This window comes from Cervus elaphus, chromosome 9 (genome assembly GCF_910594005.1).
Source record: "Cervus elaphus chromosome 9, mCerEla1.1, whole genome shotgun sequence".
Lineage (NCBI taxonomy): Eukaryota > Metazoa > Chordata > Mammalia > Artiodactyla > Cervidae > Cervus > Cervus elaphus.
Window position 1 is genome coordinate 47,242,543 of NC_057823.1, and position 142,817 is coordinate 47,385,359.

Below are 142,817 nucleotides of genomic sequence, written 5' to 3' on the forward strand. Positions count from 1 at the left end.
AGAAGCGGCGGTTTCAATGCGGGAAGTGGCAAGTGGTGTTACATCGTCCTGGGGTGTTGAGAAAGAAGGCAGCTTAGGCAGGGGGCTGGGGGCGGGGGTGGGGGTGGGGAGAAGAACAGAGCGCCCTGGCCCCTGTAGGGGCTAAGGTCTTACTGAAAATATGAGGAGGAGTTCCTGGACCCCTTGAGGTGCTGGAGAATAGGAGACAGATGCCACAACTCTCCCCAGGCCCATGATCTGCTCCATGACTGGGGACTCCGGGCTCCCCAACCTGGCCGTCCCCACCTCCACAGCCCACTCCTGGAAGAGGGTCTGACAGAGAAAGCCTCTGAGTCACCCACCAGTGCAGTGAGGCAGAGTTGGGGGCAAGAAGACCTCAGGGAGGCAGGCAGGACAGACTGAGAAGACAGAGCTTCAGAAACCTTACCTGAGCTAGGAGCAGCTGCCTGCCAGGGTCAGTAAAGCCCAGGTGTGACGTTTGGACCAAATGTCCAAGGTGCTCCTCCCCCCAGCACCTCCGTGTCAATCCCCCTTCCATGACCTTCAGCCTGGGGAGAATGCCCCATGCTTCTGGGGCTCCTCTAGGTACTACTTTTGGTTTAATCCACCTGAGTGCCCTTTGAGTCACATACTGGCTGTGTGACCCTGAGCAAGAGGTCTAGTCTCTCAGTTTCAACTTTAGAGAGTCATTAGTCATGTATGGATGTGAGAGTTGGGGATGACAGAGGATGAGACGGTTGGATGGCATCACCGACTCGATGGACGTGAGTTTGAGCAAACTCCAGGAGTTGGTGATGGACAGGGAAGCTTGGTGTGCTGCAGTCCATGGGATCTCAAAGAGTCGGACATGACTGAGTGACTGAACTGACTAACTAACTGTGAGTTTAAAATGGGAGACATAGAAGTAAACACTCAGAAAACTGTGAAGGGATCAGGCTGGTCACAGAAGCCCTCAGGTCCAAGTGTTGACCCCTCCCCACTGCAGTTCTGTAGAAAAGCTGAGTAAAGGCAGCCTGTCCTAACAGGCTTACCCCACCGCCAAGAGCCACACCGCCAGCCCACCTCCGCTCCTCCTGCCACAGCTGATTGGGTTGGGGACGGGCACCAACAGCGGCCAATCAGGTCCTCTCTTGCAAACTAAGAAACCCAGATCAAGTCTAAACGTCATCCTTTGGAGGAGTGACCCTCCTCTTCCTCCTTTCAGGTGTTGTTCAGTCACTAAGTCGTGTCCAACTCTTGGCCCCCATGGACTGTAGCCTCCAGGCTCCTGTGTCCTCCACTGTCTCCTGGAGTTTGCTCAAATTCATGTCCATTGAATCCATGATGCTATCTAACCATCTCTTCCTCTGTAGCCCCCTTCTCCTCCTGCCTTCAGTCATTCTGAGCTGAGCATCAGGGTCTTTTCCAATGAGCTGGTTCTTCACATCAGGTGGCCAACGTATGGAAACTTCAGCTTCAGCATCAGTCCTTCCAAAGAATATTCAGACTTGATTTCCTTCAGGATTGACTGATTTGATCTCCTTGAAATCAAAGGGACTCTCAAGGGTCTTCCCCAGCACCACAGTTCAAAAGCATCAATTCGTTGGTGCTCTGCCTTCTTTATGATCCAACTCTCACATCCATACATGACTACTGGAAAAACCATAGCTTTGATTGTACAGATTTTGTTTGCAAAGTGATGTCTGCTTTTTAATAGCCACTGAACAACAGCAATAACAACAGAGTGAGAGAAGGTGATGTAACACCAGAAGCAGAGATCGGCGAGAAAGAGAAGCCAGAAGATGCTACAGGGCTGGCTTTGAAGATGTAAGAAGAGGCCATGAGCCATGTGATGCAGGCTGGAAAAAGCTGGAGAAGCTGGAAAAAGCAAGGAAATGGATTCTTCCCTCAGGACCTCTAAACGGAACCAGCCCTGCTGATACCTTAACTTTAGGCCAGTGAGACTGATTTTAGACTTCTGACCTCTAGAAATGTAAAATAATAAATCTCAATTGTTTTAAGCCTCTAAACCTATGACAGTTTGTTATGATGGCAATAGGAAACTAATGCATGAACCCCTGGAAGACCATATTAAGAATGATTTATTGCAATGCTGTCTTAGCTCAGGCTGCTATAAGTAACAGAAGACCAGGTGGCTTAAACAAGACCACAGTTCTAGAGACTGAAAGTCTGACATCGAGGTGTTAGCATGCCCAGGTTCTTGCTAAGAGCCTTCTGCCTAGTTATGTCCCTGCAGGGTCTTCCTTGGTATGTGGAGGCAGAAAGATCCTGTGTCTCCTGTCCTTTTCATCAGGGCATGAATGCCATTGTGGGGGCCCACCCTATTGACCTAATCACCTCTCTAAGGCCACTCCTCCCAAGACCTTTGAAACTGGTGATTAGCGTTTCAACAACTGAATTGGTGGGAGGCGGGGGTGGTGGGAGCATGGAGCACAAACATGCCGTCCATAATAAATGGCCAGATTCCAAGTGACTTTTCTCTTTTACATTCTCTACTTTCCAACTTTTAAATAACGTGGTAAACATATAAAAATCAAACAACAATAAAAAGAGGCAGGGACTCCTGCTATATAAAGCTAATTGCAGTTTGGAGCACAGACCTTCCTATCCTTGTGTGGCCAACCCAGGCCTCTATCCAGGCCAAGCACTGGTACTTGTCAGGCCCCCTATGAAGGACACCAGTGTGTGTGCCTGTGTACATGGGTGTGGGTTGTGGGGGTGGGAGTGGGGGTTGTAAGTTGGATGGACGTGTACTGGAATCCTACCAGAGACCTCTGAGCTAAGAGAAGCAAGAGTTTCTCCTCTGCTCAGCATGTGCTGGCTCCTTAGAGAGATGAAGAATACCAGGAGAAATTCAGCTAGGGCCCCCTTTTATTGCGAGGGATAGGAAACCCTTTCCTAGACCCCACCAGTGAGTGGACATATATGCTTTTCCCTAAAGGCAGAAATGGAGCTGCCTCTTCCCCAGCACTTTCATTCACTGAAAGAGGGTCTGGGGTTTGATGAAGAATTTCCAATTTCTTTCTTTTTTTTTTTTTTTTTTTGAGAGACGGCTCTGTGTCGGCAACTTAAACCAAGAGTTGCTCTTTCTTTAAAAAAAAAATTATTTATTTACTTTTTGTTGCACTGGGTCTTCGTTACTGTACGTGGGCTTTCTCTAGTTGTGATGAGCAGGCTTCTCATTGCAGTGGCTTCTCTTGTTGCAGAGCACAGGCTCCAGAGTGCGAAGGCTCGGTAGTTGTGGTTCAGGGCCTTAGTTGCCCCGCAGCATGTGGAATCTTCCTGGACCAGGGATGGAACCTGTGTCCCCTGCATTGGCAGGCAGATTCTTATCCACTGTACCACCAGGGAAGTCCCACAATTTCTACATCCCAGACTCTGCTAACAGGCACAACTTGGTTGCTTTTATTTAAATTGTGGGTGAGGTCAAATGAAGTTTAAATGGTTTTGTATCTGGCACCATCCTGGGAGGGCTGCCCAGGGGTGCTGGCTTCCAGGCACTGTCTGTCCAGGCCCACCTTGCAGGGCGAGTGGTTTACACACTGCACAAGCAGGAGCCACAGGGACACGTGGGGCTAAACTCCGCCCACACGCAGCTCACGGAGCCTTGGGTCCTGCCAAGACTGTGTCCACCACAAGGAAAGGCCTGTGTTTTTGCTTCTGGGCAACTTCTCACAATCTGTTTGGATGTGTCAGCTGGCAGCTAAGGCCCAGGTATCCCTCTGCCAGGCATTGTCTGCTGCTTTTTCCCACAGCAGGTGGCTTCGCATCCTCTGGGCCTCAGCTTCAATGGGGCCTTCTCAGAGCTGCCTTTCCCCACCCACAGTCTAAGGCAGCTTCCTTTCTCCTCTCCATCCTTTCTTGCAGCTCAGCCCTTTTCCCCTCCATAGCACATGAGTGATAGTTGCTCAGTCATGCCTGACTCTTTGCAACCCCATGGACTGTAGCCTGCCAGGCTCCTCTGTTCATGGAATTCTCCAGGCAAGATTACCGGAGTGGGTTCCGTAGCACATAGCACATTTTAAATGACTTAATAGGGGACTTCCCTGGACCTTTGCAGGTCCAGTGGCTAAGACTCCACGCTCCCAATGCAGGGGGCCTGGGTTCAATCCCTGATTGGGATATTAGATCCTGCGTGCCACAACTAAGATCCTGTGTGCTGCAACTAATACCCAGTGCAGCCAATTTAAAAAAATAAAAATAAAAATTTAAATTAATTAAGAAATGACTTAATAGTTGGTTTGCTCTCTGTTATCTGTCCTCCCACCTCCCCCACTAGAATGAGTGCCAATCACATTGCAGATGTTCAATAGACGGCGAGTAAATAAATGACTGAATAGATGATGAGACATACGGGGCATAAAGAAAGGGGACTGAATTAGAGTCACTTATCAGCCCTCTTTGCAGGTTGCACACCTTGGGGACAGCTGTTTTCTGTCCTAATGGCTGGACATCTAGGAATCAGGCTCCATGTGTTGAGAATCCTCTGGAAAGAATGGACTCACAGCTGTGGAGTAGGCTGGGGCTGCTTAATTTGTCCATGTAGTTTAGCATTCAATCTGCACCCAAGAAAGGTCTGACCTTTGCCCTAGACTGCTGGAAAGAAATCTCAGCCCTTGTAGTGTCATGCCAGATAGGAGTATCTTTATATAGGGCAAGGGTTAGGCCACAGGGTTTATCCTGTGGCCACACAGGATAAACTAACAATGTGATTCAAGGTGGGGACTGGCCAGGCAGGATAAGCTAGCAGTGTGATTGAGGGTGAGGGCTTTGACTCTCACGATATCAGCTCGACGTCCAGAGGGACTGGAGGCTGCTATCAGCTGAGTGGGCAGTCGATTACGGAGCCCCAGTGAATCTCGGGGCACCAAGGCTTGGGGAACTTCCCTGGTTGGCAGTGTTCCTTGTGTATTGTCACACATCACCGCTGGAGGAGTTAACCGTGTCCGGGAGTCCACTGGCAGAGGACAGCGGGATGCTCTGTGTTTGCAGCCCTCCTGGATCGTGTTTCTCATCTTTTGGCTAATCTTAATCTGTGTTCTTTCTGTGTGGCCAACTAGGAAGTTTAATGGCCCTTGGTGAGTTCTGCCAAGTCCTTCTAGTGAATTATCAAATGTAAGGACTGTCTTAGAGACCTCAAACTTGCAACTTGCAATTGGTATTAACAGTGGGAATCATTCTGTGGATCGTACTCCCTCTAATGTTCCACCGTATGAACCCCTCACCACATACACACACACGCACACACACACACACACACACACACACACACTGCCCCGAACCCCCCACCACACACAGACACACACACACAGTGCCCTGAACCCCCCACCACATACACACGCACACAGTGCCCTGAACCCTCCATCACATACATACACATACACACACACACATATACACACACACAGTGCCCCAAATCCCCCACCACATACACACACAGTGCCCTGAATCCTCCACCACACACATACACACACACACACATATACACACACACTGCCCCGAACCACCAAACCCCACCCCCACAAACAGTCTTCTGAACCACCCACCACATACACACACACAGTGCCCTGAACCCCACCACATACACACACACAGAGCCTTGAACCCCCAAACCCCACCCCCGACACACACAGTGTTCTAACCCCCCAGCACATACACACCCACAGTGCCCTGAACCCCACCATTACATACACACACACACACACACACACATGCCACCACCACATACACACACACACAGTGTTCTGAACCCCCCACCACATATACACACACAGTGCCCTGAACCCCACCACTACATACACACACACGTATACACACACAGTTCCCTGAACCCCACCACCACACACACACATACACATAGTGCCCTGAACCCCTCCACCACATGCATGCATGCACACACACACACACTGCCCTGAACCTCACCATGTACACACACATAGAGTACCCTGAACCCCCCCACACATGCATGCACACACACACACCTGCACACGCACACACACAGGCACACACACACACACATACACACACACTGCCCAAGAACTGGCCTCTCCTGGTTTCTCCTGGCTGACTGTGGTCTGCTGTCAGACCAGGTGTCTGCCCTGGTTGGGACCACACCACCTGCTGGTTCTTATTCCCCAAGGCTTCCTCCAGGAGCTGGAGAGTAGCTGCTTCCTCTACTCCTCTTTCCCAGCTGCTGGGAAGAACTTTCTTTCCCGTGTAGGCAGTGACAGGTAGACAAGTCAGCAGCCAAACTGGCTCGAAGCCCAAGTGTCCCTGCCGTTGTCCCCTCCCCAGTCTCTCCTGTCCCCTGCTCTGTGACTACTCTAGTCTGTGCTGGAGGGGAGACTGTGGAGGACGGGCTGACCAGCAAGGGTTTTCTCTGGAAATGCCTGAGCTTTCCTAAAACTTGTTAGGACCCTCCTTCCTCCACTGCCCACCAGCTCCCCCAGCGACCCAGAAGGGGTCGATCCAGCAGGCGGTGTGGTCCCAACCAGGGCAGACACCAGGGCAGAGCCACAAAGTTCCAGCCACAGTCAGCACAGCCCGAGACAGCAGCTTCCGATGCCTCTCGAAGTTTTGAAGTTTCAGGTTCAAATCTAAACTTAGCATCCTTGCCACCCTGGCATTATAAAACCAGCTCTTCTATGAGTCTTACATAAGAAGATAAGTCCCTTTATTCCCTCCCTAACTGCTCCCCAGCTCCTCCTCACCTCTGGGGAAATCCTTTCTTCCCCTTAACTGTGCTAACCCTCCACCCCCACCCAAGGAGCTCACCCCTCCTTTCCCTAAGCCCCAAACACAAAACTCATTATTCCACCCACAGCAAATCTGAAGGAGAGAACCAAGTTTGGCTTCCTCCCTGCCTGGTGTGGTTTCAGCATCATCCTACCCAACCACAGAGGACTGGACGTCATGACCTCCTCATGACCCTGAGCCTCAGCCTCACTCAGCAGAAGGTAAGGAAACACACTTTGTTTTCCAGGAGTTATGGAATGGACAGCTTATTCACAAAGCCTTTCAGGAAAAATAAATAAATCAAGTTACCAACGCCTTAAAAGACACACAGGTGGCCTAAGGGAAAAACCAGCCCAAGAAAATCCAAACTTAGTACAGAGAAATGGAAAAGTGATGCTTCTGAAAATGAAGTGCACATGAGAGTCACCTGGAGGGCTGGTGGAATGTGCAGGTGGCTGGGCCTCCCCCTTAAGCTTCTTTGTTAATATTTCTGGGGTGGGGAAAGCACCTGCATTTTTCACAAGCACCCCGAGTGATCCTGGAACAGCAGCCTCAGAGAATGGCTGTGACCTTACGTAATTTCACAGGAAGAAATTCAGGGTGTGGCTGCTCTGAACACCAGTTCCCTGAGGACTGGTGTTAAATAACCAGTGTAAATTAAATAAAATCAATTCAGAACATTTTTTAATACCCCTCTTCATCAAGATCTGTGTGTTATAAAGAGGGATGACTGTCTAGGAAGATGCTTTACTTTTTGCCCTCGTCCTGTCCCTCTCACTCATTCATTCAGCCAATATTTGACTGCAAGTTGCTATTTTCCAGACACTGGCCTAAAATCTAGGGATCTGGGTTTCCCTGGTGGCTCAGTGGTAAAGAATCCGCCTGCCAATGCAGGAAATACAGGTTCAACCCCTGGTCCAGGAAGATTCCACATGCCGTGGAGCAACTAATCCCATGCACCACAACTACTGAGCCTGTGCTCTAGAGCCCGGGAGCCCAAACTGCTGAGCCCATGTCCACAACTACTGAAGCCTGTGCGCCTAGAGCTTGTGCTCCACCATAAGAGAAGACACCACAGTGAGAAATCCATGCTCCGCGACTAGAGAAGTCCCCACTTGCTGCAACTAGAGAAAAGCCCGCACAGCAGCTAAGACCCAGCACAGTTTGTAGCCTGGTCCCCTGCAAATAAGAAGCGCAACTACCCTGCTGGAGAGAGAGGCCCAGCTGCCTTCCCACCCCCACTGTCATCCCCAGTAACCATCTAGAGCACTCCAGCTCTGCCAAGCTCCCAGCTAAATGCAACCCCAAGCATGGCCCCAGGCAACACCAAATGGAACAGAGGAACCTCCTAGCTGAGCCACTGCACTGGTGCAGGCTTCGGATGAGTGTGGCCCAGACAATGGCGAGAACAGCAGTGAAGGTGGGGGAAGGTGGAGAAGGTAGATGAGTCTGTAGGGCTCAGTGATGGAGGTGATCCTTCTGGCTGTGTATCGAGGGGCTGATGCTGTCCGTACTGAGCTGGGAGCTCTGAGAAGGGTCAGGTATAGAAAAGACAGCAAATTTGGGTTTGGCTATTGGAGGCACCAATCAGCATGGGGGAAGGAGAATCTGAGAAGAGAAGAGAACAATCAATAAAGTTGACCTGATTTTTTTTTTTAGCAAGTACATCATTAAATATTTCACCAAAATAATAGGAAAATGTCCCATTCCCCCTGACTTCCCTGGTTGCCCCACACCCTGGCTGGCCTCGTTTGGGGCTTCCCTGGCCCAGCCTGGGGCTTCCCTGGTGGCTCCGAGGGTAAAGCATCTGCCTGCAATGCAGGAAGGAGACCCAGGTTTGATCCCTGGGTCGGGAAGATCCCCTGGAGAAGGAAATGGCAACCCACTCCAGTATTCTTGCCTGGAGAATCCCATGGACAGAGGAGCCTGACAGGCTACAGTCCGTGGGGTTGCAAAGAGTCAGACACGACTGAGCGACTTCACTTCACTTTGGCCCAGCCTTAGGGAGAGGCCCTGAACTGGAGCCCCACGGAGCCCACCTGAAGGCAAGCTGCTTCCCTGTGTTCCAGGGCTGGTTGAGCCAAGAGTGCACTCCCAGCCACCCACCAACAGGTGGCAGCACATGTCGTGCCCGTCGCCAAGAGGCCTCTGAACAACAAATTCTAAGCTTTTCCTGCGAGACAGGCATCAGTCTCCCGCATTTACATTGGCAGCTCATCTTCAAAGATTTCAGGCCACCAGGGTGCTGGGCTGGTTTTCTCATCCAGCTCCAAGGGCAACCTCCAGGGAGCACCTGGCACCATCCGGAGAGACGTTAAATTGTCATCACAGGGGAGCATGTGCTTCAGGTGGATACTGGAGAGAGGCCAAGGCCACTGCCAAGCATCTTACACAGGACAGCCCCCACAGCGGGAGTTATCTAGCCCAAAGGAGCAACAGTGCCGAAGCTGAGAAAACCAGTTTAATCAGATTCTCAAGAGTGGGTGCCCCAGGAGGTCTCGGACATCCACAGACCAGGGGCCACTGGACTAAGCTGACTCCCAGCCTCCCCTCCCCCAGCAGCCATGAGAGGTCTCTGTTGCCTCCCTCACCTGCAGTCTCCTCTCTCCTCAGAGACCTCATCTCTTTCATGCCTCACTCGACAGTTCCTGATCCACAAGCATGTCTTAGGCACTGTGTTGGCCCTGGAGAGACCGCAGGGGACGAAAGCTCCCTTCCTTTTTCACAGAGCTCAGAGGCTGCAGGGAGAGACAGCATATTTTCAAATGTAACGAGTGCTATGTGGACACAGACAAGGCACTGAGGTACCAAAAACTAGCTTTAACCAAGGGGCTTTAACCAGCTTTAACCGAGAAGACTGGAAAGGCCTCTGAAAGGTGACATTTGAGGTCTGAAGAAGGAACCACCCTCTTTTATTGAAATGACAATAAAAGTAATACTAACACACATTTCTTTGCATTACTCACCATCTGTCCCCACCCTCTTACCGTAACTGCAGCTATGTTCCTGTTTGAATAATAAATTCATCTCCAGACCTTGACCCTGGACTGCTATAGCATTTCAGCCATCCCTCAAGTATACATATATAGTGTCATAAGCTTTTCTTCCTTGTTGCTGTGTAGTTTGGTATCGGTCATTTGTAACAGCATTCAATGTTTCAGTGTGGGGAGAGTTTTCTAAATGGTTCCCCATTTGTTGCTCATTCATCCTGTGGGAAAAGGCATCCTAGTAATCTAATAAGAGTTTCTGGAATCATGGTCAGCTCACCAATCTCACCAGCCTGGAGTTGCCCTCCCCCTCTCCTCTGCTGTGAGTGTCCACTGAAGTAGGTGGGATGCCCAACATCTTACGGTGGGACAGGACCTTGAGATGGGCAAATGGGACCTCACATCAGGGGTCAAGAGGGAACCTTGATAAAGTATGGATTCCTGGGCTCTTCCCCCTTTGCCCAATCTGGATCTCAAGTATAGGTCAGTGTAGAGGGTTTAAAAGGGTTTCCCCTTTTAAACTCAGTCGGTAAAGAATCTGCCTACAATGCAGGAGACCTGACCCCGGTTTGATCCCTGGGTAGGGAAGATCCCCTGGAGAAGGGAATGTCTACCCACTCCAGGATGCTTGCCTGGAGAATTCCATGGACAGAGGAGCCTGGTGGGCTAAAGTCCATAGGATGACAAACAGTCAGACATGACTGAGTGACTAACACTTTCCCTTTTTTTTCACTTCAGAGGATTTAAAATATGTCCACTTATTCTTTCACAGTCCTTCCTTCGAAAGATGAATCCTAGTTCTCCTCTCCTTGAATGTGGACCAGAGGATTTAGTGACTGGCTTCTCATGAAAAAAAAAGCAGTAGAAGTGATACCATATGGCTTCCAAGGCAGCTCAGAAAAGACGTCAGAGCTTCTGCCCTGCTTTCCCTAGTATCTCTCACTCTGGGAGAAGATGGCTGTGTTATAAGGACACTCAAGTAGCCCTGAAAGAGGCCCACATTGGGAGGAACTGAGTCCTCCTGCTTACAACTGTTCTCTTTTGTCTGGGACAGTCCTAGAATTAATTCACACTAAAACCCCACATCCCAGGAAACTGCTTAGACCTGGGCAAGGAGTCCAGTCACCCCGACAGGCAGCACCACCTTTCAGCCAGTCCTCCAGCCCCAGGCCTGCCACTGCAGCCCTGATCAATATTTCACTGCAACTTCATGAAAGATTCTGAGCCTGTTTACACGGCTGAGTCACTGTTTAACTCCTGACCTCCAGAAATTGTGCAAGATAATAAAGGTTGTTTATTATGTCCCAATGTACTGACTGTTGTTTCAAGTCACTACATTGGGACCAATTTATTAAAGAGCAGTAGATGAGTAATATACTCAGGACTCTCTATTTCATGACACCCCTGGGTGACATGAGCTATGAATCAACATGAGTGAACCATGGATCTGGTCTTATTCCCTAAAGCAGCACTTTCCAATAGATCTTTCTGCAAGATGAAACAGCAGTACATCTGTGCTGTCCAACATGATAGTCACTAGTCAGCTGTAGCTACTGAGCTTAGAAATGTGAACTGAATTTTTAAATTTTAATGAATTCAACTTTAAAGATTACACATATATAATTTAACTTATATAACATTCTCAAAATGACAAAATTATGGATTGGAAAGCAGGTTAGTAGTTACCAGGGGTTAGGGATGGTGGGGGAAAGAGTGATGGGTGTGACTATAAAATGGAAACTTGTGAGAGATTTTCATAGCCATGGAGTAGTTTGGGTCTTTTTTTTTTTTTTTTTTTTGCCTGCGCCAGGCCAGTTCTTGGTGGTTTAGTCACTAAGTCATGTCCAAGTCTTGCAACCCCATGGACTATAGCCTGCCAGGCTCCTCAGTCTATAGGATTTTCCAGGCAAGATTACTGGAGTAGATTGCCATTTCATGCTCCAGGGGATCTTCCTGACCCAGGGATTGAACCCAGGTCTCCTGCACTGCAGGCAGTTTCTTTACCAACTGAGCTACCAGGGAAGCCCTTAGCTGTGGCATTTTAGTTGCCTCATGTGGGATCTAGATCCCCAACCAGGACCTGGGTCTCCTGCACTGGGAGTGCAGGGTCTTAGCCACTGGACCACCAGGGAAGTCAAAGCCATGGAGTAGTTCTGTATCTTGATTGTGGCAGTGGTTACATAAAGCTACACATGTGAGAAAATGATATAGAACTAACCACACATTGTACCAACATCAGTTTCCTGGTCTTGATATTGTACTACAGTAATGTTAGATGGAGCCATTGAAAGAAACTGGGTGAAGGGTACATGAGCCCTCTGCAGTGTTTTTGTAACTTCCTGCAAATCTATAATTATTTCAGAATACAAAGTTTAAGTTTTTTTAAACTTATATGAGATAAGCATAAAGCATTAAATAGCACAAGTAGCTAGTGCCTAACATGTTGGACAGTGAGGCCCTAAACAATGCACAGATCCTCCTGGAATATCTTCTAGTCATTTGGCCTCTGTTCAGAACTTCCTGGTGACAGGGAACTCACAGCCTCTCAAGGTCTGTTTGGTGGCTCTAATAAGAAGAAAGTTCAGGCCAGCAGGTTTTGGGGTAGAAAAGTTTTCTCCTCACCGCTCCATTTGTGCTAGAATCATGAATTAGGCCCAGATTTTCTAGAACAAGTTCTCACCCCTAGGGAGCCCAGGGGACCCCACAGGAAAACTGCCCTCGTCACCCACCACTTTCATTACTATCACTTGTCACTCATGATAGGGACCACAAGGACCTCACACTGTGTCCCAAGGCAGCCCCGGATGACCACCTTGTCAGATTTAGAAGCAGCCATTACTGACCATTCCAGTTGATTAAGACAGAACTAAACCCAGGTATAGGATTTTAGAAAGCGAAGAACCTCAAAAACCTTCTGGTCTTATACTTGCCTTTTATAGATGGGAAAATGAAGACTTGGAATAAATGTGTAAGGATCAAATCCACTTAGTTCAAGGAAGCATGTATTACCTGTAGTAGACTGAATAGCGCTACATGCTAGCTTTGAAGATTGGAGAAAGAGGCCGTGAACCAAAGGATGCAGGTCTAGAGGCTGGAAAAAGCAAGGAGACAGACTCTCTCCTAGAAACTTGGAGGGAACATGACCTTGACAATACATTGATTTGGGCTCAGCGAAATCATTTCCAATATTTGGCCTCTAGAACTTTACTGCAGTCCATGGGATAGCAGAGTTAGACACGACTGAGCAACTGAACTGAACTGAACACTGTAAGACAGTAAATTCATGCTGCTTTAAGCCACGACATGGGCTTCTCAGATAGCTAAGCTGGTAAAGAATCTGCCTGTAACTCAGGAGACCCCAATTCAATTACTGGGTCAGAAAGATCCCCTGGAGAATGGATAGGCTACCCATTCCAGTATTCTTGGGCTTGCCTGGTGGTTCAGATGGTATAGAATCCTCCCGCAATGTGGCAGACCTGGGTTCTATCCCTGGGTTGGGAAGATCACCTGGAGAAGGGAAAGGCTACCCAATCCAGTATTCTGGCCTGGAGAATTCCAGGGACTGTATAGTCCATGGGGTTGCAAAGAGTTGGACACAACTGAGAGAATTTCACAAGCCACAAAATGATGGCAACTTGTTACAGCAACATTAGGAAACTAATATATTGCCTAACAAAACTACATGTGTACCTTCCTTCTGACCCAGCAACCCATTTCTAGGAATTTACTCTGAAGCTACACCTCCAATGTGAAATATGCACGTACACGATTATATGATGCAGAATTGTTTGTAACTGCAAAATACTGGAAACCACTAAGTGTTCATGCATAGGAACATGGTTGAATAAACTCTGATGTGACCACTTGATAGAATAGCATGCAGCTATAAACAAAAATGAGGAAATTAGTACAAATTGATTCCCAAAAGATACTAAGCAACAAAAAAAAGGCAAAAGTGTTATCTATGGTATGATACTTTTTCATGGGAGACAAAAAGGAGTATAAAAAAATATATGTATATCTGCTCATTCTGGAAAAAAAAAATGAGGAAGCAGAAACTAATTATCAATCAAGTTGCTTACCTACAAGGGAAGATGGGAAAGGATAGTAAGGAGGAGGGAACGGGAATGGATAGAAGTCATGATGAGGGACTGCTCTCTCTCTGAGTTTATCTTTTTGTACAGTTCTGCATCTTAAAACCATGACAATATTTCTTATACCAAAAAAATTAACAAAAATCAACCAGAGAGTCAGTTAACAGCCCTCCAGGTAATGCAAGACATGTCTAAGTTGACTTGTGAATATTATCACTGAGACAAAGCATAAAATGAACAAATGCCCATAGAAAACCTGTGGCCCTCAGCAAAATGTCAACAGACACTGATGTAAAGGCTCAGTCACAGACACATTCTTTATTTGCCACATTTTCCATGGTTCTGGTCATGACTCGCTGATCTGCCTGCCTCTGAATTTTCAGAGCACTGGAGCGAGTCCACACAAGGGAAGTGAAGCATGTTCTTCAGAAAGTGTCTGGAATTTCTCCCCACACCCTTCCCAGCTGATGGGCTGAGGACCAGGGAAACAAGCTATTGGTGCTACAGTGATATCCAACCGCAGCTTCACATTGGTATCACCTAGAGAGCCCTACAAAACCCCAATGCCAGCCCCAACCCCTAGAGATGACGATTTAATTGGTCTGGGTGACCAGTACTTTGAAAAGCTCTCTCTCTCTGGTGATCTACCACGCAGCCAGGGCTGAGAACCTTCTACAGCCTGGTGGAGAGCCGGTTGCTATTAGAGAATTGGCCACCAGATGGCGATAGAATCAGGCCAAAAGGGGCTGCTGAGTCGCCGGGAGGAGTCTCAGGGATGAAGTCCTAGGGATTAAGGTACTAGCCTCCAGTCACTGCTGCTGCTGCTAAATCGCTTCAGTCGTGCCCGACTCTGTGCGACCCCACAGACGGCAGCCCACCAGGCTCCCCCGTCCCTGGGATTCTCTAGGCAAGAACACTGGAATGGGTCGCCATTTCCTTCTCCAATGCATTAAAGTGAAAAGTGAAAGTGAAGTCGTTCAGTTGTGTCCAACTCCTAGCAACCCGATGGACTGCAGCCCACCAGGCTCCTCCATCCATGGGATTTTCCAGGCAAGAGTACTGGAGTGGGCCGCCATTGCCTTCTCCAAGCCTCCAGAGATTTTTTTTTTTTTCTTCACCCTAAGAGTGTGGGGTGTCTGCCCAGAGACATTTCCCCAAATTTTTCAGATTGCTTCTGGTTGGACCCCACGTGGACCTTAGTGGGCTGCAGGGGATCCCAAAAAGAGCGCCCCTGTCACACACATACAAAGCCAATTCCCCCAGACCTGTGATCTGGTCAACTAAGAAAACAAGGCGTGCCAGCGCACCTCCTGTAGCTGGGGAGCTCCAGGAACACTGAAATAGGTCCCTCCTGGCACCAGGTGTGGGGCCTTAGTTCCTGGGGTCCACGAGAAAGTTACCTCCCCTTTGATGACCAAGAGAGAACCCTCTGAGCAGACAGTGCTCATGCCTTAAGAGAAGTCACTACCTCTCCACCTCCAAATGCCCTTTAGAGAAAAACCCAGTTACCCAATAGTGCCTACTCCAAAAATAATAAAGAGGGGACTCCAGGGAGGCATTTCTCTCTGAATTACCTTTATTCCCTCCGAGTGCAACGTGGAGCCCAATTCCAGTTTCACCAGGGAGGACATGAAAGCTCACAGAGGGGCAGGCCTTGCCTGACACCACACAGCAAGGGGCCTCAGAGGCACACCTCAGACCCAGGCCTCCTGCCATCAACGCGGGGCCCTTCCTGGCCCCACAAGGAGTCCCCAGCTCCAAGCATCCCCGTTGGTGATTGGAAACCCCATGGAAGCAGGGCCCACACGGGGTGGGCTGGCCAGCCCGCCCTGGGAGGGAGTGAGGCGCCACCCGGGGCCCCCACCCTGCCCTCCCCAGACACTCTCACGCTTCCCTGACCAGCCTGGCCACCCTCGACGCTCCTGAGGTGACCCATTTCCCTCAGCTTCAAAACAAACCAAAATGCAGACCAACATCCTTTGTTTGTTTTGGGGGATCAGAGAAAGGGGAAAGCAGTTCTGTGGGTTTGCACTTAAAAACAAAACTGCTCTGAGCTGCCCGAGCAGAAACCAAACCAAAGGTGAATTCAGAGGCCAAAAACCCTCGTGGAAGTGCTGCCTCCGAATGAGTCAAGGGAGGGCGTGGCGGGCTCAGAGACAAGGCTACCCACCGACCCGGCACCAGTGACCCAGGTCGGACAGCCATCACCACGGCGTAAGGCGGCAGCCACCCCTCCCGATCACCCTGGGCAGTGTGGACTTGGCAGGGGACCAGGCCCTGGGGGGTTGGGTCTCCTCGCTTAGCAAGGACTGATGAGAAGACGGGGCGCAGCAATGGACGCCGAGTCAGTGACTCTGAATCTAACAACCCACTCCCGTCTCAGCAGCCCACAGTCCCACAGGCCACGCTGAGGAACCAGGAAGGTGAACATGCCCGGGGTCCAGCCATGGGAGCACCGGGGTCAGCAGGTGAGACCTCCTCAGCACTGGTGCCAGCAGGGAGGGTCTGGCCAGGCCCTGATTCATCTGCCTGTACGACTTGTATTTCCCCCATATTTCGACCTCCAGGAGGGAGCTCACAGAGGGCAGAATCCAGGATGTTCCGAGAGACTGGGGACTTGCCATCTTGACACCCAGGACATGTGGGCTCCAGGAGCCATGCTGGCTAGGGACCCTGTCTGGGCCGTGTTCTGAGTTTAGATGAGGAAACAGGAGCAACTGAAGCCAGGCCTGCAGAGGCCCAGCTGGTGCTACTGGATCTCGTCAACAGCCTCAGTGAACACCCATGAGCCTGCTGTGAGAGGTAGGAGGAGGACTGTGGTCAGCAACTAAGGGTCAGTTTGCCTGGCAGACTGGTATCATCAATAATGCAAGTCCGGGACTTCCCGGGCAATCCAGTGGTTAAAGATTTTGCCTTCCAAGATAGGGGGTTTGTGTTCGATCCCTGGTCAGTCGGGGAGCTAAGATTCCACATGTTTCATGACCAAAAAATCAAAACATAAAACAGAAACAATATTGTAACAAATTCAATAGACTTTTTTAGTATATAAGCTGCCGAAGCGAGCACACAATAGACTTTTTTAAAATAACTTTTAAAAAAATAATGACTATCCTAGGATGGCCAGAGATGCTCCCAATTAAGTGAGAATTCCTCACTTACCCTAAAATTTCAAATACATGGTCTCATTTGAGCCTCGTGAGCTCAAATGGGACAGCTGGGATTCAGAGAGGCAAAGCAATTTACTAAAGGTCACACAGCAAGTCAGCACTGGTCAGCGTGGGTTATCCCCCTCCCAGGATTTAACCTGCCTGGAGCAGGATTCTAGGCTGTGGGGGTTCCTCTTCTTCTCCCCAGTTATTTGGGTCTAGGATGGCTTGAGTAGACTTTGTATTGACTGCCTCGATTTTCTTAAGCTATGACCATTTTTTGGTTCTTTGGCAACAACTTAAGCACCTGACTCTTAATCCTCCCTCCACCCTTGACAAGTCGGTGCCTTCATCAGCCTATTTCACAGAGGAGGAAGCTAACACTCATCAACTGGCCCAAGGTCACCCAGCTGGTCAATGACAGCCTGGACTCAAAGCCAGCCTTTTCCCCATCCCAAGCAGGCTCTTTTCTGTTCAGTACCCTGCCTTCCTGCCCTGTCTCTTAAAATATCAGATCAACATTGAGAAGGCCCTAATGTTGGGCTTTCTCCAGGATCCCAGGTGGGTTATGACTCAAGGCCTAACCTGTCGGGGCTCATCCCCCCTTGGAGGGAGGTGGACTCAGACATCTGTGGGGGTCCCAGTCCCTCCCCATGCCCAGCTCTAGCTCCCGTGGTGTGCAGGTGTGTGTACCCACCAACGGCAGCCAGCATCTGGCTACCCACCAACTATCAATGGGAAATCTTCCCCCTCCTTCCTGCCTAGTCTTCCTCAGCTGCTGGGCCCAACAAGTTGATTCATGAAAACTTCCAAGGCCCCACTAAGCTAGCTGGCATCTCAACTGTCTCCACAAAACAGAGGTTCCTCTTCCTTAAGTAGAGGAGTTCAACAACACGTGTGAATTTCAACAACATGTGTGTGTGCACATGGGTAGTAAGGACAGACCACCCAATGGCCTCACTATCCAAAGAAATTACAGATAACACCTTGGTTTATTTTTCTCTCATCTTTTTTTTTTCTCCTGGGCACCTTTTATTTTTTAACATGTCTGTGTTCATGTTGCATGCCTACCTTCTTATTTCTCTTTATTTAGCATTAATTTATTTACTGCTATAGCTCCAGTATGTAGTGCAGTATTTGGCCCAAATAGGACCTTAATAAATATTTGCTGAATTAAGGTGCATGTGTACACATTCCTATATATGTATGTGTGTGTGCACATTCCTCCCTGGGTGTGTGTTGGTGTGCTCACTTGCACGTAGGTACCTAAGTGTGTGTCCTGGTACAGAGATGACGGTGTGGTTTGCTGAACTGTGTGTCTGTGTCACTGTATCACTCATTCAACAAACAACTCTTGACCACCTGCTCCGTGAGAGTCACTGTGCCTGTGCTGGGAACACAGCAGAGAACCGGGCCAAATAGAGAGCAGAGCGCTCTTTACGGGTGCGCTCAACCCAGGCCCTTCTGGGGAGCGAGGCCAGAGCAAGGGATCTAATTATACATGGGAGCCAGAGGGCAGTATTGACCTTTGAGGGGCTGGTCTCAAGGCAAGGGCCCAGCAACCCCCAACAAGGCCCGCCCTGCAAAGCCTCCCTCACTCTTTTCCTCCCTGCCCTCATCACAGGGCACCCCCTAGTGGGAACAAGAGGCAAAGCAACAGATCCTTCCATGAGGAAATGCAGCCAGGGATCAAGAAGCCCAAAGAAAACCCACAAAATCAGTCCAAATAACTCCAGGCCCCACTGGCTGAGACTCGGCCGCCTGTGGAGAAAGTGCAGTGTGTTGGCCCCCCGGCCACTCTGAGGCTTGTTTACAGAGGCATGGCTGAGACCCTGTGTATGTTTCCTGTTGCCACTGTAACAAATTACCACAACCTTAATAACTCAAAACAGCACAAATATTATTATCTTACAGCTCTGGAGGTCAGAAGTCCTCACATCAGAGTGTCCTTATGCCTGCATTCCTTCAGGAGGATCTAGGAAAGAATCATTTTCTTGCCTTCTTCAGCTTCTAGAAGCAGCCAGCTTTCCTTGGCTCTTGAACTCATCCAACACCTGGGGCGTAGCAGCTCTTAACCTCCCTCATCTCTGCTCTGGTGTGTCCCCTCTTCCCACGGACTCTCCTGTCTTCTGCTTGAAGAAGCCTTCTGACTACTTTGGTCCCACTGGGATATCCAGGCCCATCTCAAGATCTTTAACTCAGCACATCTGCCAAGTCCCGTTTGCCATGTGAGGAAATGTAGTCACAGGTTCTGGGCACTAGGACCCATACATTTTAGGCAGGCGGTAAACACTGTTTTGCCTACCATGCTCAGAAATGAAAGAACTTACCCAAGGTCTGAAGAGTTTGGTGAAGGTCAGAACTCAGGCTGCGGGGCCCCAGTTCTATGTCCAAACCTAAGCCAGTCTCCTTAAAGATTCTGTGCTGACTGGTCCATTACACCTGGTTTGCTTTTCATGCCAGTTCCACCACCTAGTAAAGGGGTGACCTTGGACATGTAGCTTAATGTCTCAGCACCTCAGTCTTCCTATCTGTGAAATGGGATGATGAGGAGAGCCACCACGAAGGCTCACTGATTTTGCAATAAGCCTGTGTCCTGACTGCACTGTCCCAGTCCTGGCAGTGATCCCAGCTGCCCCACCCTCTACTCATCCTATTTAGAAATGCATGGAGTGAGGGCCAGAAGAGGGAAGGAGGAATGCATGCACCCAGCAGGACTGGTAACCAAAGAAGTGCCCTTGACCCCTGGAGCCCTTCTCCTGCCCCTCCCCAGAGCAGTGGGGTGGCCACTTTCTTGGCATCTCCCCAGGGAAGGAAGCCTTTGATACCTAACTGGGTCTCAGAAAGGGAACAAAGGGATGCTTTTTGCATGAAAAGCCACCTGCTGGCGCAGGGAAGAAACCCTGATTCATAGAGCTGGATGTTTCATGACTGCAGACTCAGGAAAGAAGCCCACCGGTCCGCCAGGAAAGAAGCCCACCGGTCCGCCAGCCTGGGTGGGTTGCCCACACAGAGGCACCAGAGATTCGCTAAGTGTCCCACAGCTGGGAGGGAGGGTGACTTCAGAGGAGCTGCCAAGTTCTCTCCAAACAGAAGTTTAGGATGGGGTAAGGAGAGGTTCCCAGGAGACTGAGAAGGCTTCCAGTGCAGGCGGTGGAGCCAGGCCTCCAAGGACCATTCCTGTTGGAGAAAGAAAAGACGCTGTCCTGCCCATCTCCAGGCCACAGCCCCACAGCAGGGAACTCCATGACTGAAAAGATATCAGGGCCTCCCAGGCCACTGTCCTGAGGCTGCCTCCTCACTGTCTTGTGACCAAAAGTACTGAGTATTTCCTTAGTTCATGGTGCGATGCTGGCCCTTAAAAGGCTAATCAGGACCTTTAATTATGCAAGCATGGTCAGAAAAAGTCATGTGACTGCTTTCATTTTCATTGAGGGGCAGGGAAGAATATATCTGAATAATTTTTACTTATTGTTTGAAAAATGTATTCATTTTGTATAGGTAATACATCACATGATTTAAAATAAAAATGATATGAATAGTGTACGGCCACTATGAAGAACAACATGGATTTCCTTAAAAAACTAAAAATAGAGTTACCATATGATCTGGCAATCCCAGTCCTGAGCATATATCCAGAAAAGACCAAAACGCTAATTCAGAAAGATACTTGCACACCAGTGTTCATAGCAGCACTATGGAAAATAGCCAAGACGTGGAAGCAAGCTAAATGTTCATCGACAGATGAATGGATAAAGAAGATGTGGTACGTATATACAGTGGAATATTACCCAGCTGTAAAAAGAATGAAATAATGCCATTTGCAGCCATATGGTTGGACCTAAAGATTATCCTAGTAAGTGAGGTAAAGCCAGGCAGAGAAAGACCAATATCAAATGATATCTCTTATATGTGAAGTCTAAAAAGAATGATACAAATGAACTTATTGCCAAAACAGGAACAGACTCACAGACATAGAAAACAAACTTTAGGTTACCAAAGGGGAAAAGGGGTGAGAGAGATAAACTAGGAGCTTGGGATCGACAGATATGCAGCACCATATGTAAAGTAGATTAACAGTGAGGTCCTACTAGGTATAGGACTGGGAACTATATTCAGTATCTTGTAATAACCTATAATGGAAAAGCACCTGAAAAAAATATATGTATAAATGTATAACTGAATCACTTTGCTGAATACCAGAGACTAACACAACATTGTAAATCAACTATATGTCAATAAATAAAATGATATGAATAGTGTAAAAAAAAAAAAAAAGGCTAATCAGTGCGCTCCATCATTTTTCTCTGACTTTTTAAAAACATAGGAACTTTGTCACTACTCATAAGAGAAATTCATACTCATTAAAGAAAAATGGGTAGCAAGGACAGACCACCAAATGGCCTCACTATCCAAAGAAATTACAGCTAACACCTTGATTTATTTTTCTTTCATCTGTTTTTTCCTCCCGGGCATCTTTTATTTTTTAACATGTCTGTGTTCATGCTGCATGCCTTCCTTCTGACTTCTCTTCATTTAGCATTAATTTATTTAATAGCTGGAGCTATGGCTCCAGTATGTAGCACAGTATTTGGCACAAATGGGACCTCAATAAATATTTTCTGAATTAAGGTGAATGAACAGAGATAATTTTTCTATGTTATACAAAAGTAATAATAATCATAATATGTGACAGCTGAGGGCTTACTTTGAGCTGAGTACTTTATCAAAATTATTTCATGTGACACAATAACCCCTTAAGGTAGGTGCTATTATTATCTCCCATTTTACAGATGTATAAACTAAGGCTTAGGGAGAGAGATTAAGTCCCAAGGTTACACAGGTAGCACCTGACTTCTCACCCAGGTCCAGTCGACCCCAAGCCTGTGTTGCTAATGCATTGTATCACTGCCTCTCAGGGAACATTTTTACAAAGAGCATTTAAAATGACTTCACAATATTCTTTTCAATGGGCTGCGCTATTCCTCAATCACAGCATGTTCAGGTTATTTTCTGTTTTTTTCCCCCTGCTTTCATAAATAATTCTACAATAAACAACTTTATACATAACCAAATTCCATGTGTAATGTCTATTCATTAGCAAAGACTCCCCAGAAATTGAATTACTGGTTCAAATGGTGCATTTTTAAAGCTTTCAGGCATGTTTTCCCTTCAATTATGTTTTGTTTTGGTTTTGGTTTACATATGGAAATTCAGACCTCGTCAATCCACCACCTACTGGTCTACATTTTCATCCACTGTTTCCATCTTTGAAACATCTTCCCTTTCCAGAAAGTTAATAATTCTATTTTCTACTGGCTGTACAGTCTGCTTTTAAATTATTCAGCCCTTTAGTTCTTCAGTGACTCCTTCGGGGAATGTGCTAGAGAAAAGGGCCCCATTTACACTTCCAAGTCCCTCCAGGAATCCCCCCTCCTCTGGGCAGGGGGGAGAGATGAAAGGGAATGGAAAATAAGGAGAGTGAGAAATTCTTGGTGTTCTAATTACCAGGGAAGGAGTGCCCCTTCTTCTACACATGAATGACTTCCTCCCAAGGTCTTCCATTTCCTTCTTTTTTTTCTCCTTATCTTTTAATTATTCTTTATTTAGTGGTCCTACCAACATGACCCTTCACCCAGGCGCACTGTTTCTTTGTGCACTGACTTTACAGACATTTCTGCCATATGTCTGTGACCCAAGTTGAGACTGATATTTCCTTCCTGTTCCTTTTCCAGGCTGTGCCTCATTTTCTCAGAATATGAAGGAATTTTTGTTTGTTTGCATCTGTGTAAAGGTTCCTTGGCAGGAGAGCATGCATATTATCTTAAAATAAGGACAATATTGACACGTAAAGCACAGGAAAAAAATAACGTACTCAAACACCATTGCAAATAAATATCTCACTCAGATGAAATTTTTGTAAAGGTTACACTATTTCTGATGAATCAGCACCGTATGAGAAGGTGAAAATGGGGGTCCCTACAACTAGGAACAAGAAACACTTATTCCAAGAAACAGAATTATTTTATTCTTGCTACTTTTGTTATTGTAATTTATTCTGTGTTTTGAAGGAGGGGGGACATTTTTTCTTCTTCCTCCCTGAGTACCAATGTGACCATTCACACAACCTCCCTCAGCAAATCAAGACAGGACAGAGAAGGTCTCATTCATTTCTTCCTAGAAGCTTCTCAAGTTCACCGGTTGACCTGAGTTAAGGCAGAACTGTCGTAAATAAGAAATGGCTTAAGAAACTCCTTGAAAAACTACAGAATGCAAAAAATTGTTCAGATGGAATATTAAAAATATGTCAAATTGGGGATGAGGGTGTTGCCGGACTCATAGTGAATGGGCTTTGGGTGAATGGGCGGTAGGGGTCAGAGTAGGACAAGGGGCAATGACCCAGGTGGATAAAGACCTCGCTGCCTCCCCCGCAAAAGAACCACTGAGAAAGCAACTATACTCCAATAAAAATAACCAAACTTCAAGGATATATTGTACAATATGGAGAAATATAGCCAATACTTTATAAAAGGAGTACTGTTAGGGGAAGCACACTGATTGAAACCGTCCACCCTGGCCAGGCACCATAGTAACCATTTGCATAAGTTGTTTTATGACAGTAGGTCCCGGTAAGGAACACGGAACTAATAAGCCTCCACCAACGGGAAGAGTTCGGGAAAGGTCAAAAGGAGACCACCTCCTAGAATCCTTCTCTCTGGCATCCATCTCTGTCGAACAAGGCCTGCACCACCGGGAAGGTGGTTGAGTCAGAATGACTGGCTAAAGACAACCCAGAAACTAATCCCATCACCATAAAACCTGAGACTGTGAGCCACGTGGCAGAACTATCCTCCTGGGTTCCCTTACCCTCCTGCTCTCCACCCGGGAGCCCTTTCCCAATAAAATTTCTTGCTTTGTCAGCACATGTGTCTCTTCGGACAATTCATTTCCGAGTGTTAGACAAGAGCCCAGTTTCGAGCCCTGGAAGGGGTCCCCTTTCCTGCAACAATACTACCTTTAAAAATTTGGACTTTGTGGGAGAAGGTGAGGGTGGGATGTTTTGAGAGAACATTATCGAAACATGTATATTATCAAGGGTGAAACAGATCATCAGCCCAGGTTGGATGCATGAGACAAGTGCTCGGGGCTGGTGCACTGGGAAGACCCAGAGGGATGGGGTGAGGAGGGAGGCGGGAGGTGGGGTCGGGATGGGGAACACATGTAAATCAATGGCTGATTCATGTCAATGTATGGCAAAAACCACTACAATATTGTAATTAGCCTCCAACTAATAAAAATAAATGGAAAAAAATAATAATAATAAAATTATTTTTTCTGTGAAAAAAAAATTGTGAACCACTGTGGGGATTTCTCTGGTGGTTCAGTGGTTAGGAATATGCCTGCCAACACAGGGGACACAGGTTCAATCCCTGGTCGGGGAACTAAGATACCCCATGCCGTGAAGCAACTAGGCCTGAGCGCCACAAGAAGAGAATCCGTGGGCCGCAACAAAAGATCCTGAAAGATGCAACAAAGATCCTGGGTGCTGCAACTAAGACCCGACACAACCAAATAAATAAATAAATCTTTTTTTAAATTGTGAATCATTGTATATACCTGTAACTTACATAATATTATACAGCAATGATACTTCAATAAAAAATAAAAATTAAGAAAAATAAAATAAAGCTATTTAAAAATTAAATTTTAAAGAATAAAGAACCATTAAGGACAGGGTGGGGGTGTCCGGAGGACCAGGGACCTCAGCCGTGGCTCTCCGGATGGGAACCTGAAATGCCTTCCCTGCGCCTAGTACCCCCATCCGTCTGATGAGGTTGTTGGCCAGCTGATTCCAATGGTTCCCATGGAGCACTGCACTCAGCCTATTCTCAGAGTCTGCAGGCAGCCCTTGCACTACCCACTGTGAGCTCCATCTGCTGGTGTGAGAGAAAAGACACCCTGGGGTGCTTGAACAGGTCTGGGTGACCAATAACAAACCCTCCTCAGCTGCATCTTGAGGGCCTGATTGTTGTCAGAGCCTTGGTGAGTAAGTCAGCTGGGAACCCCTGCTCGCCATCTGGATGTGACACCAGCACACCATCTCCCTTTCCTCTTCCTGCAAACCCAGCTAAAGGGGTGTGTGTGTGTGTGTGTGTTAGCCCCTCAGTCATGTCTGACTCTTTGTGACCCCATGGACTGTAGCCCACCAGCCTCCCCCATCCACGGGATTCTCCAGGCAAGAAGACTGGAGTGGGTTGCCATTTCCTTCTCTGGGGGATCTTCCCGACCCAGGGATCAAACCCGAGTCTTGCACGTTGTGGGCGGATTCTTTACCTTCTGAACCACCAAGGAAGCCAGAAGGGGTAGGAACAATCAAAACCAATCAATGTATTGAGCCCTGCCTGGTACCCTCAAATATGCTCATGCTGACTCACCTGCATGACCTGGGGAAACATACCCCATTTTGCAAGGTTAAATAACAGAGGCTCCAAATACCGAAAAACACAACTAAGCAAGATTTAAATTCAGATCACACAGTCTCCAAACCAGGCTCTCGTGGTGCTTCCACCTCTTTTGTAGGTGAAGAAACAGAAGTGAGGAATGGTCATACCACTTACCAGCCCCGCAGCAAGCCAGCAAAAAGGTGTCTGTTTATCCTGAGAGGGCCCCCACCCTGTTCACAAGCTTCCTCAGTCCCCTTGCCTCCCAAAGCCTGGGAGAGTCTGCATTTTGTCAACTTCCCCTGGGTCAATGGACCCACTGCCCAACCTTCCACCATTTGCCAGGTTCTTCCCCTGAGCCACACCAGGGCCAGGTGCCTGAGGGAAGGCCTGGTCCCCATCCTTCTCCCCCAGGGAGAAGTGCTGGTCCCAGGAGAACTAGACTGGAAGGAAGCCCTCAAGTGAGGGTGGGGGGCGCAGAGGACGTTGCTCACTTCATCCTGCCTGCCTCAGGCCGCATCTGGGGCAGGAGCCAAGCCTGGCCATCACACACTGATGGGCAAGGCCTCCTTTCCAACCTCCAGCTTACTGGGCAACTTGGACAACTCACTCAGCATCTCTGTGCTCCCTCCAGACCGCAGCCCACACACATGGCAGATATTCAACCAACCCCTGCCATGCTTTTTTTCCCTAAACCAGAAGTCAACCAGTCAGAAACAGTCTTCTTCCCATTAATAATCTTTATGGTGGATTCCTCCCGGAGCTGGCATGTACTCACAGGCAATTAAGAATGTGCAGATCGGAGTCCACCAGAGAAGTAACGACTTCCTGAGGTTCACAGAGCCAAGAGGAGGGAACAATTGACTCCTTTGTTGCCAGGGTTGCTGTTTGTCACTGGCAACGGCATTCTTAAGGAATTAGGATATTAAAGTTTTAATAACCATTTGATATACGCAGTAAAAACTTTTCGATTATGGCATTTCTGGAAAGTGGTGTCTTCATCTGTTACAGGAATTTACCAAGTGTCTTTTAATTAAGTCGGTTCTAAATGAGACACCTCCTTGGTGCGGTAATTTTCTGAATGAAGCTACCCTGAAGTACTAATTAGTTCGTTTTTAATGCTTAATCTACTCTCCCAACGTGGTGGTTAGGGTGGGGTTGACCTGCTGAAACTGGATGAGGCGTCACCTGCAGCAGCTATGGTCTCTCCTGGCTGGAGACCCGGAGGGATTTCATCTCACGCCGGATCAACTTCTAAACTGCTGGCTGAACTGACCATGGGCTTTAAATCTACCTGGAAATGCTCAGCCACAGCCCCTGCTCCTGATTAACCCAAAGAAACCACTCACTCAATACAGGAAGAAGGGGTGAGCTGCCTTGGGTGGGTGTGGCCACCCCATCACCAGAGGTGTCAAGCCAAGGGCATCTGGGTGTTTGGGTAGAAAAGTGGGCTGGCTGATCTCAGAGGTCTCTTTCCATCCCTCTTCCCACTCACGGTTCTTTATTATTCATTCTTAGGTCACTGACCGAACTTTTATTAAGCCCCTCTTTGCATGCATATAAATGAAGAGCAGAGAGGGGCAGGACCCTGTGGTGGAGGGACCCGCAGAGCGACTACAGGTGGTGGTGGAGGAGGGGGTTGGAAAACCAGTGTGAAGAGGCCACAAAGGAGATGGGCAGGGGGCTCTGGGGTGGGGAGTCACATGGAGGCTGGGAGGGTAGACATGGGAAGTCGTTTAGGAATGGGAGTTACACCCAGCTGTGGCACCGACTGGGCAATTTGACCGGAGGGAAGACGGAGCCTGCCTGGGAAGAGCTGTCAGTCCTGGGAGAGACAGGAGAAATCTCTCCCCCATCTCACATGCATGCACATGTATATACACACATGCTCATTCAAGTCCTCATGACACATAAGGACAATTGCTTTTTTTTTTAATTGTTTTTTTCTTTTTACTTGAAAGTAAAGACACACGTGTAAAAAAAAAATCACACAATATAGCAATATATAGATTAAAAAGTGAAAGTCTCCTATTACCTCAATTATCAGTCCCCTCCCAGAGAAAACCACCACTGATCTTCCAGACCTTTCCCTCTGTACCTATGTATGTGCATGTGTGTGCGTGTGCACACACACACACACACACAGCTGTTTGTTGAATGAGATCATATTAAACGCATGGTTCTGTAACTTGTTTTCACTTTGTAACATATCACAAACATCCTTTCATAGCAGTTGGTACATACAGATCTACCTCATTTTTTTAACAGCTATGAAGATTCAATAGTACAGAGTCTAGTTTATTTCACCCTATTGATAGACATTAAGGCTTTTGCTATTTTTTTTTAACAATTGCAAACTAAGCTGCAGGGACGTGAACATAACTTTCTGTGTTATCTACCCTTGTAGATATACTTGGAACTGCAAGATGATTTGGTATCATTGTGTAAGTTTTTTTTATGAAATGTCCTTAGAAGTGTGCTGCTGGTTAAAGACTAACAGTTCCTGCCAGCTGGCTCATCAGGAGCAGGCTGGGCCCCTTGCTCCCTGCCATATTCATAGTATAGTACCTGTTTCCCTGTTTTCCCTTCAACACTGGGCATTATTAGTCCTTCAATTTTTTGCCTATCTAATGAGCAGGAAAAAAAAGACAAAAGGTGCTTCTCACTGTTATCACTTCAGTCCTTGTTTTCTAAGTAAGTAGTGCAGGAAGGCTGAGTGAGCTACTGGAGGACCCAGGACAGCAGCCTGGCCCTCCCTGGCTGACCAGAAAGTATTAGTCACTCAGTCGTGTCTGTGCCTGACTCTTTGTGACCCCATGGACTGTAGCCCACCAGACTCCTCTGTCCACAGAATTCTCCAGGCAAGGATACTGGAGTGGGTAGCCATTCCCTTCTCCAGGGGATCAAACCCAGGTTTCCTGCACTGCAGACAGATTCTTTACCATCTGAGCCACCAGGGAAGCCCAAAACTCTGACTCTTAAGACTTCCCGAGAGACCTTGGGCAGACTGCCCACTGCACCAGCCTCAATTATACGAGGTGTGTCTCAGTCAGAGCTGATGGGGAGCAGAGTCCCAGGGACTGCGGGGACCTGATCATGTAGGGCTTCCTGAGGCAGAGGCCCCGACAAAGCAACACCAACCTGGGCTCCAAAGGCCTCTCCAAAAGCCTCTCTCCAGGGAGCAGTGACCCCAGTGGATCAGCTCTAATACCCCTGAGCTGAAGCCAGTCCACCCAGCAGTCAAGGGTAGGCTCCACCACTCCCCCCAGTGCCTGCAAGGCTGGCCCTCCCAGCATTTCTCAGAACAGACAAGCCCAAGTGACTCAGCACGGCCCGTGGTCCCTGGTCTGAGACAGGCCATGACTCACAAATTGTGAGTCTTCGTCCAAGCAGGCTTTGCCAGCCTGTGAGGCTGCAGCGCTGGCAGGGAGCTACAGAGTTCTGGGCTTGGGGCGATGGGGAAAGAAAGAAAGGTCCTGACAGGAGCAGCAGGCCGGGCACTCCTACAGCTTCCCTCCCCACCAGCCAACCAGAGGGAGGCTCGCAGGCTCCCAGGCCACAGAGCCAAGGCCCAGTTTCAGGGCTGTAAGTCCAGGTAGAAGGCTTGGACTTTGGACGTGCTTGGACCCAGGTCTTCCCCGGCTCCAGACAAGAAGGAAACTGGCTGGCGTCAGACTCTAGTGGAGTTTCAAAGCCTCCATCTTCCAACCAAAACTCCAGCAGAGTCCAGTGCCAGGCTGTCTGCCATGTGCAGTGGGTGTTGGGCCCTGGGAGGGGTTCCCCAATCCTCCAAGACATGCCCCACACCCGGCGTCTAAGCCACCATGCTCACAGTCGCCAGACAGGACTCCTGAGCATCCGCACATTCCCCAAGCATTTTAGCACGCAAGGGCTTCCAGAGTTTTCGGAGACCTGGGTGATTCTTCTGTTCTAGAATAGTGAAGGCAGACACTCTGCACCCCCACCCGCAACCCTGCCCCACACACTGTGCCTTTTAGTTCAAAGACAGATTCTCAGCAACAGCAAACAGTAAATGCTACCCAGGCTACCCAAGTTGGATGTCTTGTTTATTTTCTTTTGTTATACATGTTTGATTGTGTGGCTGAAGGTGACGCAGAAAGGCACGGGCAGCAAGGAAGAAGGGCCAAAGCCAGGCCTGGGCAGAGGCCCAGGGAGACTGCGCGTCTCCTGTAGGAGCAATCACACCCCCACCAGGGCTCCGTCCTTCACTCTCTGGCTCAGGAAATCTACAGGCCTCCCTGCAACCTCCATGCCCTCCAGCGCCCAAGTTATACCACCAAGAGCCCTACTGGCGATGACTTGTTTACACGCCGGGCTGCTGGCCTCCAGAACTGCGTCAGACAGGCTGAACATTGACTGTAACGAGCAGGCACTGGGCCCAATGAAGCCAAGGCTAGGATTAATGAGGGACAGATGCTTTTTTTTTTTTTGCCTTGGCAGCTAAAAACTTGGCAGCTGTGCCATTTCTTAAGACCCGATAATAGTAATAGTCCCCGTACATTGAGTGGCAACCGTGCTCCAGTCCCCATGCTAGTGCAACTCACACACGTGATCCCAGCCTCAGCCACCCACCCAACAACTCGAAGAGCCCAAGTCCCCAATTCCTGGCACTAGGGACACACTTGCTCAGGAAATATCGTTGCATGAATAGCGAAGTGGACACACATAAAGAAACCAGAGTTCTCCACCAAGGTACTCTTTCCAAATTTTCTTTCTTAGAATCATTTTTCTTTTCAAGATTGTAAACAGACACATTTAGCTTTATTCACTTTAATTTTGAAGCATTTCGAACACATGGAAAAGTATAGAAAAAATATGATACATCAAACTCTTTTTTTTTTTTTTGGCTGTGGTGAGTCTTTGCTGCTGCACTCGGGCTTTCTCTAACTGTGGTCAGTACGGGCTACTCTTCGTTGTGATGCTAGGGCTTCTCATTGCAGTGGCTTCTCTTGTTGCAGAGCTCTAGGCACTTGAGCTCAATAGCTGCAGCTTGTGGGGTCTAGAGCGCAGGCTCAGTAGTCATGGCACAGGGGCTTAGCTGTTCCTAGGCATGTGGAATCTTCCTGGACCAGGGATAGAACGCATGTCCACAGCATTGGCAGGTGGATTCCTATCCACTTTGCCACGAGGGAAGTTCTCAAACTCTATTTTTAAAACAGCAAAGAATTTATAGATACAACATTCAGGATAGGGCTTAAGACAAGGAATGGGCAAGGGGAACACAGGTAGCAAAATGGTGTTGGAATCGTCAGCAGGCTCATTTTTCATTTTTAAATTATAATTCCTAAGACACATATCTGTTGCATAAATCACTCTATGTGATTTATGTATTTTACACAGAAACTTTTAAAAAAGAAAACCAAAAAAATAAAATAAGGCAAAAAAATAATTAAAAATAAAAAAGAAAACCATATATTATAAATAAGATTAAAAAATAATAAAAAAATAAATAAGATTTAACATCCAGATTTAACAAGTAAGATTTTATTTGCTTCAGACCTTCTTTCTCTTTCTGCCCTTTAAGAAATAAACTTTACACATGTGAGTAAAGCCTATCCTCCATCCTGTCTCTCATCTTTCCTCCTGGAGACAACTAGAGACAACAGTTTGTACACTGTACCTGTCATGTACATTTGTACATGAATTTTTGTACATTGACCTTACATCCAGCCATCTTACTGAACTCTTTCTTCAGTTTACCCGTAGATTTCCTTGAATTTTTTTTTGTAGACAATCATGTCATCTGCACATAAAATTGCAATTTTTTCTTCCATTGTAAATTTTATTATTATTACTATTATTTTTTTGTCTCACTCTGCTGGCTAAAACATGTAGCACAAAGTTGAATGATGTTGGCAATAGCAGGTAGATTTCTCCCATGCATGATTTTAAAGGAAATGCCTCAAATATTTTGCCACCAAGGAAATTGTTTGCTGTTGGTATTTGCTAGACAGCCTTTATCAGGTTCAGGAAGTTTCCATCAATTCTGAATTGGTCAAGAGTTTTTATAATAAGTGAAGTTAAATTTTTATCAAGTGCTTTTTCTGTTCACATCCATTGAGATTATTATGTGTTTTCTTCTTTGTCGTTGTTGCTGTGCAGGGTCCCAGTCACGTCTGACTCTCTGTGACCCCATGGACTGCAGCAGGCCAGGTTTCCCTGCCCTTCACCATCTCCCGGATCCTGCTCAAACTCATGTCCATTGAGTTGGTGATGTCATCCAACCGTATTGTCCTCTGTCATCCCCTTCTCCTGCCTTCAATCTTTCCCAGCATCAGGGTCTTTTCCAATGAGTCGGCTCTTCACATCAGGTGGCCGAAGTATTGGACTTTCAGCTTTAGCATCAGTCTTTCCAGGGAATATTCAGGGTTGACTTCCTTTAGGAATGACTGGTTTGATCTCCTTGCAGCACTTAATTTGGTAAGTCACTTTGGGTTTTCTCATTTTAAACTGTTCTTTTATAACTGCTAAGTCAATTATATATATATTCAGCTTGCTAATATTTGATTTATGATTTTTGCCTTTCTCTTCATAACTGAGGTTGGCCTATAATTTTATTTTCTCATATTGTCATTAACCAGCTTGCATATTAAGATTATACTAACCTCATAAAGTTGATTACAAGATGTCTCTTCTTTTTCCATTTTTTGAAACAGTCTAAATAAAAAAGGAATATCTGTTTCTTGAATAATTTGGCAAAAATCACCCATAAAACTATCTGGGTTGTGCTTCAATGTGTTGGAGGGTTGTTTCTTTTTTTAAAAAATAAATTTTAATTTTGCAACAATAAGTCTTCTTTTATTTGTTTTTGGTCACACTATGCATGGCATGTAGAATCTTAGTTCCCCAACCAGGGATCAAACCTGTGCCCCTTGCATTGGAAGCATGGAGTCTGAACTACTGGACTGCCAGGGAATAAGTTTTGATTTACAGAAAAGTTTTGCAAAGATAGCAAAGAGGTTTCTCCTATATATCTCGCCTAGATTTCCCTAATGTTAATGTAAGGGTTCAGAACCATAGTACATTTGTCAAAATAAGAAACTAACATTGATACATCATTATTAACTAAACTCCAGACTTTACTAAGATTTCACCAGTTTTTCCACCATGTCCTTCTTCTGTTCCAGCATCCAATGTGGACTACCACATAATATTTACGGATGGTTGATTTTTATGTTTCCTTTGCAGTTATGGTTGATTGCTATAGAAACAAGCCCCCAATGAATGCCTATCCCTGTATTCTTACCAATATACAATCCCTCCCACAGAGACTTGCTTTGGCCATGATTTGTTATCTGGCCAATGAGACACGGAAAAGTGTGACACAGGCAGAGGCTTGAAGATACTTGTGCTCTGGGTCTTGCCTATTCTACTGCCTGCTAAGACTCCTTCAGCTAACAGGAGAAACCCAGAACAACCTGATGGAGGCAAGTGACGGCCAATACCAACTGCACTCTAGTTGTGGCATGCAGGCTCCAGAGCGCTTGGGCCTAGTTGCCACTCAGCATGTGGGATCTAAGTTCCCTGACCAGGGATCCACTCCACATTCCCTGCATTGCAAGGGAGATTCTTAACTGCTGGACCACCATGGAACTCTCGATCAAATTTTCTTATCTTTAATTTCCTTATCACATTAGAAACTACACAGTTTCTTATACTTTCAGTAGCTATATTTACAACTTTTTACATACATACTGCTTTAATACAACCTAAATATAAAACATTAACCTGACCCCAGAGGTAGATCCTCTCACCCAGGTGGTGTAGTGGTAAAGAATCTGCCTGCCAATGCAGGAGATGCAAGAGACTCAGGTTCGATCCCCAGATCAGCAAGATCCCCTGGAAGAGGAAATTGCAACCCCCTCGAGTATTCTTGCCTGGAAAAGCTCTTGGACAGTGGAGCCTGGCAGGCTACATACCACGTGGTCGCAAAAGAGTCGGACAGGACTAAGTGAGCACACACACATGCACACAGAAGCAGATCAAGGTTTTATGGGATCTGAAGTTTATTCAATTTAGGAGTCTTATTTAAGAAAAAAAAAAGAGTGAGATAATTAGTCCAGCAGTTTATGCTTCCTTAGCTTTATGATAAATTCCCTTTCTACTCTTCTCTTTTCCAAAATAACAGAAGAATCCTAGAATGCTTTACTCCGATCATCCCCTTCCATCTTACTAATTATTGTTGTATAGCACCTTTTTCCTTATTTTTAACCCCTCTGCAATCAGTTGCCAGTGTTACTGTTGTTGCTTTTTACATACAAGGCTTATTCAGGTTTACCCAAACATATACTTTTTTTCCCTCGGTGTTGCTTATTTCATTCAGCCCTTACGTCGGGTATTAATTTCCTTCTTTCTGAGAGCACCCTTTAGGACTGCTTTCAATGGAGACATCTAAGTGAAAAACCTTCTTCAGTCCTTTTTTGTTTGAAAAGTCCTTACTTTGCCCTCATTGTGAAGGACAGATAGTTCAGCAGAGAATCTGAAGATGACTGTTTTCTTCTTTCAGCACTCTGAAGAAAATATTCTCACCTCCTTTATTGCTGTTTAATTATCATTTCTTTGTAGGGAATTTTTCTTTTTACTGTGGTTTCTCTTAAGATTTTCTCATTATCTCTGGTGTCATGAATTTTCACTACAATGTAGCAAAGTATAAGCAATTTATATTTTCTCTACCCAGGAATTACTGTGCCTCTCAATTGGAGGATTTTTGTATCCATCAGTTCTGGAAAATTAGTAGTTGTCAGCTCTTTGCATATTGCTTCTTTCCCATTCCCTCAACTATCATCTTCTGAAATTCATGTTAGAGGTATCTGACCTGCTTTTCTATCCTTTTCAATTTCTTGGTTTCTTTTTCTCATTTATTTTCAATCTTTTAAAAATCTCTATGCTGAATTGGTACCTATGTCTAAAGTGAATTTAGAACAGAAAAAAGTTCTCTGGGAGGTAATTTTTGTGTGTTTTAGTGAAACCAAATTTTACTTAACAGCAGTACCCCCGGGGCCCCAGCAAAACTCAGCCCACACAGCCACCCCTCAGGTTTTACTGTGCTTTCAGAAGAAAACAAGGATGAATGTTAAAGAAGTCAGAAGCGTAGAATGACTTAGAGTAATAAACTGCCAAGTTAGAAACAAGAACATCAAAGATCACTGAAGCTAACCAGAGAAAAGGGAAATTTTTTTTTTTTTTAGTGTTCTCTAAACCTTATGGGGAAGACTGAGGGGCCCATTTCAATCACAGTAGCCATTTCAATTGGGCTCCAGCCCTCTGAATACGCCCCAAGCCAACAGACCTCTCCTTGACACTTCTCCCCCATCAACCATGCTTGTTCTTTACCATGTGAGGAGCCCGCCAGGAAGGGACTTATGGAGGTGGAGGGAAGACCGCACAGAGGTGGAGGACCTTTCCTACAGCTAGCTAATGACCACATTTTAGGAGGAAAGCTGAACCCTGGACACTTCCAAGTCCTGCAGAAGCCCCTTCCCATTACCGCAGGGTTCCTGAGTGGCATCAGAGAAAAGGATAAAAAAAACCAGAGCCAGGACCTCTGGGAAACTATGGACTAGGGGTCATGCTCCTGCTCTCTGACACTTTCCACACTTCTCATTTCTCCACCATTAAGGGTTTAGGTTGCCATTGAGGGTAGGGTTGCTGCATGTTGGTGGTAGCAAGGAAACCCAGAATGCCTGGGTCCTGGCCACACCCGCAAGGGATATCTGGCCTGCAGCAGGGGGAGCCCAGGGGAGCCTGCTCAGGAGGCTCCACTCTGCACACCACCCTCTCCCCATTTTCCACCCCATGACTCCATGCATGGTCTGCAAACAGATAGTCACTATGGAAGGCCCAGTGTCTGGCTCTGCTCTGCCTTCTGCCTACAAACCATCCCTCCCTGAGGCACCAGCCCTCTCCTCTGTGAAATGAGGATAACAGTAATTGCCCACTCACCCCTCAGAGCTGGAGGCCTGTTTTGAAAATCAAAGAGAAACACATATTAAAGTGCTGTGAGGCATGCTGTTCACATTCAGAAATTATGGAGAAGCGTGACAAAATTGTGGGGGTTTTTTTTAATTTTTTTTTTTTTTTTGGCTCTGCCAGGTTGGGGCATGTGGGATCTAGTTCCCTGACCAGGGATCAAACCCACATCCCCTGCATTGGGAACATGGTATCTTACCCACTGGACCACGTGGAAGTCCCCCAAGATTGTGTTTTAAATTTTTAGAACTGAAGTTTTAAAGTTTATCTTAAATACATGATTATATGATCAATTTGTTATACAAATTTGTTATACAAATTTCAGAAAAGCCTAAGACAATAATAGTCATCCTTTACTCAGCATCCAAAGAAAACCACTACTAATAATTTATTATCTTCCACCTTCCAGTTTTTGCCATACACATATATACTCTGTTGCCTTAATTCAATATCAAGAGGATTTGGGGGGTAGTAAATATTCTGTATCATCACTGATAATGATTTGAAGTTAGAAATTTCCTCCAATGATATCTGATCCAGGGATTCATTACTGTAAGTACAGTAATTCATTACTGAATATAAGCAAGCTCCAGAGCTGGACAGGACTTCTCTGGTGGCTCAGATAGTAAAGAATTTGCTTGCAACACAGGAGACGCAGATTCAATCCCTAGGTCAGGAAGGTCCCCTGGAGAAGGGAACAGCTACCCATTCCAGTATTCTTGCCTGGAGAATTCCATGGACAGAGGAGCCTAGCAGGCTACAGTCCATGGGGGTCACAAACAGCTGGAAATGACTGTGTGACTAACACTTTCACACTGTCACAGCTGGGTGTGTTCAGTCTCCCAGTGCTAAACAACACTCCAGTGTGTTGTATGTACAGTCATCTTTGCAGAGATCTGTGATTATTTCAGAAAACTAAGACATGGCATCTGGTCCCATCACTTCATGGCAAATAGATGGGGAAACAGTGGAAACAGTGACAGACTTTATTTTGGGGGGCTCCAAAATGACTGCAGATGGTGACTGCAGCCATGAAATTAAAAGACGCTTGCTCCTTGGAAGAAAAGTTATGACCAACCTAGACAGCATATTAAAAAGCAGAGGCATTACTTTGCCAACAATGCTCCGTCTAGTCAAAGCTATGGTTTTTCTAGTAGTCATGTATGGATGTGAGAGTTGGACTATAAGGAAAGCTGAGCACTGAAGAATTGATGCTTTTGAAATGTGGTGTTAGAAAAGACTCTTGAGAGTCCCTTGGACTGCCAGGAGATCCAACCAGTCCATCCTAAAGGAAATTAGTCCTGAATATTCATTGGAAGGACTGATGCTGAAGCTGAAACACCAATACTTTGGCCACCTGATGCGAAGAACTGACTCACTGGAAAAGACCCTGATGCTGGGAAGGATTGAAGGCAGGAGGAGAAGGGGAGGACAGAGGATGAGATGATTGGATGGCATCACCGATTCAATGTACATGAGTTTGAGTAAACTCCGGGAGTTGGTGACCGACAGGGAGGCCTGGTGTGTTGCAGTCCATGGGGTCACAAAGAGTCGGACATGACTGAGTGACTGAACTGAACAGAAGTGAATGATTATTTTCTTAGCAGCAATGGAGTTGCTGGATCAAAGGGTCTGCACAGTTCTTAAGCACTGATACAAACATGTTGCAAATAGCCAGTTGGATTTTCACTGAAAACTCGGTGGATGCCCTGCCCCAGCGGACTCCTCAGTCCTGCCCAGCTGATTCCACTTTCCTCAGAGGAACCTGTGGGGGCTCAGACTGTGCAACCCTAAGTCGGAAGGAGGTACCTAACGCTGGAAGAGCTTTGGGGGTGGGGAGGGAAGCTAAGCCTACAGGCTCCAGCCCTGGGACCCGGAGTCGAGTCCCCCAGAGGCCCCTGGTAGGACCTCTCTGGGGACGAATTTACAAAGGGCGCCCAGCGGGTACTCAGGGGCGCATTCCCATGTAAAACACTAGCCCACGGGCAAGGTGGGGCACAGCGGGGAGTGGCGCCGCGCTGGGGAGCTGGGTTGAGAACTCGGCCACTTCAAAGCGCTCTGTTAGGGGGGCAGAGGAAGGGGCCTGGCTTGGAGACCCACAAAGGGAAGCCTCCAGAGAATGCGCTCCTTCCCACGGAGCCGGAGCCGGGGAACTCACTTGTAGCCCAGTCCCGCCACTGCTATGCCGGGGGCCGGACAGCCTCCTCGCCCAGCCCCTGGGGCGGGCGGGGTGGGGGTCCTCCGTGCCCCTACCCCACAGCCCAGCTCAGGGACCCGACCCACAGACCCTCGGTGCCCTCAGTCGGGGGCACTTTTGCTGCAAGGAGCAACTTGTGAACGCGGAAGACTGGCCCCACCCAGACCAAAAGTAACACCCTGTCCTTTTCCACCAAGCAGAATTCCCCCAGCCTCGCTTTCGCTTTTTGGGTTAGGAGCGGGTATCTTGAGAGAAATGAGAAGTTAAGTTTTGAGTCTGAAAGGATGAAAAAACTCTCCCTCCCTACCCCGCCAGTTCCAGTATTACTGCAGAGTTTGCAAGAGAAGGCGGGTGGAGGGGGGATGGGACCCTGGACAGAGCCTGCCTCTGCCCTGAGTGCACGCCACCAGACCTCCGCTGCGCCCTGAGAGCACCCATCCCGGGAAGCCGGAAGCCAGTCCACCTCTCCACACTCTTCTGTGCTGTCAGCCCCTTCCAGAGCACGCCCGGCTTAGAAGGCAGAGCTGCCCCAGGGCCCCTTTCATATCTAAGACTGTGTAGAGGTCGTTTCTGTGATGGGACCCGGCACCTCACAGCTACTGCGCTGAATAGCTGAATAGCTGCCCTTAGGATCTAACCTCACATCCAAGGGATGTGAAGCCTGAGCCCATCCTGCAAATACCGTCTAAAATATTTGTTCATTTATTCAAGAAGGATATGTTAGACTCTTACCATATGCTAGATGCCAGGGTTCCAAATCAGATAGAATATTCAAAACCTTAAATATAACCCAAGATAGTGTGGCATACAGGCTCAACTGACATTCCTGCCTGGGATGAGAACTGGGTCTAAACTTTGCCCCCATAAAAAAGGGGGGGCCTGGAGCAGCTCTCCCATTCCTCCCAGTGGATTTGGGGCATAGTGGCTGAGGCATCTTCCCTTCTCCCTTCTATTACCTTCGAACACTGAACTCAGAGGAAGCTTCCTTCTGGTGAGCCAGACTGCTGATGCTAATGGACAAAAAACTTGGGGTCAAAGAGCAAGGAACTTGGTGAGCTGCAGGGTATCAAAATCTAGCTCTGGGAGGAGGTATGGGCCAAATGCCCATGGGGGTCTGACTCTCAACTTGCAACTTGACCACCTTTAAGCACAGAAGTGTCCTCTTCAAAAAGTTACCGGGAAGGTCGGACAAGGGTGATGCTTTTTAGTTCCTAGGGTCCAGGTGCCGGGTCTCCCCTCTCCCACCCCAGAGAGGCTCTCCCCCAACCACAGTGTGACCTCCTGCAGTCCAGCTGGGAACAAAGAGCGCCTTGGGGTCCTGAAACCTCAAGACCTTTAGAAGACCCTCTCTGGGGATGTGGTCTCCACTTGTTTCTTTTATGCAAACCCCAGAGCACTTCCCAATCAGGCTGTGTAAACAGCTCACCGCCAGTCTCAGCTCTTCATTAGACTCCGCAGGGAAGAATGGGGTGAGGTCTAGAGTGTGTGTGTGTGGGGGGGGTTGGTACCCAGAAAAGTCTGGTGCTACAGGCTGTGTCTCATCAAGAGGCCCTGGGGCTCACAGCCCCAGCTGGAACATCTGCCCAACAGCCTTGCTTGCCAGACCTCTGGACCCGTTACCAGAGCCCTGAAGGGCCCTGCCTCCCAGAGGGATGCTAGGTAGAAAACCTGCTTCCTAGTAGAGGGAGGGGCCCAGAGTGAATTCTTCCTGAACATTGTTTCCAAGGGAGAGATGACTCTTCAAGTAAGTGAGTGGAGTCTGAGAAACCAGCCATCCTGAGGCAATGATTCTCAAATTAAGGTTCCTAAACCAGCAGCCTCACCTGGGAACTTGTTAGAAATGCAGATTCTCAGGTCCATCCAAGACCGCCTGAATCAGAAACTCTGGGGGTCTGGCCCAGCAATCTCAGCAATCTGTATCTTGAAAGCTCTTCAGATGATTCTCATGCACAGGAAAGTTTAAGCATCACTGTTCTTGGCTGAAGAAGACACTATTTCACCTTTTACTTGAATGTCTTCTCTGACGGAAATCTCACCACCAACTAAGACAGATAGCCTTGCTTTGAGCTAGACTGAGAGTCCCCTACAAGGATTTGCTTGTGATACTGAAATCTGTAAACAATGTAAATGAATGTTCATCAGTGAAATAATGAGTAAAAAACCCATAGGAATATATACTTTGGAATATTAGGCAGTCATTAAAAAGGAACATTGTAAGATTGCATATATTGATGTGCCAAGATTTCCAAGATGTACCACTAAGTAAAAAAGGAAGTTGGTAAATAAAACAAAGAACTCAGACTTATGTTTTTAAAAAAAGGACATGCGGTCACTAGAGAAAACAGTGTGGAGGTTCCTCAAAAACTAAAAATAGACCTGCTGGAGGATCCAGCAATCCTACTCCTAGGTCTATCCAGAGAAACTATGATAAGAGATGAATGGACAAAGAAGATGAGAATACATATACAACAGAATATCACTCAGACATAAAAAAGAATGAAATAATGCCATTTGTGCAACATGGATGGACATAGAAATTATCTTACTAGTTAAGTCAGACAGAAAGACAAAGACATAAGTATGATATCACTTATATGGGGAGTCTAAAATAGGATACAAATCAGCTTATTTACAAAACAGAAAGAGATTCACAGATGTAGAAAATAAACTTATGGTTATCAATCGGAAAGAGGGTGTGGGAAGGATAAACTAGAAGCTTGAGAGTAACAGATAAACATTACTATACAGAAAATAAACAATAAGGACCTACTGTATAGCACAGGGAACTATATGCAATATCCTGTAATAAATAATAATGGAAAAGAATATGAAAAATAATATACATGTATAACTAAATCACTTGCTATACACCAAAAACTGACACAACATAGTGAATCAACTATACTTCAATTAAAAAAACAAAACTTAAAAACAATCCAACATACACCAAACAAAATTATCTGTCTGTGTATTTATATACATATAAATGAAGATGCATTGAAGAAGACTGATACCCTCCAGGGAGGGGCCTGGAATGGGAGAACTCTAGTTCTAACCATACTGTTTACTTTCTTTCCCAATATCTGTTAATTAGGAAGAATGAAGCATTAAGTCAATTAAAAGAATGAATAAAAACTTTGAAGTTAATCTGATTTGATAAAGGAAATTAACTCCAGAGGCAAGCATACTGAGGTGGGGGTGTCCTGTAAGCTGGTGTCAGCACAGAGCCTGGGTAGACATCAGATGCCAGAGGTCCCACGCTGGCTCACAGTCACCAGGGCACCTGGAGGAGAAGGAGGAAGTGCTGGATCATGCAAGTGGAAGGCACGGGGTTTGCTGCCCAAGGGACTGCTGGTTAGGCCTGGTCAACCTAACCTGTAAGGTGTCTGTAGCAACCTTAACCCCAACCACTCAGCAGTGGGAGAACTATCGGCTCCTCTTTCTCAAGAAACCTGGAAAAGAACAATGTTTTCCCCGCCCTGCAAAGAATTGTGGGCCATGGAGGGAATGCCAAGCAGATGAATGAAGATTTGGTATGAGATAGTCTTCACACATGCTGTCCACCGCCCAAGTCTCATTTCCCATGGAAACCTAGACAGAGCTAAGGGCGCCCTCATGGGCGGGTCCCTGCCTCTCCTCTAGATCCCCTGTAACCTTGCTCAATCAAGCAGCCCCTTTTCCCTCCGTCTTTCAACAGGCCCCAGGACCTTCTCACACACTGTTTGCTAGGCCTGCTGCGCTCTCTCCCCAAACCCCCACTCACCCAGATAACTCCAACACTCACTTAAGATCTCTGCTGAACACCCACTTCTCAGGGAGGCCTTCCTGAGTCCCTCAGACCAGGTCATTTCCTACTGAGGTCAGCCTCATTTTCATCTCGGACATTTCCTTTGTACTCAGTACATGTTACCGTGATGTTTATGTATGTCTCATGCTTGTGCAATGCCTGTCTCCCCATCTCCACTCCTGGCCCCTGAGCCCTGGTGTGAACAGGATGGAGTCGGTTTGGCTCACTGCTCTCTCCCCAGCACCCAGCACAACCTGGCACACAGTGGTATTCAGGTCCAAAGAGGAGCTGTGTTGTGGGGGAGAGATTCCTGACCCAGGCCGAGAGTTCTTGCAGCATGGCAGTCTTCAAAGGGTTTAAGACACAGCCTTTCCTCCAGGGTGGCCATGTACGTTCATTCCTGAGGCAGAGGGCTGGACCAGATGGCCTCTACAGGAAACCATCCCATCCAAAGCCCCAGGCCATTAGGTGCAGGAGGTGGAAAGGGCAAGAGAGTTCTTGTTTAAAAAAAAGAAAAATGCAGTTTCCTTGCTCTTAGCCCAATTTGGGTCTGTGTGGGTACCTAACAATTCTAGGGGGAGGTTAGACTTAATGACCAGAAAATAATTACTACTAATTAGCACTACCCTCATGAATAAACACATAAAGTATTTCTCCTTTTAAGAGATTAAACATTCATCCTTAAACCTCCTTACTCCCAATTGTCCCACAAAGTCTTCCTTCCCTGACACAGGAAGAAAAAACTTTACCACCACCTGGTCTAAAAAAAACACACACAAAACCTGTAACTCCTCTCAACGAACTGAGCATCTAGCACGTGTCAGATGCAACCTCAACCTTCTCAGAGCCTAGCCCTCATGAGAGAGGGGTGTGTGGCCAGCCCCAGTGCTTGGGGCCTGTCCCCTGTATACTTGGGTCAGTCCGCTTCCCACCACAGTGGGATGCCCACAGACCCCCATCATCATCACGACCTATGGCACTAACCGTGTGTCCATGTCTGTTTAAGAACTTCATGGATATTCACTCATTTGATTTCCACAATGACCAGGGAGAAGAGCTAGGCCTCCCTTTTGTCTTCCTAGCTCTCATCCAACCCAGGAAGGCCCTTTTCTCTGGGAATCCAGGAATATTATCTTCAGAACTTGGCAAAAAATACAATACGGTCATCTGAGTGTTCCAGCCTTGACCACAGGTCAGATCTCCAGCTAAAGCCAGAGAAGGACACAAAAGATATTCAATGTCCATAGAAATTCCCTCCAGAGAGAGACCCTTTCCCCCTGGCCCTAATTATCAGGGCCGTGGGACGTGTTCCTTATAAAGCAAGCTGTATCAGGGAGCCTGGGGCAGGGGGCAAGGGAGAAGTGGGGAGTCACTACGACGTGCCAGCTGTTTCTAGAATCAGATCTCCTGAGATTACGAAGCACACAGAGGGATGGCTATTCAGCACATACCTGCCGAGAGCCTGCTCCATGTTGGACTCGCCTTGATCCAACAAGGCTGGGTTGGCTTGCACACACAGAGCCAAATGGGACCCCTGGCCTCAGAGGCTGGAAATACACATGGGTGATGCATGCAAAACCAAAGCTGCACACACACACATGTGCACAGGAGGGCAATCAGCTCGCTGTTCCACAGGAAAGACGAAGGGGAATGGGTCGTAGGGAGGTGGATGGAAACTCAGCTAGAGGGTGGAAGTAGTTGCACTGGAAGGGAGAGAGCAGGGGCAGGCAGGGGCCTGCTCAGAACATTGTGCAAATCTCAGGAGGCCAGGAGGACTACAGCTTGCTTAGGGAACCCCAAGTGGCTGAGTATTCTCAGCACAGAGAACGTTCTGGGAGCAGGATGCTTTCTGAGAGATGGGCCTTGTAGACCACAGGAGGGGCTTAGATGTGCCACACAGCGTGTGCAAGGATAGTGAGCAGAGAGGGTCCATTTGTGGTGTGGTCCCTCAAGTATCTAGAAAGGATGGCTTTGGCCACTGTGTGGTCTGTGGGTAGAATGGGGCCAGAGGAGACAGAGGAGAAAGTGATAGCATCATGCGACAGGGGCCGGAAAGGAACCACCACAGACAGTGTGGGGAGGAGGGGGTGGATTTGGGAACATTGAGGAAGAAGGACCAATGCCCTCGGTGTCCACTCAGGGTGAGGACTGAGGGAGTAGAGAAGCCAGAGTGGTGTCTCCAGCATGTCTGGGCCAAGGGAGCAGGTGGAGGCTATTTGTTGAGCCAGGAACCTAGGAGGAACTGCATTTGTTCGGTGACACGCAGTACTACATTTCAATCTAGATCAGTTGAACAAAAATAAATGGAAGGCTTACTATGTGCCTGGCTAGGTGCTCCCTGGGTTTACAAAGCCGTAGATGAGCTGGGTCATTTTCACAGCCTACTGGCACAAAACCCTCTTCCAGGCCTTCCCAGGTAAGGAGGTGCTGGCTGAGGCATCTGCTGGTAGGGCCCACTGCTGCCTCAGACCTTCACCCCCAAAAAACCCTCTCCGCAAGACAACGCAGAGGCCAGAATAGAAGAGAGAAAGAAAGGCTGTTGTTGACACGAGAGGAAAAACCAGGCTTCCTGTTTGAACTCAGGCAGGTACTGGAAGCTGTGAGTAATGTTGAATCTTGGCCTGCCCCGAAGGCGAAGGCGGCCTGCGGTGGGGGCTTCTCACACTTTCTGTGAAGAGTGGCTTTGAATCACTCGCTGGCAGGGGACCTGGGGCCCGGCCTGCGCAGGCTGCGTAGAAGGACCACTGCGTTGACAGGGGCAGGCGGCAGGGTGGGTGACACCCACCCTGCACGGTGCAGTCAGTCACCCTCGAGAAGGACTCAGCATCAGATTGCCAAGGGCTTCTCAAGTCACAGTCACCAGTGGCCCTGGCTCCTGCCAGCCAGACCATTCTCAGGCCCTTGGAGACTGGGACTGTTTCCTTTCTCTCTGTTTGAGGTTGGACCAGTGCATGACACATGAGGCCGGGGACACACTCTGACCGGGAATGCTGGCCTGCACTGTACCAACTCCCCATCAGACCTTGGGCAGGGTCCTCAGCCTGTCCCAGCCCCAGGCCTCTATCTCTAAAGGGACCTCATGGTGAAATAAAAGCCGTAAGACACCTGCAGAGGTAAAGCCCCACAACCTGGGCTAATGTTTTATCTCACTGAAGCCTCATAACAAGCTTCCCGGGTCATAGACAAGGAAAGCATGCTTTCCTAAATGCGCATATTGTTCAGCTTTATTAAGGTATAAAGGGTACACGTTTAAAGTGTATGATGGGACTTCTCTGGTGGCTCAGGGGTAAAGAATCCGCCTGTGAATGCAGGAGACACAGGTTCGATCCCTGATGTGAGAAGACACCACATGCCAAGGAGCAGCTAAGCCCATGCACCACAACTGCTGAGCCTGTGCTCTAGATCCCGGGGTCCACAACTCCTGAAGCCTGAGTGCCCTAAAGCCTGTGCTCCACAGCAAGAGAAGCCACTGCAGTGAGAAGGCCTCACACCACGACCAGAGAGTAGCCCCTGCTCACCACAACTAGACAAAAGCCCACATAGCAATGAAGACCCAGCACAGCCAAAAATAAATCAATAAATAGTCATAAAAATAAAGTGTACGATGAGTTAGTTCTGACCTGTTTATACCCACACAAGCAACTTAACAAGTATTCCCATCCCCCCTCAAAGAGTCCTCATACCTCTTCATAATCCATCCCTCCCTCCTTCCACTGCAGCCCTAGGCACCCGCAGACATAGTTGCTGTTAATATAGATTCCTTTACATTTTCTGGAGTTTTATAGAAGTCAAAACATACAACATGTTTTCTCTTTTATCAGAATTTCCTCATTCAGCATAATCATTGTGGGATTTATCCATGTTGCTACAGATAGCAATAGTTAACTACTTTTAATTGCTGAGTACTAGTCCATTGAATGGATGTACCACAATTTGTTGATCCATTCACTTTCTGGTAGATATTTGGGATGTTTCCAGTTTGGGGCTACTATAAAATAAGTTTGTTATAAACATTCATGCAAAAGTCACTGTATGCATAAGTTCTCATTTCTCTGGGTAAATATCTAGATGTCAAGTGTCTGGATCATATAACAGGTATATGTTTAACTTCTCAAGAAACTGACAAGCTATTCTCCAAAGTGGTTCTACAGTCCCCAGAAGCAATACACTTGTTTCATTTTTTGCCAACACCTAATATAGTCAGTTTGGGATTTTTTTAAAACCATTTTGATGGATATGGTAGTGGTATCTCACTGTGGTTTTAAGTTGCACTTCCCTGACAACTAACAATGTTGAACATCTTTTCACATGCTTATCGGCCATTTGAATTTTTTTGTGTGAAGTGTCTAGACAAGTCTTAATATCTCTGAAATTGAGATATATCTTAAAGTTGATGGCTTAACATAGCTTAACTGGCAGGGAGGGGTTTTTTCCTTTCTTATTGGGGCATAAAATAGGGTGCACCTTATGACGGATAGAATCAGATTCACAAAATATATGAAGTCACTTGCCTCAAGTCACACAGTGGATAGGGGACAGAGTGTCCAAACTTGACCCTGTCTCTTAAATAGCACATTATTCTATATGGTTAAAAGAATCAGGAGCAAGTTTGTGGGCAATGTGAAAAAAACAAACTGGGCTAACCTACTGCAATGCCATCCTGTAAGTGCTAGGCCAGAGAGCACTGGAGCTTTCAGTAGCCTGGCCCTGTGGGACCAGATGGACAGAAAGGCAGTCTCCAGGCTTACAGGCCCCCTCCACACACCAGGTGCCTTCACTCTGAGCCTTCAACTAGCAAGGGCTTCCCAAGGCCAACTATGTGCCTGGCAGGTGTGTGGAGTGGATGGTGCTGAAAAAAAGGATACAACCTCTGACTTGCCAGGCTCAGAGTCCAGAGGAGGAGACAAGTGAGATCCATGGAACACACACTCAGCGAGGATGGAATGCTCAGAGGACAGAGGGGTGCTCCCCAAATGCTTTGTGAAAGGTATAAAGAAGTCAGTGCCGCGTGATGCCTACAACTGTGAGCATTTTACGTCATAAGGTTCAAATCCAGGCTCCAGCCCCCTTTCAGCTGGGTGACCCCAGGCATGCGGTTTAACCCTCTGAGCCCCAGTTTCCCCATCTGCAAACTGGGGGATAAATGATGTTGGTTGTGGGTATTTCTATTCCCATTTTATAGGTGAGACAACAGAGAGGATTAAATAAGAAAGTGTATGCAGAGCACTTGGCTCAAAGGAGGGCTTTTTGGTCTGGGCTTTGAGGATAGCTAATGATTTGACTTGCATGAGGAATGAGGTGATTCCAGTAGGGGAAACCTGTGTGATCCGAGGCACATAGGAAAGGGGCTGTGGTAGGAAGAGTCTGCCAGAGCGGTGATTCCCCTGCCTCTGCCCCGGAAAGGCCTTCGTAGCTGCCTCCCAGAGCATCTCCTAAAATGCTGCCAGCTGTTCTGTGTGGGTCTCAGTTTGTCTGATCCAGCCACTGGAGCTGCACATGATAAGGAGGCCCAGAGGGCCCGGCACTCTGAGCCAGACCTTGAAGCTCTGGCACTTCTTCGTCCCACCAGGATATCGCGGGATCCCTGACTGAAGGGGCTGTCCATGAGACCTTCCAGAAATCTCTACATGTCTGCTCAGGTCCTGGCCAGCACCAGCTTGCCAGAGTACGTACGGCTAGCCACTTAACCTTTACGCACCTCGATTTCTCCATCTCTCAAATGGGGATGTGAAAATATGGCACGCCTGCCTGCCTACCCCACAGAGCTGTGGCCGAGATCAAATGAACTGCTAAAAGGTATGTGAAAGTGCTTCGAAACCTATAAGATGTTATGCTTATGCAAATTCAGGGTAATTCATAGAATCACAAAATCACAGACTGTCATGCCTACTAAGGACCCTGAAGCGCTTTCACCATGACACCTATATTTTCGAGATGGAGCAACAGAGGTCCAGAGAGGTAAAGTAACTCACCAAAAGTCACACAGCTGGTTAACCAGATTCAAGCCTCAGTTTGTCTGATCCAAGCCATTTCTAATCCCTCTGCTTCGCAGGCTGGGGATCTCTGGGGTTCCTGGGAACAAGGCAAAGTGAAAAATGAAGTCAAGAGCCAGAAACGAAGTCAAGATGGTCTCTCCCAAGAGACTTGGGAAGCCACTGATTTTAGCCCAAAGCTTAGAAGCCTTTGAAAATGCCTGGATTTTGCAAACACGATTATAAGACCTCCACTGAGAAGCCCTTCTCAACCTTGTCACTTTAGTCACTCTGACCTTATCTGGGGTTTGTGCTGTCCACCATATTGATGTCAGTCTTCTCCATGGGTTGGGAGATGAGATATGGACATGAAAAATGCTTTGAAAAAACCAAGCATTGTGACTTTCCCTGGTGATCCAGTGGCTGAAAATCTACACTTCCAATGCAGGGACTTGGGTTCTATCACTGGTCAGGGAACTAGATCCCACATGCCACAACTAAAGGTCCCACATGCCACAACGAAGACCCAGTGCTGCTAAATAAATCATTATTTTAAAAAAATACAACAACCATTGTTTACACAACGCAAGGGCCTGTTCCAATTTTGAGGGAATGACTCCAGTGTGGGCAACCCTTAGTGAAAGTGCTGAAAGTGTTAGTTGCTCAGTCATGTCCGACTCTTCACGGCCCCACGGAATTCTCCAGGCATGAATACTGGGTTGCCATTCCCTTCTCCAGGGGATCTTCCCAACCCAGGGCTTGAACCCAGGTCTCCTGCATTGCAGGCAGATTCTTTCCCATCTGAGCTACCAGGGAAAACCATGCATGGGAAGCCCTTGGCAGATTTCAAATACCAATGAGCAAACAAAAGAGCTTACACTCAACCATGGGAGACGCAGTGCCTCATGCGACTAGAACCTCAAGACTCCCCCAGGAAACCTCCGATATTCCCAAGCTCTCCAGGCCAATTAACATCAGCCTCATAGAGTCTTTTCCTTTAAGGAAAACTGATGGACCTGGGTGCAGAGTCTTGGCAACTGTTGCCAAGGAGAACCAGCTCTTTCTAGGACACGGCCCAGCATTTTCTCCTCTTCTGATCGGTGCCTGCTTCTTTTTCTTCTTTGCAAAATCTTCAATACAGGCAGCAGAGAGGAGAATTTCACAGACTCAGCACATTCCTATCCCACTTCTCATAAGTTCGGGCGCCTGATTTTCTCTTGTGACGCGCATCCTATTGGTGAGCACGAGGTACAGTGAGTGGTTTTGAAGGCAGTTCCTTATCATGGAGCGTTATCTGGGCCATCAAAGTACACATTAAGAAAAAAGCAGTTTCAACATCAGACTTGAAGGGGTGACTGTTAAAAGGAAGAGCCGGGACAAAGAGACCACAGCTTTTATCGCACATTATGAGGGCGGCATGCGGTGGGAATACTATATTTTGGGCCTGCTGCTGAGAATGCCTTCATGGCCTTTGAACAGAAAACAATTCGTGCTGTGGAAATTGCCGGTAATTGTCTTTACCTACAGTTTCAGAGGGCGCACACCGGGCCTTGCGGTTGTGGGTGCCGTTTCATGCCGGGGTTCGCGTCCCCGGCTCTGCTTGGCACAAAGCGAGTGGAACAGATCAGGGCCTCAGATCTGTGCACACCTGTGGTTGCAGCGAGGCAAGGATTGCCGCGAGATAAGGCAACAATGGAAAGTTTTCTCACCTGAAAGGTCTGCGGAAGAGCCCCCTGCCCTCCCCCCCAGGCCTGGGTGCCCTGGGGGGAGACTCATCTGCTCCCAGAAATTACAAGTGAGGAGGAAGTCAGTCCCCAGAGCCCGCCTCTCCCACCTAGGAACCCCAACCCCACATTTTTCGTTTTCTCCTATGCCTCCCTTTAAAAGAGCAAACAGAACTTTGAAGATCAGAGATTTTTTTTTCTTCAAAAATGATGCATGTTCTAAAGAATGCTCTTGGTTCACAGTGAACCCAGGATCCCCCCAAGGCATCCCTCAGAGAAAACTGAAGTTGCCAGGGCAGACCTGCTACTGGAGAAAACTGAAGTTGCCCGGTCAGACCCGCTACCAGAGGTCATCCTCAGAGGTCCTCTGACCCATCCACTCAAGAACTGAGGCAGGAAATCCAGGCAGCTCTGGACACCCTTAACCTGGTGAGGGGCCAGGTAGGACCACTCAGAGCCAGGAAAGTTGTGCCTGTCCATCCAGGGCCCAGGGCTGGGCTAGGCCCAGAGTAGACAGGGGCTACTAAGAAGGGACCCTGCAGCCCCCTGGGCTTCAGAGCCCTCTGGGAATCAGGAATTCCCCCTCACCTATGATGCCATCAGCATGAGGGAAGGCCTGGGCCTGAGCCAGGCTAGGGTGGGACAAGTGGGAAGGGGTTGACCGCTCGCTCATGGGGTGGGGTTAGGTGGGAAGAGAAGAGGGAGAGGTGTTTCAGGGCCCTGAGGACACAGTGAGATGGAGAGGAGAAGGCAGTGAGTGCTGGTTCAGTTGTCAAACGCCCTGGGTTTGTTTTCTTAGCTGTTTTGTTTTTCATTTGGCGACATCACACGGCACACAAGATCTCAGTTCCCCAACTGGGGATTGAACCCATGCCCCTGCAGTGGAGTCACAGAGTTCAACCCACGCCCCTGCAGTGGAATCACAGAGTTCTACCCACTTTGTGGGTAGACTGCCAGGGAATTCCCTCTTAGGCTTTTTAAAAATTTATTTATTTGACTGCACTGGGTCTTAGTTGTGGCATATGGGATCTAGTTCCCTGACCAGGGATCAAACCCAGGCCCCCTGCATTGGGAGCACAGAGTCTTAGCCACTGGACTACCAGGGAAGTCCCCATCTTAGACTTTTTTATTGTGAAAAATAGCCCACTCAGAAAGTCCATAAAGCATAATCCTGTACAGCTTAATGAATGATTGGAGAGAATACTCCTGTACCCAGCAAGAATATGGACTGCTGCCTGGAATCCCCTTGCCTCACCCAACCACCAAACTCCTCACTAAAGGTTACCATTAGCCCAACCTCCAGGGTGACCCCTTCCAACTTTAGTTTTATCTCCAACACCACAGAGTAGTTTTACCTGGTTTGGAACCATGTATGAATGGAGTCCATCGTTTGTATTCTTTCGCCCAACACCACGTGTTTAAGATCTATCCGTGTTGTTGTGAGGAACTTCAGTTCATTCATCTTCACTGCAGCCAGCTTCCTGGCCTGTTTGCTGCCCTACCTCTCAGTTTGCAAGAAGCAGGGGCTGGGGGAGGCCCAGAGACCCTGCTCCCCCGAACCAGCCTGGGGCGCCAGGCCTCCCACAGGCCATGGGGCTTTGCCCAGACTCGGTTGTCTCCAGCTGGCTTTGCTCCGTGGGGACATGCGAGTACAAAGAGAGCATGCTCCCACACAGCTTCCCCTGCAGAGCTCCACATGGGGGCATGCCAGAGGCTCCGAGAGCTCAGAGTGGAGGCTCACCCCAGCCTCAGCACGGACGCCTGGCAAGGGCAGTGATCCATGGCTGCCCTGCCGTCTCTCAAATCCAGCTGGGCTTTGGAAGCAAACAATAAACCCAGGCAAATCCCAAATGAGAAGCAGGTGGCTTCCTGGGACCAGATTTCTTAACATTGGTTTACCCCTTCTTCAATGTGGTTCCCATTTGAAGGAGTCTGAGCCTTTGGAGCCTATAACCCATATGAAAAATGATATAAATTATAGTTCACCATCCCAGCCTGGCTGTTTGGGATGTTGGCATAAACATTAAGGAAGGGCCACCCTGATTATAAGGTAGGGGCCCTGGAGAGAGGTGGGGTAGGCTGGGCAGCCCCCCAACAGTCTCTCTGCTCTCCTCTGGGTGTAGGGAGTAGCCAGTTCACCTCTCCCCATCACCATTGAAAATGAGGCTCAACAGAACCTCGTGAGGTAGGCTCCAAGCAACGGGAGTGCAAAGAGGCCCCCTCCTGTCTTGTCAAGCCCCTGCCCCCACCGCGTGTCTCCCATCATTCCCCATGTTCAGGCCCAGGGAGTTTCCACCTCCCAGCTTTTGCCCACGGCTGTGAGGTTATCCTCTGACCTACCCACAGTTTACCTTCCCAGACCCCGGGAGCTATTCCAATTCTCCATGGGCTGTTCGTGGGCAGTTGGTTCAACAGCCCACTGATGTCCTGCCCCCAAATGCCTGCCATTGCTCCCCGCTCCTCTGAACCACACCAATTAGCACTGATTACAGAATGCATGCATTGTTCTTTAACGGTTTCATGTGTGCACGTCCCAGATCCCCAGACAGTGAAGCGTGGAGGGAGTGGGGAGGTGGAAATTAGCCAATTCTCTACTCCTTTTCTCGGCTTTAGTGCTCCCATCTTTGAAAGGAGATGGAGCCAGAGGCCTCACAGGCACCCCCCTTGCCTGCCTACTCCCCAAGTATCAGGTCTGGGGGCTCTTCAGGAAAGAGAAGTGATGATGAAGTGTCCCTTCAGCCTCCACCCTCAGGCCCTCTGCTGCCAGGAAACCCACTCCCACCAACCCTCATTCTGAGGTCCCATCCCTCGGCCTCCACCCCCAGCCCCACCTCCTGCCACTGAAAGGCAGCATTGGGGCAAACATCCTAAACCACCAAGCGCTTCTAAAAATATGGTGTTTTTGTCAGAGAGCAACCTTCTACTTCCTTCAGACTTTGATCTCCATGCAACCCACGGAGAGAAGACACACAATAACAATTTAAAGCTTTCGTCTTTCCTTGGGGGCTACCTCTCAAGGGCTTTGAATCCCCAACTGGGTGATGGTACCCCCCTTGATCCTACTGAGCATGCTCAGATCCATCTGCCATTGGCTGGGGGTAGGGGACAGACACATCTGCCCCTTGGGTAAGTCTATGGGCAAGGAGAAAAGTCAGAAAAGACCCAGAGGCTGCCGGGGTACCAACTCAAACCCTACGCAGTTTTATAAGACCCTTGGCTTTCTAAAATCTAGAGAGAAAAATCATGCTACAGGATAAGGTGGAATATTTAAGAGTTCAAGTACAGAAATGGACTGGGGGAAAAGAATGGAGAAGTTAGTGTCAGCTTTGTGTTGGATACTCATTAAATATGTGTTGAACTTTCAGTGAAGGCTGCAGACTGGAGAGATCAGGAAAGTTCTTCCCATTCTTCGTGCAGCCTTGTGGGCTAGGCCCTTGGAAGGATGCTAAGAGACAGGGATGGAGAAGTAAGGGACTTCTTAGCAATGGAACAGCATTGGCAAAGGCTTAGCCACAAACCTAACAAGAGAAGCTTCTAATTCACACCATATTTGGCAGAAACAGAGCTATGGAAACTCTCCCACTACCTCTGCATGAGCTGTTGCTGCCCTGCCGGAAACACAGGTAGCAAGAATAGGGACAGTGATGAAATGATCATCCATGGGCCCCACTGTATGCCAGGCAGCAATTCTAAGCGCTGAACATGCAGGTCCTTGCAACAGACCTGCGCTGTCATGATCTGCACTCACTCTTCCTTCAGGGAAACAGCCTCGGAGAGGGCAAGTCCTTCGGCCCCAGTTCAGTTGGAGTTGCATTTAGGATTGAGGCAGCCCTGCTCGTGATCCATAAGGTCTCAGCACAGGCCTATTCTGTGCTTGCTGAGCAAGACCCCAGCCTTCCAGCTCAGACAGGGAATGACTCCACTACCCATTTCTTCAGGGGCCACGCCTTCTCTGCTCACAACCTCATTTAGTCCCACAGCAACTCCAGCAAAATCATGGTGTTCGTTACCAAAACCAGTGAGGAAAATGAGGCTCAGAGCAGTTAGCTCACAATTACTAAGCAGCAGAGTGCGATTTTGAATTCAGATCCATCCAACCCCAGATCCTGAGCCCTTAACTTCTGTGCAGCCTCTCTGGGTCTCACCCTCTGCCTGGGAATTCCAGACTGTGAGTAATTCAAACATGTCTGAAAAAGTCAAGATCACTATAATTTCCTAAAGACTTTAATAGAGGCAGAACCTCTCGCTTCAAAACAAAAAATTTATCAGCAAAACTGCCAAGTGGGTTGTGAGTCACCGTCTTGGCTCTCTGCTCTGGAGAGAGAGCTGTGTGTGGGAGGGCTCCAGGACGGGGGCCAGGAATGGAAGGCCAAGGCTGGGGTCCTGGATTTGCCCCTCACGTGCTGTTAAAACCTAGGGTAACATCTTGATCATTCTGGATCTGTTGCCTCATCTAGAAGATGTGCAGGTTTCTCTGGTTCTAGATATTCCCACTCCTGCCAGTGCCCCCCCACCAACCTCCACTGGCCCCCCACGAGGACAGAAGAAAGACACTATATTTGCAGCATTGCTGCCTAGTTCAGTAAATTTACTTCTAGGGCGTAGGTTACCACAGATCTGCATCCAAGTCTTTCTTGCTTTTGGCCCTTAGCACTTCTCAGTAAAGAAAGCAGAATGCAAAAGAATTGATGCCTTTGAACTGTGGTGCCAGAGAAGACTCTGAAAGTCCCTCGGACAGCAAGGAGATCAAACCAGTCAATGTTAAGGGAGATCAACTCTGAATATTCACTGGAAGGACTGATGCTGAAGCTGAAGCTCCAGTATTTTGGTCATCTGATGCAAACAGGCAACTCATTGGAAAAGACCCTGACGCTGGGAAAGATCAAGGGCAGGAGAAGAGGGCGTCAAAGGATGAGATGGCTGGACGGCATCACTGATGCAATGAATATGAACTTGGGGAAACTCTGGGAGATGGTGAGGGACAGGAAGGCCTGATGTGCTGCAGTTCATGGGGTCTCAAAGAGTCGGACGCGACTGGGTGACTGAACAACAACAACAACTTCTCAGGAACCAGCAGAATGGCTGGAGTTTCCTTACGTGGCTAAAAGTTTTGACCAGGGTTTGCCAAAGACACCTGCAGCAAAGGTCTCTTTCAATCTAATGCTCAGTCATCCTTCTAGGGAATAAAGGTGACTTATGGATTCGTAAATCTACCAGCGATCTGCTGTAGTTGGGAACAGCAGCTGCCCTGGCCTTTGGCAACCTGAATGCTCGTGAGTCATCGGAGCACAGGTGCTCCTCACCTGATAGAACTGGATGTGGCCCTGCAAATTTAGATGTCAATGGAACCCACTCCAAATGCCCCAAAGGACGCCATTTGTTTCCAAGGGTGGGCAAGATTGCTGCCTGTTACTTTTAATCAAGTTGGATTGTCACGTAATGGGGGTACTGAACAGTGATGAGCAAGATGCGCATGGGGACAAGAGACACACATGCATGTGTGTATGTCCCCAGCACAGACATGGGGGTCCCATGTGAGTGGTGCTCCCAGAGTGTTTCCATGGTAATCTGCTTGTGCGTCCAGTGCCCTCACAGGGAGACAGGTCCAGCCACAGAACACCAGGTTGAGGCAGAGCTGAGCATCCCACCTCAGCCCAAGTCCGACAGACCTATAATTGCCCAGGTAGCTGGTGATGTCTTTTCACAAGGCCCGACCAGATCTTCCAGACAGAAGTGTCTTCAGACCTCCCAGAGCAGACAGCAGGGAGCATTCCAGATCTCCCATCAGGGTTCCTCATATCAAGCTCAAAGCTTGGATCTGGACAGGAGAAAACAGGCCTACATGCAGGGCAGGGGCCAGTACCCACATAGTTCTGGGGGGAGTAGGGATGAGGGCCCTCTTCCCTGCTGCCCAGAGATGACTGAGCCTTTCCTCAAGGGGAGGGGACCCTGGGCACTCCCCTCCAGGGCAGCTTGCTACGTTGGGGAGCTAATAGACTCTGAAGGAAGCCAAGCCTGTGATAACACAGACACCGCACGTGGCTGTCCTGTCCTACCTGCATGCAGGTCTACACACACCTGGCTAAGGACTGGCCCTGCCCAGTCCTGTGTGCTTAGGAAGTCACACGGCCTTCCCAACAACCGGAAAGTGGGGGACCAGTTTAGCCGCCCACCCTTGGTTCTACTTGGACCAATAGGGCCACCACGTCTCAGAATTCCTTGGGTCACAATTCATGTGACAGTCCACATAAACAATGCCTTCTAGCGTTGGGCGGGCTAAGCTTGGTGGCCACATGCAACAACCCTAGATGGAGCCAGGCTGATGGGAGGGCACGTCCTGAGGGGAGCCCTCACTGTCCGCAATGCAGGGCAGGGAGTTCATTTCCTCCTTTCCTGGAGACTGCTTCAGCCCAGAGTCTGGCCCCAGCCAGTTCCTCCAGGAGCCCAACCCAAGCCATTAGCATGAGACGTGGGGCAGGGAGGGGCCAAGAACCCACGGGCTCTTTCTCTAAAAAGCCGCCGTGTGAATCACAGGCACACTCCTGTAGTTCAAGAAGCACTCTAGGGACTTCCGTGATGATCCAGTGGTTAAAACTCTGCACTTCCACTGCGCCGGTTTGATCATCCCTGGTTGGGATGCCATGTGGCCAAAAAATAATAATAATAACAAGATCTTCTAACAACGCTAGTTAAATCATGTCACTCCCTGGATTAAAATCTTGGTGGACTGTCATTAGAATAAAACCTTAATTCTTAAATGTGAAAAAAAGCACTCCAATAAACTCGTTGTAAGAAGGCTAACAACCCAAAGGAAAAACAGGCAAAGGACACAGAGAAGTAACAAAAACTTAAAAAACAGCTCTTAAACATATGAGAAGATAATAAGAGAAACACAGCTACAACAGGATGCCATCTTTCTCCCATCAGAACAAAAAAGACTGACACATTTTATAACGCTGAGTGTTGGTGAGGCAGTGGAGGGCCTGCACTCTTCTGAGTGGGAACTACCCCAAGGGAACAGCACTTGGTTATTGCCATCACAGCCACTAATGCACATCCTCTTTCACCCAGCACTTCCACAGCTGCGAAGCAGCCCACAAATAACTTGCCCATGTGTGAAATGGTGAATGTGCCAGATCATTCACGGCAGCATTGTTTATGACCGCAAATATCCAAAATAACCCAAGTGATGGTCACAAGGAGACCGATCCATTTGAATATGATTCATTTACATAGTGGAATACTATTCTGCTATTAAAGTAGACAGAGAGCCATCTCTATACTAACACAAAGCAATCTCCAAGATCTATTGTTAGGTGAAAAAAAACCAGAATGCAGGACCATATATTTAATATGCTTTTATGGCAGAAAAAAATATTGCCTACAAATACACTTGTAGGAGCGTTGATTATTTCTGAAAAGATATAAAGGAAAGTGGTGGCAATAGCTATCTCTGGGAAGGGATGGGGGAGGGGAGGAGGTAGAAAGGAGACAACTTTCACTGTGTATCTGCACTTTGTGAAGTTTGTCCTACTAACTATGTAATCTTTTCAAAAGATAAATAAAATAAAATAAAGCTCCCTTGGGGTGCACATTTTCCATTTCTCAGCCCCCAGGCTGGTCCAAGTGCCACCCTCTCACAGATTTCCCCCAAATTGCTAGCTTCTCTCTGGTCCCATTAGACTCCTGCAGATAACATGGTGAGACCACCCCTAGGAGCTCAGATGGAGAAACGGGTGGGGAGCTGCCCACCTTCAGGGGAAAGAGGCAAGGCCAGAGCTGGAAGCATTATTCTCCTTTTCTTTTCTTCCAGCATTCAGATTTCCACAACTGACTTCTTTCCCCTGCATTTTCTTATTGTGGTAAAAATCGCATAACATAAATTTTACCATATTAAGCATTTCCAAGTGTACAGTTCAGTAGTGTTAAGTGTATTCACATTGTTCTGCAATGGAGTTCTAGACTTTTTCATCTTTCCACACTCAAACTCCATGCCCACGAAAGGCTGATTCCCCTCCCTTCACTCCAGCCCTCTCACCCATTCTTCTGCCTCCTGCTTCTAAGCATAAAACGTGATCCTTACTGGGAAGATATGCATGCATGCTCAGTTGACCCCATGGACCTTAGCCCACCAGGCTCCTCTGTCCATGGAATTCTCCAGGCAAGAATACTGGAGTGGGTTGCCATTTCCTTCTCCAGAGGATCTTCCTGACCCAGGGATCAAACCCAGGTCTCCTGCACTGCAGGCAGATTCTTTTTTTTTTTTTTTTTCTCAGTCGTGTCCGACTGTGCAACCCCATGGACTGTAGCCCGCCAGGCTCCTCTGTCCATGGGATTCTCCAGGCAAGAATACTGGAGTGGGTTGCCATTCCCTTCTCCTAGGCAGATTCTTTACCACTGACCCACCTAGGGAAGCCCCAAGCTGGGAAGATAGCCCAGGGCCAAAACTCCCAGTGGGTCAGGGTACACTCACCTTTCACAGCTCCAGCAACACCATCTTGCCCTCCATACATGCAACACATCATCAAGGTTGACAGCATGGACATTCCGGCTTTCCACTCCCAAGGTTTCATGTCCTTGGACAATTCTCAGCCTGTTTCCAGCTCAGGAAAATGTCAACTTACTTATAATCACGGTACCTTCCTTTCCATGGGACTGGAAGTCAAGCACACCAGGTGAGTAGCCTGGCTGATGATATAGGCTCAGCAAATGCTAGCTTTAATCAGCGTCTTAGTCCCAGTTCTCCAGATCCATGAATGCCTGCATCTATCCATCCACCCATGCATCCATCCATCTGTTACCTGGAACGACACTGCTGTTCTATGTAGGAGACCCTGCCCTGTGTAATGGGGAGGGCTGAGGTCACAGCCTGCCCTGGGCCTGGACATATATTCCTAGAAGAGAGGAATATATGTCCATCTAGGTGATCACAAGTCCTCAGGAAAACCACTGCCCTCAGAAGTTCCTAGTCTGTGGGCTCTGGACTTAGATGCAGAACCAGGCAGATGTGGGTATTTTTCCTGAGAAAGGCTTCTACTTTCATCAGATGCTCAAAGGGGCCACAATCCATCACAAATTCAGAACCCTCCTCCACCTGCTGCCTGGTACCTGACAGCTTTTGATTGCCTTGGTCCACCCTACATCCCGCTCCTTGTAAGGCGGGCTTTCCACCAGGCCTACCCATCAAAACAGAAGCCCAACAGAGCACAACCAGGCTCTGGGCCAGGTAGGAACAGGTCTGGGGTGACTTGTTGGTAGATGGTGCCTAGGTGTGCATGGGGTCAGTCCCCACATCACCTCTTGGTGAATGAGCATATCAATCCCCCAGACCCTGAAAGCTTAAAGTGTGATCCTGATGGGCTTCATACCACTCTTCCAGGCCCTCCAGTTCACCTTTGCTGAAGACGGATGCTGCCAACGGAGCTTGGAAAGAGGTGCAGTAGAGTAGATCTGGAGATGAAGGGGAATATCCACTGTGCAGCTCATGGCTTGGCAAGTGACAAAACAGTGAACCATATGGCCTTGGGTTCAAAAAAAAAACCAAAATTCATACATCCATGAAAAAGAAAGTCTGAAGGAAGAATGTCACAACCTTAAAACGGGGACTTCCCTGGTGGTGCATTGGTTAAGACACCGAGCTTTCACTGCAAGGGACAGGGCCCCATTCCTAGTCAGGGAACCAAGATCCTTCATGCCACATGGCTCGGCCAAAAGCAAATGAACAAACAAACAAAAAAACCTTAAAAGGGGTTAACTCTGGGTACTGGAATTATAGATCATTTTTCTCTCATTTTCTACCATGAACGTGTGTTATATTTTAATTCCATAGTTCTCAACTGGGGATAATTCTGTCCCCAAGGGGACACTCGGCAACATCTGCAGACACTTTCGGTGTCTGGACAGTGGGGGAGGGGTGGGTGGGTATGTGCTCCTGGCATCTAGAGGGTAGAGGTCAGTGATGTTGCTGAACATCCCACAACACACAGGACAATCCCCAACAAAAAAGAACTATCTGGCTGACATGTCAATAGTGCCAAGCCTGAGAAACTCTGAGGAAAACATCAGAAATCTCTCTAACAGAGAGACTGGGGTAGGGCACCATGAGACACTGCAAGATGATTTCACCTGTCGTATGGCTTGAGTGGCAAGCCCTTCTTATCCACTTCTCCGAGTTTGTGTAGACACCTATGGGCTCCCCAGCAGGCAAGCTGAGGCCTGGCCAAGGAGCCGACAGTCCCCTTCAAGGGAGCTGTAAATTTCCTGGGCCCAAAACATAGCTGGAGGTTCATGGCTCCCAGCTCGTATTCCTATCAGCATCTCCAGTTTCACCTCTTCACAAAGCCCTTCCCTGTCTAACGAAAAGACATGGACACATATCAGCACTGTTAGGACCCTTAACATCACTGCAATCAGCAAAACCCCCAAATTCTCAATTATTCCATTCCCAACATTTAAACAATGACATCCGGTTTTCTTCTAGAAGGAAACCCAGTTTGTATTGATTAACAAATACAATCATTATTTAACCTCAGAACTTGGTTTTGAAATTAATTTATGATAAAAGAAAAAGTCCATGCTAAGTAATCTTTAATTATATGTTAAGGGCTCAGAATGGAAAACATTCCGGATCACAAAGGCACAGCCAAGCTCATTAGCTCTGGTTTTGCCTCTAAAGTATCTCTAGGGCAACTTGCTGAGGGTCCAGGCAGAGAAAAAGGCTTTTAAGATCAGAGCTTCACCCAGAACAGCCACAACACAAAACCTTCAATAAATCTCCAGATGATGACATGGTGAGGGAGTGTTTCCAGTGGCAGCTGGGCACGGGCATAGGGAAGCCGCCTCTTTCAGGAACCCACAGCCCCCTTGTGTCACCGGGGAGAGGTCATGCCAATGACTCAAGGGCCCTTGTTTTCTGCCACTCTACACACCCCCATCTATGCTGCTGGTGAGTGGGTGCCCCTCTGGGTGGTAGGGGGACAGGAGCAGCCGTGTGTGTTTGAAGGTCACAACCATCAAGGAGGTAATTGTCTAATTTCTGTGCAACTGGGGCTCAGGTTCCTGGGGAATTTCCCACTGGTACCCTCTTACTGGTACCCTCGTGGGACAAGTTGGACAGGTCTTGCCAACACAAGGATTTCTTTTATTGGACAATCCTCTGTCAGCTTCTGACACTGCTCCCCTCTGACCCTCCAATCCTCTGTGCCTGGACAGGTGATGATCCCCTGTGTGGCCCTGACCACCAGCCCCATCTCCATCACATGAAATTCCTTGGCCCCAGGCATCCGAGGCTTCTCGCATTTGCTCAGCCCAACCTCATCCTTGAAACTATCTGCAGCTGCATAAGTAGAGGGTTCAAGCCTTGGTGACCATGCCTGGAGGCTCACCCAGACAGACTGAGGCACTGGCAAGGGAGCCAAGTCCAAACGGGCCAAGTCTGGGTCCATAATGATAACAATCCAGGCGGGTTGCACGGGATTCCAAGTTGTGTTTGAGGGCCTGTGAGTCTGGGGTCTATGTATATTCAGGAGCAGGAAGTAAGCCAGGCTGGATTCCAGACTCAGATCCTACACTATGATGAGCAGGAAGGTGAGACCCTCCAGGGCTGCCCCAGTGGAGATAAAATTCTGAGGCCGAGGAATAATGGAACCTCATGGAGAAAAGGCATGAGAGGGAAAGGAAAGGAGGAGGAGGAGAGAAAGTAAACAGACAGGCAGAAAAGAGACAATTCATTGAAATTTATCAGACCAGAGCCTGGAGTGCTTCAGGCTGAGGCCAGACTCTTAGAAGTAGGGCTTTTGGGGAGACTGTAATTTGGACAAGTCAGCATCTGGCTGGGTTTGGTTTAGGGGACTGTTCTGGCTTGCCCTCTGATCACCATAGAACTGCCCCTCGATGGGGTCGGCCCTCTAAGTTCCCAGAAGTTAAAGCCCTCCTATCTCTCAGGGCCCTGAAGGCCCACAGGGGTCCCTCTCTCTCCCTTCCTCTCCACTTACCCCACTGGCTTGTCTTCTCATCTGAACTACCTGTCGCAGCCTGCAGAGAGCAGGGTATCATGTCTAGGAAGTTTCCAGGCTTCTGCCCCGCTGTTAAACAGCCCTCATACCCCCTCCCTGGAGTCAGCCTTTCCCAACCGCCTCCCTCGCCTCACGAGAAGCCACTGTCCAGGCCCAGGGGGAAGGGGGTTGCCCTATGTCTCCCAGGCCTTGCTGGTACAGCCCAGCTCCTGTGGCCCTGGGCCAATCCAGCAGGCCTTGTGTCCAGCCCTGTGCGTGGACCACAGGTGGAGCAAATGGCAGCAGCAGGATGCCTGTTGTTTATTCATGTAGATTTTATGCCCTACCTACTTCTCACAAGGATTTGAGGCCCCTTAGGAAGTACTAAGTGCCCAGGGGTACAGACTCTAGCAGTGCCCCTGGCACATTTCTAGGAGAAGGTGGTGTCAGCAAATTTGCCCAAAGCCAAAGCTCTCCCTGGGGGCAAGCTGGGGCAAGCGAGCATCTTCTGGAGGGCACAAGCCAACCAGAGCCAAGTCCCCTCCCTTCACATCTTACCCAGCTGCGTGGTGAGGGCATCCACTCATTTGCATAACATTAGCATCCATTTTGCCTGTGATGCAAAGGATGGAAAATCCCTCCCCAAGAGCGGGCCCCACGATGACAGTCCCTAATGCTGTGCTCCCATATCTGGAGCACCCGGTGGCAGACGGGGGATCCTGCCCAAGAACTGGGCCTCCTACCTAGAGGTGGCAGCTGCTCTGAAGGAGGTGGCAGCAGCAGACACAGGCCTCAAAAAACAAGAGACTTTCACATGTGACTCACACACCAAGCACTAAAAGCAAAATTACAGTGTGAAAACCAGAGCCGGCAGAGTCTTCTCTGGGGAATCCCCTCCAGCTCCCTCGTTTCACTCCTTTAAAAGCCCTGGCACCGCCCAGCGCTCTGGAACCCTCCAGGAAAGTGCCGTGCTTTCCCAGCCATGATGGGCAGCGGCTGTGCCTCCAGGCTGGGATCCTTGACTGCTCTCTCCTGGGTCTCTGGGTGGAAGCACAGAAATAGGCAGAAGTGGATTTATCCCAGGGTGTGTATTGGCAGCTGGCAGTGGTGGCGGCTGGGGGGATAGCAGTTGAGACCTCTGAGTAGTTGCTGCCTTCCAGGCCCTAGGGTGACTGACTTCACATTCATCTTTTTCCAGCCTGGCTGCCTGGCTGTCTCCTTCCAGTCCATTCTGTGAGCCTCCCATACCCTTACAATCCTTACAACTTCTATTGTGCCCCAAATTCCCAAAGCTGATTTCTGTTGCTTGCAAGTAGTAATCCCAGCTGACACATTCCCTGTGATAGCAGAATGACCTGGAGCCCTCAGTAAAGGTCATCTTCACTGACACACCCCAGGGATGTCTGCCATCCCCGAGAGACCAGCCTGGCTCCAAATCCTGCTCCTGTCAGCTACCAGCATCCTGACCTTGGAAAGGCCCTTCCTGCCTCTGCGCCTCTAGTTCCCTCACTTGTAGAATGAAGCTGCTAATCAGGAAACATAGGATTGGGTTAAAGATTACATGAGATAAGCATAAGCTGAGAGATGAGTGAAGAAGAAGCAAACCTTAATTTCCTTTAACTGTCATATTTTTTGGCTGTCATATCAACATCATATTAATTCTTCTGATTGTTTTATTTCATTAATATTTTCATTGTTATTGTTAGAAGTAAGAATAACATGGTACACACATACATTATCCTGTGAAGTAGTCCTCACTTTACAGAGAGGGAAATTGGGGAATCAGAAAGAATGGTTTAGTGGGTGGGCTCCCAAGTCAGACTCTGTGGGTTCAGATCCCATCCCCACCACTAACAAGCTGTGTAACATGTGGTCAAGTTACTGGTCCTCTCAGAATCTCTGCTTCCTCATCTTTAAAATGGGGACAATGAGAGTACCTGCTTCACAGCTAGGTATTAGATAACATCAAGGAATTATTACTCACTTTTTTAAATGTGATAATGGCTTTGCAGTTATTAAGAAAATGTCCAGGGACTTCCCTGGTGATCCAGTGGCTGAGACTCCATGCTCCCAATGCAGGGGGCCCAGGTTCGATCCCTGGCCAGGGAACTAGATCCTACATGCCGCAACTAAGACCTGGTGCAGCCAAATTAATTAACTAAATATTTTAAAAGTCCATGTTTTTAGAAATACATACTAATGCATGCTAGAGTGAGATGACATGATATATGGGGTTTGCTTTAAATATTTACAAGACAGAAAGAAAGAAAAGGAAGGAAAGGAGGAATGAAGGGAGGAAAGAAAAGGGAAACACTGGTGGTAAACCTTGACAACTGTGAAACTGGGGTGATGGGACACATGTGAATTCACCTCTACCTTTAAGGTAAAAGAAAAACCCCGCCTGCCTCATGGAGCTGTTGTGAGGCTTTGGCTGCGCTGGCCCCCAGGAGGCACTCGGTGAAGGCCAAGGGACATTGCTACTGCTTTATTGTTGTTATCGTCCTGCCAGCCTGAGCAGCTGAGCAGGGGCGGAGCCGGGCCTCCTGGCCCAGGTCACTCTCAGGACAGCCCTCACCGCGGGCGGTCACCAGCTGTGTACCACAGGTCTGTCAGCAACACTGAAGCTGAGGCTCAGACGGAGGCTTCCAGGCTCTGCCGCAGCCGGCCAGGCCTGCTGGGCTCCGTGGGAGCAGTTGTGTTCCAGAAGACTCTCTGGCTCAGCTGAATCTGCACATCTGGCTGTCAGGCCTGCTCCAGAGCCTAGGTGAGAACGCTGTCACAGCTCCTGGATAGCGGAGGGAGGGGAATTCTGCCAGTGAGATGGAGCACCTGTCTCCTAGTACTCAGCATGAGCAGCCGGGGAGGGAGGCACGGACCAGCTTCCTTAATTCGCACCCCTGTCCAATACTTTGGCCACCTGGTGTGAAGAGCGGACTCATTTGAAAAGACCCTCATGCTGGGAAAGATGGAGGGTGGGAGGAAAAGGGGACGACAGAGGATGAGATGGCTGGATGGCATCACCAATTCAATGGACATGAGTTTGGGTAGACTCCGGAGTTAGTGATGGACAGGGAGGCCTGGCGTGCTGCAGTCCATGGGGTCGCAAAGAGTCAGAGGGGACTGAGCGACTGAACTGAACTGAACTGTCCTTCACACACAACCTCTTCCAGAGACAGCCACCAGGGGGCGCTGTACACAGACCTGGCTGCTCCCCAGCAAGTTCAGGCCTCCCCAAGATGGGTAGGGAGGAGGCTGTGGAAGGAGCCAGCCTTCCAGGCTGGTCACCCTGGGCCAGAGCAGTGAGGGTGTGAACTGAGTATAATGCTGCAAGCTCCCAAGCCCCACCTGACCCTCAAAGTGTTTATTTCCACCTGCACTTTTGAAAAAGTAACCTTCAGTGGTTTATTTTTTATTACAAAAGCAGTTCATGCTCAGTGTCCTAAAGGGGTGCTTTGAATTTTGCTTACTTTGCTGCATGTTTCACAATGTCCTGAACTTGGGGTAAGGGGCTCCTGAATTCTCTGGGCAATGGAATCAACAAAGGCGTTCCAATGGACTGTGAGACCTCCTCTCTGGGCCTCACTTTCCCCTGTCTGCACAACTGGGGGGTCCTGGCCATCTCCTGGGTGTCTCCGAGCTTTAACCAGCTGGCTTTCCTTGGTGCTTAGGGCTGGCCTTCCTGCCTCCCATCTCACACGCCCTCCAGTGCAGCCCTGGCCCCTCCACCGGGGACCCTCCCTTACCACTCTGGTCCTCACTGCTCTCCTCCCTCTGAGGCCAACACAGCTAGACCCTGCCATTTGGGGGCCTGGAGCTACACCAGGCTCTTGTCCATGTAGCAGAACCCTCTAACTTCCCACGGCGAGCCCCCATTCTCTGGGGTCTCTGGCACCAGCAGTCGGCAAGACAGGCCTTGTCCTCCCAATGCAAGCATCATGGCTCAGCTCCCCGACCAGCCTGTGAGCTGGTGCCCCAGGCACCTTCGGGAATTTCTGTGGGTGTAAAGGAAAGGCCAGCCCAGCATTTCCCACTCTGGTGTGCTGCGGGTCTGTCCCAGGTACAGGACTCAGCCACCAAAGGGGTAAGAAGTACTTTCCCCCTGTAGATCTGAATCTCATCTTTGAACATAAAACGAAAAGTTAGAGCTCAGTCACAAAAGCAAGTAGTTTGAGAATCAGCCAGGTCTCGACTGTACTATTTTGGAGGAGGAAGAGCTGAGGCAAAAAGCCTTCAGCTCTGTCCCTTCAGTTGGGGGTTGGGTACAGGGCTGAGCAGGAAGCCAGGAGCGTTTCTCTGGCTCCAAGGTGGAGGAGGAAGGAATTCAAGTTAATCTCTGAGAGCTCTGCAGTCCTGCCCTCCCAAATACCAACTGCCAAGCAGTAGCCCCACAGTCAGGACGGAAGGGCCATCGCAGCCCCTGCCTAAGGCCCTGAGTCCACTGCAATGAGACAGTGGCCATGGCCCAAGCTGCAGCTGCAGAAACCCCCGCCCCAGGGAGAGGGCTGCGAATTTCAGAAGGGGAGATTTTGGCCTAGATCTAGTCCCGCAATGAATCAGGATGCACAGAGGGGCCCCACAAAAGCTTTGTCCCAACCCTCATCTCATCAGAATCTGCCATGGGCTATTTTCCCAGGCACTACAGACGCTAAGAAGTAAGTTGGCTTGTTTATGGTCAATGCTCTTATCTGTGCTAGAAGCTTCCCCTAGCAGTGGGAGCAGCCTTGAGTGGGGGGAGAATATTGAAAAGAAGGAGAAGGGGTGGGGTCATGACACCAAGGGGGCTTGTATGGGCAGGGCTCGAAGAACCAAAGCCCCACTTAGAATAAGAAAAAGAATTCCTAGTTCAAAGGGGTGCCTTCTACCCTGAGTGCTGCTCTAAGAGTGGGTCCACCAGGGAGGCTCCTCAGGCCAGCTGGGGGCCGGGACACGGAGAGGAAGGATGCCTGGGGATGATGCTTTTAAACTGCCTCCCACCCACCTCCTGCTTCTGCATCTTCCAAAACCGGGCTGAGAGGAGAAAGAAAAGAGGAGAGTAGCTCCCAAATTATAAAAACAAAAGACAAAGCTTGACCAGGAGGGGAAACCCTTTAAAATATCAGTACTAATAGAGCAGTGAACAAAAAGTAAAAACAGCAGAGCTGACAAAGAAAACCGCAGTTGTCAGCAGAGGCCCACCCGTGACCCAGAGGTGAAGTGATGTACTTTCACCGCTGCAGAATGGAGGCTGGCCTCTGGGCCGGTGGCTAGGACAAAACTCCTTCAGCTTCTGAGGGCCTGAACCTGTCCGTCTGACATCCAGGAGAGGCTGGGAAAGAACTTGGCATGCTAGAGCCCCCACTCCCCAGTCTGAAGCCCCAGAGGGGCTCCATGCCCCAGTAGGCAAACAAGAACAGCTTCTCTGACCATTTCTGAGGAGTACTTCTGGGCCGAAGGAAGCCATGGGGGCCTCCATCCATGAGGGGTTCCCTCTGTCCTCCCACTGTTCTCACACAAGGACAGGGGAAACATCTCTGTGGGCTACAGAGCTACAGTTAATTTAAGAGCCTCAGAGACGGGGTTTGAGCTGTGTGACCTTGGGCGAGTCACTTCCTCTCTCTGAGCCGCAGTTTCCTCATCTGTAAAATGGGGTTAAAAGATCTACCTCTCAGGGTTGTTGTAAGGATCAGATGAGATAATAGAGGGGAGAGAGTTTCGTGAACAGTGAAGTACCATGTCTGGAGATATTCTGGAATCCAACACGTATTTATTGGACTTCAGCTCTCTGCCAGGCCCTGGCTCAGCCCGGGGCACACAGTCATAAGCAAGAGAGAGGAGTCCAGCTGGGACAGAAGAGAAAGTGGGAGTGAGAGGACACCCTGGGCCCATAGCCCTACACCACCCAGAGAGGCTGTGTTCTTGTCCAGCTTCTGTCCCTTGCCCCTGGAGCTTGTCTGGGGTGGCACGGCTTCCTTGGCAATGTCACCCCCAAGGCAAACACTGCCAGCCCAGAACTCCGGCGACTTCCAAGACCATCCCCTCCACCCACCATGGAGATTACTCAGCTGAAGGAAGCAAGGTTGTAATTTGTCATCAAAGTCACCCAGCAATGTTTCCACAAATTAGATAAATCTCTCCCAGGCAACAGCCACGAGAGGGGGCTTCCTGCCTGAGCAAGGTGGATGGGGGTGGCGGGACACCTCTGACCCCTTCCTGCCAACTCATCTGTTGTTGCCCTGCTCTCGCTGGCCCTCTCCCTCCCTAGAGAGGCTGCAGACCTGTGGGGGACTGAGAGTCAGACCCTCCTAAATTTAAACCTTCACTGTGCCTCCCACCAGCAGTGGGACCTTGGGCAAGGAACTTGACTTTCTCAGATTCACTTTCCCTAATAATAGTAGTTTCAACCTCATTAGGTTGTTGTGGAGACTAAACAAAGTGAATGATATAAATACCCTTGGGGACTTCCCTGGCGGTCCAGTGGTTAAGACACCACAAGTGCAGGGGGCATAGGTTCAATCCCTGGTTGGGTAACTAAGATCCTGCATGCTGCAGGGTGTGGTCAAGTAAATAAAATAAGAAGTCACTGATATCTTTAAAAAAAAAAAAAAACTTGCACGGTACTAGGCTAGGCGTAGATGAGTTTATCAATTAATTTTTATCTATTTAACAAATATTTGCATGGCACTTATTACGGACCACAAATAAACACTCACTTAATCATCACAAGAACCCAATGAAGTCAGTGTTATTGTCTTTTTGTCTTACAGAGCAAACTGGAGCACAGAGACGTTAAGTGACTTGTCCAAAGTCACACAGCTACCAAGTGGCAGAACTGATATTGAAACCCAGGCTGTCTCCTCTCCTGCTCTTTCACATCTTTCTCCTCAGCCCCTAGTTTTAGAAGCTGGGGGAGGCTGATTCAAGAATAAGCCCCCTCCCACCACCAATCTCTGTCCCCCCCTGACCCCAGCAGGCCTAAGATGGGTTCCTAGGCATCGAACAGGCTCCATTATGTCAGCGGCTACACCGAGTTGCTACCTCAGGAAGGTGACACAGTGGTTATTAACCCCCTTGAGATCTGCCTCTTAGAGCAATACCCTCTCCTCTCCAGCCTCCAGGCCCAGGTTAGAGCCAGAGGTATCCACGCTTTTGCCCTCACTCTTAGACACCTGCTGTGGACTCAGCTGAGCCAGCAAGGGGCAGACCCACTCAGGAAGTACAAGGGACTGTCCACAGCTTTGGAGGGGCCTCAGGGGTAGAAACCTGCTCAGCGGCTTCCCTCCCTTGGAAGCCCCCAGCCTCTGCTCACACGCCTCTGGTGACAGGGAGCTCGCCGCCTCTTGCTGGTGGCCTGGGCAGGCCACGGTTGGCCAGCTCTGCCTGTAGACGTGCTTCCTCAAGCCGAGATGAAATCTCTCCGTGTAATTTCCTCCCATTAGTCCTGTCTCTGCCCTTGGGCCCCACAGGCCAGCTGGCTCCCTCCAGCCTGCAGACATCTGGAAATGGCCATCTCTTGGCATGAGGAGTTCCCACTCAGGCTGAACACTCAGTTGCCTCGGCCTGGCCTCGGAAGATAGGGTTCCTGGTGCCTTTCCCACTCTGGTCCCCACCGCCCACCTGTGACTAGCAGGACTGCAGGCTGGCCAGGATAGCCTCTGTGAAGCACTTCAAAGAGCTGGGCCTGAGCGCAGCCCTGCTGGCTGGGAGCAACAATAATAATTGAAACTGGTCGCCATTTAGCAAGAACCTACTCCACACTTGACACTGTGCCAAGGACTTTACAAGCAGGAACTCATCTTCCCAGCTCTTGAGATAATATTATTATTTTAAATATTTTAAAATTTTTATGTATTTATTTAGCTTCACGGGGTCTTAGTTGCAGCTTGCAAACTCTTACTTGCAACAGGTAGGATCCAGTTCCCTACCCAACCAGGGATCAAAACCCCGGCCCCCTGTACTAGAAGCACAGAGTCTTAGCCACTGGACCACCAGGGAAGTCCCAGACTCTACTATTAAAGCTCCCTCTTAACAGATAAGGAACCAAAGGCTCCTAGGAGGAGGTGACTCCCCCAAGGTCCCTCCCGCAGCGCGTAGGTGGAGAAGCCCTAAGTTCACACACAGGCTGTGAGCTCTAAGCCCCGCTCTTGATCACCAGACAACGCAGGCTGTAGTCAAAGGTCAGGAGGACTCATTCACAGGAAACAGAGGCTGAACAGCTCAGGAGCAGTTGAGGGGCTCAAATTCTGAAAGCAATGAGAATCTTGCTTTTGGAGGGGAGAGAGATCCCTGTGGAGCCAAGTAGCCGAGAAGGCTTCCTGGATGAGGGAGAGACCAGAGATGAGCTTTGAAAAAAACACAGCCTTTCAGATGCTAACAAACCAAAGGAAATAGCCACTGGGAGTGTGAGTAACTGAGCTGGGTTGGACTTTTACACAACAGCCCCATCCTATGGTCAGCAGGCGTTTATTATATGCCACGGTATGCTTGGTCCATGTTAGTGCTCAGCAAGGACACAGATGAAAGTCTGTGATCCCAAGAAGCCAAGAACCTAGTAGGGCTCGAGTGAAGACTGGTTAAAGCTGTCAAGACCAGTTTGGGGTGCAAGTGTTGCTAACTGCCTCCATATCAGGGACAAAATTGGAATGTGTTTTGGATAAGGAGTGCCCATCCCTGCCTCCTGAAACCAGAGATAAGAGCTTTCCCCAAAAGACTTTCAGGGGAGCCATGTTCTTTGGAAAATCATACATACGTGGAAAAATAGTTTTATGGTCAAATAAATTTGGAAGGCACTTAACCAAAGGGGGCTAGACAGGAGTTCTCTGGTGCAGGACTTCTCAGAATCTTTACTGGCAGTGACTCCAGAATCTGGTAAAGATCCGCTTTAATCCTCCCTGCCTTCCATGTCCTGTTTCTCCACCCCTACTTCTAGCTGCTAGAAAAGAGGGGGTATTCTACACGGGGCACTGAGCCAGGAAAGCCTGGAAACCCACTACAAGATGGTGGATTGTGCACCCAGGAGGTAGTCTGTCCTAGGACGGGGGTGAACAGGGAGAGCCAGTGTCTGGAGAGGGGGTTCTTGGGAGAAATTGTCCCAGTTGGTGGAGGGGAGGGATGAGGGGGCTCTAGAGAGGACTGTAGGAACTGGGCCATGAAGATGTACCATGCTGGGCAAGGCTCAACAGATAACCAAACTCTCCCCCAAGATCCTGGCTTACCTAGGCCCCAGAGACCCTATGGGGTCAAACTTCATCACAACCCAGAGTGTGGGCTACTGTCCCGCCTCCTAAATTTGACTTGCCTCCTGGACTGACCTTCTTCCTCCAGGAAGCCCTCCCTGTCTACCACGCCATGCATGTGTTTTGGATAAGGAGTGCCCATCCCTGCCTCCTGAAACCAGAGATAAGAGCTTTCCCCAAAAGACTTTCAGGGGAGCCATGATCTTTGGAAAATCATACATATGTGGAAAAACAGTTTTATGGTCAAATAAATTTGGAAGGCACTTAACCAAAGGGGGCTAGACAGGAGTTCTCTGGTGCATGGAATAACCTAGAGTTACTTCTTTTTTTTTTTTTTTTTAAATATTTATTTATTTGGCTGTGCTGGGTCTTAGCTGCAGCATGTGGGATCTAGTTCCCTGACCAGGGATCAAACCCAGGACCCCTGCACTGGGAATCATGTTTCCAAACGCCTGACTCCTGGGAACTCTATTGCCCTGATGTCCCCCACAAGATGACAGGTTCCTTGAAAGCAGGTACTGGGCTTGCTACTTTCTCCCTGAATTCTAAGTGATCACCACTGTGAATGATTCACCCATCCATCTATCCATCTGCTCATACATCCATCCAGCAAGTAAGTCATCCATCTACAAATTTCTGAGCATTGCAGTTAGCCAGCTCTGTGTCAGACCTTAGCGACAAGCAGCAAAGCCTTGACACCCCTGTCTCAAAGAGAGACATTAAATGGTACTTCCCTAGTAACACATTCATATGTCAGTGTGTCCAGGGTTGTTCCCACACCCCAGACAGAAGCGAATACGGACACAGTCCCCTGTGAAGCTGAAGGTGCGTCTTCCATGGACCCTGGGCCCACTTCCTGTGGCATTTCTGGTGCCTCTTGTCTCTCACCTCTGGACTCATCGCCAGAGGCTCCTCACTGCATCCCTGAAACTAGGTGAGGAGTCCTAGGCCTGGAGAAGGCAGTTCACCCAGCAGCCCAGTGGTGGAGCAGGGTTTGGGACCCAGCCACCTGCCACTGAGCTCTTCAGAGACCAGTGCATCCTGGTGGCACACAGCAGCCCCTCCCAGCTTGCCTTTGCTGCTGACACCTTAGTGCCTGTGACTGCAGACCCCTTCAAGTGGAAACCCGGGGCTATTTATTCCTGCAGGTGGGTGGGTGAACGAATTCCAGCTGCATTCACTGGGAACAATAGCTGGCCCATGTGTGGTAAATTAGTCCTGGGAAATTGTCCTAGGAGCCCTCGGAACTTGTGGGGCAGCTCTCTTTATACTCGCACCACCACAGCCCCTCAAGCCAGTTTGGTCAAACTTTCTTGGATTATCATCAGGGAAAGTTAACATGGAGCTTCGTTATTAAATTTCTACTTTAAAAGTAATTCTTAGACTTCCCTGGTGGTCCAGTGGCTGAGGCTCTGAGTTCCCAGTGCAGGGGTCCTGGGTTTGATCCCTGGTCAGGGAACTAGATCCCACATGCTGCAACTAAGACCCAGCACAGCCAAATAAATAAATATTAAAAAAAAAAAAGAAGTAACTCTTGGTTATTCCATTCATGGGGGGAGCAGTCTAGGGGAGAACACACAGAAGATTATAAAGCAAACCCTCTTGCTTCATTTTATTATTATTTTCTAAACATTTACTTATTTTAATTTTTTTATTTCACTGTACCAGGTCTTAGTTGCAGCACACAGCATCTTTTAGTTGTGTCAGGCCAGATCTAGTTCCTTGAACAGGAAATTGAACCCAGAGCCCCTGCATTTGGAAAGAGGAGTCTTAGCCACTGGATCGCCAGGGAAGTCCCCTCTTGCTCTGTTTTAAAGGCAGCTGCCAGAGCTGTTGCCTCCAGCAATGGTGTGTCTTTACCATTCTGCAGGCCACAACCTCCCACATGTACACACGCAGACATACATGCACAGACATGCAGTGAAACTACACAGAGTTTTCAGAGAGCAAACTGTGTTTCTAGTAACAAACCACAGTCTGCCTCTAGGACGTGTGACCAGGCTTTGCCCTGAGAAAGAAAGCCTCACGGGAAGAGTTCCTGCCTGGAGCCAGCAGCCCAGCCTTCAGGCAGTGTTCAGCAAGCCCTAACAGGATGCCAGGCGGCTGGCGGGCAGGAAGAGACCCACTCTGAACCTCTCCTCGTTGTAATTTACCAAATCCATCTGGGGCTCCTTTGAGCTTTTTTCTGGAAACGCCACATCTCAAGGGTCTCCCTGTTAGAAAAGGTCAGAGAGTTCATGTGATCCTTTCATGTTAAAGGAACTTGAAAGAAAAGGAAAGGAAATGTATATTTTCAGCCTTATAGTTGTGATTAAGTGGGCTCAGGCCATGAGAACATTTAGATGATTTACATGACGTTACATGAAGAGCCAATTAGCCTAACAACTTCCGAAAAATATCTAGCTCAAGAGCACCCATTTATTAGAGCGCTTGGAATGTGCTGGGTGTCGTGCTAAGCTCTTTCCTAGGAAACATGAGTCATCTCAACCTCACAGAGCAAGGCAGGCTTAGGGTGATACCCATTTTACCCATGAGGAAGCTGAGGCTCAGAGAGGGTCAGTGATTTGTCTGACAAATCACTAACACCAGCTAACAAATGACAGGGCAGGGATAGAAACCAGGTTTGTATAAATCCAAACCCAGAGCTCTTTTGTTCCATCCCTCAACTCTTAAGAGCTCTGACTTTGTCCTGCATTCAGATTCTGATGATGGCACAGTCCACCAGGTTCATTAGCATGAAGATGAAGCCTCATTAAAATCCTGGGCTGCATGAACCCAGAAGATTCTGGGGCCTCCCTGCAGCTGGCCTTGGTCCCCAAACTCCCTGGTCACCTTCAGGGGAGCAGCCACAGATTCTATTCACCACTCTGTAAAAACACCCCAGAGTCTACCATCTCTGTTTGGGATCTGAGTCAGTGCCCAGAGCAGGTGTCTAGAGTGGGATGAGAGATGGTACGTCCATGGGAGAGATGGTACAGGCCAAGGTCCATCTGACTCAAGGGAGATGAGATTGGTTGTAGCAATCCCAGCAAATGGCTTGAGCTACTCTATACAGACCAGTCAGGAAGTTTCCCCAATCCTCTGGGTGGCCCCTGTATGCAACATAAGCCACCCAGAAACCTGAGATTCTATTAATAACAGTTCTTTTTTTTTTTAATTTATTTGGCTGTGCCAAGTCAGTTGTAGCACAAAATCTTCAATATTTAGCTGAGACATGCAAACCCTTACTTGTAGCATGTGGGATCTAGTTCCCTAATCAGGGATCGAACCCAGGCCCCCACATTGGGAGCGTGGAGTCTTAGCCCCTGGGGAAGTCCCCAGTGACAGCTCATTCATCCCCATTTGTCTTCAAAGATCACAAAGCAGATAAGGACACACTCTGGAATTTTAGAAGTCATAATGAAACACTAGAATGTGGTAGGGGCGCTCAGAAGTTAGACTGCCAGGGTTCAGAATACTAATATTCTTACTTCTAAGCTGTGAGACCTGGGATAACTTACTTAACCTCTCTGAGGCTTAGTTCCCTCATCCATAAATGCAGATAACTGTCCCTATGTTATAGAATTGGTATGGTGATTAAATGAGATAATGTGTGTGAAGCTCTTGGCCTGATGCCTGGCACATAGTAATCAGTCAGTACTATGACATCTCTGTGTGGATGATGATGCTGGAATCAGTGCTGACCAGACAAGGGGCTGCTGCACAGGTGGATCTGTCTTATGGGGACAAGCCCGAATATCTTTTTCTCTCTCTTTCCCTAAGCCTTACAGAGCTTTCCAGGCCCAGATGAAGTGTGTCCATCTCCTTCAGGAAGCCAGCCTGACCAGTCCAGCCACACTGATCTCCCCGTATCTGAGCTCCTTCTGCCCATTATCTGTATAGATTAATGAAGTAACAAACTCAGCTCTAGTAATTTCTCAGCTTCTCTAGCAGTCAATGCCTCCTGGAGGGCAGGTCCCCTCCTTGGCCCCTCCCTCCTCCACGGCCTGAGTCCAGGGTTAGGTACAGGATAGAAGCTCCCTCAGTACACCTTCAGGCTGATTCCAGTGTGGCTGTGGAAGTCTGAGAATCAGTCTCTCTCTCTCCCTACCCTACCCCATCTCACACCTTGTTCTCCCTACTCACCTACCCCGTTCCTTGTTCCATCCAGCAGAGCAAGAGTTGGGGCCATCACCCCATAGGACGGCAGTTCCCAGACGGTGGGAGTTCACAGCCCCGTAAAATGTCTGAAGAAATTTGGGGTGGGAGAGGGAATAGAGTGGTCAAATTTTTTTCTGGTAAATAAAAATATTTTAAAAATCAATTCTTACCATCATTTTAGTAAAGAAAGTTTGTTTTCACACCAATAGAACAGAAAGCTCATAAGCTCTGACTAAAGGCTAATACTTTAAGCTGAAAAAAATTTTAGCCTTATTGGGAGAAACAAACCAGCCACTTCACCGTTGCCCTGACTTCTCTCCTTTCTCCATGGAGAAATCTTCAACCCCCGCCCCCCCCCCCCCCGCCCCCACCTATGTCCACTGGGTTTGCGGACCTTTGTGCCAGAGTAGGCTCCTGCTAAGCTGGAGCCGCCGGAAAACAGAGGAAGACCTCCAAAGCTTTTGGGTTAGGCGGATTTATACTCCCATTCAGCCTCCCAGAGGAGGCTCAGTCAAAGGCCAGACCCAGCAACCTCAGGGGCAGAGGAGGTGGGGGAAGCTTCGATCCCCTCCTCCAGTACCTTGTCCCCTCCCAACTGGGCTGAGTTAGGCTGAAACAACCCCCGCCCCCCCCCTCCCCCCCCCAACACACACTCTAGAGGGGATGAGTGAGCTCACTCTCTCTCTCTCTTTTTCTCTCTCTCTCTCTCTCTCTCAAACTAATGGGCAGGGTCTTCCCACATCTCCATCACAAACGGAGTACTAGTGCCCAAAGCCCCCCCACCCCACCCGCAGCACCAGGAAGGGAGGAAAAATGGGCACTCCAGCCCCGAAGTGGGGGGCCGAGGCGACCCGCTGGGCGGGTGCAGATAGGATCTGAACGCAGAGAAGGGCGGCTCTTTGATCCGCAGCCAGCCGGGCTGGGCCTGGACCCGCAGGGGCGGCTCGGCCCTCTTCCGGCCAGGCTTTGCGCCGCTGCAGGAGTCCTGTGGGACTCTGAACCGGACAAGCGTCCAAGACGCTCTCTCCTCCCAAATACCCTCTGCACCAGTTGCTTTCGGGAGACGTGGGAAGGTCAACACTGAATCCAGCACGGAAACCTGCCTGGTCTGTGGTTTACTGCACCGCGATTCTAAAGGGCCTGTTTCTTGCCTAGATAGTATCTGAGCTGAAGTCAAGAGTGCTGAGGAGGCCCGCATGGACATGACCCAGGGGGCCTGATAGTTCGGAAGGAAGTTGGCTCACGTTCCACGTTCCGGCGCTCCTCCGCGTGTAGACCCTGAAGCCTAGATCTTGCGAGGGCCGGCCTGCGCCAGGCTTGGAGTCAATGGACTCTGCGCGAATGGGACTTCCTGGTTAAGTTGCTTGGGACCACCAACCCCTCAACACAATCCGGCAGCCCACGGAGCTGCCCAAAGCCTCGCCTCCCGGGCCGGGCCACAGGTTCCGGGCATGAAACTCAGTTGGACCAGTTGTTGTGGGGGGTGAGTCGGGTCTGGAGGATTGGCATGGGCCCTGGAGGGATACTTCTTTCTTGCCCTCTTGGCTGCGTTCGCACCTCCGAGCCTCCACGTGGCTGAGAGGCCCGTCACAGTTATGCGGTGTATGAGTCCTTCATACAAGAGGCACTCAATAAATGTGTGAGAGGGTATAATGCCTGTGCTTGCGCTGGGTGAGGGCGACCTGGAAGGAGGTCCCAGATTGGCAGAGGGCTGGAAGATGCACCCAGAGAATGGAGTTTTGAGGAGTCCTAACTCTGCCAGCCCGGTGTTCGATCATAGCCTCGAGCAGCCCCTAAGCTCAAGGAAGACCCCAGTTCCAAGCCCAGGACATACTATACTGAGCCTAGGCACAGACACTGTTCACACCTTGGCTACCTATCCAAGGCACTCCCAAACCCCAAAGGCCTAGGGGACCTGAGCACTACACCGCTGAGGGAGAAACCTGGGCGCAGGAAAGGAATCCCTTGTTTTAGGTGAGGAATCGGGGTTAAGAACCCCCTTTAGATTCCCCGCATTTCAGGAGAAGGGTGATGCTTCTCAGGCTCCTCCGACGCACCATCCAAAGGCTGGGAGAGCGAGCCCTTTAAGACTTTGCCCACTGGGCGCGTCCCGGCCTCTCCCAGGAGTGGAGGGGCGGGGCGCTTTGGCTCCGCCCCCCGGCCGGGCCCGCCCCCGGCGTCCCCGCCCCGCCCCCGGCACTCCGCCGGCGGCGCCTTTGATGTTCTGACCCGCCAGCTCCCGGAGCCTCTCAACCCGGCGCCCGCGCCCCGCGCCCGCAGCCCGCCCAGGCGGAGTCACCCCGCGCTCCGCCCGCCGCGATCCGGGCTCGGAGGTCCGGACTCCGGGCTCGCCGCCTCCCGGGCCGGCTCCGCGCCCCGCACCCCCGAGCCCCGCGACCCCGCAGGCTGAGCGCACCATGCCGCAGCTGGACTCGGGCGGGGGTGGCGCGGGCGGCGGCGACGACCTCGGCGCGCCCGACGAGCTGCTGGCCTTCCAGGACGAGGGCGAGGAGCAGGACGACAAGAGCCGCGACAGCGCCGCGGGCCCCGAGCGCGACCTGGCCGAGCTCAAGTCGTCGCTCGTCAATGAGTCCGAGGGCGCGGCCGGCGACGCGGGGGTCCCGGGGGCGGGCGCCGGTGCCCGCGGCGAGGCCGAGGTCGGGGCGGAGGTGAGCGCTGGCCCGCGCCCCGTTGCTCCCCCGAAGCCGCCTCGCTCCGTCGCCCCTGGCGCTCGGCTCGCGCTGCCCCGCCCCTCCCTCCCTCGGCTCTCAGGGGTCCCCATCCCTCAGACCCCTCCCGTCCCGGGCCCCGAGCCCCCAGCTTTCCCAGCCCTTTCAAGGCCCCTTTGGATCTCCCCGCAGGCTCTCGGGCGGGAACACACTTCGCAGAGACTTTTCCCCGACAAACTTCCAGAGTCTCTGGAAGACGGTGAGTTTCTGCCCAGCCCAGCTCCCCTCCTCCCGCTAAGGCCCGGCCTCGGTGGGAGAGCCGGGCCGCCGAGTACGGGAGGGAGCCGAGGGGGTGTCTCCCCCCGCCCCCCACGGCAGCTCGAGGAGGCGGTAAAACCGAGGGGGTGGGGGAGTGGGGGGCGGGTTTCCCGGGCGCCGCCAGGCTCGAGTCACTTCCGGTGCCCTGACCTTTATAGGAGTAAACAGACCCCCGCCATCTCCGCCTCCCCTCCTGTCCAGGTGACTTGACTAATCCCCCGTCTTGAGGAGGAAGCGCGCTGGCCAAGGTTCCTTGGCCGGAGGGCAGAGTTGGGGTCGAGGAAGGGAGGCCCGAACTCTGGGTCCGTCGTCAAACCTTGGCACTGCGGGGACCTCCCCCCCGCCCCAGCCCTTCAAGTCAGGAACTTGAAGGGGACCCCTTGGCAGTTCTGATCTTCTCTCGATCGAGCAGACAGCCTTCAGCCCCAGCCACCCTGGGCTGGCGCTTCTGACCAGCTGTGGTTTTTCCAGGCCTGAAGGCCCCGGAGTGCACCAGCGGCATGTACAAAGACACCGTCTACTCCGCCTTCAATCTGCTCATGCACTACCCGCCCCCCTCGGGAGCAGGGCAGCACCCCCAGCCGCAGCCCCCGCTGGTAAGTGGCCCCAGCAGCCCAGCCGGCCTTGTGCCTGCTACCTCCTTCATCAGGTATGTGAGGCATGGGCAAGAAGTGACTTTTACCTAGAACAAAATAGATACAGGAGAACGCTGTTCTTGTCCCTTTCCCCATACACACCCAGTGGGGTCTTAACCAGAAAGAGATCGTTCCTGAAGGAAAGAGGACAGCCCCAAGCACCCCCACTTACCTCCAGCGGTTGGCTTTTGTCTTCCTAGCTTGGTCACTAGCAGGTGCTGGCTCTGTCCTGGAGCTCGGTGATGCTAGGGTAGCATCTTCTTGAAGAACTTTTAATCTGAGACCACCCATCCCTCCTTAGGGTGGTGTAGGTAGCATGGAGTTTTGAGCTTTGCTGTTAGCCTTCTCCCACTAAGTCCCAAGCTGGGGGGAATGGGTAGAAAAGCTGGGCTGCTTTAGGTCTTCTGGTTGTACAAGAGAAACATCTCCTACTCGTTCTGTCCTTGTTGGCATGAATGTGGGCTTCCCAGAGAAAGAACCTGACCACAATGTGGGGAAAGTAGGTTTTTAAGAAGCTGGCTTGGTCTCAAATGTACCAGGAACGGCTTGCAAAGGTGTTTCAAATCAGTAGTGTCAGTTAGGGGCCTGTTTAATCAATTTGCAAATTGAACTGGTTTAAGTACCCAGTGCTTTGAGAAGACTGCATGATCATTACAAATCGTGCTTTTCTGCCCGTTGGTGCAGGTGACCTAAAGTGTGAAGAGCCTTTTCTGAGTGCTTCAGGGCAGCAGTAAAGCTGTGCTTAACGAAAAACTCAGATTAGTGTTCCAGACTCTGCTCAGCTGGCCCAAGTCAGGGGTGAGATTAGAGCTTCGAGGGTACATGAAAGGGCTTGGGGTCTGTGGTGGGTGGGTGTTGGGTGCAAACATAGACCCCCGTGTAGGTCAGGCCAGCAGGGGGAGGCTCATATGTTAGGGTGGGGGGTCACCCGTCACCCAGAGGGTGGAGAGTGACTGCCAGGTTCTTTTGGATCAAGAGTGAGGAGCGTAGGTTCTGAAAGCAGTTTCATGCTGAAGCTGGTGGGACGTGAGAAAGTAGACTGGGGCTTCTCTCCAGAAACCCAAGATGGAAAACCTGGTAGACAGCTGACTGGAAATAAGCTCCTTGCCCTTTGGACCCCCGTTCCTTCATCTGTAAAGGAACACGTTGGTTGGTTGAGTGGTCTGTCGCTTTCTGGCTCCGTCTGTGAGGTATTTGCTTCCTTCCAAGTCTGTGGGGGAAGGGGCTTGCTTGCCTTCTGACCTTGCCACCTGACACAGTAGCTCTCCCCAGAGACCTCCACCTTCCATGAGCCTGCTGTTAACAAAAATGCTTTGGGGGCTCCCTACAAGGTGTAAACTCTTAGACTTGGGGCCAGGTGGTGGGACATAATCCGCCACTGCCTAAACACCGGCAGCGGAGTTGCTGACAGGGGGCTGGGGTTGCTGATCACCAAGACTGAACAAAAGGCTCAAAACAGACCTTGCAGGCAGGTTCCCTCCAGCATCTTGTGATCCCACAGAGGTGCAGGGAAAAGGCGGTGTTTCTGAGTTCCTTTTACAGTCTGGGCAAGTGGTAGGAGAGCGCCCAGGGTGGGAGTTCCTTGTTCTCCACAAGGGTGTGGTGATGGAACCATTTGGTGTCCTTTAGCTTATACTGGTCAGAGTGTCGCAGATGGCCGGCCGCCTCCAGCAGTCAGGACTCAAGGGGAGCGGGGGCTGGAGCAGGCACACCACCACTCCCCTGGCCTGGATCAGTTATCTTTTAAACTTTGAGATCGTTCTCAAGCTGCAGCAGATGCATTTCTGCATGTCACACTCTCTCTTATAGGGGCAAATCCCTTTGTCTTCCTCCCCACCCTGCTGTCGCCTCCCACGGCCTGGCTTCTGGGCTCACAGGAAGAGGGCAGGCTCTGGAGCTGACTTTCTGTGCCCTGGCATTGGCTGCTCCGTGGGGCTGGACACAAGGACAGAGGCACGGGAGGGCCTGCACTGGGGAGACACTGGGTGAGGAAGATGTACGTGAATTTGGGGGGGCTCCTTTAAGCAAACCTGTTACAAAGGAACAGCTAGAAGAGTAGTAGGTGTTTGTGTTACTCGAAGAGTTATGTGGACATTTAAAATATGGTGAGCTTTTAAAAGGCAAAATTAATTGACCCTGTGTTTTGGGAACCCATTTATCATGTGATTCAAGGTTCCTGTGTCTGGAATGAAGAAAGATACTCTTACAGTGGGTTAGGAGTCCCTTGTGAGGTCCTCAGGAAGAATTGTCTTTGGAGGTTTTTTCCCCAAAGCTGTGTTTTCCTGAGGCCATCTTCAGGGAACAGAGGATACGCTGCCCAGACCCTGCCCGTGGGCTTTGGAACTAGGCCCCTCTTGTTCCTTGCCCTCTCTGAGAGAATCAACTGGTCAACAATTGTGCGGGGGACCTTAAGGCCGATCGCTTGACCTTCCCTGACAGTGGGGAAAACCCATGCCAGGGACTTTCTCTGCCCTTGTCTGGATGGAACACCCATGTAGCTACTACGCTGGACACCTCATAGTAGGCAAACTGGAATCCTGTCAGGAGCGATTACCAGGGGGGTGCAGAGGGAGATTTTGCTTCTTTTTGGTACTTGGCTCCTTGCAAACTCTGTTTTTGGAAGTGGAAATTAGGTCAAGGTTAATTTCACAGCTAATGTCTTTCAGGAGTCTCATGTAGGTTTGCAGACAAACCTAGACCCGTACCAATGCTTGTTTTGTTTGTTCCACTCTGGGATTGTAGTCGGGAGGGCAATGACCTGGTCCTGGGCCAGACTTTGAGGGATTTCTGGGATGAGTGAGGCATCACTCCTTAGGGAAACTCAGACTCTAGGATGTGCAGAACTGACAATTTGGTACAAATTCTCATCTCAGAAAGGATATGAGGCCTCATCACTCTTCTGGCCCCTTCCAGGGGCTCCACTTGGTGTCTGTGGCCCAGAAGGCTGGTGAGCCTTTCACCATTTAGATGAAATGCCCAGAATAGGCAAATCCAGAGACAGAAAGTAGGGGAATGTTTGCTGGGGCTCAGGGAAGAAGAGAATGGGGAGTGACTGCTAATAGGTATGGGATTTCTTTTTGGGGTGATGAATGTGTTCCTGAATTAGATCGTGGGGATGGTTGCACAACCTTGTGAGCATATTAAAAGCCACTGAATTGTGTACTTTAAAATGGTCAATTTCAAGGTATGTAAATTACTTCTCAATTCCAAAAAAAAAAAAAAAAAAACTTGAGCTGAGCCTTTTGGCTCTTACAGGGACTTGGGGCTGTTTCCCTGTGCCACCCCGGTGTCTGGGCATGCCCCGAGACCTCTGAGGTGGAGGTGCCCACTTGAAGCAGTGGACTCATGCTTGAGTTCCTGGCCATCGGGCTCACATTCTTTGACTCCAAGGTCTGAGGTCCAAGTGAGGATCGTGCGAGCAAGCCTGGGGGAGCAGGAGGTGAGGGTAAGAGCAAGACTTCAGCAGAGGAAGGAAGTGCTGCTGACGCATGGCCAGCCTGTCCTGGGGAGCTCTGCAGAGATGCACCCACCCAGCCCTCCACACCCTTCAGAAGACAAGCAGTGAGGCCTTGCGGGGGAGGGTTAGTGATGGTTGGTCACCAGCCCTGGTTGGGGTGACGGAGTTTGGCACCAGGGTGGGTACCAGATGGACCAGAAGCAGCCTCTCTGAGGGTGCCCAGCTTAGCGGAGGAGACATGAATAGACTTGGACCCCTGGCCAGAGCAGTCCTGTCACAAAAGGGCCTGCTGGCAGTGTCCTGGGCACACCTGGCCCCTCCTGGGCTGTGGGAGAGGGTCTGCTGAGCAGCTCCTTGAAGGAGTAGTCTGCCAAATAAAGACACCGGGGACTGGCAGGCATCTAGGCTCCCCTCCAGACATTCCAGATCTTCTACTTCTCTACTGAATTTGCCACCCCCAAATCCAAGCCATCACCATCCCTCCCCTAGGAGGGCAGCCTCCTCTATAGTCCCTCTGACAGACCTGGGTCCCCACCCTAACCCTCACCCTCAATCCAGGATCCCCAAGGAGCTGAACAGAAGTCAGATCCCATCTCTCGCCGGATTAAACCCTGTAGAGGCTCCCATTGCTCTCGGAGTAAAATCTGAGCCACTCAGCACAGCCTGAGTGCCTAGGTGACCAGCCCCTGCTGACCACCCCTCCTCATCTGCACCACACTCTTCCTCTCTCCCTAAAAAGCAGCCCCCCAGTGCCCTGACAGGACACTGAGTTCTTTGCACCTCAAGACCTTCACACTCATTCCTTCAGCTTGGCATTCTCTTCAGCTCTTCACCTCGCTGCCACTTTCTCATTCCTCACCCAGGGCTTATTCAGATGTCATCTCTTCAGAGAGACTCGGCTCTGACCATCCAAGTGGGGCCCTCCATCACACCCTGCCCCAGGCCTCAGCTGCCCTGCCCACCCTAGCAGCGTTTCAGGCCAAGGAGGTTGGCGTTGGTTAATGATGCAGTTGCCATGCTCAGGCCAGAGGCAGCCCATATGTCAGAAATCTTTGAGCCTTAGTTTCCTCCTCTGCACAACGGGAGTGGCAAGCCCTCCTCCCAGAGCTGAAGTGAGGACCAGAGGCGGGGGTACCGGGGATGTGCCCAGGAAGGTGCCAGTGTGGCCTGGGCTTGGGGGTCAGGATTTGGCCACAACTGATCCCTTCTCCTTCGCTGTCCTGGCCCCTCTGGGACCAGTGGTGGCTCAGTGGTAGTAACTCTACTTTGGGCCACAGAGTTTGGGGTCTGAACACTGGAGTGGGGATTTGGGTATATGGGCCTCTCCTCAATGCCTGCCTCACCCAGGGATTCTTGGGAGGAAAAGTGTGAATCCTGGGACCAGGCTGGGAGCCACAGCCACTCATTCTGTCCTGAGAATCCTCTCCTACCACCCTAGAGATTTGTCTCAAAGAGGGCCCCCCTCCCCTAGCCATACAGAAGGCCTTTACATGTGATGTCAGGGGCTGAAGCTATTTTGTAAGGGAACAAAGGGGAAAGACCTTGGTGGCCATTAGCCTCTGAACCATTCCCAGAGCTTTTCTCACACGGTCCCCCTGTGCGCAACCTCCTGGGTCTTATTCCAATGCTTCCTCAGTGTGGGGGGTGCACCCCAGGCAGTGCCCATGTATGGCTTCACTTGTCTTCCGTCATGTTTATTATTCACTTCTCCCTCATGTGGCTTCTAGTTTTCTCACAGGTTGCCTTCTTTACCAGTGGGAATGATGCTCACTGATTGTTTTCCTGACACACAGTGCGAGAATTGTGGGCTCAAGAGGTAGGAAGGAATCACGGCTTTGCTTCCCTGTGGCCCCAGTTCACTGAGGGTTCCTGGCAGAGCCCAAGCCCAGCCCACATGGCGTTTCCCCTCTTTTGTTGTTCATTTTATAGGTTCGAGCTGGGCAGTGAAACTTAAAAGTAATTTTGACTTGGATTCCTTCCTGACTTGGAGGGCTGTGTGGTATTTAGAAAATCTGCAGCCCTTCCACCCGGATACCCCCAGGGTGGAAATTGTTTCAGGGGGGCCTGCGTGATGCCTTTCAGGCCCAGGAAGGCACCCTGAAGGAGGCCCGACCGTCCTGCAGACCTACCCCACCTGCCACCCGCGGCTGCAGTTTAGGACTGCCCATCCGCTCCTCCAGCTCAGGCGCAGAGGGAGGGAGGGGCTGATGGAGAGCCCTGTGTTGGTCGCTAGCACCCAGGTGTTCCTCCCCCAGCCCTAACAGGGTTTCCGAGCCAGCTGTCACAGGCAGCAAACAGGGCTGTCGGTACCAGCTCTGCCCACCTCCCCACGCGCCCCGAGACTTAGATGTGAGTGGGGTTGAAGTCGGGGGGGGGGCTCTTTGTGGTCCCCTCTCACGGGCAGTTGGCAGCCCATGCCCTCCTGTGTCCTCTTGAGATCACTCCCCACCCGCTGTCCCCGCATGAAGGGAGGTTTAGCTGAGCCGTGAGAATGAGCTCCGGGGGCAGTGGTTTCAAGTCGCATAACAGCTGAGGTCAGGGTGGAGCAGGGTGGGCACAGAGCCGCGTGGAGGGGCAGGGGGCGTCGCACCCCCCCGAGCCTCCTCCGGCAGCTGCGGTCCCGAGGCCGTACAGTCACACTCCCTCATACCTTGTGACTGGCTGCTTCCTGCCGCTGTGTACAAACAAGACTCCGTTGGAGGAAACAGGTGTTTTATCAGGTCACAGGGCTCCCCCTCCCCCAGTGGTACACTGCCTGGGTCCTGGGGTGACAACCCTCCTCTGCAGGTGGGGACGGTAGGTCATGTCAGGGAAGGGACTTATCCATGGCCCCTTAGAGGAGTGGAGGTGGAAGGCCTGAGTTGGGAAGCTCCACCCTCAGACGCCTTGCCTTCCACTCCTTGGCTGAGTGGCTCTGGGTAAGTTAACGCTTCTGGGCTTTATTGTCCCAGCCAAAAAGGAGGACAGTGAAGGTTCCTAGCTCCTTGGGTTGCTATGGAATGGAACGAGATCGTGTATGCTTGCCACACAGTCGGTGCCAGCCTGGGCGGGGTTGTTAACACTGTGGTGAATGGCCTTTGTAAAGGACGCCATGCCAGGAGGTGCAGTAAGTACCCCTGAAGGGGCTGGACAGAAGCCCCTGATTCTGTCTGTCCTCAGCCCCTCAGCCGGCTCCCCTGGAGCACAGCAAAGAGGACAGCTGTCCGCCCGGCCAGCCCTCGGGCCCTCAGCTGGTCAACAACGTGGTGCCCGCTGTATCTGGAATCCTGGTCCAGACCCCTAACTGGTATTCACTGAGCCCCCCCGGCACTTGGCCTTGGCTCAGCACAGAGGGGACGGCTGCCTCTGCCCCACCCCGGAGCTCAGTCCTGGCAAGGCAGAGAGACTCTCCTGGGGGCTCAGTGCCGGCCGTGTTGGATAAAGCACAGGAGGGAGAGGGGCCAGTGGGGCAGCTAGGAAGACTTCCTGGCAAGGGGCTGTTCTGGCAGGCCCAGAACCTGTGAGGTGGGAGTAGGAGAACGCTCTAGGTTGGGGGTACAGCTGGAGCAGAGGAGGAGAGGCAGAAATGAGTATGTTCTTGGTCACTGGAAGGACCCGCCAAAGCCCAGGGTCTGTGAGGCAGGAGAAGGGCCATCAATGGAGGCCCAGCATGTGCCCAGGCGGTGCTGGTGCCACAGCCCAGGAGTTGGCAGCGTGAAGGGCAGCATGGTGCCCACGGGAGATGATTTGACTTGGACAGAGAGGGTGAGGTGGGCAGGCGGATGCTGGGAGGCACAGGGTGACTGGGGGAGGTGGGCAGGGCCAGGGAGGGGGTGGGCTTTGAGCAGGGGAGACCCGAGCAAGCTGGCACATGCCAGGCAGGAGTGCCTCAGAGGTGGAAGTTTCGTGTTACTTCATTTGACTCTCAGTCTGTCTCCAGGGTCATGAGGCCAGGGCCTTGCCTCCTGTCCCTGAGGGGACTGAACCCCAGAGGGCAGGGGCTGGGGCCACTGGTGCTTTGGCCAGGGTTTGGAGAGCCCTCATCGTCAGCTCTGTCTCTAGCAGGACTCCACAGCCCCAGGAGTCTGTGGAAGGTCTCTGAGAACCCAGGACATTACTATCTCCTTCCTTCAGGTAGTCTGCTACCTCAGCTGACAGACCTGTGATGCTTGGGGTTTGGACGTGGGTGCCGCCTCCCTCCCCTTAAAGAGGTGTGGCCCTCATCAGCCTTGGCACACATAGTCTCTGAGCTGCAGCCTGGAGGGTTAGTCCTGGTCAGAGGGTCCTGCAGGACATGGGGCTCCCATTCCCTGGGGGGAAAAGGGACTGTCCCTTACTGGATAGGGCCCCTGGCCAAGGTGGGCCTGAGTGTGGCCCTCTCTTGTGGGGAGGCTGCCTTGTACCCTGTCCCCCCCATGGAGCCTGCCTGCCTGGGCTGTACCAGCAGATATGGCTTTAGAGCGCAGAGGGAGATGGTGACACATGGCCTTCATGTCACAGCCAGGTCCACAGCCAGAGCTCCTTGGAGATCAGAGAAAGCAGATGCTTTGCCAACCCCGTTACCCCTCCCACTGAAACAACCATCTCTTCTTTCCAAGGACAGGAGGTTGTCTGGGCCCCACACCGTCTGCTTGCAAATAACGACGAATGTGCGGCTAGGGCTGCAGGCATGGATGGGCAGGATGTGGCCCCAGGGAACTGTGGGTTCTGGGGGTTCACGTGGTTAGAGCTGCCCCAGCCCACCACGTCTGGGCAGCCTGGCCAGGGAGGGCAGATCACCCCCTCCCATGGAGCCCAATTTGCCCATGATGGGAGGAGGCTCTGATGAAAGGAAGCCAGGAGCCAAGGCCACCTCCTCCCTGGCTGTGTGACCTCAAGTCAATCTGTCAACCTCTCTAGGTCTCAGTTTCCCTCTGTAAATGGGGGGTGGGGAGCCCTGGCCATGAGGATTCCCGAGGGTCAGATAAGCATTAGTGGGAGAGGCCTGCTGCTCTGGTGGGCCTCAGCTGGGGCTTTGCTGGGCACTGCAAGAACTGCTCCCGACCCAGCCTCCCCATCAGACAAGAAGGAGTCGGAGGGCAGGAGGGACAGGTGACAGGAGTCCAGCTGAGGGTATTCTGACTAACTCTGACCTGGCTCTGTGGCAGCAGGCCCAGCCTCCCGGTCTGCTGGGCCGCCATCTGAAACACATTACCGATGCTTTGTAAACTGCACATCACTCGGCCACATGAAAGCTTGGGATCTAAAAATAGCCACTCCCAGAAGACGCCCCGCACTGGCGGGGCTCAGCTGACCTCCGCACGCACACCCACCACTAGCCTGTCCCCCTTGCCAGGGAGCCCCGACTGGCAGGGCCACACCCACCCACCCTCCCAGTGTGGGCAGCCACTGCCTGAGGCCACTTTATCTGAGCAGAGATCTCATCCAGCTGGTCAAAGCTTCAGGCCTCAAGGCCTTACCTAGGGCACAATGTCTGGAGGAGCCAGGAGGAGGCTGCCCAGGGTGTGTCAGTAGCCGCAGGCCCCCTTCCCCAGACCTGTATGTGGCTGGCGTGTCTGTGGGAAGCCAGTGGAACTGTCTCACAGGAGGGACACTGGGGCCCTGTGCAGGTGAAGCATGGGATGGGGGACCTGGCCACTGGTGGATGTGCTGGTATGAGAAGGGCAGGGTCCTGCCCTGGACCCCATGTCAGCCCTGGTGTCAGTGGGGAATCTGTCCCAGCACGAAGGCAGGGCAGCTGTGGGTCTCCAGGCTGCCAAGGTTGACTCTTTGCCCTACTTTCTGTGGGCTCCTTTCCCTCTGGTCTCTATGACCAACTGCAAAACCACTCTTTTCCCTAAAAATAAACATGCTTATGGGATTGGGGGAAGCTTTGTAGCTATCAAAGGAAATAATAGGGTGTTTAAGAAAATTACATTGCGTTTTAAATAACCAGCATGAAAGTCATTAAGTTTTAAGTTTCATTCAAATCAGATGGCTCTGTGGCTGGCCCGGTGGCCAGGCAGGCAGAGGGTGGGTGGGCCCTTAGGGACGCTGAGCAGCAGCCTCTGGAGAGTTTTGCAGTGAGGTCTCTGCTGGCTGTAGCTGGGGTCCAGGCAGGGCAGCCCTGAGTGCTGCAGCAGCCAGCCCAGAGCTTGTTGGCAGGCTCTGAAGCAGTATGCAGCCCAGGAACCTCCCAGCTGTGGTGGGCAACCCCCTGGGTGGGGCTGGGGGATGAACATAGACCAAAGGGTGTGGGACAGATGCAGCTGGGACTACAAAGGCCACAGGGGTTGATGACCATGTTGGGATAGGGGTTTAGGGATGGTGGTTTCGATCAAAAGGGCGAGAGAGGATCAGGGCGAGAGAGGATCTACAGGGCCAGGACCACATCTGTCCTCTTCACTGCTAGACTCTCAATGGCCAGCAGAGAGCATGACACATAAGTAGGTGCTTGTAAACAGCTGTTGAAAGAGTAACAACAGCCACGGTAATAGTACATGTGTCAAGAGCCTCCCAAGTGCCAGACCTGTGCCAGGGACCTTTAATCCTGATATCAAGATCCTTACAAGAAACCAAGAAAGTAGTCACTATTTGACTCTCATTTTACAGGTGGGGAAACTCAGGCTCAGAGAGGTTAAGAATGTGCTTGTAAAAAAAAAAAGAATGTGCTTGTACCTGGCAGAGTCAGGATGTGAACTCTTTTACCCAAAGCCCAGACTCTGCTCTGTCCCTCTGCTCTCAAATATGTGCCATTAGTTGGGGTCACTGTAGGCTGCAAAGCTGAACGTTACCCCTACTCCTGTTGAGTTTGAGCTGGATTCCTCCGGCCTCAAGGAAAGATTTGGTCCTTTCCTGCCCCCCTTGGGCATGACCTCAAAGTTCTGGACTTGGGTCAGGCAGGGCTGGACCAATGCCTGACAAGGTCAGGGCTCCCAGGGCCAAGAGCTGTGTTTCTTGGTTGAAAGCAGGACCTCAGGGCTTCCAGAATAAATATTACCTGGAAAAGTGTTTATAAATGACATTCAAGATTACATCAGGTTTGGGAATTCCCTGGCGGTCCAGTGGCTAGGATTTTGCACTTTCACTACCAATGGCACGAGTTCAATCCCTAGTCAGAGAACTAAGATTCTTCAAGCCACTAAGCGGGGCCAGATAAAAAACAAGATTGCATCAGGTTCTGATGCATGATGCAAGGACAGTTTAGGACTATGTATAAGTGGATTCCCTCTTTCTACCTTTGGTCCTGGCTCAGCTGGAAGCTCACTGCTAGACTTCACTGGCCCAGGGGCCCTCCTCGGTGTGGTCCAGGGATGGACTAGAGGGTATCCTCGGTTCTGAGACAGTGGGACTGGCTGGACTGAGAAATCTGAGGGCATCCCTGGGCATGGGTATCCCCTTCCCAAACCCCTTGGGAAAGTTGCTTGGAAACCAGATCCACCTGCTTACCTTGCTAGGATATTTTGAGAGTTTCTGCTTCTACCATTGCCCTCCTCTGCACCTCCCACCCTGGTTCCACCCTGGCTCTTGTCACTGAAGGCTAGTCAGGAGCTCAGCAGTCTGGCCCAACAGTAATCTGGCGGCAGTCCAAAGGAGATCAAGGGCCAGCAGCCCCAGCCTGATTACAAAGGCCAGCTTTCCTGAAAAGCCCTGGTCTAGGAACATGCTCTCCTTTGTCTTCTGTTTTCTTCTTCATTAATTAAAAACAAAAATTAACAGACACAAATATTACTTCATTTCATCCCCATGAGATATGGACATGGTACAGATGGGGAACCCAAAGCATGGCGACGTGTACCTCGCCCATGCTGGAGGAGAAACATGAACTCCAACATCTACCTCTCTGTTCCCTGCCCTTATCACACGCCACTCTGCCTCTTAGGCAACATATCTATCTACTCATTTTTTGAAAAACTGGGTTTTTTAGCTACAGTTGGGTCCCGATGGCTCCCCTCCCCCCAAGAATGTAGTATTTCACCCTCTCGTCTGTGTTTTTATACTGTTAGACGCAGGTGTGTGTCTGTAAAAGCTGTTTGGTGTGGCTTTTTTCAGAACCCCCTGACTCAACCTCATCAGAGTGCTCCACCTCACGAGGGCCCCTGTGGCAGTTGGAGCAGCCCTGCCCTCCTCTGTCAGCTTACACTGGGCGTGAGGGGTTTGGGGAGGGGAGCATCCTGAGGCCCAAAGCCTCCAGCAACTCCTTTTCACTCCTTGTTCACAGGGGATAAACCGCTGGACCGAGTCCAGGCAGAGCCCCAAGGGCCTTAGCTGCCAGGGTCAAACCCAAGTGAGCTTCCTGACCGTGGCCCCATGGCAGAATTGTCCTGCCGGAGCTGGTACAGACAGCTGAACAGACTGGGGAACTCACAGACCCCTCTCTTTGGTCCTCAGAAGCTGGCTGGAATTAACTGGGGCAGGAGTGCAGTGCCAGTGTTGGAGATGAGATCTCCAAGTCTCTGCCTCCCAGCCTCGAGCCATTGCTAACCACCAGCCCCCGCCTCTCCAGGGCCTGCCTGGGTCCTGCTCCTCAGCATAACACTCACTCTTAACTGCCAGTGGCCATCCCACCCCCACCAAATGCTGCACGCGGACTGGGAAAACAGAGGCCAGACCCTGTGGGAAGACTGACTTCTCACGGTTCCTTTAGTCATTTATGACTGAGGACCAAAATCACCACCTAGAGGGCAGGGTGAAAACACCCTTCGCACAGAACGAGATGGGGTCAGAGTCACACGGCTGGTCAGTTTTTTCCAAGAGAGATTACTGGCAGGGTGTTGCTGGCGAAGTCGGTGATCCCTGGGGTCCTGGGTGGGTGGAGGGAGAATCTGGCAACCACTCGGCTCCTGGGCCTCACATGTGTGGTCTGTCTCCTCGCTGGCTACCACCAGCTGGCCTGTGAGTGGTACCACTCAGTGGCCTTTACCGTCACTGAGTGGTAAAGATCTCTGGCCGGGAACCCCAAGAGGCTGGATTCAAATCCAGACCTATCACTACTTGTTCTGAGACAGACCTTGGGCAAGTCATTTTACCTCTCCCGTCTTCCTGTTCCTCGTCTGCACAATCTGTTCACACAGATCACACAGTGGCTGGGAAGACTCTGCAGGGTGGGACTCTGCGGGGTGCCAGGCATACAGGAGGCTGCCACTAGTAGGGGCTGTAAACCTGCACGTTCACATTCTTCAGGGCTTTTCCACAAAGCCTCTTGGTTTCGCTCCCAGGGTAACAAAACCTCTGACCTCCTCAAATGCTGTCCTCCCAGAGCCCTGCTTTCCCTACTGCCTCAGACAGCCTGAGCTGATGCTGTGCCCCTGGCCTGCCTCAGCCCACGCGGGGTCCCAGATGGCTGGGCACGGAGATCGAGGAGCAGGGAGACAGACTCCCTGGACTGGGGGTTGCCCAGCCGCAGGGCTGCTGCTGGTGTATCAACTAGCAGCTCGGCTGCAGCAGCTCCCGGAAGCTTATATTTTCCTCTAAAAACATCCTGTCCTGAGGGGCGTTTACCTCAAAGAGGAAGAAGGAAAACAAAAGTAAACGAATGCATAGAAACCGCTGGAGGCTGTGGGCCTGGCCACTCAGCTCAGTGAGGTTCCGCTAGCTCTGAGGGCGCCTCGGGGCTGGGCTAGGTCCAGAGCAGGCCTGTGGTTTGCCAAGGCTGCCTGTGGGGACTCCGGTCCTCACCTCTGCTGTGGCAGGGCCCCATTATCTGATGTCAAGAGCAGGCAGCTGGTGGACTGGCCACAGGGACCTGGTAGGGCTCTGTGCATCCCTGGCAACGGTCCCGTGCTGGTGGGAGGACTGAAGCCTCCTGTCTACAAGGGGGTGGCCCAGCCATCCCCCAGTCCTCCAGCTCAGCGGGCCACAGAGCCACGGCTCCATGCTCTGCGGTGGGGTGGGCGTCTAGCACAAGGCGTCCGGCACGCAGTGGGCGGGGAGCTGGAGGGCCATCCCCTGGAGAGCGCCATGTCCTGGGCAGGAGGGCCCAGAGTCGGGGTGGGGATAAAAGGGCATGAGCCCAGCTAGGGTGTATCGGCAGAGGTGGGATCAGTGGGAGCCCACACCTCAAGGCTTGGCTGATACGCAGGTGAGTTCCCCTTTGGAAAGGGGACCTGCTTCCTTCTGGGAAGTTCATTCTCATTGTCCCAGGCCTTGGGTTGGGGTGGCGGGGGGGGCTTCCCACTCAGCAACTGGCCAGACTCCTTGGCACTTAAGCACCATCGGTGATGGACAGACAGGTCTGGGGGAGCTGTGGTAGGCGCTAGGGGACACTGGAGCTGGGAGGCGTCCAGAGGAACTGATCAAGGCCAGAGTAGATGCGCAGGGGCACTCTGAGAGTTGACACGCGTAGTTTCTGGCAATGCAGGGAAGAGATGTGAGAACTGGAGAGGGCCTTATGAGCAGGGCCACTCTGTGGGATTATGCAGGGGATCTGGGCCAAGGAGTTGAGATCCAGCCTGCACTATGCTCCCCAAGCCGTGTGCCCTGGTGTGGGCCCAGGTATCTCTCCAGAGGGGGTGCTTCTTCCAATTAGCACAAAGGTACCATCTGAACTTGGCAGCCCTGGCTTTGACTGTCTGGAGGAAGGAAGAGATGAGACGGAAGGCAGCACAGGGTCCCAGGTGCCAGGCAGGATGTCCCTGAGGCCCAGCAGTCGCTCAGCTCCTCCCAGCCTCGTGTGCTGCTGTGTCCAGCCAGGGTGCTTTGTCCAAAGCTGCCGCATTCTGCCTAAACACTGGCTTGGATTGGGCCCTGCCCACATGCACTGCGAGAGGACCCAGAGAGTTGTGGACGGTGGCTCTCCAGGCAGAGGGAACAGCCTGGCCTGTGAGCCAGCAGCCCTCAGTGGCTGGAGCAGAGGGAGAGGAGGGAAGAGGTGCGACTGTGACTGACATCGCTGAAGACCCGGAGAGTCCTAAGAGGTCCCAGCACTGACTCGAGGGAGTATGTTTGAGCAACTTTCTCGGTGTCCCTGAGCCTCACTTCCCTCATGTGTAAAACGGGAAGGATAATGCTGGCCTCAAATGAGCTGTCAGTGTGGCATTTACAGTACTCAACTTCATGTCCGTGCCCTTGGCACAGAGAGCAATCACTCTCAATAGGCCACCTTGGCCTATTCAAGGTGTGGATCTGTGACTCCTTCTGTGGACTTGTCCCCAAAGGCCTTTCCCCAGCTTCAAAGCAGGCATCAGGAATACCCTCCCCTGCCTTCTAGGAGCCAAGAAACTGGAGTCAGGTCCATGGTGGATAAGTGGGTGGGCATGCAGGGGTTCTGGGGTACCAGAACTTCTAGAGGCCTTTGTTTAAAAGTCTTAGTGAACAAGCCAAGTACAGACCCTGGAGAGGCAGAGAGGACCAACAAGCCCCTTCTGCCCTCCGGGACCCCCAGCCACTCCTGCAGCAAGCAGTCACCTCCACCTGCTGGGCTGGTGGAGCCCCTCCCAGGTCACAGCCCTTTCTAAGGAAGTGGCCCTTAGACTGAGGTAAGGATGAGAAGGAATCTGGCAAAGAGTAGGAGGAAGTAGGGAAAGCTAGGAGGAGAGCGCAGTGCGCAGGGGGTGGGCAAAGGTGTTGAGGTGAAGTTGAGCTGGGTGCCTGGGTAAGAGAAAAGCAGGCCGATGAGGCTGGACAAGGCTGGGATGAGGAGTGATGTGAGTTGGGCGCCTGGGGGTCACGTCTAAGTACTGCCATCAGGGAAGCTCCCAGCGCCGGGTCTCAGAACTTACGGGAGCATTTTTTAGGGTCAGGGAAGCACTGACTCAGGTGACTCTGACCAGCTAGGCTGAAGCAGGGAGACTGATTTGAGGACTGGGGCTCCTTCCCTGCTCCCCCTTGTCTGTCCACAACCAGAGGGCCTCTGCAACACGGTGGGTGGGTGGAAGCTCAGCTTTGCGACTTACACAGCTGGCCAAGAATGTTCTTTTGCCTGATACATAGTAGGAGCTTAGTAAATACATCCTGACTGAATGTGTCTGCTGATAGTGATCAACTGTGAATTCTGGTGCAGTGTGTTTATGTGTGTGCTTGGGCGGGGGCGGGGAGGGTGGGGGTGCTTCTCCTGGCACAGTCCCCTGCCAAGGGGAGGCCTTTTTGGGAGGACCTTGTCAGGCTTCACACGCTCCCCACCCGCCCAGGCTTGAGACCAGAGGAAGCAGCAACTTTCTTCGCTGGGAAAGTGTTGTGGGGCTCAAGCGTTTGGGGGTTTTCAGAGTCAACCGTCAGAGGCGAGGGAGTTTCTCTGCTGGCGGTGGCAAGGGCGCTCAGGGTGCACACAGCCTGTAAGCGGACCTCTGCGGTCTGCAGGGAAAATGCCGACTGTGTTTATTTTTCACCTGAGCCTGCAGGAAGTGGGGGTGGGGAGAGGGAGGCGGGAGCAGCCAGGCCCAAGCTCGACTTCAGAGCAGGGGAGACCGACCTCAGGAGTCCCTCATTTCCACCTCCTCCTGCCTGGCCCTGCCTTAGGGCCCCTTCCTGGCTCCAGCTTGCTCAACAAGAGGAGGGCATGTGAGGGCACCAGAGTGAGGAATCTCCAGCCATGGGCTAAACCCCAGAAGGATGAGGACCCCCTTTGGGATGATGGGTTTTGAAGTGGCATGGGGAGGAACAGTAAGAGCAATGCCAAGGCAGGAAGGTCCGCCTGTGCTAAGGCCACAGCAGACATGGCCTCCCAGCCCAGGGGTCTCAGAGTCCTAGACTCGTCCTGAGAACTGCAGTCTAGAGGGAAACGGGAAAGCGCTGTATGCAAAGGTCAAAACAAGGGTGTGGGAGTGTGCTGGTCAAGGAGTACAGTCTGCTGTTGAGTCTGTCGTTGGCTTATACATCCCACCATGAGTGCCCAGCTCTCTGCCTGCAGAGGTTAAAGAGGCTGTGCCGTCCAGATACTCGGGGAAGAGGGGTGGCAGACAATCCATCAAGGCCTGCCTCCTTCCCTAGGAACGGGGCAGTCACCATCAGGGGAGGAGAGAAGCTCCAGTCACTAAGTTCCCCAGACGCAGGCCAGGCCCCAGGCAACTCCACCCTGCTGTCTGGGCAGCCTAGCCCTGAGACAGCCTTGTGCTGAGGCCATGGAGCGGGACGTTCCGTTGGCCAAGGGGGGCGTGGGGGCACCAGGTCCCCCGCCAGACAGTTCCCCCCCACTGGCTACCACCACCAGGCGTGGAGGGGGCTGGGGAGTGGCCTCAGAGGCAGCGTGCACGAATGTGGGAAGGACTGGCCAGGCCCTCAGTGCTCTGCCCTGGAGCCCTGGCACCTCGGGCCCTCCAGCTGCCAGCAGGTTCTCCGCGCCCCCTCTGCCCACCTGGCACCTCTCCTGTGGTTTGGCAGCAGACTCCTGTTTAATGAGGCTTTTCCCCAGTTCCCAGGAAAGGCTGGTGGACAGGATGAGGCCTCAGTGCACCTGCCCCTGTTGCTCACGTACATACCAGGCTTGAGGCTGAGCTAGATTCTGAGGGTTCCTTGTCTCAGAGTGAGCTGTGCTACATACAACATGGAGCTTCACTAGCCTGGCCGAGGGTCAGCTCTAGCCATCTCTGTCAGGTGAGAGAGCTCTCTAGGACTTCTGGCCCATGCTAGCCATCTGCAGGGAAGGTGGTTTGCTGAGAAATCTGCTGTGGAGCCATGCTGTCCTTGCCTTGGAGCAGATACCCCCTCTCACCCTCCCACCGCGGGAAGGGCTGGACTCTGGGATTGTCCTAGAGCTGGCACCTTGGACCCCAGGCTCTGCTCCTAAGATTTCCAAAGCTCAGAGCTGCCCACTCCACCAGCCAGGCTTTTACCCCCAAGGGCTAAAAAGCCAGCGCCAAGGCAGGATGGCAGGGCCTTCTCTGAAGCGGTTTAAACTTGAAAGCCCCATGGCCTGGAGGGACCTGTGGAGGGTGTTCATTCCACCACCTGCGCTGGGCTCCAGGCATTTGTGCCCTTAAGACAGCAAATGGTGGGATGCCCCCACTAGGGTCCCAGCTTCTTGAGGGAGGCCCTGAGGCTAGTCTTCCTGTGTGCCCCGAGGCCTCAGATCTGGCTAATCCCTGTCCCAGGAATTTAACAGGTTAAGGAGGCCCCTGAGGTTTCCAGAAAGCTTTCTACCTTCATAGGCCCTGGGCTCCTGCCCCCCAAATTCTAGGATAAAGAAGGATTTTTGCATCTGTGACCAATTAGGTAGCAGGGTTGATAGGCTCATGCTTATTTTATAAGAGGCAAACTGGCCCAGGATCCTACAGAGGAAAGGTCACTGAAAAGGTCAGCAAGCCTACAACTGTGCTTCCCAACCCACCTCATATCCTAGCACACTTAAAAAATGACCACTGGAGTAACTGGAGGAGGTGGCTGGAGGCTGAAGCAACCAGGCAAAGTCCTGGACATAATGAGCAGGGAGAGAGGAAGGTAATGGGGTTAGAGAAGTGATTAGGGTCTGATCCTAGGGTTGTATAGGCCTGGGGAAGTTTGGTGCTGGCTCCAGGCTGACGAGTGACATGATCTGATTTATATGGCTGCTGGATGGAAGAGCAGGAGACTGTTGCATTTGCCAGGTGGGAAGTGACTGTGGCTTGGACTGGGAGAAAGGAAGAAATGGTTGGGTTCTGATATATTTTGAAAGTAGAGCCATTAGGATTTGCTGACACACTAGAGGTGCAGTGTGAGAAAATGGAGCATCAGAGATGACTCCAAGCTGTTTGGTTTCAGCAACTGGAAGGAGGGAGTTGATATTAACTGAGGAAGATGGAGAGGAATGTTTGGGGCAAAAAGTCAAAGGTTCTACTTTGGATGTCTTGTATTTGGGGAGCATTCGGAGAGTAGCGTTTGGGGAGAAGTAGAGGCTGCGGAGATACAGATGTAGCGTCATCAGATGAAGACATTTAAAGCCGTGAGCTTGGATGAGAGCACCCATGGGAGGTGAGGATTGATACAGAAGAACTGAGGGCCAGGCTTGGGTCAGGTCAAGAAAACAATGAAGAGCCAGAAACAAGGTCAAGAAGGAGTGGCCTCAGAGGTTAGAAGAAAATCAGGAAGTGTGGCATTCTGGAATCAAAGTGAAGAACCTATTTTGCGAGGAGGAGGGAGAAGTTAGTTGTGTTCAATGTGTTGAGAAGTCAGGTACAATGAAGACTGAGAACTGACTGTTGAGTTCGGCAACGTGCAAGTCACTGGGGACCTTGACAAGTCATCTGGTGAAGTGATGGGGGCAAGAAGCTGGCTTGGATGAAGGGATGACAAGAGCTGAGGACTGGAGGTAGAGGACAAGGACTGCTCTGCTGAGATGTGCAATAAAGGGAAGCACGAAATGAGGTGACACCCGGAGCGTTTACAGCTTGGAGAAATGGCAGTCTGCTGGTCCCCTGAGTGGGAATAAAGAGTGGTCTAGCACAGGGCCTGGCATGTGGCAAAAACTCAGTACATGAAGAAATCACATTCCCCGCAGATCCCGTTATCTGTCCCAGTCTTACTCTCTCTCCTGCCAGATACCTGCAGGCCTAAGAATCCTACATTCCACCTTCCGTTCCCCCACACAATCTCAACCTGTTACTGTTGTCTGGGTCTGTGCTGGGAATAAAAGCGGACCTGAGAGTGGCAGGACCTTCCTCTCCCCAGCTTGCTCAGAAAGCCTGGCCTTCAAATAGCAACAGGAAGGTCACAGCAACCAAAACCTGGAAATGACATGGCCCTGTCATCAGTCTCCCCAAGTGATGCTGCCAGGCATGTCTGCCATCTCCAGGCAGACCTCCTTTGGCATAATAAGACCAAAGGGTCTGGCCCATGTGGGACCTGGCACCACAGGGAAAGGGAGGCACTGTGAGTAGCGTTTCATCCCCACTCTTCAGGGTGAATGAGGGGCTTCTTACATGTCACGACAGCCATTTGCGACAAGGTAACGGGTGCCTGGGTATGGTAGTAAAGTTAGCTCCAGGAATTGAACCTGGTTGGCAGACTCTTTCTCAGGCTTCTAGTGGAGAGCCCTCAGGAAGCTCTCCTGCACGCCCCAAGAGGTCAGGAACAGGCTCTGGTCGGAGGTGAGGCATTGGCCTCAGGAAGTAGGTGTAGTGTCAAATACATGCCGGTCACAAAGGAGCCAGCACTACTAGAACATTAACTCCACTGATTAGCCTGGGATCTAAGACTCCTCCTGGTGGAAGGTAGAGGGATGAGCGGGAGGCTGACAGGTGGTAATGTCTAAGGGGAAGGGTGCAGCTTGTAGCCCAGCCTGAAGCTCCCTGGAGGCAGGAATGTGGGGGAGGTGGTGGCCAGGACTGCTACAGACACGTGTGGGATCCTGTGCCCACCTGGGAGCCTCCTGCCATGGCTACAGTGTGATTCATACCTGCCCGTCCCTTCAGCCTCACCTGGACTGCCAAGAGCCAGTGCCAAAGGACCTGAGCCAGGTCTTCCCACCAAGAGCTACCCTAACCTTCCCCAAAGCTGGTGATGAGCCCCATCCATTATACTGGCTACATTCACCCAGTGAGAAATTTCACCTACAGGCTGGAAAGAAGCCCAGACCACAGTCTCTATAATCATTAGTGTCTTGCCCCAGATACGTCCCAGAGATATTTCTTCTGTTGCCATGGGTTAGTGGCCGCTCATCTGTGGGCCCAGCCAGCAGCATCCCCATAGGTGGGCTTTTACAAGTGGTGCTAACCTTGAGCTTTAGATGATGTCTCCAGGGCTCTGGCCAGCAAAGGTGTGCGACTGAGGATATGCATAGCTGGGCCCTGGCCCTGAGAGCACGCTCCCTGTGGCGAGGTCTGATGGGGAGCCCCCGTCCCAGCCTGAACATGAGTCATCTCATGACAAATCCATGTGACCAGTGTGAAAAGTAAGAGTCTTGCGGTGCCGAGGAAACAGGAAGTGTGGAGGCTGGGTGGGTTGGCTCTGGAGGGAGCCTAGCCACACCTGGAGCCACCTTGCTCCACCTCCCTTGAGGAAAGAAAGGGCCCCCTCCACTATGTCATCAAATCCTCTCAAGCCTTAGGTGGCTCCAGAGGGTCAGACACAAGCCCCTCAGTCTGGGGACCAGAGGAGGAGGAAAGCAAGCTCCAGGCTGTCCTAAGGCTGAAGGCTTGTGAGCAACTCACAAGGCTTGTCTGCAAGCCTCTGGGCCTCAGAGAAACTAGGGGATCTCTGAAACCAAGAGACAGGAAGAATTTCCTGTAAGGGGGAAATGCCTCCTAGAGCTGAGGGCAAAGAAAGACTGAGAGACTCTCTGGGAGATTGGACTCCATGGGCAAAGTCTGGGGCGAGGGTGGTGGAGAGGGGCAGCAGAGCCACTGGACACAGGGTGGGGTCCCGCCCAGGGAAGCCTGTGGTTTTGACCACCTCCACTTTCCTCTGATGGTCGGGCTACCCCCACACAGCAAATTGGGACTTTTCTTATTTGTGCACCCCAGTCCTGTGCCTTCCTCCCTCAGGTCCCCCACATTCACCCACCCACCCTCCTCGTTTTTCAGCACAACAAGGCCAGTCAGCCTTCCCATGGCGTCCCCCAACTTTCTCCTCTCTATGACCATTTCAGCAGCCCACACCCCACACCTGCACCAGCCGACATCAGCCAGAAGCAAGGTATGGATCCTGGATGGGAAGGGCCCAACAAGACCCAGAGCCGGGGACTGGCGGGGAAAGGGGATCAAGTTCCTGTCTTCTGAAAGCAAAAGGCTAGACCCTTTTTGAAGGCACCAAAGGGTTGGGAAAGGTGGTACCAGGTCAAAATTTGAAGGTTTGAGGTTTAGGTAGGAGACTGAATCCTGAGTGGCTACCCAGTGCCAGTATGGGAGTAGGCCTGTGTGTGAAGATGATAAATAGAGAACTTGTAGTCTTTCCCTCCCCACAGTGAGAAAATGGAAAGTGGTGGTTGTGATGGCTGATTCACCTCAGCCTCGGGCAAAGTCATTCTGAAATCAGCCATTGTCGGCTGTGGGAAACCTGCTGACTCAACCCTGGGGAGGAGGGGGCAAGAGGAACGGGTGGAGCCCTGGGCCCCTGGGCCAGGGGGTCTGCCTGCTGCCCAGAAAGCCAGGCTAGAGCCCCCAGCAGAAAGGCCCCAGTTGTAGACCAGCAACGAGCCAGGTATAGTCTTCCACTCCTCATGACTCTACCTCTGCCACTACCAAGCCACTGTCCCCAAGCAAGTCACACCAATGATCAGCGCTTGATGCCCAGAGCCTGCAAATGTGGCACTCTGATCACACCAGGCTAGTCCTGAACAGACCAGTATGTCTGGTCCTCTAGCACAGGGAGATGGGATCTTGGAGGGCCCCACAGGAGGCTCTAGGATGCAGGAACCAGCTGGAGCGGCTTCTAGGTCAGGCTAGCTCACTTACTCTGCCCCTCTCCCCTGCAGGAGTTCACAGGCCTCTGCAGACCCCTGACCTCTCTGGCTTCTACTCTCTGACCTCAGGCAGCATGGGACAGCTCCCACACACTGTGAGCTGGTAAGTGAGGGCTCAGTGGGAAAGGGGTCCCTTGTGCTGGCTGGACCCACACCCACCTTTCCACTTTCCTCCTCCACTCTTCTGTGCTGAGCACCTTGCTGCCAGCTCTATACAGGTAACGGGCTGGCCAGCAGCTCTAGCCATGCCTCAGCCAGCCACACAGACTCCCTTTGGAAAGGCAGGAGATCCGGCCCTGTCATGCTCTGCCTTAATGTCGAAGAGACTTGAATGGAGGAACCCTGGGCTGTTTAGGGTCCCATGAATATGTGAGATAGAAAGGTAGGCCTGAGCAGGGAGGTCGCAGCTTGCAGGGCCACAGGAGAGGCCGTTGTTTCTCAGTGGCCTGGCGGACGGGGGGTGCTACCCACTCGTCTCTGTGTCTACTGCCGGCTGGTCCCCTCCTTGGCGGAGCTGCTTGAAGGTCAGGGTCCTTCTTGCACCTATGGTGCCTGCTTCAGTCCAAACTCCTGGCAGCCTGCTTGGGGAGTCCACTAATGCTGGGCCAGGAAAAGCCAGCCTGGATCCTATGCAGCAAATCCAACCATGAGCCAAAGGGCCTATCTTCAGCTGGAGCAGGGTCTTGGCAGGGTATGTGACCTTTTGCTCATCAACCGCAGTTTGACCGAGGCAGGTCTCTGGCCTCTCAAGGTTGGGACAGTCACCCAAAAGTAGGAAAGCTTGGCTTCCCTGGGCCCGCCTGCCTCTTTCTACTTGTCCTTTATCCACGTTCAGCTCACTCTTCCATGTCCAGATTCTCTCTGGATAAAGCTCCACCTTGAATACAAATCAGGACCACCCCCAGGACTGATGTGTGGCAGGCAAGTTCTGGGCACCAGAGAAGCACTGCTGAAGTGGGTTGATCCTCAGGTCCCTGTATACAGTCCACCTAGTATACAACTCAGACAAGAGGCCAGTTATAGAGCGTGGGTAGCAGTGCTTTGAGGACTGTAGAAGCCTGGGGGTCACCCCATCCAGCTTGGGATTTCCAGGGCTCTTTCAGAAGAAAGGCTGTTTTGGCCAAGTAAGACCTTGACACATGACCAGGAGTTTGAAGCAAAGTGGGACAGAACAATCCTAACAGTGTTAACAGTGGGCATAAAGGCCCTATGGCAGGTATGCAAATATCAAGCCCAAATTTCACAAGATGAGACTGGAGGGGACCCAGGGACCTACTAAGCTCAGTGCCAGGAGAGTGCTGCCATTTCTGGCCTTATACACCAGTAGAAAGGTAAGCCTGCAAAAAAGAGAAAGGCTGCCCTCTAGTGGCAGATGTTTAAAACATACACTAGAACGGTCTAGGCAGAAGCCAGTTTGCCTTATTACTCTAGGGGTCAGGCCTGAGCACAGTGGGGGAAGTCCTTCCCCACATCTGGCCAGTAGTCAGACTAAGAGTTGGCCAGTAGCCAGACTGCTAACAGCTATCTCTCCCAACCACAGGCCCAGCCCTCCTCTCTACCCCCTGTCCCCTTCCTGCGGATATAGACAGCACTTCCCTGCCCCCACTGCAGCCCCTGGCGCCCCCTACCCCAGGTGAGTCCCCCACCCTGCAGCTAGGCTCCTGCTTCCTGTTGCCCAGGCTTCAGTGCCCACAAGAGGCTATGCCCAGGCCAGTGCTTGCCCTCTGTGAGTCGTCTGTCCATCCGTCCGTCTGTCATTCTCCAGCCCTGTGCTGCCCTGTGCTGAGAATGAAGCCAGTGGGAGTGTGGGAGGCTTAAGCCCGCGCCATCCTGTGCAAAGCACCAGAGAGCAGCCAGAGATGGTGCAGACACACGCGTGCAGACGTGTGTGCACTCACCTCTGTTGTGCATCCCGAAGAATGGGCAAGTCAGGACACCTCTCTTAGACATTCCTAGAGCTCTGTCCAAACTGAGGCAGCACCTTTTACATGTGTCTTAGGGGCCACCTGCTCAGTGACTCCATACTGTACAAGTGGGAACTATGTGTCCACGTGTGTCCTTTCACTTGGCTCACTTCCTCAGGGACAGACCTGTTCAGGTGTGGAACAGGTTTGTCAGCAGACACTTCTAGACCTACTGGAGCTGCCAGCCCAGGGTGGGAGGGAGAGATACAGCAGCTATCTGGGTGAAGGGAAGCCCCGAGGAGACCTGGCCACGTCTGATGGGTCAGACAAGCTTCATGAGGATAGCTCTTGAGCGAGGGGGACAAAGATAACAGCAACAAGCTGGAGATGGCTGAGGGGCAGGAAGTGATGGGAAATGGGGTGGGGAACCAGTGTGCAATCCCAAGGAAGAAGCCTGGGTTATTCTGTGGGCAGTGGGGGAAACAGCGCTCAAGTGCTGTTACGTGGAGACAGACCTGGAGGGGTCAATGAGGAAAGTAAGGAAGCCCACAGGGCAGCTACAGGCTGAGGCTGAGCTGGTGAGAGCAGGAGATGAGAAGGGGACAGATTCAAAAGCTACTCAGGACTGCACCTGACTTGATGCACATGGAGGTTTCTGCAATGTGTCTGCGCAGTGTGTCGGGAGCAGGTGTTTGTATCTCTGTGTACTTGTACGCAGGCCAGTGGGGTTGGGTAACCGTTCACCTGTCCTCGTGCACTGCGCAGGGGCCTCTGTGTGTCCAGAGATCTGGGCCGCATACGCCTGGCTCAGTGTTAACCCTTCTGCTGCAGGTTCACCCATCCACCCCTGATGCTAGGTTCTGGTGTCCCTGGGCACCCCGCAGCCATCCCCCACCCAGCCATCGTGCCCTCTTCAGGGAAGCAGGAGCTGCAGCCCTATGACCGCAGCCTGTGAGTGGAACAAACATGGGGGGGGGGGGTGGCGCAGGGAAAATAAGCCGAGCCCAGGACACACATTCCTCCCACCAGGGTCAAGTCCTCCCTCCAGGGACTGCCAGGAGATCCCCAGTCAAGTCATCTTGTGGCACTCTACCACTGACAACTGTTTTTTTGACCCTCAGAAGCAGGAGTGTGGTGGACTGAATGGGGAATGAGGATTTAGTTTGAGCCCAGAGAGGAGGGGCTTTCCTTACTCAGCTACAGAGTTCCTATAAGGAACAATAGTGAGCTTTGCTCACCTACTTTGGGGCAGCTAAAATAAGATACCATTTACAAAACCCTAGTATATCTACCCAGTCACACACACACACACACAGGAGAAGGGTGCATTAGGTGCCCACCGTGAGGGCTCCTAAGTGTTCATATGTCCTTCAGGAAAGCACAAGCAGACTCCAAGGCAGAGAAGGAAGCCAAGAAGCCAACCATCAAGAAGCCACTCAACGCCTTCATGCTATACATGAAGGAGATGAGAGCCAAGGTCATTGCAGAATGCACACTCAAGGAGAGTGCTGCCATCAACCAGATCCTGGGCCGTCGGGTGAGGCCACGGGGGCAAGTGGGCTGGCAGGGGTGACTACCCCGACTACCTTCACCCTGAGCAGCCTGCCAATTCTCTGATGCATCCTCCATCTGCCCCCCTTCCCCACTGCAGTGGCATGCACTGTCCCGGGAAGAGCAAGCCAAGTATTATGAGCTGGCCCGCAAGGAGAGGCAGCTGCACATGCAGCTATACCCAGGCTGGTCGGCGCGGGACAACTACGTGAGTGGCCGAACACACGCAATAGGGGAAACTTCAACATGCCATACCCCAGGCCAATCTCACCAGAGGAAGTCAGGACTGCTGTCCTGAAGGCACACAAGGAGGGGACAGGGTGGAACAGAGGTTCAAGACCTTTGATGGCTAGCTCAGGAGAGGACCAGATATGGGGAGCTGGCCCTGAAGGCAGGCTCGTATCCTGTCCCCTCCCCAGGATGTGCTCCCACACAGGGCCGCTGTGCAGTATTTGATTAGGTCAGCACAAAGAGGAAAATGAGCCTGAAGTCACCTCCTCCTCCAAAATGGAGGCCAGTGTGGGGAAGGGAGGAGCCCCTAATTGTCCTGTGGTCACCTAGCAAAAACTGAAGTCAAAACACCAGGGCCCCCAGGTCAGGTCAGAGGGGACTGTGGGCCGGGAACCCCAGGGGCGGCCCGACTAGGCAGCAGGCTGCAGGTGTCCCAACCACTTGAACACTAGGCTTACAAGGTACAGTGTCCCACATCCCAGAGTCCTGAGCATCTTCCACTTTGTTCCCTGCAGGGGAAGAAGAAGAGACGGTCGAGGGAAAAGCACCAAGAATCCAACTCAGGTGAGGCCTTCCCTCAGAGCTAGACCTGCATCTTCCAAATCAAAGCCCCACCAGAGAAAGAGCTGCACTAAGTCCCAGGGAGTTCAGATGGTCAAGAGTCTGCCTTCCATGCAGGAGACCCAGGTTTGATCCCTGGGTTGGGACGATCCCCTGGAGAAGGGAACAGCAACCCACTCCAGTATTCTTGCCTGGAGAACCCCGTGGACGGAGGAGACTGGCAGGCTACAGTCCATGAGTGACTAATACTCTTTACTAATTTAAGTCCCAGGGAAGACCAGCAGAAATTTATTTTTGGCTGGGCTGGGTCTTCATTTCCATGTAAGGGCTTACTCTGGTTGTGGGGCACAGGCTCTAGGGTATGCAGGGTTCAGTAGTTGCAGCTCCCTGGCTCGCGAGCACAGGCTCAGTTGCCCTGCAGCACATGGGATCTTCCCAGAACAGGGATTGAACCTGCGTCTCCTGCATTGGCAGGTGAATTATTCATCACTGAGCCACCAGGGAAGGCCGAAGCCAATTCTTATAGTTTTATGGTTTGTGACCCGCCACACACACACTCCTTTGTAAGCCCTCCTAACAGCCACCCTCTGCCAGAGGACCTAGTGAGGAACTGAGTGTTTGAATCAAGACTAAATTCAAACACTACATCCAGATTAGTCCTGCGGAGGATCACACTGTCTGGGGGGAGTGCGGCCATGCCCCAGCCTGAGCCCTAGAGTCACACAGCCTATTGGCTGGTGCCTAGTAATTTCTCTGTCGCCCCACCCCCTCTTTCTCAGGGAGGTGCCAAGTGCTCGGTATAGAGGACCCAGGAAAGCCACACCCTGCTCCCCGTAATCAACCTGTGGGTGAATTCCTGTCCCAACTCTGATAATTCACTCTACATCCATGAATGACTTTCTCAGTTGTGCTGCCCCCACACAGGGGGCTAGTACTGGGGCTCAGCAGAGTCCTCAATCTTTTCTCTAAGATAGGATAATGTTCAATCGTGTGTAGCATAGGCTTTAAGCTACAACACAAGGGGAAATGAGTCAGGCAAGACTGGGCACTGGCAAAGATAAAGAAAAACTGATGGCTGAAATAGATGGATAAAATGGGCAGGGGCTTGGGGGAGGGGATGGGAAGCCCTAAGGCAGAAGCAGCTTGATCCCCATGGGCCCCTCAGGCCCTTCTCTCAGCCCCTTTGCTGCAAGGGGTCCCACAAGGCACAGAGGAGCCAGCCTGATAGGGTCTCCTCCCTCCCACCCCCACCATTCTTCCCCTGCCTCTATACTGCCAGCTGGGTGCCAGCCTTTCCTGATACCTTGGCTTTGGGCCCTTGGCCTCCCACTAAGACTGGACAGGCCATGGAGAGGCCCGTGCCTGTGGGACTGTGGGGTACCTGTGACTGGCTAACACTGATATTGCCTCTTCTTTCTGGGCCCTGCTCTGCCCTGCTGCCTGCCTGCTCGCCCTCTGCCCTGCTCTGCCCCTCTGGCACGGCTGTGAGCAGACCCTGGCTCGCCTAAGAAATGCCGTGCTCGCTTTGGCCTCAACCAGCAGACGGATTGGTGTGGTCCGTGCAGGTGGGTTTGTCCCCACCACCACCCTCCCTTTGCTTCAAGCTGCTTCCCTGACTCTGCACATATTCTGCTGGGCCTGCTGTCCTCCTTTGGCCTCTAGCCCCCCAACATACCTGCAGATTGGGAAGCCCATGCCTCCTAAGAATGAGAATGAACACAGCTTGTGAGGAAGATCACTTGGGTCTAAGTGGAAGGAATAGGAGAGAATGTCCTAGATGGAAGGAAAGGCAGTCTTAGAAGGCATCTCTGGTGCCTGGCGCCCAGGCTTCCCTGATAATGGTTGTCATGGTGCTAATCAGGCCAAGCAGGCCCACATCAGTAAAATCTCACACACAGCATTTAAGTGGCTCAAGCCCCTGTCCCCAGGCCTGAGTCATTGTGGTCCACCAGCTCCCTCACTTCAAATTGGGATCCCTGTTGTACCGTACTGAGCCTCAAATCTAAGAACAACAAAGTGACTGTAGTCAAGAATAACCTGAACAAGGTAAATGCCCAACAGTCACGTGACACCAGAGGTAGGGAGAGGTGAACACAGGTACCCCTGGCACCCATGCTCAGATCCTATGGCATTAAAGCTGTGTTTCACTACAATATTTGTATATGGGAAAAGAAAATATACCTACCAAATGGCTCCAGCCTGGCCTGTATTAGGCTCAGGCCAGGCCTGCCAGAGCCAAGGCTGACGCTACTCCAGGCAGTAAGTTCACTGACTCTAGGGAATACTTTTTCAGCCCCAAAGGGTACTCCTACATTCCCTGTCCAAGAACAAAGAGGAATTTGGGGGAATATGTGTGTGCACATATGTACACATGATGAGAGGCAGCCCTGTCCTCAAACTGAAAATAAGATAGTAGGAATGGATGAGACAATTCCCTTTCTTCCTCTTCTCTGCCCATAGCCTAGCTCTGAGTATTTGGAATGCTCGGGGCTAGAAGCCACAAGCACAGGTTAAACAGATCTGAGCTTCACAGATCTGCTTCTGTTGAAGCAGAGCTGCAACAGCCTAGACTAGGAGACAGCTGTCCTGGAAGATACCAGGCAGCCCACGCGCGGAGCTACAAAAGGTCCCTGTGCCATCTAGTGGCTCTGTTGGGAACTGCACCTGTCTGCAGTCTGGGCCAGGCCCAGCAGTTGCCATGCTAAGCCCATGCTAAGCCCTAAGGCATAGGCATATATATGTAAGTCATGGGGAGATAGGCCTATGCAAGGACAGCATTTTTTGGTTGTGGTGTATGACTATGAATTCACCCTCTGTTTACAGATAACTCTCTTCACTATTCCTAGGAGGAAAAAGAAATGCATTCGGTACTTACCCGGAGAAGGCCGCTGCCCCAGCCCCGTTCCTTCCGATGACAGTGCTCTAGGCTGCCCCAGGTCCCCAACTCCCCAGGATTCGCCCTCGTACCTCCTGCTGCCCCACCTCCCCACAGAACTGCTTGCTAGCCCTGCAGAACCGGCGCCTACATCACCAGGCCTCTCAGCCACTCTCAGCCTCTCAGCCCCCTCAGAGCTACCAGCAGAGTACACAGGTTCAGCCACAGCAATCTCAGAGACAGGCAGCCTAGCGTGCACAGGACACATGGCTTCCTCCAAGGGCTCACCCTCTGAGAGGAGACGACAGAGTCCCAAAGCGGGTGGAAACCGGCCAGGGGGCCTGTTGGCTCCCTCTCACAGCTCAGGCCCTGGAGATTTCAGAGTCTGCACAACTTCTGCCTGAACCTGGGGCCATCAATTCAAACTGCTCCAAGTGATGGGAATCAGATCCGCGTTGTGTCATTTCGTCAGGGGCATCCCCCATGCCTATGGCAGGCTCCCTCCCTCTGTCTTGACAGCCAGATGCCCCTGCCCCCCTTGCTTTTCCTCTATAGGTCATAGGTGGACTGGACTGAGCCCAGCTGCTCTCCCCTCCACCACTGCCCCACCTTCCCTGTACCAGATACTTCACGGACCAAGAACCAGCTGGTTTACCAAACAACATGTAAGCATAGTCACAACCACAAAGCTCAAGATGACAGTGCTTCTCTCTTAAGGGCCTGGAGAAGCCCTGTTTACAGAAAACCATCTGTAATCTGTAAGCTGAACCAAGGGAAGCTTCTTCCCACATTCTTTTTAGCAGCTTTCAATAACTGAATGGAATAGGTTAGATTTAGGCCTATCAGCCTGGCAACAGGAATAACCTGACACTACCTTACAGGCAAGTGTGGATGGTGAGCGTTTGTGGCTATAGTTCAAATTACTTGGAAATGTTTCCTGAGAAATTCAGCCACCTAAGAAGCCCTGATACCTAATGCCCTAGTCACTGGTTCAAGTCAGTTGTGGCTCAAAACCAGTGTGCATCCTTCCCCACTTCTGAGCACCTTGTCCAGATCCAATTCCAGCTTATCCACATCAGTCTAGCCAGCTCTTTAGACAGTTGTAAGGGCAAACCAAACCTCAGGACAGCCAGTACCTATTTTCCAGCAGGTAAGCAGGCCAGCTTCAGTTTCCCTATGGGGCTGCAGGAAGGAAGACCATACAACTAAAGCAGGAGCCCAGAAAACCTCTAGTGGTGAACATCGGGTTTTCACCACAGCCTACTTTAACCCATTTCTGAGCCAAGCTTCAACCCTGAGCCTTAAAAAACAAACATTTTTTAATTTAATTTAGTTTTTTTTGTTGTTCTTTTTGCCTCCTTTTCACTGTATGTAGCCTGAATCCAAAGAGAAAGGGCTATCCTTGTACCCACACACACCCCTCAACAAAAGCCTAGTTCCTACTTTAGCCACTGGCTTCTCAGAATCCAAAGATCATGTTCTAGTGTAGTGCTGCAAGAAGTCTTGAGAGAAAAAAGGACCATTGTAATATTCAAGATATTTTTGTATTGTTAATGCATATCACAGAAAAACTTTGATATGAGAATAAAGATACTTTTTACTGGGTTTCTTTTTCAAATCCTGCCTCTGAACAATAAGCTGTTTCACTGACAGTATGCCACTTGTTTCTTTTCCACAGTCACAAAACTGCAGGTTTCTTCTCTATTATGGTACACATGTCCAAGACCTTGAACCAGGGATTTACTCTGGTCACCTTTTCTTAAGGGACCTGGGGCCTGCTCCAACCTAGAGAGCTCATGCTAGGTGTACAGCCCCCATTCCAAGCTGCGATCTTAACCCCGCTAGTCCTCTGACCTCACATTGATGCAGGCACAGGCCAACCTGCCCCCATTGCTTATATGGAGATGGATTGGAAACTGCCCCCCACAGCCCCTAAGTCAACCCAACCAGAAACAGGCGCACATCACTGGGCTCAATTTCCCTCTGAAGGCAAAGAGAAGACTAGTGCATATCCTATTCCAAGGAAAACATGAACACAAAGCAATCTTTTATAACTTGGTATCATCGTAAAATCCAAAAGATGGGTATTTTAAGCACCCTTTCCTCCCAAAGACTGGCAAGATGTGTGATGTATTTCCTGAAGTATTCATTTTATACAAAACCTCTGAAGTTTACAGAGCCAGCTCAAAAGGTCAGTCAACCATTAGATACAAATGTTGACCAAGAAGTGTATCACAACAACCAGCTACTGGGCCACCATCATGTTTTACAATTTTCACTTAATGCAGTTAATTTTTTGGACTTTAAAAATATAAAGTCATCTTCCAGGGTAGTATCTATTGAAGTAGGCCACTGGAAGTTGTAATCCTAGACTTGCTTTTTTCTGGGTGCTAGAGGAGACCGGCCATTCTCTTGACATCTGTCCCATTTAAAGAAATCCACTCTGGCTACTGGCCTAGTTGTTTCAAAAAACTGCATTTTAACCAAGGCTTATGCAAGACCGGGTTGCCGCATCTGATCTGGTGTCTTATTTAAGAGCACACGGGATACATAACAATGCACTCTTTGTGTATGTGAGGGTAAAGAGGAGAGCTCTGGCAACATTCTTAAAATTGAACCAGCCTTAAAAATAAAAATTAAAAAAAAAAAACAACTGACTTCAAAGAGGACACTCAAATCTTCAGAGATCATACCGCATATTCCTGTGAGGCCACAGGGTGACTTGAGAGTGTAGCCTCAAATTCACTTTCAAATACCACAGCAGTCCCACCTCACTTCCAGTCAAAAACTAGTCATTTTCTGAGATGTTTCTGAGATACCCGAACTTCCCTTACAGACTCCTAGACAACTGGAAGATTTGCTTGAAATACAGATCTTGTTCCACCCCTGCTAAAACTGCTCCCCTGCCCTCCCAGGCTCAGAACACATGGTGAGGGCTTTGCCTAACAAGCTAGTAGGATCTTCCCAGGTCTCCAAAATTGACGATATTCCTCCCTTTATAGGAAGTCCTGTGGCTTAACTTCAGAATTTTAACTACATTTTGAATAGCCCAGAAGCTATGCTGCCCAACCTTATTCAGTGTTCAGTAAGCCTGGCTAAAGAAGGCCAGAATGGTTCTCTACACTGTTTTAAAGAAAGGCTATTAGTTCCTGCATGCAATTCTAGGGGGAAAAAACTGCACACAGAGTGGGCAAGGGTAACAGACTTGCCAGGCCTGTGAAAGATGTGAAACCAAAAACAAATTCATTATATTAAAAAAGCTGAACTGCCTTTTCTGTCAGGTTAGAAAAGCTGTTTTACTGTAACTGTTAAGTCTCTAGAGAGCTTTAAAAATTCACCATAGGGGCTTCCCAGGTGGCGCTAGTGGTAAAGACCCACCTGCCTGTGCAGGAGACGGGTTTGATGCCTATCTCGGGAAGATCCCCTGAGGGCACAGCAAATGCCTAGAGAAGTCTTAGGACAGAGGAGCCTGGCGGGCTACAGTCTATGGGGTCACAAAGACTCAGACACAACTGAGCACACTCACACACACATGGGTTCTTGAAACAGAGCCAGTCACCAAAGCAGAACCAGTTCCTAGGTTGCGTCACCCCCCAATCCCAACTATTCTAATCACCTATTTCAGACCTCAAATTACCATGGCCCTCAGGCTCTCTATACTGATCTGCTTGTCCACATGGGCAGTGGGGTCTCAGAGGAGCCATGACTGAATATACTCAGGGAGTACAGCTGGGAGACGTACAACAGAGATGGGAACAGTCCCACTAACGACAGCCCAGCCTAGGTCCAAAGAGATGCTGAAGAACAGTAGGGGACGGGAGAGAACAGTGTTAACTGGAAAGGCAAATTCTGTCCAAGGGTAAGAATGAGTCTATGCCTAGTGGCATAGAGGGAAAAAAGGAGGGGAGCACTAAAGGACAGAAAATTAAAAATTTGGGAGCTATCTCAAACTACCAAGAAAACTTCATAGGCCCTAAGTCACATGCCCAGTGACTCACTGCCACCATCCTTCTCCAGCTAGTTCGATTAAGAATTAGCATGACATCATGCTGTCCAACAAGTTACAATATAGATTTTGCTTAATTAATTCCAGCAGCAGGTTATGTATGAATAATTGTAGAATAAACAAATCACAGTACAATGCCACTCTAGGACCTCTAACTTTTATAAGGGATACCTCTGTGAATCTTTGGAAAAATATCAAAACTAAGTAGTATCTTGTATATCAAAGGTAGATTTATGAAGGCAAGCTAATAATAGCACTTCAAAAGAGGTTAAGAATTCTGAGAGGGCATATATCCTTAACCATCAACTCACCAACAGCATTACACTGCAGGGAGCTACTGTTTTCAACTTATTTAAGACCACGTAGGTCCTAAGAGGCAGAGGCAGGACTACCGCCTCACAGCTTGACTTCATACTACAGTATCAGCTCAGAATAACTCAGAAATGAGAAGGCAGACAGGTTGACAGCTTTGCTGTTATCCTATGGGAAAGGGCCCCTCACTTTCTTTGGATAAAAGTGAGAGGCTGGAAAACTGGTAGACACATTCAAGAAATAATGAGTATATAGCAAAAAGAGGGAAAAAGGTTAGGAAAGTGCTGCAGCCAGTCTGAAGGGCCTCTTATGAGTGTCCATAATTGCCTGTTTTCTTAGATGAGCTGTCAGATCTCTATTAAACACGATTTAAAGACTATGGCCAAGGTCTACAGAAAGTCAGGAAGGGAACAATTATATTGTCTGTCCACTCAATCTTACATATTAAGAAAGACCTTTCCCTTCTGGGAAACAGAAATGAGACACTCGCCAGGACTGAATGCTGCTACCTTCCCCACTAAAACCAGCACAAATGGAAAAATAGCTTACTTCCAGAGTAAAGGGAATCAGGGCTCCAGAAGTAGTCAAAGGGTTGGCAATTATTTTTCTGTGAAGGGCCACAGAGTAAATATTTTAGGCTTTTAGGTCAGGTATAGTCTTTGGTGTGTCAATTATTCCTCTGGAGAAGGAAATGGCATCCCACTGCAGTATTTTTGCCTGGAGAATAACATGGACAGAGGAGCCTGGCAGGCTACAGTCTATAGAGTCACAAAGACTCTGTAGAATCAGATATGACTGAGCACACACCACTATTACAGAGGTAGATATGAGACAAGTAAGAGATGAAGATTAAAAATTTGTGAGCTATCTCAAACTACCAAGAAAAACTTAATTCAACTCTAGATCAAACGCTGAAAATCAGAGCAGAGCAGTTTGGAGTACGCCAGTAAAAAACTGAGCCAGTGGTTCCCCTGAATGGTATCAATGACAATTAGAAGAGGCAAAAGTCTATCAGAACCTTAGTTATGTAAGCAGCCTCCAGAGAACTAGGACAAGAACTGCCTCCAAGTCTTTTCCAACTAAACAACCACACACAAATTTAACTCTTTCAATATTAAGTAAAGAGAAACATTTAAGTACACAAAAAGCAAACCATTTACTACCTACTAGGTAACTTTATTGAAAGTATCTTGCATTCATGACGGATGCTTTCTGGGTTATGCCACACATTTTAACATTAAAGGTTAAATTATTTTCTACATGCAAGTAGTGTGAATAGTTTTTCCCAATTGGGATCACTGATTATAAAAAGATGACACACCATATAGGCTATCTTTATTAACTGAAAAGCTAGCAAACTATTATATCTCCTCCCAAACCACAAACTGAGTAGTAACTGAGCCTTCAAAGCTGAGAGGATTAAGAACCCAATAAGCCCTCAGAGCCAATTAAGGAAGCCCTGCTACAAACAGGCTAATGAATACCAGGAGTACTTACTCCTCCAGGGAAGACTGAAGACACTCTGACAACCCCACTCAAAGCATTTATCTCAAGTTGCTTTTTTCCAGTTTCCAGTTGAATAAAGATAATACATTGTTAAATTCTATTTCAGAAGGTTTTTTGCAAGTTGCTTTATTTACAATGCCAACTTTAAAAGTCACTGAACTAAAATTAAGTGGACAATAAACTAGGCAGAAATTGCTTTACAAAAAGGGAAAGCCCAAAATGCCACTTTCTATAGGGAACCCACAGTTCAATTTTATTCAGAGCAAAGAAAAGAAACTTTCAATCATACTAGAAGAAACTGGGCCGTAAGTTTGGGAACTGTACTGAAACTACACATGCAATGAGGACAACATTCTGCTAATACAATTGACTTGCTGCTGCATTTGTTGACTGTTTTTCTAATATTAACAATTATAAACAAAGCAGTGCAACTAGTATTTGGAATAATCCTTACAGTGTTACAGCGTTAGACACGAAATTTCACTTCTCCTCACACCACTGGTTCTCTTTGCGTACCTAGAAGAGACAGATATAAGGAAGTACCTTAAGTAGTCTTTACTAAAACCACTACCTAATGATTCATCAATAACCTGTGAGGTAGGTTAGAAAAACAGACTGAAAACTGGGAGAAAAAAAAAAACAGGTTAAGAGTATACTTTCAGGTTGCCATTCTTTCCTTCCTGGGTTTCTAATTGTGCCCTGCCGAAATTATCAAAAAAAAGCAAAGACAATTGGCAATTACAGCTTTAGTCATGACCTGTGTCAACAAAATCATTCTGATCTATTCATTCATTTCTTCTCAGTACACTAAGTATCCTGGCATACAATCCATAGGGCCTGATCTTCTGAAGTAAAATACTGATGGTTTACATGTAAGGTCCCAGGTCCAAAACTAGCAACTGCTAAGGAACAAACATCAAACTGCACTATAAGAACTAACTGTTCTTATGCTTAAAAAAAATAAATTAAAAAAAAAAAAGAACTAATTGTTCTTATGCTTATAAAAGATCAGTATCATCTAAGTGCTTAGACTAAGAGACCAGTATATTTTTAGCATACCAAAGGGACCTATTTTCCCTCAAATAAGGTAAACGAAAAAAAAAGAAAAAAATAAGGTAAACGACTCCTTGATATAAACACCTCTATTCCTAGCATGATATGAGTTTTTAGTTTCTTTAAAAGCATTTGATCAAGAACAAGCTGTTAGCTACCTACCTGGGCTTCCTCTTCTTCAGTAAAATCATTTTTGATATTGAATGTCTTTCGAATCTCCTCAGGAGTTTTCCCCTTGATCATATTAGCAACAGTCTTGCAGGTAACATCAAGCAAACCTTTAATGTCTAAGTAGTTTGCTGCCTGTAAAGTAATTGTTGTTTTCATTATACACTTGATGCTTTAAATCAAACCCAAAGTCAGTGACTTAACAATGAACATCTAATTTAGCTTAAAATGCTAGTCAATTTTAAGAAATTAAAGACAGTTAAATCTTAAAGCCCAAAACAGGTCTATCTTGGAAGTATATACTTGGAAGTATATTCTGCTGTCATTAATCTTCTACATCCTCATGGATTCTGTCTACTTGTCTCACCAGACAGACAGATGTTGAGATCTCAACTGAGATTACAATGATTGTGGATTTACATACTTTTTGTTTCACTTTCTGGAAATTCTGCTTTTAGGTAGAAAAACATTTAGGATTCCTATATCCTCTTAAGAATGAATAGATCCTTTATCATTATATAGTGAACCTCTTTAATCCTTTCATTCTTTGCCCTGAAACCTAGTATAGTCACTCCAGTTTTCTTTTGTTTGTTACTGTTAGCATATTTTTTCCACCCTTTATAAACTTAATTGTGTCTTTATATTCAAAGTGAGTTTTTCTGGTAAAAATAGCTAAGTCTTATTTTTCTATCCAATTACTTGTGGTGACCATTTACATCTTTTTATTCTGGTAAAAAGTCACATAATATAAAACATACTACTTTACCATATTTAACTGTACAGTTCAATTGCACTAACTACATTCACCCTGCTGTGCAACTCTTACGTCTTCTATTTCCTGAATTTTTCACTTTCCTAAACTGAAACTCATTAAACATTTAATTCTCCATTCTCCCTCCCCATAGACCATTTACATTTAATGTGGTTATTGATACGTAGATTTAAATATAGCACTGCACAAGTTTAAAGTTAAAATTCAGTATCAATGAATGTAACAAATGAAAAGTGCTAAAGGTTATGCCAAAAATATCCTATACTGTGCATTAAAAACATACCAATATAAGCTCAAAGAGTGTCCCTTGGTCAACTTTCAAGAATTCTTGATCCCAAACAGGTATATCATCTGTTCGTTTTTCTTTGTTCTCATCATCCTCAGGAGGAGGAGGATCATCCTTGTGGTGGGTGCACCACTGAATGACCTACAACATAAAAAGTTTATTCCTATGTGGCATTTTATAACAAGGTACTTCCACTGCTGGGGCAAGTTCATTCCTACACAGGGACTAGCTATTAAGTCAGCTTGAATAAAGCTAGTAACCAAGCTTGACAATCACAAACCCTAGAGGATGGAAGATCTTATATGACAGCGAACCAGTAAGGACCTAATAGAAGCAGAAGAGATTAAGAAGAGGTGGCAAGAACAAACAGAAGAACTGTACAAAAAAGGTCTTAATTACCACGGTGGTGTGGTTAGAGTTAGACATCCCGGAGTCTGAAGTCAAGTGGGCCTTAGGAACCATTACTATGAACAAAGCTAGTGGGGGTGATGGAATTCCAGCTGAGCTATTTCAAATTCTAAAAGATGATGTTGTTAAAGTGCTGCACTCAACCAGCAAACCTATAAAACTCAGCAATGGCCATAGGACCAGAAAAGGTCAATTTTCATTCCAAACCCAAAGAAAGGCAATGCCAAAGAAAACGGTCAAACTACCATACAATTACATTCATTTCACAGGCTAGTTAAGCTATGCTCAAAATCCTTCAGGCTAGGCTTTGGCAATATGTGAACTGAGAACTTCCAGAAGTACAAGTTGAATTTAGAAAAGGCAGAACCAGACCAAACTGCCAACGTTCACTGGCTCATGGAGAAAGCAAGAGAATTCCAGAAAAACATCTAGTTCTGCTTCAATGACTAAAGACTTTGAGCATGTGGATTGTAACAAACTTGGAAAATTCTTAGAGCAATGGGAGTACCAGACCCCTTTACCTGTCTCCTGAGAAACCTGTATGCGGGTCAAGAAGCAACAGTTAGAACCAGATATGGAACAATGAACTGGTTCAAAAATGGAAAAGGAGTAGAACAAGGCTGTATATTTGTCACCTTGCTTATTTAACTTATATGCAAAGTACATCATGCGAAATGCCAGGCTGGATGAATCACAATCTGGATAAAAGATTGCTGGGAGAAATATCAACAACCTCTGATATGCAAATTATACCACTCTAATGACAGTCTCCTGATGAGGGTGAAAGAGGAGAGAATGAAGAAGCTGGCTTGAAACTCAATATTCAAAAAACTAAGCATGGCATCTGGTCCCATCACTTCATGGCAAATAGAAGGGGAAAACGTGGAAGCAGTGACAGATTTTATTTTCTTAGGCTCCAAAATCATTGTGGCCATGAAATTAAAAGATGCTTGCTCCTTGGAAGAAAAGCTATGACAAACCCAGACAGCATATTAAAAAACAGAGACATCACTTTGCCAACAAAACTGCTGCTTTTGAATTGTGGTGCTGAAGAAGATCAAACCAGTCAATCCTAAAGGAAATAACCCTGAATATTCATCAGCTAAAGAAAATCAATCCTGAATATTCATTAGGACTGCTGAAACTGAAGCTCCAATACTGTGGCCACCTGATGCGGAAGAGCTGACTCACTGGAAAAGACCCTGATGCTGGTAAAGATTAAAAAGGCAAAAGGAGAATGGAGAGGCAGAGGATGAGATGGTTAGATAGTATCACTGACTCATGAATTTGCGCAAACTCCAGGAGATAGGGGGCTTCCCTGATGGCTCAGTAAAGAATCTGCTTGCAGTCCAAGAGATCTGGGTTCAATTCCTGGGTCGGGAAGGTCTCTGGAGAAGGGAATGGCAACCCACTTCAGTATCCTTGCCTGGAAAATTCTACAGACACAAGAGCCTGGCAGGCTACAGTTCACAGTTGTAAAGAGTCGGACATGACTGAGTAACTAACACTTTCTCTATCTGAGAGACGGTGTAGGGTAGAGGAGCCTGGAGGCTCCAAGAGGTTGCAATGAGTAGACAGGACTTTGTGACTGAACAAAAAGCAACGTGGTAAAAAAAAACTCATAGAAGAACTCCTATAGGGACTTCCCTGGCAGCCCAGTGGTTAAGAATCTGCCTTCTAATGCCAGGGACACAGGTTCGAGCTCTAGTGGAGAACTAGAATCCCACATGCTGCGGGGCTGTTAAGCCTGCCGACCGCAACAAAAGATGCCACAATGAAGATGCCACAATGAAGATGCCACAATGAAGATGCCACAATGAAGATGCCACAATGAAGATGCCACAATGAAGATGCCACAATGAAGATGCCACAATGAAGATGCCACGTGCAAACTAAGACCAGACACAGCCAAAGATAAATGAAATATTAAAAAAAAAAAAACTCCTATAAGACTATAAAATCCATTAACCTGGAAAACATTATGCTAAGTGAAATAAGCCAGACACAAAAAATATTCTATGATCCCATTTTTAAAAGATACCCAGTAGAGTCAAATTCATACACAGAACAGAATAGTGATTATAAAACACTTTTTACCTACACTAGGGATATTAAAAAGGCTGGTAACAGCCAATCACGGCGAGAATATGGCAAAGTATGCGGTACAGCTGCATCTCATGCCAAGCTCAAGAGAATACATAAAATCCAACTGTGTATGGTTAGTGACTCTGAAAACTCCTTAAGAAGGGACCAACTGGAACCAACCATTCCCATCTCTAAGACCAGCCAGTTTTCCCCCTAGTGTGGAAACTGGATGCCATTTCTTCAGAAGAGCATTCAATTACACAGCAGGCTCTATTAAGAGGCCACACTCCCTGAAACACTAATATGTAGGTGGCTGTTTACACAGGATAAGGTGATCAACTGAGGAAAAAAAAAACAAAAACATGTATCATGTTCTCAAACTCCTTTTGAGGCACACCCACTCAGATAAGCAATCAAAAATATTTTCCTTTTTGCTAACTTTATACTACCATGTCATTAATTCAAATCTGCTAATGAAAAAGACAAGACATTTTAAATATTCACAGGATTTGGTTAACAAAACAAATACCTTAGTCATAATCTTACTATAGCTTTTTTTAAAAGAAGCTATATATATATCTCTATAAAAAGATCACCAAGATATTGCTAATTAAAAAAAGGACACATATTTATGTGTATAGTTTGCTCCCTTACCTTTTTTAATATTGCTGCATTAACATTTGGCAAGGGGACTGGATCATCATCTCCTTCATCATCCATTCCCAAATCTAAGAAAACAAGAGGGGAGTTTCCATTATTATTTAATTTCATTGTAACAATCAGGCTGTTTCAAAAACAAGTAATTTGCAAGACAAGTTCATCTGAAAGACTCAAAAAAGTATTTTACTTATTAAAACAAGTTCACCCAAAACTATATAAAAACGTGTGAGTAGACAAATACAAATACAGGAATATTATATAAACAGAGTTCTTAATTAGGAAAAGTCATTTAATAAGTGGGATAACTGGCAACCCCTTGGGAAAAAATAAAAGCCACACTCCTACCCTTACTCTTGATACCAAACTCTCTAGATGGACATCATTTAGGAAAACAAAACAATGTGAATTATTGTTTTATTTCCCAGAATGGTCTGTTAAAATTTGAAGCCCAAATTTGTATATACACACACATACAAACACATTATGCACCCACCGACAAAAACAATGCAGGCAGCTCCACATTTAATGCTATGATTCAATATTAAAGTAATATACAGGTTTCTCTAACAAAAAAGTCTTTCATGAATGGCTTCTGTAAGGCAAAAATTTTAAAAAGATAGGGTTTTTCTGGAATGACTCAGGAAGTGAATGATGTGTTGTTCCTATTCCCAAGCTTTAAAGCATTCTTTTGTGGCATCTTATATCAGAATTATCTCAGTATGAAACTTTATTCCAGAGAATAGCAGTGTCTCAGTTTCAGCTGTTTGGCATTTCTTTGGATGAAAAGTTTCTCTGAACGTTATCAGCTAAACATCATATGGCACTTTGGGGACACAGGCTTCTAGATGTCATTATAACTTCCAGATTACCAAAGTGGTTGCTGAGCTCCAAAGAAGAAAGTTAAAATCTATGTTACTCAGATTCTAAGAATGTTTTTCAAACCAAATGGGTCTGTCTTCCAGAGTTGCCAAAGAAACGTGTAACAGTGCCAAGATTAGAAGTCAAAGTTACTGCAGCATTGCTATACTGGTTGTTTCACAGCATCAGTTATGCTGACATGGCTCAAACTTTTGAGTCCCTAATTTATAGCTATCCTAGGCAGTGAAGAATTAGCTATGACTATCCAAAGAAATCAGAACTGTATGTGGGAATTGATGCGTAAATCATTCTTAACACTATGAGACTAGCAGAGGTAACCAAGGAATGAGTATTGATGTAGTGAAGAGGTACAATGATTAAGCAAATCCTGGGGAACTGAAGGTTTTAAAAATGGGGAGATAGGATGTGAGTGAGGTAAAGTAATAAGTATGCTGAATGTCAAATCTAGAAGGGACTGATCAAATGTCAGAAGCTCTCATTAAGTCTAGATGAGAACTGAAATGATGCACTTGACAACATGGAGATCAATGAGCTTTCTCCAATCAAGTGGTAAAGATGAGAGTAGATTCAAAAAGTATCCTATTTTCCTGTATGCGTGCATTCACTCATCTCCCCTCTACTCTCCACCAATGCCTTTCCCTCATCCCAACTCTGAGAGTAAAACTAGAAAATGACAATATTTCAATTTGGATCAAACCACTTATGCTTTTCTTGAACTAGAATGAAATATTTTTAAATCAGAGGGGAAAGAAAGAAGTTCTACTATGTAATATACATGTGGTTTGGGAAGTGAACATATTAGAGGAAATGCAGAAGACCAGCTTGTTTGGAAGATACAAATATTATTTGGAAGCCTTAACTCACATTAAAAATAAGGGCCTTGTAGTTGTAAATGATCCACTCTAGCATTTAAACCAAGGATTTGCAATGTTTTTTTGCTAACTGAAGCTCAAGTACCAACAGTCATTCCTTTAAGCTATTTAGTTTCAAGAATGTCTGAAAAACACTTGTATCCTGATACCACACCCCGGACCTGAAGAAATCAGTCAATTCATGTGTACACATGCCACTTTCACTTCTGATTTTAGTGATTAGATTTCATTTCAATACACTCCAGTCCTCAAGAGGCTAGATTTCTATATAAACCACTGGTACTTTAGATAAAGCCATTCATCTCCGAAGTCCGAAGGCTATGGGAAGAAATGAACTGTTGTTATCTACTATTCACTTGCTTCAGTGATCAAAGTTTGACATGGAAAACCCAAGAAGTCTTATTGGCAAATGCTTCTTTGATATAGCAAAGAACCAACTAGGGTGCCAGGCACCAACTAAGATGAAGTAAAGAACACTTTCATTGCCAAAGCCAAGTATTTAGGCAGTAATTTTGGTACAGTTCCTACATCTTCTAGATAAAGCCCTACTCACCTGCCTTTAGGGATCCTTGGTTAGCTTTCACACTCCTATGTGACCATACCACAGTTCTTCATTCAACACAGTGACTGTGGGATGTACCAAGGGATTTACAATTTAACTGAAGTAACCCATGCAAGTTAACCAGTGTACAGGACTGTAAGTGCCACATAAATGTTGTCAATTACAAACTAAAAATCTGAAAAATCTGAAAGTGTTCAGATTTTATTTTCTTTTAAAAAAACAGAAGACAAACCTTTTGCCTCTTAGCGTCCATCTGTACCACACCTAGTATCTGACTTGTTAGAAGTCTAAATTATCCCTGAAATCCTAACTGATCAGTCTTCAATCTGATAATCCTCCCTTTTCCCTTGGCTTTCACAAATCCTCCTCCAGATTCTCCACTTCTGACTTTTCCAGTCCTAATACCCTACCCTGCCTCAATATGATCACTTGCCAATCTCATTTACTTACACACACACACACACCATACAAAGTCAGTCTATCTCCAGCAATCTATAATTCAGGGACCAAGAGCCAACAGTCAATTGACCAGTAGGTTATTACAAAGACCTTTTGAGGGAATCTCTTACACAACAAGTTCAAGCTCAAAGTCATTTTCTTTCCATTCCCCTCAAACTTGTTCCTCAGCTCTATCAACTACAGCATCACAATCACAACCCCAACTAAAAACCTCAAATTTTAAACACATCCTATCTCAGTTTACCTCAGAATGCTCTCCCAAAACATCTTTACTAGTTTGAAGTATCACCTCACTAGGACTACACACTACACTCTCTCCACAAGCCTAAAGAATAACAGCAGCCAAGATGTTTTCATAGCACCGCTTGGACTAATGCATTAATGATACCATGTGACCGTTGAGTATCCATAAATTTTGGTATTCACAGAGGGTCCTGAAACCAATCCCTTGCAGATATGGAGACAACTGTACTAAAGAACATTCTTACCACTCTAAGTATTTTTCTCCACCAGTTCTAGAAACTGATTTGTGTATCTCCATATATTATTGATGTCTACCAACCCACTGATATTAGTAAGAAGAGATCCATGTTAATAGTAAGTTTTAAAATGCTTCAGGATTTGTTTTCTTGCCTTCTTAATGTAGTGTCCATGCTCTGCAGTTTCAAAGGAATGACAAAATAAAAGGGAAAACTTGGTTTAAAAAAACACCTACTTGGTTTACAATCTACTCAGCTTACTCCTGTTGAAACAAGGTGTTCTATTTAACTACCATATATGATGTATCTCTTTACAAAGGCTTTAGTTTTTGCCATTAGAAATGTGAATGCAAAAAGAGAAATGGGGTCATTATCCGAGTCTTGGAAATCATTTCTGTATTATTAACAGCCTACAATATTATCTACTTAAAAAGAGAAAAAACTCAGAAAATGCTGAAAAAATGACCTCTATCAGATAGATTTAGTTAATACTTTAAAGAAAAAACTTTACCTCTTCATACCCATGAGCAATTTTTTTTCCCCTTAAGCAATTTTGACAGAATGTTACTTCCAGACTATGTTTACAGGTTATACCAATGTACATCTTTCTTCCCCTTTCCCCTGACCCAGGTTTCCTAATAAACTTACCTTCCAACATAGTCTTGATGGTCACAGACTGTTTTGCAATTTCAACATCAACTTCGAATATCTCTCCATCAGAGCTCTGCAACTTAATTGAAGGCATCTAAAAAAAGGTATTATACTGAATTTGAAATTTGAGATAATACTTCTATATGGCATTTCATCTTGTAGCCTGTTAGAGCCCTTCCAACTCATTAACCATAAAATCCTAAGGACCTACAGTATATAACACTATAAACACTGATTATTCACAGGTTAGCACACAAAGGTAGAAACCTTTTTTCTAAGTATAACTCCTAGGTACAGAAGCTTTTAACACCTGCTCTCACTGATTCAGAATAAATAATTTATAATTCTGATGCAAACTACATCTAAATTGAACTTACTGACTCTGCCTTTCTGCTCTGACTACCCCTATTTGAATAGTTAACTGCCACTATTAACCACCTGCAAACTGACCTGAGAAAGGTCAGTACAAAATAAACAAAGCTACCAAATAAAATAGTAATTTTCCCAGCAGTGAAACTTATCAGTGAAAAATGAGTTCAGATCCAAAGAGCAGATCAGGATATACTTATGTTTGGATCAATGCAAGACCATATACAAGTGAATATAATATAATAAGCAGATGTTGTCCTAATGACTTAAACATAGTAACTTAAATTTCCTTTTTATCTTTCATTACTGACTGTCCAGGTATCCCCAGTTTGAGATCTTCCAAAATCCTTATAGTAATAACCTATTACTTGTTGCAAAAAATATTTATTAACTCACGTTAATTATGAGTCATTAGGAAAAGGACACCTCTTACATAAAATTAAACAATTCAAAAGAGGTGAATTCTGATCAAAAATTTTTTTTAAAAAAACTCTTTAAGATTGAAACATTCTAAGCTTCTAGGCCAGCAATTTCTTACCATCTTCAGATTTTTGAGGGAGTGGTTCAGGGGAGGGGGTAATGGCAGCAATACCTGACCCTAAAAATTCAAGACCTCTTTAAATTTCAAGTATAGATTTTTCAATCCAGTGATGTCATCACAATTTAAAAACACAGAATTTGACACTGAAAACACTGAACCTTTGTTAAGGTCCCAAGACTTAAGATCCATTAAAACAGTTAAAATATTCATTCTGCCTTCCCCAGATAAGTATCCCCATTTCCCAAACAGACAAATTAGCACAAGGAAGCAAAAAGGTAAAGCTGTTTTAAAACCAGCCATTGAAATACCCAGCTCTCCCTCATCCATGTTTGGAGCGAATCAGATTTCATTTTTCATTTCACAAATATGTCTATTTTCTCCATGTTGCTCAGTACCTGCCAATAATGCAGTTGTCCAGCTTCATGGGTAAAGACCCAGAGCAGAGGACTTTCTCTGTAACAAGGCGATAACAAAAGGTATCCCCAAAAGAAGTATTTTACTGTGAGTTCAATTTCTAATTATGAAACATTCTTTGTTGTTGTTGCTTTTTTTTACTTTCCATGTACTGCAGTGAAAGTTATTAGGGAACCCCAAGTCTGGCAAAACAGCTGATAAAATTACGTTTAAGCATATTTCAAATAACTTTCGATAAACAGCAAGATCTGCTTACTCATAGTCAAATTCGTGTATTAGGTTACTTTTAAAGGAGTTGAGATCTTACTCAACAGCAAGGAAGCAATCGGTTAATCTGTAATTCGACGCCCTTTGTAACACTAAACTTGATACTCACAAAGAATTTTTTTTAGTGGTAAACATCTGGAATTCAGAGCAAAATTTAATAGTAATGGATGAAATTTTGTTTGAAATGCTTTCAAGACTATTCCTTCAATTCCTTATGCTCCGGTATTTGTAAATTAAATCATCCTCTATGAGGTGGGCCTTATCATCATAAAGGAAAAAGCCTGTTTTAAGTGACCCGAAATTCTAACACCTTTTACAGGGTAGAGTGAAACCTGCATTGCTCTCTGACACAGAAATCTTCTATAAGGCTCTGATGAAAAAAAATCATGACCCAAAATCTAAGCCTGAAGTCTCCATTAAAAAGTGAACCAAAGCAGGGAATGAATAGCCCTTCAAAAAAAAAAAAAAAAGCCAGACACCTCGAGTTAATACACCTAAAAAAACCCACAACACTATGACGATGGCATTGCTATTACAACAACCGTTTCAGCAATCCCTGGCTATGGCAAAACAGAAATATTCTGAAGGAGTAGGCGGCTCTCTGCCAAGATTCGGTCCCAGCAGTTAGGTAGGACCGGTGACTAGTGACGCCAGATACACGGGTGAGAAAGGATGTGAACCAAGAATCCAGCGTTCCCGGACTACCACAGCCACGCTAGCTCCGGACACCAAAACAATAAACATGGACACACGCCCACACTCACGACAGCCCCGGGAACTCCATTAAAAGCCCCACCGCCATCCTCGCCCTGGGTCCTGGGGCCGGCAGGCTTACGGCCAAGGGAGGCCCCTGGCCCCAGGCTGGGCCTGCAGCCGAACACCGCGGCGGCTGATGGTCGCCCCGTGCAGAGGAGGCCCAATCCCGGGCTCGACTCGCACCTTCTCCCTCCCGCTCGCCGGGCACTCACGGGGGCGCCATGAAGACGCGCGACTAAAGGAGGCCTCCTCGAGTCGACCCAAGGGGTGGGAGAACGGGGCCCGCTGGCACCTCCCGGAGAATGGGATCGACAACTGTTCCACCAGGCCTGAGGTGAGGCCAGGCCCAGGTGCCTCCCGCCTTCAGCTGGGTCAAAGCCCCAGCGGTGTGACCAGCAGCTCTCAACCCGCCCCTTCCAGCCCTGTCGGCGTCCACTTACGGTATTAGGTCTCACAGAGAGAGAAGGCCGGAGGCTGAAGTGAGCAGGGAGGCGTCGTCAAACAGCAAAACCTAAGCGCGGAGAACAAGGCCAATATAACGCAGAGGGGCGGCGCGGCGTCTGCCTTTATAGGAGCGGGCGCTGACGCCGAGGACCCTGGGGCCAGTGACGTCACAGAACCGGCGGGGCTGGCCGGCGAGATCGCCTGACGGCAGGCGGAGGCCAGCGGGGCTGGCAAGGTGAAGACGCGACGGGGCGAGGTGCGGCGGGCCTTGATTCTCACCCACTTCCTCGAAAGCTCGGCTCGCTCTCCTCAAAGCAGGAACGGCGGACTGGCTGCTGTTATTCACGGTCTGCAGGGGTCCTTCAGGCGGGGGTGTCCTAAACTGAATTAAAGACCCAGGTCTTGAAAAGCCTAAAAGCCACGGGTGTAGGGGAAGGAGGGGGAAGGGAGTGAACTGGGAGGAGGAGGGCGGGTAAGGGTGGGGATAGAGCTGGGGAAGGGGCGTTGAGGGAGGGAGAGGTGTTCTTGGGTGGGTGGTGTTTGGGAGGGGCTGTGGCTCCCTTTCAGAGTGGGGAAACTGGGACTGGGCTGGCGTTTCCAGTCAGCGCTGTGAGATTCTGCTTAGGGCCTCAGTATCCTCCCCTGAACCTAACATGAGTTACCTCGCTCTTGACAATAATCCGTATGGTGAAATATCGTTATTCCCTTTTTTATTTGTGAGGGAACAGGTTCAGAACGAGGCAGTGCAAGGAGTTTTTTATACTCTTAGCCCGTATTTCCTACCAAGGGCTTCTGAAGAGGCCTCTAGTCCAAAATAACCATTGTTGCGGGGAGAGCCCAAGTCTAGAGTGGAGGTCTCTCTCTACCGGTGAACAGCCGTTCTGCATAAGTGTATTGAGCCTGGGGCGGGGGTTGGGGGGTGGGGGTAAGGACTGTAATGGGGAAGAGCTCCGCAGCAAACTAGGCAGCCAGAGTCCAACCCGCTCTGAAAGCTTGTGTGGGATGCTCCCTGATAATTTTCCTCTGGGTGAACCCAACCCTTAAGGGAAAGGGATTAGTCTGAAAATTCCCACCCCCACCCTCGCCAGTCAGGGACTTTGACCAGCTCTACCCTGCTCTGCCTAGGGAACAACAGCCACCCCACCCCAGGAGACAAGGCGCCAGCTCACCTAACCAACAGGCATGTGACTGGTATTCCTGACGCCAAAGAGACAAAAGACACTTCCACACAGGGCCCCCTAAAGAAAGCAGAGGCCTACAGCTCTTCTGGGATGGGACTGGGCAGGGAGGCCAGGCAGCTCCTTGGGTTACCAGGTCTTTGTCTGCAAGCTGTGGTATCCAGTGTCTGCCAGGTGCCACAGCTGATGACAGGAAGATGAAAGGACCTACAGGCCTCATACTTTTTTTGTCACAGCACATCCCTGCCCTCAGCAGCTTCAGTTTCTGGTCTCCTAATCAAGGCCCACTGGAGTCCCTTTGCTCCCCTGCTTATGGCATACCAGGTGGCACCATCTAGTCTTGTTGAGCATACTAATCAGTGCCAATCACAGATCTAGTCTGAAAATCTTGCACAGGGCCTGGCATAAAGTAAGAGTATGCTTTTTCCAAGTATGTCTGTGGTCCCTCAGCATTAGGATCACCAAGAGAATCTTTTTTTTTATTTTTTGTGATGTACACCATTGTTAAAGTCTTTATTGAATTTGTTACAGTATTGTTTCTATTTTGGTTTTTTGGCCAGAGACAGGTGGGATCTTAGCTCCCTGACCAGGGAAGCTCCTTCTCATTGGAAGGCGAAGTCTTAACCAGGGAACTCCCTGAAAGTCTTGTTTTTAAAATGCAGATCTTATTACTCTTACAGCTATCATATGCAAAGATTATCTCAGGAAAGATAAACAAGTAGTTGTTTGCCTCAGGGGAGGGGAACTAGGTGAAGAGAGAAGAGGGTTGGGGTCATTTTTCACTTTATACCCTTTCTACCTGTGGGTTTTGATCCATATAGATGTATTACATATTCAAAAATTTCTTTACTTCAAAAAAATTGGCATCAGGTCAAGAAAAATGAGGATTCCTGGGTCCAGTCTTGATCTAATGAATCAGACTCCCTGGGGGCAGGTTTTTCTGCCTTTGAACAAGTTCTCTCAAGTGATTCTTAAAGGGTAAGTTGAGAAACCACTATGGTAGGAACTCCGTGATGAAGCACTGGTAAGAAGGGGCCAGCAGTGTCTGTCAAAGGTGACTTATTTAGCTTCACATTTTCTGAATCAACCTTACCCTCCACTCAGGAGAAATAAGACAGTTGCAGGACTGTGAGCTGCAGGCTGGGGAACACAAATTTCCACTCATTTATACATAATCATTGGAGAAGGAAATGGCAATCCACTCCAGTATTCTTGCCTGGAGAATCCCATGGACAGAGGAGCCTGATGAGCTGCAGGCCACAGGGCCGCACAGAATCAGACACAACTAAAGCGACTTAGCACATATACATAATCACGAGCCTGGATCAGAAAGGACTGGCCCCCACAGAGTCCCTTTGGAATATGGGGGTGTGAGGAGGAGTTCTAATGATTCCAGAGTGGCACCGAGAAGGCTGAGGTCTCATGCTTACTTCAATTACTCCACACACCATGTGATCAAAACTCTTTGTGCTATAGAAGAAGAAAATAAAACTAAAGAGAATGGACTTCTCCAGTGTCACAAAGCCACTGCAGAGCAGGGCTGAGGTTCCAGCACCAGCCATGCTTCTGTAACCACAACCCAGATATTGAATTTTAGCCCCATCCTCAAATGCCAGGAATATTTTCTGATTAACCATTACCAGCATATTACACCTCCAGGGAAGCTAAAGCCCTGGAATTCAAGCAGTCCAGGTGGGAAAATCTGGTTTTTATGGTGAATTCATTTCTAGAGATGCTCTCCCTTTGTAAATAGAATTTCACTGCTGAAAAGGGTTGACAGGAGCATTCCTATGAAGACCTGCCCTCTCAGTGGATCTAAAATCAGATTTTCCTGTCCAAAATTCAATCACATTCCCTTTCTCAGACAACTACCCATAACCCATAGGACAGCATGCAAGCTAAGAAGTAGCCCAGTCTTCATGGTCAGAGATCCACTGGCTGTATTCTCCTGCTGTGTCAACTTTCTCAGTCTTGCTCTCCAGAGAGAGTGGTGAGCACAGCCACTGTTGACTGTTACATAGCCTTGGGCAAGTTATTTTACCTCTCTGAGCCTCACATTCCTCTGCTCAGCCCCTCCTTCCATGTTGTCAAACTCTTAAGTCTTCCATCTAAAATCATCTAAAATAAGACTTTCTTCAATGTATGACAAACCCACTGGAAAAAAAAAAAAAAAAAGACTTTCTTATTACTCCTGTGGCGAGAGTGCCAAATGCAAAGGAAAATAGAGTGAAATTCTTGGGTCTTGATTTGCAAAATGGACTCTTGAAACCCAAAGCTGTTTAGAGCAAGAAAACTTTTTTGGAGCAGTGAAAGTCCAAGAGGCTGAAGGACTCATATTTTACATCAGCAACAGCAGGGTCAGGAAGAAGGTATGATAATACCAGAGTCAGTTTTCCAAAAGAATGGGGGTGGGGGAAAAAATTATATCAAAGAGAGCATTACAGTTAGCTACTGGGGTGGGTCTCTGAGAAGAGACTCTCTCACTTCCTCCCCCAATCCCCTCTACCCAGAGATAAGGGGAGAATAGGACCTCCAGAAAGGTTTGGAAGCTCTGAGAGCGAAGAGAATCTGTGCTTGGTCTGTAAGTTGCTCAAAGAGGGCCTAGATAGGCAGACAGTGGGTTGTGGGATATGATAAACAGAACCAAATGAACCTAGAAGAACCTGGACAATCCAAGCCAGAGACCGTGGACAAACAGAGACATCTATGGGCACAGTAGAAATCAAGGATGACAGTTCACAACTAGTAGGAGTCAAGTCTACCTGCCTCGATGAGCAGTTGAGGAAGATGGATGTTGACCAAGGACCAGACAATCTCCAGCCCCCTCAACTCCCACTCCATGCCATGATCACATAAGCTCAGGATATAGTTGTGACCCTGGATAGAAGAAAAGGAACAAAACCCTCAACTTGACTGAGCACACCCCTGAAATGACTGAGTGATCATACAACCGTTTGAAATGAACAGGTTATATTTTTGCTGTCAAATGGAAATAGGTACTGTAGAAAGTAATGAGAGCCATCAGGCTTCCCTGGTGGCTCAGTGGCAAAGAATTCTCCTGCCAATGCAGGACACATGGGTTCAATCCCTGGTACAGGAAGATCCCACATGCTGCAGAACAAAAAAGCCCGTGCACCACAACTATTAAGCCTGTGCTCTGGAGCCCAAGAGCTGCAACTACTGAGCTCATTAGCCACAACTACTGAAGCCAGAATGGCCTAGAGCCCATGCTCCGCAACAAAAGTCACTTCAATAAGGAACCCACGCACTAAAACTAGAGAGTAGCACCCGCTCGCCACAACTAGAGAAAATCCAGAGCAGCAACAAAGACCCAGCACAGCCAAAAATAAATGAATAAATAAAATTATATATAAAAAAGAGACCTATCATTTTGGCACACCCAAATTTTCTGACAAAATTTCACATAGCCATGGTGCACAGGAATCATATGGAGCCCCTGCTGCCCACTTGATCTTCACATCCTGTGTGATCTGGGTGGGCTATGTGGCTTCCCCTCTCTAGCCTCAGTCTCGATGTCTGTAGAATGGGGCTTTTGGCAATACCTACCTCACAGAATTTTTATGAAACTTATTTCAATCACTAGAATGGCTAAGCATGAGTGACAATACCAAATATTACCAAGGATGTGGAACAAATGGAACTCTCACACATTGCTGGTGGGAGTACCAATTGCTATATTTCAGAAAATTGACATCTACTAAAACTAAACATGCATATACCCAGTGGCTCAGTAATCCTAACTCTGGACTAATCTCCAACATGAGTAAGTCCTCATGTCCATCAAAAGATATGCTTAGGAATGTTCCCAGTAACTTTTAAGAGAAAAAAAATAGAAATAATAAATCCAGTAACTGTTAAATGAAAAAATAAATTGTTATATCTTTGTACAATGGAATACTAAACAGCAATGAAAAAGAAACCACTGATATAACCATGGATGTATCTCACAATGTTGACCAAAAGAAGGTAGACACAGGAGTACTTATTTTATGAGTCCATTGAAATTAAGACCAAAAACAGGCAAAAACTAATGGTGGTGAGAGAAGATAGAATAATAGTTCCCTTTGCCAGGAAAAGAAGGTACTGATGAGGGAAGCTCTGGGATGCTGGCAATTACCTATCTTGATTCAGGTGGTAGTTTCACAGGTATATGCACGTACAAAAATTCACTGAACTATAATCATATTTGTGTATTGTATACAAGTCGTAACAATCTAAAAGGTGGGGTGGTGTATGAAAATGGATGTTGCACGCTTAGCATGGGTCCAGAGTCAAGTTCAGATGGAACTTCAAGCCCCTGTAGCCTCCCCTTTGGGGCTTCCCAGAGGCTCAAGTGGTAAACAATCTGCATAAAGAATGCAGGAGACTCAGAAGATGTGGGTTCGACCTCTGGGTCAGAAAGATTGCCTGGAGGAGGAAGTGGCAACCCACTCCAGTATTCCTGCCTGGAAAATTCCATGGACAGAGGAGCTTAGTGGGCTACAGTCCATGGAGTCAGCAAGAGTTGAACATGACTGAGTGACTGAGCACTACACAGCCTGTCCTTCGCATGGCTACCCACCCTTCCACAACCCAGACTGCAGGAGTACTGAAAGACACTGGGAGGGAACGTGGGGGAGTTTTGCAAGGCCACTATGTCTCATCTGCCCAAGGTGAATGTATCTAACTGAGGCCTTCAGTTCAGTTCAGTTCAGTCACTCAGTCGTGTCTGACTCTTTGCAACCACATGAACCGCAGTACACCAGGCCTCCCTGTCCATCACCAACTTCCAGAGTCCACCCAAACCCATGTCCGTTGTGTCGGGGATGCCATCCAACCATCTCATCCTCTTTCGTCCCCTTCTCCTCCTGCCCTCAATCTTTCCCAGCTTCAGGGTCTTTTCAAATGAGCTCTCCACAGCAGGTGGCCAAAGTATTGGAGTTTCAGCTTCAGCATCAGTCCCTCCAGTGAACACCCAGGACGGATCTCCTTTAGGATGGACTGGTTGGATCTCCTTGTAGTCCAAGGGACTCTCAAGAGTCTTCTCCAATACCACTGTTCAAAAGCATCAATTCTTCTGCACTCAGCTTTCTTTATAGTCCAAATCTCACATCCATACATGACTACTGGAAAAACCATAGCCTTGACGAGACGGACCTTGTTGGCAAAGTAATGTCTCTGCTTTTTAATATGCTATCTAGGTTGGTCATAACCTACCTTCCAAGGAGCAAGTGTCTTTTAATTTCATGGCTGCAATCACCATCTGCAGTGATTTTGGAGCCCAGAAAAATAAAGTCAGCCATGGTTTCCACTGTTTCCCCATCTATTTGCCATGAAGTGATGGGACCGGATGCCATGATCTTCGTTTTCTGAATGTTGAGCTTTAAGCCAACTTTTTCACTCTCTTCTTTCACTTTCTTCAAGAGGCTCTTCAGTTCTTCACTTTCTGCCATAAGGGTGGTGTCATCTGCATATCTGAGGTTATTGATATTTCTCCCGGCAATCTTGATTCCAGCTTATGCTTCATCCAGCCCAGCGTTTCTCATGATGTACTCTGCATTTAAGTTAAATAATCAGGGTGACAATATACAGCCTTGACGTACTCCTTTTCCTATTTGGAATCAGTCTGTTGTTCCATGTCCAGTTCTAACTGTTGCTTCCTGACCTGCATACAGGTTTATCAAGAGGCAGGTCAGGTGGTCTGGTATGCCCATCTCTTTCAGAATGTTCCACAGCTTATTGTGATCCACACAGTCAAAGGCTTTGGCATAGTCAATAAAGCAGAAATAGATGTTTTTCTGGAACTCTCTTGCTTTTTGATGAGCCAATGAATGTTGGCAATTTGATCTCTGGTTTCTCTGCCTTTTCTAAAACCAGCTTGAATATCGAAGTTCACGGTTCACATATTGCTGAAGCCTGACTTGGAGAATTTTGAGCATTACTTTACTAGCATGTGAGATGAGTGCAATTGTGCAGTAGTTTCAGCAATTTTGGCATTACCTTTCTTTGGGATTGGAATGAAAACTGACCTTTTCCAGTCCTGTGGCCACTGCTGAGTTTTCCAAACTTGCTGACATATTGAGTGCAATACTTTCACAGCATTATCTTTTAGAATTTGAAATAGCTCAACTGGAATTCCATCACCCCCACTAGCTTTGTTCGTAGTGATGCTTCCTAAGGCCCACCTGACTTCACATTCCAGGATGTCCGGCTCTAGGTGAGTGGGAGTGATCACACCTTCATGCTTATCTGGGTTATGAAGACCTTTTTTGTACAATTCTTCTGTGTATTCTTGCCACCTCTTCTTAATATCTGCTGCTTCTGTTAGGTCCATACCATTTCTGCCCTTTATTGAGCCCATCTTTACATGAAATGTTCCCTTGGTATCTCTAATTTTCTTGAAGAGATCTCTACTCTTTCCCATTCTATTGTTTTCCTCTATTTCTTTGCATTGATCGCTGAGGAAGGCTTTCTTATCTCTCCTTGCTATTCTTTGGAACTCTGTATTCAAATGGGTTTATCTTTCCTTCTTCCTTTGCTTTTCGCTTCTCTTCTTTTCATAGCTATTTGTAAGACCTCCTCAGACAGTCATTTTGCTTTTTTGCATTTCTTTTTCTTGGGGATGGTCTTGATCACTGCCTCCTGTACAATGTTACGAACCTCCGTCCATAGTTCATCAGGCACTCTGTCTATCAGATCTAATCCCTTAAATCTATTTCTCACTTCCACTGAGACCTTAGAAAACACTATGGAAACGGCCACTAGTCAGCTTCCTTGATTCTGTTATGGCCAGCCGGTGCTTGGGGTCTCCCCTGGAGGGCTATGGACCCACCCACTGGAAATTGCCATGGAAGCTCTCAGTAGAAGGGCATCCAACTTAAACGGTACAGGAGAAAATGTCCTGATCCATATTTGTACCAAGCACCATCACAGAGCTGTGGGCACAGGCTCGACTGGAGCACTGTCAAGTCAGAGTGGGCCTGCCCATGAGACTGAGATGGGTTATGAAAATTGTCCCAGCCAGACAGCAGACAAGTGGGGAGGTGGGATTTGAAACTAGGTCTGGCTGACTCACTGCAGAAAAATCAAGGTTTCCCAGAAGAACATGGATTCTTCTCTGTTCCACTCTCTCCCGGAAGGAAAGTTTATGGGAACATGTAGGTGCCCCTGTGGGTTCAGAGTGGGCAGACTATACCCCGTGAAGGCAGGGACAGGTATAGTGTTGCCCTACAGGCTGGTCTTGCATTTCATTCGAAGATTGGTACAATAAAGGACAGAAATGGTATGGACCTAACAGAAGCAGTAGATATTAAGAAGAGGTGGCAAGAATATACAGAAGAACTATACAAGAAAGATATTAATGACCCAGATAACCACGATGGTGTGATCACTCACCTCGCGCCAGACATCCTGGAATGAGAAGTCAAGTGGTCCTTAGGAAGCTTCACTATGAACAAAGCTAGTTGTGGTGATGGAATTCCAGCTGATCTATTTCAATTCCTAAAAGATGATGCTGTGAAAGTGCTGCACCCAGTATGCCAGCAAATTTGGAAAACTCAGCAGTGGCCACAGGATTGGAAAAGGTCATTCCAATCCCAAAGAAAAGCAATGCCAAAGAATGTTCAGACTACCGCACAACTGCACTCATCTCACACTCTAGCAAAGTAAGGCTCAAAATTCTCCAAGCTAGGCTTCAATAGTACATGAACAGAGAACTTCCAGATGTTCAAGCTGGATTCAGAAAAGGTCGAGGAACCAGAAATTAAATTGTCAACATCCATTGGATCATAGAAAAAGCAAGAGAATTCCAGAAAAGTAGAAGTAGGTTGCTTCTATTTCATTGACTATGCTATAGTCTTTGACTGTGTGGATCACAAACTGTGGAAAATTCTTAAAGAGATAGGAATACCAGACCACCCGAACTGCCTCCTGAGAAATATGTATGCAGATCAAGAAGCAAAAGTTAGAACCAGGTATGGAACTACAGATTGGTTCCAAATTGGGAAAGGAGTAGGTCAAGGCTGTATATTGTCACCCTGCTTATTTCACTTATATGCAAAGTACATCATGTGAAATGCCGGGCTGGCTCAAGCACAAGCTGGAATCAAGATTGCTGGGAGAAATATCAATAACCTCAGATATGCAGATGACACCACCCTTATGGCAGAAAGTGAAGAAGAACTAAAGAGCCTCTTGATGAAAGTGAAAGAGGAGAGTGAAAAAGCTGGCTTAAAGTTCAACATTCAGAAAACTAAGATCATGGCATCCGGTCCCATCACTTCATGGCAAATAGATGGGAAAACAAGGGAAACAGTGGCTGACTTTATTTTCTTGGGCTCCAAAATCACTGAGATGGTGACTACAGCCTTGAAATTAAAAGACGCTTGCTCCCTGGAGAAGGAAATGGCAACCCACTCCAGTATTCTTGCCTGGAGAATCCCATGGACGGAGGAGCCTGGTGGGCTACAGTCCATGGGGTAGCAAAGAGTCGGATATGACTGAGTGACTTCACTTTCACTTTCACTTTCACCCCTCAGCTGAGAAGACTTTCAGCTCTTGTCTTTGCTATTGATTGTTTTCTTGAGTTCTCAAAGACCTGTGACCATATTTTTTTTTAAGTTGCCTGTTTTCTAATTGCATCACTTTACATACTGTTGTCTAATAATATGTGGTATTTAGAATGTCTTCTTAATTATTTGAGCAGCCATTGCCTGTATTTTCTTAGCACCTCCTTGGTTTTCTTACGTGAACTCATCTGACAGGGAAATGCAGCTTTTTGTTTGCCCTCTCTGCATACTGGACCATCTGAGTCAGTGTTCTAACTAATCCCTGATGGTCTCTGAGCTACTGTTCTACCAGACTCAGTAGTTATGTGCTTCAGGAATTTTTCAGTAGAATTGGTCCTATTAGGAGACTCTTGGTGTCACCTTTGTTATCTTAAAAGCTGGTCCCTTCGCTGAGGCTCTTAATTTTTTTAAAACTTGATTCTATTTCATCTGAAAATTGGCAAGGCTATTTAAAAAATTGAGGGAAGCCATTTAAGAAATTGAAAAGTAATCGCAAACAACATTGGGTAGTGTGACTTTCAGTTCTGTATCAGTTGAATTTTTGTGCTCTTTTCCTTATGTATGTGGTGGTTCTATTTTTCTCCAATAAAGCTTTTTTGTGTGTGTGTGTAATAAAGTTTTATTAAAGTATAAAGAAGATAGAGAAAGCTTCTGACATAGGCATCAGAAGGGGGCAAAAGAGTACCCCCTTCGCTAGTGTTAGCAATGGAGTTATATATTCTCCAATGAATCCAAAGAATGTCTGGAGGTTTTAAAGACCTCACCAGACCTACTCCCATAATTTATATTTTAAGATAACAGAGCTGGCCAGAAGGTTTAATCCAAAGATTGTCCTCAGGCAGGATACATCCTTGTAAAGACCAGACCTACTCCCATAATTTATGTTTTAAGATAACAGAATTAGCCAGAGGGTTTAATTCAAAGACTGTCCTCAGGCAGGATACATTATTGTTATATAATCCTAAGGAATGTAGAGGAAAAAAGTAAAAAAGTTTGTCCTTTCTTCCTCCTTGAATATCCCAGACCTCTCTCTCCTTGGGGACCCCTAGACTTCTTATCAACCTGCCTAGGAAATGACTCTCTCATTCCCCTCTTTTCTTTTAGGAGAGTTATGTTGCCTAGGGAAAAGGGGCATTGTTCTCATTCCATAACTGCTTCCGAGCTGACAAGGGGCGTTGTCCCTAAATTGGTGAGGCAACATATTCTCCTAATCCTCATAGTGAGGATGTCTGATCCAGGGGCTCCAAGTAATAGTTGAAGGAGGCTGTGGTATTCATAGGAGCTCGGACAACTATTTGTAAATTAAAAGCTTTTAGACGGTTAGAAAACCCCATTATACAGTTACAGATGTAAGGCAAAATAGTCATTAAACCAAGTTAAAATCAAAATGAAAAGTCACATTATGTCCATAGTTACATCAGTCCATCTTAAGGTTGTAGATGTCATCAGTTTAAGAAGAGGCATCACATGCGATTGTTGAAGGTATTTGCAGACTTGGAGAAAGTCCTTTCCTTGAAGTGGAGATGTCCACCATGGGACGCCTTTCACTGATGAAGAGGGGAGTGCTCCGCAGACCCAGCAGTTAGACCGATTGTGGAATGCAGCATAGGAGTGAGCCCAGGACAGGAAGGCATTGTCTTGAGGATCAAACGGCAGACTCAGGATTTTTGGAGTCAGCAGAAGTAGGCTCACATAGATTATCAGGCCCGTCTTGTCCTGAAGGATCCCGGACAAGCCCCCAAGGTGAAAGGTTGTTGCTGAATGATGAGACGTGGGATTCTTGGCCTCCGAAGGAGATGAATTCAATCTGGGGGCCAGAGACAAGGCTGAATCGCTCAGAGCTTTTTTGTAATAAAGTTTTATTAAAGTATAAAGAAGATAGAGAAAGCTTCTGACATAGGCATCAGAAGGGGGCAAAAGAGTACCCCCAATAAAGCTTTTTATTAAAAAAAAAAAAAAAAGACACTTGCTCCTTGAAAATTTTAGATAGCATATTAAAAAGCAGAGACATTATTTTGCCAACAAAGGTCCATATAGTCAAAGCTATGATTTTTCCAGTACTTATGTATGGATGTGACAGTTGGACCATAAAGAAGGCTGAGCACTGAAGAATTGATGTTTTCAAACTGTGGTCCTGGAGAAGATTCTTGAGAGTTCCTTGGACAGCAGGGAGAGCAAACCAGTCAATCCTAAAGGAAATCAATACTGAATACTCATTGGAAGGACAGATGCTGAAGCTGAAGCTCTAATACTTTGACCTCCTGATGCAAGGAGCTGATTCATTACAAAAGACCCTGATGCCAGGAAAGATTGAAGGCAGGAGAAGAAGTGGACGCCAGAGGACAAAATGGTTGGATGTCATTAGCGACTCAATGGACATGAGTTTGAGCAAGTTCTGGGAGATGGTGAAGGACAGGGAAGCCTGGCATGCTGCAGTCCATGGGGTCGCAAAGAGTCGGACACAGCTGAGCAACTGAACAACAACAACAGGCTGGTCTTGGCCAATCCCTGAGAACTACCAACACTGACTAGTTTTAGGCAGCAGATAGTGCCTGAGGGCCCAGATGGCTGTCCAAGGGGAGCATCTTTACTGAGTCTTCCCCCTCCTAGTTTTGTCCTCTTTGCCCTGCCCTCTCTCCCCTCTGGACCCAGAATCCTGTCCAGTAGAGCATGGACAGAATCCTGACCGGTAGAGCATGAATGCTAGGGCAGCTTTTTCACACACGCTGTGGTTGTTCCAGTCCTGTGGACCACAGTGTCATTCTGTGAAATCGAATTCACACACAGCCAAGTCCTGGCAGCAGGAATCAACTAGGCTCAGTCAGGAGCAGGGCAGTGCAGGGCATCAGCATTTCTTCTGCAGATGACTAAACTATGACAGGCATGACCTACAGTCTGCAGCTGTGTCTTCCCACTGTTTGCATGTGTGGGGGATCAGAAGACCCCAGTACCATCGTAGCATCTGGAGCCAGCTCACTGGGACAGAGACTACAGGACAGCAATCTGTTTGAGAGGCTTGCAGCCTAGCCTGCTAGCTGTTGGCCTGTGGAACTCCAGCCCAGGCCCTGAGATGCTGAGCATTCTAGGAGCCAGACTCAGGAAGACATCAGTGAAGTGAAGGCAAGTGTGATTTGATTAGGTCCTACAAGGCAGGTGTCAGTTTGTGACTAATGAATGCCCAGGCAGAAAGGCCACTCAGCCAAGAGGCCTCTGAGTGTCACGGATTTCCCCAGGAGAATCTGTAACTAGTGACCCACTAACTGGCTCAGAAAACTGCCAGTGTATGGATTGTGTCAGTTCTTCAATGAGTATTTATCTCATATTCTCTAGCTTCCGCTGAACCCCACTATGTTAGAGACAGTGGTAAAAAAGAAAAACACTTCTGACACCAGGGAGTTTATCTTCTAATGCGATAAGCACAAATAAGGGACTGTTGAGCAGATAAGTACTGTGAAGAAAATAAGAGCTGATGTAGGGGAGAGGGGACGGCACTGATGCTTTTGAACTGTGGTGTGGGAGAAGACTTTTGAGAGTCCTTTACTGCAAGGAGATCAAACCAGTCCATCCTAAAGGAAATCAGTCCTGAATATTCACTGGAAGGACTGATGTTGAAGCTGAAACTCCAAAACTTTGGCCACCTGATGCTGACTCATTTGAAGACCCTGATGCTGGGAAAGATAGAAGGTGGGAGGAGAAGGGGACGACAGAGATGAGATGCTTGAATGGCATCACTGACTCAGTGGATATGAGTTTGAGTAAACTCCAGGAGTTGGTGATGGACAGGGAGGCCTGGCGTGTTGCAGTCCATGGGGTTGCAGAGTCGGACAGGATGGAGCGACTGGACTGAACTGAGTAAAGTCAAAGTGAAGTGAAGTCGCTCAGTCGTGTCTGATTCATTTCGACCCCATGGACTGTAGCCCATCAGGCTCCTCTGTCCATGGGATTTTCCAGGCAAGAATACTGGAATGGGTTGCCATTTCCTTCTCCAACTGAGTAAAGATAGAAGAATAAATTATTTCCAGGAAACTGTTTTGATCAATTGCTTCAAATGCAAGAAACTGGAATTTAATATTCAGAAAAATATCTGCTATTCCTGGCAGTATGTAAATAATCTTAATAAAGTTAATCATTTCAGCAAAGTGGTATGCTGAGAAGAGAATATAATAAGAAAATATTAGATAACATTAATTTCAAGGAACTTTGCTAAGAAGAGGTGTATAGAAAAAGAGGAGACACTTACAGGGGCTATGAGGTCAAAGGAGTTTGCTTTTAGGATTGAAGATAATGGGCCATGTTTATTTATGCTGGTGAGAATAATCCAATTGAGATTAAAATTAGAGATAAGATGATGGAGCTGGTGGCAGGAGGAAGGAAAGAGATCTTGTCTGATTATACTGTGCTGGTGTTAATCGGCAAGGTCATCAGAGTTCTGGAGGGAAGGTGCTGGCAATCTGTGTCAGTCCTTCTGATGACTGAGAAGAAATCTCAGGAAGTGAAGGGGATCCTCTGGCAGTAACTAGGGTCCCTTTGACATTTCTATGAGTCCCTACAGTATAGTTGTGTCAGTTTCCCTAGCCATGTCCTGCTTGCTCAGGTTCAGCTGCAGGCTCCAGTCAAAAAATCCCAGGCTAGATTGTAACAGGTTACCATTCAGCAGCTTCCATCCTGCTGCCACCAACCTCTCTGTCCCAACAGGTGAAGACAAAAATTTCTGGGGATATTCAGTTCAGTTCAGCCACTCAGGCGTGTCCAAGTCTTTGCAACCCCATGGACTGCAGCATGCCAGGCTTCTCTGCCCATCACCAACTCTTGGAGCTTGCTTAAACTCATGTCCATCAAAGCGATGGTGCCATCCAGCCCATCTCATCCTCTGGAGTCCCCCTTCTCTTCCTGCCTTCAATCTTTCCCAGCATCAGGGTCTTTTTCAATGAGTCAGTTCTTCACATCAGGTGGCCAAAGTATTGGAGCTTCAGCTTCAGCATCAGTCCTTCCAATGAATATTCAGGACTGATTTCCTTGAGGGCTGACTGGTTTAATCTCCTTGCAGATGGAGATGTTACTGCTACCCAAATCTTGGCTCTTGGTACACAGAAATGGACAGAGTCTTGGAGGAGAAGGAAAGAGTGCATTTATTTATTTGCCAGGCAAAGGGGAAAACACTAGGCTAGAACCTCAAAAACTGTGCCATCCCAAACCCCCACCCCAGGAATAAGGAAAGGTTATATAGTCTGGCAGGGTTATGCGATAAGGATCAAGGGAGTAACAGTCTGGTATTCTCTTCTACAAAATTTAAAAGGGTGGGTGGGGTTTCTGACAAGATTAGAGTGTTAGGGTGGAGGGTTTTAGCTGGTCAGGTCTCCTAATCAGGTGGTTTTGTGGCTGCTCCTCTCTTGATCTTTGCCTATAGGGACAAAAGTCCCTATAGTCAAAGCTATGGGTTTTCCCTGGTGGCTCAGACGGTAAAGAAGCTGCCTGCAATGCGGGAGACCTGGGTTCCATCCCTGGGTTGGGAAGATCCCCTGGAGGATGGTTCCAATACTTTGGCTATCTGATGCTAAGAGCTGACTCATTAGAAAAGACCCTGATGCTGGGAAAGATTGAATGCAGGAGGAGAAGGGGACGACAGAAGATAAGATGGTTGGATGGCATCACCGACTTAATGGACATGAGTTTGAGCAAGCTCTGGGAGATGGTGAAGGACAGGGAAGCCTGGTGTGCTGCAGTCCGTGGGGTCGCAAAGAGTTGGTCACAACTGAATGACTGAACAACCAGCTCCCTTGATTAGCAACTGTTTGAATCTGCTCTTTGGAACTCAGGGAAGATCATGGAGGCTGAAGTCTTGCCTATAAGAAATGGGGGACAAGAAGGCAGGTGCACAGAGGTCTATCTAGTCAAAGCTATGGTTTTTCCAGTAGTCATGTATGGATGTGAGAGTTTGGACTATAAAGAAAGCTGAGCACCAAAGAATTGATGCTTTTGAACTGTGGTGTTGGAGAAGACTCTTAAGAGTCTCTTGGACTGCAAGGAGATCGAACCAGTCAATCCTAAAGGAAATCAGTTTTGAATATTCATCAGAAGGACTGAAGCTAAAGCTGAAACTCCAATACTTTGGCCACCTGACTGAAGAACTGACTCATTGGAAAAGACCCTGATGCTGGGAAAGATTGAAGGCAGGAGGAGAAGGGGATGACAGGGGATGAGATGGATGGATGGCATCACCGAGGCGATGGACCCGAGTTTGAGTAGGCTCCAGGAGTTGGTGATGGACAAGGAAGCTTGGCGTGCTGCAGCCCATGGGGTCACAAAGAGTCAGACACGACTGAGCAACTGACCTGAACTGAATAACACCTGGCATCTAACAGGTGGCTCAGTAAGTAGTTGCTGAATGAGTGTTTAAATCTCTTTGTTTGCCCTTTCAAAGTTTGTTGTATTTTAAGAAGCTCCCGGCTAACAAAAGAGAAGTATCTAATGAAGAAACTTCAAAGCTAACAGTTATGCAGACAACACACCAGCAATCAGGGGTACTGCCTCAGTATACTCTTCCACTTTCTTCACCATCCAGTTGTCCTATGAAGAAAGGACACAGCCTCGTGCTGCAATGACATCAAAATGGTTCCCAAGTCCCCCTTCCCCAGGCCATCCTGTCACTTGTCTGTGATACTCCTACTTCTCATCTCCCTTTTAGAAAATATCTTTCCTTCGCTTCAAGACTTGGGGAGCCTTGAAATTCTCTTATAAACAAGAGCATTAATAAAGCACAAGGCTTGGAATGTTGGGAGTCAGTAAACCCTAGAGACATAGGCTTTTAAATACAAGTTGGTTCCTGCTGACCAGTCCAACAATAGGACTTAGGATTCAGGTGTGAATGTATTCATCCAGCTACCATCTCCCCTCCCACACTCCTACACCAGAAACCCAGATGACAGCCAAAGCAGAGCCTCGATTCTGCCAAGTTGCTAAGAGCAGGAGAGACTATATGTATGCACAAGAGGTACAGAACCCCATATTGGGGTGACCAACTGTCCCAGTTCTCAAACTGAAAGCTCTGCTTCCTGAGAAATTCTCAAGGCCTTGGCAAACACCCTATGTTGGAACTGTGCCCAACTACTACCATATTCAAACATCTTAAATAAACAAAACAAACACCTTGTGAACTAACTGAGTTTTGCCTCCCTGTTTAACTTAGCTACATCAGAGGCCCAGCATACTTTTACCAGCTCACTACTGTTACTTGTGAAATAACTGGAAGTGCATACAGTTGGCACAGTATCCGAGATGTTAAAACCTGGATAACGTGCTAAACCAAAGCAGTGTACCGAAGTGTCTGTGACCATTTGTTTGAAAAGGGCCAGAAGTAACACACAGAGAATACTATGTGCAAACTCCAGGAGATAGTGAAGGACAAATGTAAAGCGAACCCAAGTTGCTCCCAGGGAAGCAATTTACTTTTCATGATTATCATGAGGGGTGTTGCATGACTATCATACAAAAAGGCACATGCTGGTATGTATGATTGTGAAGGTATCTAGAATCATTAAAAGAACCTCATAGGATGTAAGGTGGGGGAGACTTTTGTATACATCTATATTGCTTGAATTTACTACAAGTATTACTTTATAATAAAATATCAACTAAGTTAATGGTCTTCAGAAAGTAGAGGTTATCAAGTGATGAAAAGCAAGCAGAAGCTTCCACTTACTCTCCTTGTTAAAGCCTAAACAACTGACTAGTTTCCAGCTGTACAAAATACCAGATGTTTAATTAAAGAGTCTAGAATACCAGGATCATTTCAGTATGGAATACTCAAAAATCAATTTGGGCTAACAGGGAGAAACATAAATTATCACACTTAGATAGAATGCAACAGAAAGGGGTGGGGTGAGGGAGTTGTGAACAGGTGGAGCACAGAGCATATTTGGGGTAGTGAGAACACTCCGTATACTACAATAGTGGAGCCAAAATCACTGCAGATGGTGACTGCAGCCATGAAAAGATGCTTGCTCCTTGGAAGGAAAGCTATGACAAACTTAGACAAAATATTAATAAAAAAAAGTAAAAAGAAGACACAACACTTTGCTGACAAAGGTCCATCTAGTCAAAGCTATCATTTTCCCAGTAGTTATGTATGGACATGAGAGTTGGACCATAAAGAAGGCTGAGCGCCGAAGAATTGATGTTTTCAAACTGGTGCTGGAGAAGACTCTTGAGAGTTCCTTGGACAGCAAGGAGACAGCAA

General features: G+C 48.7%; 2 protein-coding genes and 2 long non-coding RNA genes across 9 annotated transcripts; 2 read left to right on the top strand and 2 right to left on the bottom strand.

The window, feature by feature from the left end:
- Window positions 1-15,916: 15,916 nt before the first annotated feature.
- Window positions 15,917-20,441, top strand: LOC122700979. Its single transcript, XR_006342887.1, has 3 exons — window positions 15,917-16,284; window positions 16,384-16,618; window positions 18,877-20,441. It is a non-coding gene; the product is annotated as an uncharacterized LOC122700979 (long non-coding RNA).
- A 9,847-nt stretch (window positions 20,442-30,288) lies between these two features.
- Window positions 30,289-78,488, bottom strand: LOC122700131. Its single transcript, XR_006342727.1, has 6 exons — window positions 78,213-78,488; window positions 74,404-74,504; window positions 47,350-47,449; window positions 40,779-40,873; window positions 39,414-39,702; window positions 30,289-30,568 (listed from the first exon to the last, which is right to left on the bottom strand). It is a non-coding gene; the product is annotated as an uncharacterized LOC122700131 (long non-coding RNA).
- On the top strand, window positions 76,633-108,492 carry TCF7 (transcription factor 7). 6 transcript variants are annotated; one of them, XM_043912777.1, is made up of 12 exons: window positions 76,633-77,087; window positions 77,280-77,346; window positions 77,877-78,001; window positions 98,888-98,999; window positions 99,778-99,868; window positions 101,306-101,398; window positions 102,501-102,620; window positions 103,044-103,206; window positions 103,321-103,428; window positions 103,967-104,015; window positions 105,505-105,577; window positions 106,859-108,492. In XM_043912777.1, exons 1-12 carry the CDS (start codon window positions 76,836-76,838, stop codon window positions 107,289-107,291), a joined length of 1,686 nt encoding a protein of 561 aa, XP_043768712.1. In that variant the 5' UTR covers window positions 76,633-76,835; the 3' UTR covers window positions 107,292-108,492. The 6 variants fall into 6 exon arrangements, with proteins under 6 accessions (XP_043768712.1, XP_043768717.1, XP_043768715.1 ...); XM_043912782.1 differs by lacking the exon at window positions 105,505-105,577 and having other exon boundaries at window positions 106,836-108,492; XM_043912780.1 differs by lacking the exon at window positions 105,505-105,577.
- A 4,314-nt stretch (window positions 108,493-112,806) lies between these two features.
- Window positions 112,807-125,085, bottom strand: SKP1 (S-phase kinase associated protein 1). Its single transcript, XM_043912784.1, has 6 exons — window positions 124,833-125,085; window positions 122,043-122,139; window positions 118,138-118,211; window positions 114,988-115,131; window positions 113,927-114,067; window positions 112,807-113,227 (listed from the first exon to the last, which is right to left on the bottom strand). Exons 2-6 carry the CDS (start codon window positions 122,137-122,139, stop codon window positions 113,192-113,194), a joined length of 492 nt encoding a protein of 163 aa, XP_043768719.1. The 5' UTR covers window positions 124,833-125,085; the 3' UTR covers window positions 112,807-113,191.
- Between the last annotated feature and the right edge of the window lie 17,732 nt (window positions 125,086-142,817).

Excerpts from the sequence above, each read along its gene's own strand:
- TCF7 (XM_043912777.1), top strand. The coding sequence starts at position 76,836 with ATGCCGCAGCTGGACTCGGGCGGGGGTGGCGCGGGCGGCGGCGACGAC. Across the intron at positions 77,088-77,279 it reads AGGCCGAGGTCGGGGCGGAG|GCTCTCGGGCGGGAACACAC; the intron begins GTGAGCGCTGGC and ends ATCTCCCCGCAG. Across the intron at positions 105,578-106,858 it reads GATTGGTGTGGTCCGTGCAG|GAGGAAAAAGAAATGCATTC; the intron begins GTGGGTTTGTCC and ends CACTATTCCTAG.
- SKP1 (XM_043912784.1), bottom strand. The coding sequence starts at position 122,139 with ATGCCTTCAATTAAGTTGCAGAGCTCTGATGGAGAGATATTCGAAGTT. Across the intron at positions 114,068-114,987 it reads CACTCTTTGAGCTTATATTG|GCAGCAAACTACTTAGACAT; the intron begins GTATGTTTTTAA and ends ATTACTTTACAG. Across the intron at positions 113,228-113,926 it reads CTGAAGAAGAGGAAGCCCAG|GTACGCAAAGAGAACCAGTG; the intron begins GTAGGTAGCTAA and ends TGTCTCTTCTAG.